General features: G+C 51.5%; 12 protein-coding genes across 18 annotated transcripts; 6 read left to right on the top strand and 6 right to left on the bottom strand.

Annotated features, from left to right (window-relative positions):
- Positions 1 to 1,129: 1,129 nt before the first annotated feature.
- LOC129126753 (alpha-2Db adrenergic receptor-like) lies at positions 1,130 to 2,627 on the bottom strand. Its single transcript, XM_054642935.2, has one exon. The coding sequence runs from the start codon at positions 2,343 to 2,345 to the stop codon at positions 1,317 to 1,319; it is 1,029 nt and encodes a 342-aa protein (XP_054498910.2). The 5' UTR covers positions 2,346 to 2,627; the 3' UTR covers positions 1,130 to 1,316.
- A 491-nt stretch (positions 2,628 to 3,118) lies between these two features.
- Positions 3,119 to 8,735, bottom strand: SLC34A1 (solute carrier family 34 member 1). Its single transcript, XM_054643007.2, has 12 exons — positions 6,872 to 8,735; positions 6,545 to 6,727; positions 6,055 to 6,183; positions 5,834 to 5,977; positions 5,609 to 5,720; positions 5,322 to 5,517; positions 5,041 to 5,136; positions 4,826 to 4,925; positions 4,433 to 4,600; positions 4,163 to 4,279; positions 3,891 to 4,015; positions 3,119 to 3,795 (listed from the first exon to the last, which is right to left on the bottom strand). Exons 1-12 carry the CDS (start codon positions 6,975 to 6,977, stop codon positions 3,241 to 3,243), a joined length of 2,031 nt encoding a protein of 676 aa, XP_054498982.2. The 5' UTR covers positions 6,978 to 8,735; the 3' UTR covers positions 3,119 to 3,240.
- A 38-nt stretch (positions 8,736 to 8,773) lies between these two features.
- RGS14 (regulator of G protein signaling 14) lies at positions 8,774 to 17,097 on the bottom strand. The gene is given in 16 exon segments (XM_054642786.2): positions 8,774 to 10,313; positions 10,579 to 10,693; positions 10,898 to 10,956; positions 11,133 to 11,214; positions 11,488 to 11,614; positions 12,122 to 12,198; positions 12,296 to 12,499; positions 12,575 to 12,699; positions 12,777 to 12,897; positions 13,062 to 13,211; positions 13,359 to 13,502; positions 14,012 to 14,104; positions 14,211 to 14,365; positions 15,458 to 15,479; positions 16,695 to 16,847; positions 16,849 to 17,097. Coding segments are annotated over 16 exon segments (2,091 nt in total). The 5' UTR covers positions 17,083 to 17,097; the 3' UTR covers positions 8,774 to 10,083.
- A 1,192-nt stretch (positions 17,098 to 18,289) lies between these two features.
- LOC129126853 (ADP-ribosylation factor-like protein 3) lies at positions 18,290 to 21,332 on the top strand. The gene is given in 7 exon segments (XM_054643082.2): positions 18,290 to 18,679; positions 18,681 to 18,746; positions 19,073 to 19,216; positions 19,305 to 19,421; positions 19,531 to 19,581; positions 20,302 to 20,487; positions 20,560 to 21,332. Coding segments are annotated over 7 exon segments (717 nt in total). The 5' UTR covers positions 18,290 to 18,574; the 3' UTR covers positions 20,608 to 21,332.
- Positions 21,333 to 21,983: 651 nt separating this feature from the next.
- LMAN2 (lectin, mannose binding 2) lies at positions 21,984 to 25,692 on the top strand. The gene is made up of 8 exons (XM_054642731.2): positions 21,984 to 22,163; positions 22,244 to 22,362; positions 22,444 to 22,561; positions 22,812 to 22,891; positions 24,008 to 24,169; positions 24,458 to 24,572; positions 24,946 to 25,065; positions 25,198 to 25,692. Exons 1-8 carry the CDS (start codon positions 22,022 to 22,024, stop codon positions 25,356 to 25,358), a joined length of 1,017 nt encoding a protein of 338 aa, XP_054498706.1. The 5' UTR covers positions 21,984 to 22,021; the 3' UTR covers positions 25,359 to 25,692.
- A 144-nt stretch (positions 25,693 to 25,836) lies between these two features.
- On the top strand, positions 25,837 to 30,406 carry B4GALT7 (beta-1,4-galactosyltransferase 7). Of its 3 annotated transcripts, XR_013184379.1 has the most exons (7): positions 25,837 to 26,108; positions 26,349 to 26,702; positions 27,199 to 27,424; positions 27,645 to 27,728; positions 27,897 to 28,001; positions 28,165 to 28,741; positions 30,130 to 30,406. XR_013184379.1 is itself a non-coding variant. In XM_077186454.1 (6 exons), the coding sequence occupies exons 1-6, from the start codon at positions 25,852 to 25,854 to the stop codon at positions 28,318 to 28,320; spliced, it is 1,182 nt and encodes a 393-aa protein (XP_077042569.1). In that variant the 5' UTR covers positions 25,837 to 25,851; the 3' UTR covers positions 28,321 to 30,406. The 3 variants fall into 3 exon arrangements, 2 of the variants coding, with proteins under 2 accessions (XP_077042569.1, XP_054498960.2); XM_077186454.1 differs by having other exon boundaries at positions 28,165 to 30,406; XM_054642985.2 differs by having other exon boundaries at positions 25,877 to 26,086; positions 28,165 to 30,406.
- A 1,322-nt stretch (positions 30,407 to 31,728) lies between these two features.
- On the top strand, positions 31,729 to 36,746 carry N4BP3 (NEDD4 binding protein 3). Its single transcript, XM_054643014.2, has 5 exons — positions 31,729 to 31,901; positions 33,480 to 33,923; positions 34,105 to 34,659; positions 34,836 to 35,093; positions 35,310 to 36,746. The coding sequence occupies exons 2-5, from the start codon at positions 33,510 to 33,512 to the stop codon at positions 35,880 to 35,882; spliced, it is 1,800 nt and encodes a 599-aa protein (XP_054498989.1). The 5' UTR covers positions 31,729 to 31,901; positions 33,480 to 33,509; the 3' UTR covers positions 35,883 to 36,746.
- Positions 36,747 to 36,960: 214 nt separating this feature from the next.
- NHP2 (NHP2 ribonucleoprotein) lies at positions 36,961 to 38,277 on the bottom strand. Its single transcript, XM_054643009.2, has 4 exons — positions 38,087 to 38,277; positions 37,913 to 37,982; positions 37,737 to 37,842; positions 36,961 to 37,236 (listed from the first exon to the last, which is right to left on the bottom strand). Exons 1-4 carry the CDS (start codon positions 38,232 to 38,234, stop codon positions 37,111 to 37,113), a joined length of 450 nt encoding a protein of 149 aa, XP_054498984.1. The 5' UTR covers positions 38,235 to 38,277; the 3' UTR covers positions 36,961 to 37,110.
- A 445-nt stretch (positions 38,278 to 38,722) lies between these two features.
- BRD8 (bromodomain containing 8) lies at positions 38,723 to 62,716 on the bottom strand. 3 transcript variants are annotated; one of them, XM_077186397.1, is made up of 27 exons: positions 62,607 to 62,716; positions 62,239 to 62,335; positions 61,367 to 61,436; positions 61,054 to 61,103; positions 60,061 to 60,183; positions 59,836 to 59,916; positions 59,368 to 59,432; positions 58,653 to 58,789; positions 58,016 to 58,231; positions 56,656 to 56,800; positions 55,302 to 55,511; positions 54,614 to 54,894; positions 53,669 to 54,124; positions 53,230 to 53,323; positions 52,974 to 53,020; positions 52,423 to 52,637; positions 52,073 to 52,165; positions 51,821 to 51,889; positions 50,949 to 51,126; positions 50,206 to 50,310; positions 49,254 to 49,298; positions 43,458 to 43,730; positions 42,853 to 43,059; positions 41,479 to 41,621; positions 40,697 to 40,786; positions 40,287 to 40,355; positions 38,723 to 39,340 (listed from the first exon to the last, which is right to left on the bottom strand). In XM_077186397.1, exons 1-27 carry the CDS (start codon positions 62,623 to 62,625, stop codon positions 39,118 to 39,120), a joined length of 3,801 nt encoding a protein of 1,266 aa, XP_077042512.1. In that variant the 5' UTR covers positions 62,626 to 62,716; the 3' UTR covers positions 38,723 to 39,117. The 3 variants fall into 3 exon arrangements, with proteins under 3 accessions (XP_077042512.1, XP_077042511.1, XP_054498977.2); XM_077186396.1 differs by lacking the exons at positions 38,723 to 39,340; positions 40,287 to 40,355; positions 40,697 to 40,786; ... (1 more) ...; positions 42,853 to 43,059; positions 43,458 to 43,730 and adding an exon at positions 47,717 to 48,133 and having other exon boundaries at positions 62,607 to 62,715; XM_054643002.2 differs by lacking the exons at positions 38,723 to 39,340; positions 40,287 to 40,355; positions 40,697 to 40,786; ... (2 more) ...; positions 43,458 to 43,730; positions 58,016 to 58,231 and adding an exon at positions 47,717 to 48,133 and having other exon boundaries at positions 62,607 to 62,715.
- Positions 62,717 to 63,332: 616 nt separating this feature from the next.
- KIF20A (kinesin family member 20A) lies at positions 63,333 to 71,871 on the top strand. The gene is made up of 18 exons (XM_054643048.2): positions 63,333 to 63,488; positions 63,909 to 63,998; positions 64,118 to 64,237; positions 64,685 to 64,823; positions 64,919 to 65,106; positions 65,196 to 65,340; positions 66,059 to 66,259; positions 66,490 to 66,601; positions 66,708 to 66,779; positions 67,314 to 67,457; positions 67,535 to 67,700; positions 67,951 to 68,115; positions 68,677 to 68,816; positions 68,917 to 69,019; positions 69,677 to 69,884; positions 70,271 to 70,362; positions 70,625 to 70,762; positions 71,599 to 71,871. The coding sequence occupies exons 1-18, from the start codon at positions 63,333 to 63,335 to the stop codon at positions 71,869 to 71,871; spliced, it is 2,652 nt and encodes an 883-aa protein (XP_054499023.2).
- Positions 71,872 to 71,937: 66 nt separating this feature from the next.
- On the bottom strand, positions 71,938 to 93,799 carry SFXN1 (sideroflexin 1). Of its 3 annotated transcripts, none has more exons than XM_054643049.2 (12): positions 93,662 to 93,799; positions 92,894 to 92,994; positions 84,867 to 85,041; positions 84,096 to 84,266; positions 83,028 to 83,126; positions 81,676 to 81,751; positions 81,052 to 81,137; positions 79,684 to 79,811; positions 79,122 to 79,171; positions 74,293 to 74,342; positions 73,601 to 73,648; positions 71,938 to 72,319 (listed from the first exon to the last, which is right to left on the bottom strand). In XM_054643049.2, the coding sequence occupies exons 3-12, from the start codon at positions 85,028 to 85,030 to the stop codon at positions 72,223 to 72,225; spliced, it is 969 nt and encodes a 322-aa protein (XP_054499024.1). In that variant the 5' UTR covers positions 85,031 to 85,041; positions 92,894 to 92,994; positions 93,662 to 93,799; the 3' UTR covers positions 71,938 to 72,222. The 3 variants fall into 3 exon arrangements, with proteins under 3 accessions (XP_054499024.1, XP_077042514.1, XP_077042515.1); XM_077186399.1 differs by lacking the exon at positions 93,662 to 93,799 and adding an exon at positions 93,639 to 93,654; XM_077186400.1 differs by lacking the exon at positions 92,894 to 92,994 and having other exon boundaries at positions 93,662 to 93,797.
- A 10,300-nt stretch (positions 93,800 to 104,099) lies between these two features.
- Positions 104,100 to 109,318, top strand: DRD1 (dopamine receptor D1). The gene is given in 3 exon segments (XM_077186398.1): positions 104,100 to 105,374; positions 105,377 to 105,392; positions 106,117 to 109,318. Coding segments are annotated over 3 exon segments (1,482 nt in total). The 5' UTR covers positions 104,100 to 105,278; the 3' UTR covers positions 107,487 to 109,318.
- Positions 109,319 to 121,896: the final 12,578 nt, after the last annotated feature.

The raw sequence follows: 121,896 nt of genomic DNA, 5'->3' as shown, positions 1-121,896 counted from the left end.
CTCATCTGGGTATTTTTAGAAGCAAAATGTTGTTTAGTTGTGAGAAGGAGGAGGGCGGCTGTGGGAGGGGAAGCTGGGTGGCAGTGATAGGGCAGCTCCTTCCGTGGGCAGTGCCCGAGCAGCTCCAGCCACCGGGGCCAGACCCCTCCGAGGGACCCATCCCAATCCATCCCAACCCGATCCCACTGGGAACTCTGCTGACTACAAAGCTCACACCATGAGCCTCCCCACATGGGGCCAGCAGGCACAGTGATGGCCCAGGGATCCTCACTGCTGCGAGTGTCCCCATCCCATCCAGCCCCCCCATCCCATCCAGCCCCCCCAGAGCCCAGCTGAGCTGCACCCACCCTGACAGGGGCTGGGGGAGCTGGCAGGGGCCAGTGTTCCTTGAGCTCCAGCTCCCAGGCGCCAGCAGCTGTTTTTAGCCCAGAGAAAGTCCAATGTTTTGAGATTTTCTATTTTGAGCAGCAAAGCTGAAGAAGTGGAGCAGCCCCTGACCTCCGGGTGTCTGTGCAGAGCGAGGCAGGCAGCCAGGAAGGGTGGGTGTGGGGCGGTCTCTGCCCCCCAAGGGGGATGTGGTTGTCCCTGGGTCTTCCCCCCACAGCTGCCTCTGTGGCCTCTTGCACGTCAGGCTGTGCTGGAGCCTGTTCCCATGCGATCCCATCTCTGACACTCTCCCAAGGGAGAAGGGCCTTTCTGGCTCTGGGATGTCATTCCTGCTTTCCCTCCTGCAGCAAGATCCCAGAACAGTCCCCAAGCAGGATGTGGGGTGTTCCACGCCAGACCTGCAACCCTTGTACCCCACTGTAGGTACATGTGTGGCCTCACAGAGCCCCCATGACATAGCACAGCTGACATGTTCCCAGAGGGGACAGAGAGGCACAGGGCTCGGGCTGGGCTGCTGTGGTGGCACAGTGAGATCAACCCAGCGCTGGTGATGCTGCCATGGGGGGGGTTTTGTCTCCTCACAGCAGCCATGGGATCCATCCCCTACACAAGAGAGTGCTGGGGGACACAGACATTCATCTGAGAGTGGGGAGGGCTCACTCAGCAAGTTGTCACCACCACTGCTGCAAGGCACAGCTGTGGGGTGATGCGGGTGACAAAAGGAGCTGGCGGTTGGTGCCGCTTTCTGAGCAACCTGGAGGCAGATGCCAGCCCCAGGCATAGGATTTGGTCCCATTTTATTCAATCCTGCAGTTCCAGAAGCACCTCGAGCTGCACACTGGCACTGCCATCCAGGGTCTGTGGCGTGGCCGGGTGCTGTGATCGCTGAGCAGGGCTGGTGGCCACGTCCCCAGTGTCCCAAGGGGTCCCTAAGAGCGGTGCCGGTGCGGGACGGCGAGGAGCCGGCGGAAGGCAGCACGGAAATCCCGGTTGAAGAGGGTGTAGATGAGGGGGTTGATGCTGCTGTTGCAGTAGCCGATCCAGAAGAAAAAGTTGAAGAGGGGCTTGGAGACACGGCAGCCCTGCCCACAGAGAGCCCCCAGGCTGTAGGTGAAGAAGAAGGGGAACCAGCACAGCACGAAGGCGCCCATCACCACAGCCAGCACGACAGTGAAGCGCCGCTCCCGTGCCCGCACCAGCCGCCGGCGGCACAGCAGCATGCTCTGGTGCTGGCTCCGGTGGCGCCATCTCAGCATCCCCACGCCCAACACCTTTCCATCGCCGCTGGCAGCGCATGGAGAGCGGGCAGCGAGCAGGGCGGCCGTGCGCCGGGCAGTCAGGCGGTAGATGCGGCAGTACACGGCCACCATGACGAGGCAGGGCACGAAGAAGGAGGCGGCGCAGGAGGCCAGCACGTACCAGGTCTCCTGGCTCAGCTGGCACTCCTGCCCGCCCGGCCGCGGCCGCAGGAGCGGTGGCAGTGCCACCAGGGCCGCTGCCGCCCACACCGCCCCGATCATGGCCCTCACCCGCCGCGGGCTGCGGCGCAGGTTGAGCCGCGCCGCCCGTGTCACGGCCCAGTAGCGGTCGAGGCTGATGGCGCAGAGGTGCCCGATGGACGCCGTGCACAGCAGCACGTCCAGCGCCAGGTACAGGCTGCACCACAGCCCGCCAAAGTACCAGTAGCCCATCACCTCGTTGGCCAGCGAGAAGGGCAGCACGAGGACGGCCACCAGGATGTCTGCCGAGGCCAGGGACACGAGGAAGAGGTTCTGTGGGGCTTGCAGGGCCCGGCTGGTGGAGATGGCCACCACCACCAGAGCGTTTCCCAGCAGCGTGGCCAGCAGGACGGACAGGGCTGCCAGCAAGATGAGCCCCGTGGCTGCGGGTGAGTGTGGGGCACTGCTGGCGCTGCTGCCGTTACCGGAGGTGTTGGGAAGGGCGCTGGCTGGCTCCATGCTGGCCCAGCCCCTCACGCAGATGAAGCCCCATGGGGCTTTCCCCCACCCTGCTCACCGGTCCCGAAGCGGCTGCGGGCGCAGTCCCAGCATCGCTGAGTCCCCAGGGGCTGTCCTGGCTGCCGCCACTCCTGCACTGACCCGGTCTGGTGGCGAGGTCGTCCTGGCCCGGTGGTTGCCCGGCTGGGCATGCAGGACAGCGGCGGGGCCGGGAGCACCGAGAGGCTCCCACGGCAGCGCTGCTGGCTCTGCTGGTCCCAGTCCGGAGGAGGGCGGGCGGGAAGGAGGGAGGGAGGGAAGGGTGGGCCGATATCACTGGCAGGAACCCAAACATCTGTGGGCAGTGGGAGAAGCTGTTATTGCCACTTAAAGGGCTCCCTTCAGGGTCACCACGGCAGGAGGGCTCCAGCCACGGGTGCCAGGGTGCCTGGTGGTGCAGGGGCACTGCCCAACCATGCCGAGTCATCATCCTGCTGATCCCAGCTCCTGCTGCTGGTCACGGCAGCGGCCCAGGACCTTGCTTGGCTGTGCTGTGACTCGATCACAGATATGCTGCTGTGGCACACAGTGGGGCACCATGGACCCTGCCAGCTCAGCCCTTTGGGGACAAAGCAGGGGAAGAAGATGCTGCCTGTGACAGCTCAGTACAGGTGGCTACAGAGCTCAGGGTTTAGCTGTGGCATCATCACCATGATGATGTGCTTGGTGTGTCCCCAGCACCAGCTGGGCTGAGCAGTGATGGTGTGAGGGGTAGCTGTGACAGTAGGGTTTGCAGAGGGAGGACCCAAAGAGACACACGCAGGGGTGTCAGCACTCCCCCTTTATTAGACACAGCTGAGCAGGGGCGGTGGGCACCAGTGGCCACAGGAGCAGCAGCCCGGGTGAGCAATGCCAGCTAGAGCCGTGTGGCACCGTGCGGGAGCGGGCGAGGGGAGCCCACCCGCGTGCTGGGGCTGGGCATCTCCTCGGGGTAGGAGAGGGCAGGGTTGTCCAGCCCCAGCCTGGCCTTGTCGCGGGGAGCGCCCTCGGGCTCCTCCCAGCCCTCGGGGCTGCGGCAGCGGTCGGTGCAGCACAGCGTGGCCTGGGTGATGACACGGTCCAGCGGCTGCAGCGAGTGCATCCAGGCTGGGAGGAAGTCCCAGGTCTGCAGCCACTTGGGCAGGCGCCCGGGGCTGTGTGCCTGCAGAGCGTTCACCAGCCCCACGAAGAAGAGGAGGCCGAGGAAGGGCGCGCCCACCCCCACCAGTGCCTGCCAGCCCGCCATGGAGATGCCAAAGATGAGGGAGGGCAGCAGGAGGAAGCAGATGATGAGGTAGAGCACGGCAAACCAGCGGTACTTGGCCGTGCGCTCGCCCAGCGCCTTGGCCATGCGGATGGGCAGGCGGGTGAAGGGCAGCGGGTACCACAGCAGGATGCCCGAGATGTTGAAGAAGAAGTGGCACAGAGCAATCTGCAAGGATGGCATCCCCATCAGGCCGGGCTTCCCCCAGCCCCTTCCCTGCCCCTACCCCATCCAGCCCAGCCATGGCCCCGGGCTGACTGTACCTGGAAGGAGCTGGCCAGCTTGTCCCCTGGGCTGGCCAGGGCAGCCAGGATGGCAGTGGTGGTGGTGCCAATGTTTGAGCCCAGGGTCAGTGGGTAGGCACGCTCAATGCTGATCACCCCCAGGCCTGTGGGAGAGGCATCCTGTCACTCCTGGCAGTGCCATCCCCATGCTCTCCCAAGGAGGCGCAGCTCCTTTTGTCCCTCTGAGTGCTTTAGCACCCACAGGCCATGGGATGGCACATGGCAGGGGATGAGAAATGGCTGGGACTCACCAATCAGGGGGGTGATGGCCGAGGTGAAGACAGAGCTGCTCTGCACCACGAAGGTCATCCCAGCACCCACCACCATGGCGAAGTAGCCGGTGAGCCAGCTGAGCGGGTGTGGGAGGTCTGCCAGGGCATGGCCAGGGCATGGGCACAAACAGGGACATGGCCACGGCCACATCAGGGCTGGGGGCCAGGGGCAGCCAGGGACAGGTCTGAGGATGGCAGGTGGAGATGGGCATGGGTGGCCATGTGGCATGTGGTCCCCATCCTACTCACCAGTGTTGATGACCTTCTGGATGGCTTTGGCCACCTGCCCCTTGAGCAGGGAGTTGAGGAGTTTGACCAGGAGGATGAGGCAGGTGCAGAGCACGACAAGGGACCCGGCCAGCAGCACCAGCCCCACAGCCAGGTCAGGCAGTGGTGTGTCGGTGAAGAGGTGCTCACCTGCCCCACAGCACGGCTGGACAAGGGGCTGGGGCTGGCCCGGCCCCGCTCACAACCTGCCCCCACAGACAGCCCCACACCTGGACCCCAGCACATCTCCCAACCCTGCCCCACATCATGGCTCCAGCACTTCTCCATCACATGTGCAACCCCCAGCCCCACTTGCACCTCCCCAGCTGCATGCCCTGTGCCCCAGCCCTGCCCAAGCCCTCCACACCCACTCACACTTCTTCATGGTGACGTTGTGAAGGACCTCAATGCCCTTAGTGCTGCAGTGGCCAGGGGATGTGCAGTTTGGGGGGGGCCCAAGCCCCACAGAGGCCATCTGCAGGGAGAAGGTGGGCTACAGCTGGCTCCACAGTGTGCTTTGCCAGCCCTTGCCCACCACCCATCCTCTGTGGGAGTGTTTGGTGGCCCCAGCAGGGCCATGGGCCCCTCACCTGTGGGGTTGCAGGGCCACACCAGACGCGGATGAGGCTCCGGTTGCGCAGGCTCTCGTCCCCTGTCGCGATGCCTGTGATCACAGACTTGTCCAGCTGCAACAACACGCATGTTTGAGAGGCCACCTGGGGGCTAACAGCACCCACAGGCTGGGGACATCTTCACTGGCATGGGGACACCACTGCCAGCCTGGGGACACCGGGATACAACCGCCGTCAAAGGGACACCAGTGCTGGGGGCATCACCACCAGCCTGGGGCATACATAACAGCTGAGGAGACCTGGATGATGAGTTTGGTGAAGGGCTCTGTGATGATCTTCAGCAGGTCGGGGGCATCTTTCCCGCTGCGGATGTTGAAGGTGGCCACAACCAGGCGGGTGACGTGGTGCAGGTACCCACTCACCACCTCCAGCGGCAGCAGCACCAGCACTGACAGCCAGTTGAAGCAGTCGTGCACTGTGGCACCAGCGAAGGCCCTGTGCAGCATGAAGGGGCCCATTGGTGTGAGGTGGTCCTGAGGAGCTGCCCCCAGCCCCAGCAGTGTCCCCTGAGCCATGCAGCTCTCACCGTTTGAACTCGCTGCGGTCGCCAGCCTGCATGAGGGCCACGATGGTGTTGGTGACCGAGGTGCCGATGTTGGAGCCCATGATGATGGGGATGGCAGAGCGCACCTCCAGCACTAGGGACGGACAGATAGACCTGCTAGCCTTGCATGGTCCAGCTCAGGATGACCCCATCCAGCCATCCTCTCCCTCAGCCTCAGGTCCCCAGCAGCCTCGTGGGCACACTCACACCCTGAGGAGACCATGCTGACGATGATGGAGGTGGAGGTGGAGGAGCTCTGCACCAGCACAGTCACCAGGATACCCACCACCAGCCCAGCCACTGGATTGGAGAGGATGGCGTTGTCCTTGAAGATGTCCCCCGCCACCTTACCTGTAAGGGAATGTGAGCGCAGGCTGCTGGCACTGCCAGTGCCACCAGGTTCCCGGGCATCCCTGCCACCCTACTACCTCCAGCCAGCTGGAAGGCAGAGCTGAGCACGTCCAGAGAGCACACGAAGAGGTACAGGAACCCAAACATCAGGGGCACCTTTAGAAGGGAGACACAGAAGGACTGGACCCTGGCCCAGCACCCGAGCTCTGTGCAAGACAAGAGAGAGTGTTAAACTCCTGCTGTGGCATGGCCCTGGCTCCCCAGGCTCCTACAGCCTTTTTCCACTTTCATGGCTCCTGACAGCCTAGGGCCCATGTCCCGAGCTATGCCACCTATCCCAGGGTCCTGTCCATCTCCTCCCACCCTGCAGTGCCTTGTGCCAGCTGCCCATTGTCCCTCAGCTCTTCCCACATCACCCCAGGACACTGAGGGTCTCTTCACCAGCACTTCCCTCCCAACCTGGCACCCCACAGTCCTGGCACCACAAGTGCCCCAGGTGCCTTTGTCAGATCTCTGGGGTGTTCCCCAGCCCAGGTGCTGTGAGACCCCACACCCCTGGGGTCTCACCTGGCCTCTGCAGCTCATCCAAGCCCAGCCGGTGCCCCTGCCAGGGGAGCGCATCCAGCTCGAAGCGCTCGCGGCCCTCGCGCAGGCGCCCGGGGGAGCCGGGGCAGGGGAAGCCGTGCTCAGGGCAGGGCACGGCGCTGACCGTGAAGGGGCAGCCGTGGGCACCTGGCAGCCGGTGCAGAGCTGGGGAGAGACAGCAGCTGTGTTACAGCCCTGTCCTGGCAGGGACCTCCCTGCAGAGCACAGCCCAGCACTGCCTGGGACAGCATCTGGCCAGAAGCAGAGCTGAGGAGGAAGAGGAGGAGGAGGAGGGCTGGGGGCACCTACCTTGGGGGCTGGGGCAGTAGGCAAACTGTGGCCCATGCACAACCCTTCCTCCCCGCACCGGGCAGCGCCCGGGCAGGACTGGGCTCTCGGTCCAGTAGGGCAGCATGGCTCCTGCTGAGGCTGAGCAGAGGTGGCCGTGTGTCACCACAGCTGTGCTGCACCAGCTGCCACGTCCCCCCAGATCCCTGCAGTGCTGGCACCACTGAGGAGCACCATCCCATCATCTGTTGGTCCCCTGGGCCGCCAGCTGCTGCTGTGCCACCCCAAGGGCAGGCAGGGCAGGCAGGAAGGGGACTCCTCCTGCCCAGGGCCCAGCTCACCTGGGGCTGGCCGGGCACTCAGGGCAGTGCCACTTCCACATGCCACATCCACGCCTCCCTCCAGCGAAGTGGCCCGTGGGGCACCACGGCCCTTTATACACCGGCCAAGAGCAAAGTCTAAGGAGCCCCGTGTCGCCCCTCGGCTCCGCTGGCTGCTCACCTCCTCCCCAGAAATTCCTGCAGTTAATGGGTAACCCCCACCCATCCCGGTCAGCCGCGGCCCTGGGGCGGGATGGGGCACGTGCCCCCAGGGTACCGGGGCACTCCCGGGTCGGGGTGAGCTCAGCTGCTGCCGTGATGAGCAGAGCCGGGCACTGCTGGGACCCAGAGCCCGGGAGGTGATGCTGGAGGAGCCTCAGCTCTCCATCATTTGGTGCCAGGTGGTTCATCCACTGCACGAGAGGAAGAGGAGGAGGAGGAGGAGGGCTTGGTGCTGGTGCTGCTGGGGTATCACAAACCAGAGGTGAGGCCATGCTCACCTCAGTGCCATCACAGCATCAGCCATGAGGGATCAGCTCTGCCCAGGGCACAATGGCCTCACTCCCAGGGTGTTGGAGATGGCTGATGCCAACACCAGTGTGATCAATCCCCATGTCCTGCCACTGGTGGTGATGGTGGCACACAGCCCGTGCCAGGGCTCAGTGTGGGGCAGCCAGCAGTACTGAGGGCTGTGTGGGGCAGAGCCTGCATCTCCCTGGCACCACATCTTCCCTGGCACCACATCTTCCCTGGCACCACATCTCCCAGCATGTGCAGTGGGTGAGCAGGAGAGGAGCGAGGCCAGCGCTGCCGTCACCACCTCCTCCTCAGCCCTGTTTATCATTACCTGCTGCTTACACACCTCCAGCCAAGTTTCCATCCACCCACAGGACCCACAGCAAGCTTATGTCCACAGGGGACAGACAGTGGCCAAAGGCTCCTCCGGCCCTGTGCCTGTGGGAGTGGGCACAAAGGGGTGCTCAGTTGCCCCATTTCCCCAGGATGAAGCACTGCCAGAACTCATTACCATGACGAGCCAGGTGCAAATGAAAGGAAAGATCCCTTGGGTACTCCAGGGCACTCAGGGACAGCCTGGGGACACCTGTGCCACTGCTGGAGCATCACTGAGCCACCTGCACTGGGTCACAGGCTGATGGAGCCGAATGCCCGGGAGGTGGCACAGCAGGGGACGTGTCCTGCCTCCGCAGGGCCTGGGGACCCTTCTGCCCAGGGGGTGCAGCCAGCGTGCAGGGCGCTGGTGTCCCTGGTGTCCGCACTTGCCCCGTGCCCAGGGGCTCTTGGCCAGCCGCCCCCACAATCATTAACCCAGTGAGGCCCTGGCAGCTCTGGCTGTCACTCATTGACAGGGTTGAGGCTGAAGTCCTTGGCCATGCCGGCCCTACAGCTTCCCCTGCTCCACCAGCAGTGCTGGGTAAACAACTCCTGGCACTGCCCCTTGCTGCCAGTCAGGGTGGCACTGGAGCCCAGGGCTGGCCCCAGCTCTGCCATGGCCCTGGGAAGGCTCTGTGGGGAGAGGGTTGAGGGGACATTGCTGCAGGGAAAAGCACAATCCAGCCTTGATGGCAGAGGAAGGACAGAAAGGTACATCCAGACAATGCTCTTTATTTCCCCTGGTTCCACAGCACAGACAGAACTGAGCAGCATCACAGAGACACAGGGGGGCTCTGACTAAGGCCACAGGGCTGCAGCTGGCTGTGGCAGCATAGGGCTGGGTGGCCATGCCCCCATCTCTGGGCAAGCCTGGGGGCCATGGGTCACCCCTCTGCCTCTGGCCAGGCAGTGGTGGTGCAGTGGTTACCCAAGGCACAGCCAGGAGGGGCTCTGGCAAGGATGGACTGTGGAGGGATCTCCTGGCTGCTGTTGGGGGAACGTCTCCATTGCAGATTCTGTCTGGGACCTCTGGGGACACGGGGCTGCTGGGCAGGGGGACCAGCAGTGCACAGCCAGGACTGGCAGATGGAGGCTCAAGGCTCCTGGCAGGAATGACAGGCTGGGCACACGCTGGCTGAGGTGCTCACACCCAGGGGTGCTGCATTCATTCTCCTGGCACCAAGCAGAGCTGTCCTGCAGGCTGAGCACCCACACCCCAGTGGGGATGGGGCAGGGGGAGATGGGGATTTGCTCCTGCCTGTTCTTCAGCAGCCACCCACGCAGGATCTCCAGCAGGGAGGAGGAGGAGGAGGAGGAAGAGGAAGGCTTTCTTGGCACCATCTGCTGGCTCTGCCTCTGGCTGCCCGGGGCAGGAACCATGTGCCCTGCTCCAAGCAGTGCTACCGTGGCAGGATCAGGCCACGCTCACGCAATGCAGACGTAACAGCCTGCCCGGGGCACAGCCTGGCAGGGCCACGCTCACCCTCCCCAGGAAGGGTGGACTTGCAAATCAACAACGGGGCAGCCCTGTTCCCACGGGGCCAGGACTGGATCTGGCTCTGAGCTCGGGGCACATGTTCTGCTGACCCTGCCTGCTCACACAGCACTGCAGTTCAGGACTGGAGCCTGCCTTTCCTCCCCACCCAGCCTGTCTATGCTGCACACCCTGCAGTTGGAAAGGAGCTTTCAGTGGGGTTGTGTCAGCCCGACACAGGCAGGATGTGCTGGGCAGGGCAGAGGCACTGGGCAGGGCAGTGCCAGGGGTGTTGCAAAGTGCTTTGCAACGAGGGTTCAGACTATGTACAAGAGTCCCTTGATGTGCACCGGGATGTGGCCCCACAGAGGGGCATGGCAGCTGCTCAGCCACGCACAGGACACGACGTGACAGCGTGGGACAGGACGTGGATGGATCTGCAGTCTGGGCAGTGTCAGTGGTGCAGGGCAGGGGCTGTCGGGCCCCTCTTGAACCCTGGCAGGGCCTGGGGGTGCCACACGCTGGGTGTGGACGTGCAGCAGCACTCATCAGAGCTTGTGGTCCAACGAAGGCTGAGCCAGAGCAGGCTCTTCCTGAGGGCAGCTGCTTCCCTCAGAGCCAGCCTGAGGGGCACTGGGCTGCTGTGACCCCTCACAGGCACTGCTGTCCTGCACGGGGAGCTGGAGGAAGTCGGGCAGGACCAGGTCCTCCTTAGAGAGCAGCCCACGCTGGTCGTTGGCCCGGCAGCTCTGGGCACGGTTCAGCAGCTCCACCAGCCCTGGGGAAATGCAGATCATGCACCTGAGCCAGGCACTGGGGCTTTGTCCCAGCACCTCAGCTGCCCTCTCCACCTGATATGACCCTGAAGGCCTCTCAGGCACAGCACTGGCACCTTCTCCCTGCTCCACACCAGACCCCAAGTCCCCACAGTCCATTCCCAGCTTCATGGGACCCTGCAGCCATCCTCAGCACACCAGGGGCTCTGCATCCCTCAGCCTGTGCTTTGCCCCAGCCCCTCAGCATTCAGACATGCCAGGTCTCACCTTCCAGGTCGTACGTGCGGCGGTTGAGGTTCATGGCAGCTGAAGACTGTGGCCTGGAGAAGGAGGAGGGCATCTCCCATCGTGTGTCAGGCTCTGCTCCTGTTGGGCTCCCCTCCTGCAATGAGCAGCCCAGGCCTCAGCCACAGGGCCAGGAGGCAGCACTGCCCTGTGTCCCCATCACCCTCCCACAGCCTGGCTTCTGCCTTGGCACCACTGCCCAGCCCTGTGCTGAGGCCACAGCAGGGCCCGGCTTCCCTGTGGACCATGACAGCAGCTGTGAGGGCATCTCTGACCAGGGCTGGTGGGATTTGATGCTCACCTCACTCCGGAGCAGAGAGGGGGCAGCTGCAGCCTCAGCACTCCCCATCACTCGCACGTCTGCAAGGGAAGCAATGCTCAGTGCCCCATTCCATCATCCTGGTGCTGGCCAGGCAGGGACAGGATGGACCTTGTCCCAGGGAGTGGGAGCCATGGCCAGCAGAAAACAGCCTGACCCTCTGAGAGCCCTTCAGGGTGATGTGGCTTAAGGGGACATGGTTTGGAGGACACTTTACCTGCTGGTGTTTCCAAGACAAGTTTCTGAGCAGACACTGTGCTGACCAGCTTCTCCAAGTCCAGCGTGGCTGGCTCACCTTGCTGCAACAGGAACAGCAGCCAGTGTCACACTCACTGTGGCACGGGGAAGGCAGCCAGGCTGAGGACCCGTCTGGCCAAACCCCAGGAAACACCCCCTGGTCCCTCCCAGCACGCAGCAGGAGTCACAGCCCATCCCAAAGCAGTGATTGTAGGAGCTCACAGGCACACAGCGCTGCTCCCCACTACCTGCTGAGAGCCAGCAGCCCCTGGCCTGAGCCCCAAACGCAGGGTTCCCCCAAAGCAGGGGCTGGCCGTGCCCCCAGGCTCCCTCACCCTGCGCAGCAGCGCCTGCTCCACGCTCACGCCGTACTTGCCCAGCACGGGCTGCAGCGCCTCCCGGATGCGCTTGGTTGACTTGGCTGTGATGCGGATGGTCTTGTTGAGGGAGGAGATTTCCAGGCTGCAGAGGGGAACAAGAGGTGGCTGCAGGCAGGAGCAGAGCCAGGGCACTCGGGACTGCCCGGGGGACCGGGTTTGAGGCACTATGCATGGCCAACAGCATCAGCCCCAAAGCTCCCTGTCACAGACATCTTTTATGAAAAATCCTTTCTTTAGGATTTTTCCTCCTGAGAAGCCTCAGGAACAAAATGTAAACAATGGTTATCTGCTGCTGTGGAATGCAACAAATAGATCTTTGATTAGCCCATGTTAGTTGTTTTTAATTAATAGCTAATCACAGTCAGCTGGCTCGGACAAAGAGTCCGAGCCACAAGCCTTGGTAATCATTCTTTCTTTTTCTATTCTTAGCCAGCCTTCTGATGAAATCTTTTCTTCTATTCTTTTAGTATAGTTTTAATATAATATATATCATAAAATAATAAATCAAGCCTTCTGAAACATGGAGTCAGATTCTCGTCTCTTCCCTCATCCTAAGACCCCTGTGAACACAGTCACATCTTCCACTCACTCAAAGCTTATCCTGTTCTCCAGCTTCACCTCCTGGTCTGCCAGCACGGAGCACTCCTGGTCCAGCACCAATGCTTTCTGCAAGAGACAAACCATCAGGAGAGAGCCAGCACAGTGGTCCCAGCACAGGGATGGTTTGGCTGGCACAAACCCTGCTCCCCCCTGCCGGCCCTACCTGCTCATTGCCCACCAGGAAGACCTTGATGTCGGGGAGGCTGAAGCCGCGTTTCTCACACAGCCCGGCCAGCATGTCCCGGATGGAGTGGCCGGGCCGGACGGAGGCCAGCGAGGCTGTGCCATCAGGCAGGTACACGCAGCAGTACTTCATGGGCTTGCCTGGCAGCTCGGCCTCGCTGCCCCCCAGGCTCTTCTGCTGGCCCTGAGGGAGGGATGAGGTGGGATGAGCCCAGCCGTGGCAGCGTGGTGCCATGGCAGTGGCGTGGTGCCCACTCACCTCTGTGCAGGGGCTGGTGGCTGTGCTGGCCGAGGACAAGAAGCCCAGGTCCAGGCTGGCTGAGGAGTTGAGTGAGCCCTGGGATTCCCTCCACAGCATGGCGCTCCTGCTGCCTTCTCCCCCCTCTAGGACAGACAGAGGGACGGTGGTGGGCACGTGAACACCCCTGAGTCCCCTCTGTCCTGCTGAGCAGAGCACTCACCTGCCCAGGAGGGCTCCCGCCGCTCTCCCTTCCTGAAGGAGCGCTGCAGGCTGCGGCTGGCACTGCTGCCCGCCGTCTCCACGCCCAGGGGCAGCGACTTGCCCAGCTTCAGCTTCGTCTTCTGGGGTGAATTGAGCAGCATCTCAGCATGGCAACACCTGAGGGTCCCCCTTCCCTTTCCCTGGTGCCCTGACTGCTTGTCTGGGCTCAGCCTGGGGTTGAGCAGCAGGGAGGGGACCCAGCACCACGAGGACGTGTCCCCATTGCCCTTTCCCCCTGACTCACCTTGCTGAGGTCAGGAGGGGGGCTGCTGCTGCGGGAGTGGGGCCGCAGGTCAGGCAGGGGCTGGCCCTGGCTCTCTGCCCGCAGGCAGGCCTGGTACAGGGGGGATTTCACAAAACGTGTGTAGCTGTCAAACTTCATCAGGTTGAAGATCTGGAAAGGGAGGATGTGTGTGCTTCAGACCCCTGCACACCTCCAGGCTCCAGGCACTGCCCCATGGCACAGCCCCACGGTGACAGCAGTGATGCTGGGTGACACACGGGGTGGTCCCACAGCCCCATCCTGTGGGTGCTGCCATACCTGGAGCTGCTGGATGCGAAACATGTCTGGGGAGGGGGTGGCCAGCATGTCCTCCCCAATCCAGGCCTGCTTGTCAATGTTCACAGGGCTGACCGAGTGGCTGGAGAGGAACTCATCATAGATCCGCCGTGCCTCCTGGGCCAGCTGAGGGGACAGGAGGCCAGGCTGGGACCAGCAACCCCCTCCTCTACACCACACCAGGGGAGCCCCCTACTCACCCCACAGAGACACCTGAGCCCTGAAGAACCAACCTGCCCCAGGATCAGCTCAGTATCTGGACTTCAGGACCAAGCTCTGGGCACAACACAGCAGTGTCTCCACAGAGGTACAACCCGAGGGAGGAACCATCCCCTGCAGCCACCTGGCTCTGTCCCCATGATCCCCTGTCTAGCTCTGCCCTTGGTCTTGTTTGTCTCCCCAGAAACACTCTCCACCCTCTGGCAGGGGAAGCACATCCTGCTCTGTGGGGCAGGCAGTCCCAGCTGTGGCTTTTCAGATGCACATCACATCCATCTCCTTATTCCTTCTGCAAGAGCCCCCAGCCTGCTCAGCCCCCCAGAAAAGGGGTCTGCCAGGACCCCTGGACGTGCAGCTGGACAGCTCTGCCCACATCCCTCCCAGCAGCTGTGAGCAAAGCTGCCCAGAGCTGGTACCTGCTGTGTGTCACTGGCTGGGATCTGCTGGAAGTGCTCACATGCCTGCCAAAAGTAGACATTTTCAGCACTGAACTCCTTCTTGAGGAACTCCTGCAGGGCAGAGAGATCTGCTGGTCTGGTGGCACTGTGCCTGTGGGACAGTTGGTGTCCCAGAGTGGACGGGGGCAGGGGCTGAGCTCTGGGCTGTGACACTCACAGTGAAGTAGGTGACAGCCACACGGTCCTGCAGCAGCGTCTCAAAGGATTCAGCCCAGCTGACCACAGAGCCCTGGCTGGATCCACACGTGGCTGGTGGGCCTGGCAGGCTGTTCACACTGTGGTTGCTGCCACGGGCCCGGGAGGCATTTAACTCTGAGAGAGAAAAAGTGTCACTTCTGGCTGTCTCCCTGTCCCCCAGTGTCACCCCCCAGCACCAGCAGCCCTCCACGTGCTCCATCGGGATCAGACCTGGTGAGTGCTGGGTAGGGAACATGAGGAGCATCACGGTGGCATCCTTGGAGGATTGAGCACCAGGATGACACAGCTGGCACTTCCTGGCATGACAGCTGTCCCTGCCAGTGCTGGCAGTTGTGCCCACCCTGGGTGTCACTGTGACTCCACCCGTGACTCATCTCCTGGGGTAAGACACCCATGGCAAGGCACCCAGCCAGCAGGGAAAGCAGAGTGGAAGGGGACACAGAGGGCACACAGAGTGGAGGGAAGCTTGGAAGATGCCAGAGGTGCCTGAACCCACTTTCTCTATTCCTCTGGCCAAGATGAGGGACAAACCTAGCATGTGGAGGGCACAGAAAATGTCATTTCCAGCTCCCAACTCTGAGGAAACCCCACTTTGGGGAAACCCAGGGTGACCATGTGTTCACAAAGATGGAAGTTCCCAGGGGCAGGCCCAGCTTTGGAACTGGTTTGACTGGTGTGCAGCTGAAGCAGGGGGTCATTTGCAAGAGAAGGTAAGGGTATGGAAGCAGTGCTGTCCTGGCAAAGCTGGCAGGAACAGAGGAGGTGTGTCAGGCTGCTCCTTTGCCAGGCCCCCTGTACTTATCCTCCTGCTGGGCTAAACCACAAGTATCTGGAGCACACACAGCTAAATAAACCATCTGAAACATCCAGTGCACAGTCAGACTGACAGACAGACTCCTTCAGACAACCTGGGGCTGGCACCCAGGTTCTCCTTTTCCCAGGAAGCCACTCAGCCCCCAGCACCCCAAAGTGCCAGCTGAGCAGCCAAAAGGGGGGACAGGCACCAGGGGCCATGTGGGAGGGATAGGGGGACATGGCCAGTGCTGGGCAGAGGGCTCAGCCCTGCACCCACCCGTGGCACAGCCTGTACTGACACAGGACCTTGCTGCCTGCCCGCTCCCTGCCCCTGGCACAGGCTGCCTGTGGGCTTCCCCCTCCCCTGAAGATGATGCTGGGCTCCTGTCCCAGGGCAAAGAGCAGCCTTACCTCCATCTGACACGGCCGGGCCCTGTGGGAGTGGAAACAAGAGAGGTCAGAGGGGCTACGTGGCATCTGCTGGCCTGGTGGAGTGGCAGCAGCACCAGGGCAAGCCCAGCTGAGCCCAGAGCAAGAGGCACTGCCAGCAAACACTGCTCTGGAGTTACCTGCCCTGTGGCAGAGGCAGACACAGGACTTCCAACCCAGGGCAGCAAGGAGAGAGTTACAAAGGGGGTACAGCCTTTCTCCTACCCCTGCATGGCCCGGGGCCAGGCCAGCAACTGGGGAAGGGCAGCTGCTATCAGATGTAACCCTGCCACCCCAAACAAGAAGGGAGGAGAGAAACAGCCTCCACGGCACAGGAAGGGGAGGGGAGGAGGGGAGGGAAGGAAGGAAGGACAACCACAGCCCCAAGCAGGCAAATTGCCTGTTCCCTCCTTCCCTGGAGCCTGGAGCTACCAGAGGGCAGATGCCCAAAAGCAGGGACCAGGTGCTGCCAGCTCAGGGCACTGCAGGACGGGGTGTCTGGGACAGCCCAGACAGCAGCCCTGGGGATGGAGTAGCCAAGCAGGGAGATGGGCAGAGCCCCCACAGCCAAAGCCCAGCCACGCACTCGCTGCAGGGTGCTGTGTCTCATCCCCTGCTTGGGGCCACTGAAGGGGTGCCCACATTCCAGTGATGCCCCTGGCCCAGCTGGCCCGTGCCCCCCACACAGCTCCCCACTGTCTCCATCCCAGGCCCACCATGCCCACCCTGCCACCCCACCCCACATTCCTCTGCCATGTCTCTTACCCCGGTCCCACGTCCCTCTCTCCTGCCAGCTCCTTGCTCCTCCCCATCCATCCCTGCTGCCCGCACCCACACAGCCCTGCCCAGCCCCCCGGACACCAGCGCTGCTGACTGCCATGACCCCATCCGTCACCCCTTGTCCATCACCCAGTGCCACACATCCCCTTACACCGCTGCCAAGCCTCACAAACCCCTGCTGCTCACCGCCCCGGCCCCACACGCGTTACCCACCCCAGACACCGCTGCCTGCCCTAAACCCCTCCACGGCTCCGCCTGCTTGGGATGCCCATCCTGCCCTTCCTGCCCAGAACGCTCTGTGTACCCGTTATCCGCTCCTCACCGCCTGCCTGCCCGCCCCTCTCCCCGGTACCGAGCTCCCGCCGCGCCGCCGGCCGGGGCAGCCCCGGGGTGGGGACCGGCGCTCCGGGGGATGGGCACCGGCGCCCCGGGCACTCACCATGCGCCCGTTGTGGACCACCAGCAGTTTGCCCTTGCCCTGCATGCCTGGCTCGGCCCGGCCCGGCGCGCTACGGGCGCGGCCCGCGGCCCCGCAGCATCCCCGGCCGGCGGCGCGGCTCTCCCGGCCCGGCCCGGCCCGGCGCTCCCGGCACCGCCACACTACCGCTTTCGGCTCCCACAGGAAGTGTCACCATGGGAACCGAGACCGCAGCGGGGGGAGCGGGGCCGCCCGCCCCGCGCCACCGGCACCGCCCCGGCGGACACCGGCTGCAGCCCCGGGCCAGGAGCCGCCGCGGCGCCGCTGCACCTCCGTCCCTGTCCCGGTCTCCATCTGCGTCCACATCCGTTATCCCATTCCCATCTGCATCCCTGTTTCCCATGCCCATCCCATTAATTCCCCATCTGCATCCACATCCGTGATCCCGTCTCCATCTGTATCCTTGTTTCCATCCCCATCCCCGTCCCTGTCTCCATCCACATCTACATCCGTGACCACATCCCCATCTGCATCCCTGTTCCCAAATCCATCCCAGTCTCCATTCCCAGCACGGCTGGGGTCGCCAGCCCTTTGTCCCCTCCCGGCAGCCTGGGCAGCCTGAGGGGGCTCCTCCCGGCCATCACATCATCCCAGGGAAGGGGCTGCAGGGGCAGGAGGACATCAGCAGGCCCAGCCTGGTGCCACTTGCCCTGGTCACAGCGGGTGTGGGGCTGGCCAGCGTTTGGGGAGGGCTGCCTGTGCTGCGTGTGCCAGCAGAACCTGGCAGGGAGGAGCAGTGGACGTGCAGCTTGGAGTCACCAAACTGATGCCTAAGCAGTTTTGCCCATCTCCTAAGGTTGGGGTTCCATGTTGATCAGCAACCACAAACCAGTGGAAGATATTTTGGGTTATTTGTTAGGAAATCTCAGTAACTAACAGCGCAGGATAAACCGCAAAGCACCATGGCAACCCGCTCAGGGAAATGCTAATAATGGGGATGTAAGGTGGGTGATTAACCCAGCAAAAGCAGAACCCTAACATTAAGTTGGGTGCAGATCTATGCAGAAAAAAATGAAGCCTTCCCACCATGAGCAGGCAGAAAAGCAGAGCACCACAAGCAGCCACAGGGCTGGCAGGGTCTCTGGGTGGGGGGAACAGAGGGTGGCACCTCTGGCTGCCCCTCTGCCCCCTGCCACTGCAGGGAGCAGCAGTGGGATGAGGGGTGATCATGCTGCTCCCCTCTGCTTTGTTGGAGTGTGGCTGTGTTGTTTGGCTTGGCTTTGCCACCAGAGTTATAAATAAAAATGTCTCTCCAAGAGTGCGTGACTCACGGTCCTCACCACAAGGATAACCTCTCTGCTGGGAAACCTGATCTGAGGACGGAACTGCAGCATGCAGGAATCATCAAAGACATTGCTTAATTAATGCACTTAATCCAAACGGAGAACAGATGAGCCCCTCACCCCACCTGGGTTGGGGGTGGGCTGCTGGAGAATGTGTCTGAGCCCCTCTGGGCCTTGTCCTGTGTCATCCCCAAGCTCCAGCTGCTGCCAAGCCAGCCTCAACCTGCTCCAGGGCCTGGTGGTTTCCCTTGGGCAGCACTGGGGAGCTGTGGCACTCGCTGACGTGGCCTCGAGCAAGCTCAGCAATTTCCTCTGCCACCCTGCAAGGGGACAGCTTGGTGTTGCCTCAACGTGAGGTATCCCAGCATGTGAGGCAGTGCCAGCCCTGTCCTGGGCACAGCATCCTCCCAGGCTGGGACCCCTGCCCCGTGGGGAGGGGGATGCCCTGTGCCCCAGTGCCCCAGCCCGGGGGGACCTGGTTTATCCCGGGGGTAGGCGACGGCGGGGCGACAGCTGGCTGGAGGATTTGCCGAGGGCATTATTTAACGCTGTGGGTAAATGGAGGAACAGCAGCTAATTCCGGAGCCCGTAATCCTCTTCCTCCCCCGGGAACAAGGGGGAGCGTGCCAGTCACGAACCCACCGGCGGGCCCCGGGGACGAGCCCCCGGCAGCTCCCCAGGCAGTGCCGCGGGCCGGAGCCACTCCCGGACCATGGGGGATGTGCAGAAGGTAAGCGGGGTCCGGTGACATCCCACCGGCTCCAGGGGGGAGTGCAGCACCAGCCCTCAGTGGTGGTGCCAGGAGGGCTGGCAGAGCAGGGCTCTGCCTCGGGCACGTCCCCACATCGTGCCCAGGAGCTGGGAGCGGTCCCACACCCGGGGAGGGGGGAATTGGGGCTGGGCAGATCTGCTGTGGGGCCACCACGAGCCTGAATGCCTTGGGAGCTTGATGCTCGCTCAGGCCATAGACACAAGGTACCCAAAGCCAGCAGCTCCCCCCTCCCAAAGAAGGGACCTGGCACCCCACAGGGCTCCCCCAGCACCCCCTGCCCCCAGGGGCTGCTCTCCGTCATCCAGAAGCTGAAGGGATCCCCAGAGCAGGAGCTCCGCATCGTCCTGCTGGGGCTGGACAACGCGGGCAAGACCACGCTGCTGAAGCGCCTGGCGTCCGAGGAGGTCAGCACCATCACCCCCACACAGGTAGGGGCTGCTGGGGGCCATGGGCAGGGCAGAGGGCGCAGGGCACAGCCATCCCCTGGGCGACACTGGGGTTTGTGTCCCCATGCAGGGATTCAACATCAAGAGCGTGCAGTCCCACGGTTTGAAGCTGAATGTTTGGGATATTGGGGGGCAGCGCTCCATCCGCCCCTACTGGAAGAAGTACCTGGGCAGCACAGACCTGCTGGTGAGTGGGGCAGCTCCCCCAGGCCTGTGCAGGGTGTGTGGGCCCCACAGAAGGGCTGTGCAGCCGGGCAAGGAGGAGCCCCTGACTGTCCCTTTCGTCCCCATGGCAGATTTACGTCATTGACAGCGCTGACCAGAAGCGTTTTGAGGAGACGGGGCAGGTATGAGTGGGTGAGGGGTGGCTGTGGGGTCCTGGGGCTCAGATCTGTGTGGCATCAACTCTTTGGGGATGAGGGGGAGGCAAAGCTGTTCTGAATTATGGGGCCATGCTGTCCCCAGAACTCTGAGGGAAGGCTCAAGATCTCAGCAGGCAGAGATACCCCACTCCATGGCCCAGCAGCTCCCCCTGAGCTGGGATGCTCCAAGGGTGCCCAGCACAGGGGTGACAGTCCCTGGAGAAAGTGGCCCCTCAGTCCCCAGCCCTCATCCCACCCCCAGCACCCCATAAGTGATACGGCCAAACAAAAGTTTATGAAAGCAAATTCAGCTACAAACCCTGGGATTGGAGCTCTGAGAGGGGAAGGTGAGACTCCAAGTGCCAGCCCCGGCTGTTCCACCACCAGACGGCCATGTGGGTGTGCCAGACAGCTCGGGACTGCCAGGAGCCTCCTGCAGCTGCCCTTTGCCCAGGCCTCTCAGGGCTGGGAGGATTCCAGTCCTCAAGTAGCCCTGCATGTGGCTCCTGGGCTGATGGAGCTCCAGGAGATGAAGCTGCTTTGGGAGCTTTTCTCCCTAGGGATATCAAGATCTCACAGCTTCCTTATCTGCCATGAGCACCAGAGAGGAGGGATGGGACATTTTGAGGGCTGAGGTGTCCAGCCCATGCTGGGCAGCTCCACGGAGGAGGGCAGCAGCCCTGGGAGAAGCTTCTCTCTTGGCAGGAGCTGGCAGAGCTCACGGAGGATGAGTCCCTGACGGGGGTCCCGCTGCTGGTGTTTGCCAACAAGCAGGACCTGGTGACTGCAGCACCTGCAGCTGAAATCGCAGAGGGGCTGAGCCTGCACACCTACCGGGACCGGGAGTGGCAGATCCAGGCCTGCTCAGCCCTGTCTGGGGAAGGGGTGCAGGTAGAGATGGGGGCCTGTGGGCTCTGCAGAGCTGGGCCCAAGGGCCTGTGCTCACAGCCTTCTTCCCTCCAGGATGGGATGAACTGGATTTCCAGCCAGATCATGAACAGGAAGAAGTGAGAGCTGCCAAGTGCCAGACGGGACTGAGCTGCAGGTCCCTACGCCACGGCCAACCCCCCTGGTCCCTCAGCTGCCCCAAGCCTCGGCTGGGCCCTGAGCCTCAGACTGCCATGCTCGGATGATTTTCCCACCCAGTCTTCCACAAATCAATCGGTTTCCCCTCTCCCTCCCTCCTGGGCTTCCACGGGCTCCTCACACCCCATATCCCCTGCAGCCCCCGTGCTGTTGGAGGGAAGCACATGTCCCACCGTGCTGAGGGCTTGCACACCTCCAGCATGAGAACCTGCCCAGGACTTGTGCATCCACGCTGCTGTCACACCCCACAGGGGCTGCTGTGACCCCCACACTGCCCCGGGCACCCCGACATGGCAGTGGCTGCACCGCCAGGCACCCGAGTGCCGTGTCCCCTGTGCTCCTACAGGATGGGACCGGTGCTGCCCTGGCAGCTGCTCGGGAAAGCTCCCTTCAGCACCTCTCACTGGCCAGGGGAGTCCCCATGTGCGCACAGGGCTCGGAACAAGCACGAAGACAGGACCAGTCACCACCGGAGGGATCTGCCCGGTGCCGCCCAGGGGTCCCCGTACCCTGTCCCTGTTGGTACCACACGCGTTGTGTCCCAGCCGCGGCTGCTGTCGCCGGGCCGGAGGTGCCCATGCGGAGGACCGGGAGGTTCCGCTCCCCGGCCACGCGGCTGCCGTGGCGGAGGGACGGGGGGAGACCTGCGGGGCGGGACGGGGGCTGCCCTGAGACCCTCAATAAAGCGGCTGTGACCTCCTCCATGCTGCCTCGGCCTGTCCTTCCTGCTGACCCGCGGGGCCGTTCCCGAGCCCATTGTTCCCGTTCCCGTTCCCCGTGGCCATCCCGGGGCCGTTCCCGAGCCCATACCAGGGCTGTTCCCGAGCCCATTGTTCCCGTTCCCCCTGCCCATCCCAGGGCTGTTCCTGAGCCCATTGTTCCTGAGGCTGTTCCCAAGCCCATTGTTCCCATTCCCCGTGGCCATCCCGGGGCCGTTCCCGATCCCATTGTCCCCGTTCCCGGGGCCGTTCCCGATCCCATTGTTCCCGATCCCATTGTCCCCGTTCCCGGGACCCGTCGGGGAGGGTCACGTGTTCCGCGGCACGAGTCGCGCACGTGAGGCAGCCCGGGGAAGGCGGGCGGACTACACCTCCCGGCACGCCCCGCGCCGGGGCGCACGCGTAACGCGCGCCGTGAGGCCGTTCTGCCTCCTGTTCCCGCCTCCCGCCGCACTACGGGAGATGCGCGCCCCGCTGGCCCCGCCCTTCTCCCCTGCTATAGGCGAACAGTGATGCCGCTCACGCCTGGGGGCGGGATCACAGTGACTGCCGGTTTCTAATTGGCTACTGCGGTTACGAGGCGGGGCTGAGGGCAGGGCGCCGGAAGGCGGAAGCGGAGCATGGCGGCGGGTGCGGGCGGGCTGGTGGCGGCGGCCGCGCTGCTGTTGGCCCTGGCCGGGCCGCGCCCGGTGCCCGCCGAACTCACGGATGGCAACAGCGAGCACCTGAAGCGGGAGCACTCGCTGATGAAGCCGTACCAGGGTGAGCGCGGGCCCGGGGGGACGCTCGGGGCGCCCCCCGAGCAGCCCGGGCTGATCCGCGCTCTGTCCGCTCCTTTGCAGGCGCGGGCTCCGCCGCGATGCCGCTGTGGGACTTCACGGGCAGCACCATGGTCACCAGCCAGTACGTGCGCCTGACGCCCGACGAGCGCAGTCGGGAGGGCTCCATCTGGAACCGCGTGGTGAGAGCCGGGGGCAGGACGGGCGGGGGTCGGCACGGGCCTGGCGCCTCACGCTCTGACGGGGCACGGTGTCTCCCACAGCCCTGCTTCCTCAAGGACTGGGAGCTCCACGTCCACTTCAAGATCCACGGAGCCGGCAAGAAGAACCTGCACGGGGACGGGCTGGCGCTGTGGTACACGCAGGAACGGCTGACACCAGGTCGGTGCCACGGGCGGCTGGCCCGCAGCACACGGGGCCCGTCTCGGGAGGCAGCTGGCCAGGGACGGCTCGGAGCTCCCCGCTCTGGTTTCGCTAGGCTGGGCTGACGTGTCCCGTGTGTTCTGCCTGGCCAGCAGTGCCATCAGCCACCTGCTTGGCAGCGAACAGCTGGTACAGCTCAGAACTCTCTGAGCACAGATTCTCACTTCCTTCTGTCTCTTCCTCTCTCCACTCCTCTGCCCTGTTCCAGGTCCTGTCTTTGGCAGCAAGGACAACTTCCATGGGCTGGCTATTTTCCTTGATACCTATCCCAATGATGAGGCCACAGAGGTGAGTGCTCCAGGCAGCTTGTGCAGTGCCCAGCAGGCTGTTCCCTTCCTGCTCTGAGTGCTTCTCACCTGATCCCAGGAAAAGTCTCTCCCTAGTTGGGCATGGTCTGCTATTCCTGTCCTGGGAGTTGGAAAAGAGAAGAGTTTGTGTGCATTAATGGAGATAAGAAGCTCCTTGCTCTTTCTTGTGCTGCTCTTGGCTACACAGATGTTTCCAAGGCATCTCTGCACAGGAGAGCAGGCACAGAGCTGGTGTAAACCCAGCACCACCTGCCAATATTCATCCTGAGTATTATTCCCTGACCTCTGTGCTTTGGATACTCATCCCATGATGTTTCTTCACTTATTTTCTCTTTGCAACCTCTCTGTATCTGAAAGAAACTCCTGGGCTGCCTTTTTGTTCCAGAATTCCCCATGGCCATGGGACAGATCAGTCCTGTGAGGGCTGGGGATCCTTTTCTTGTGTCCTGCTCTGTGTTTGTGGATGTCATTATGGCACAGTCAGAAAACAAAACTGTGCTTTGGGGTCTGTACCATCAAAACCATGATACTTCAGTCATAAAGCACCTGGAAATGACCTATCTCCCTGTTGTCTTGATGCTCATGGGAGCTGAATTCCTGCCTCCAGTTGTCCTCTCCTGGTGTAGGTAATCCACTGATCACAAAGCCTTGTGTGTGGTTTTGCTGCTTCTGTAGATTTCTGTCCATTCTGGGTCTTGTGCTCTGTTCTTATGCTTTTTGTGTTAAAGGAATGACTGGATGTGGCACTCAGAGCTAGCTGACAAGGTGGGGATTGGACTGAATGCTCTCAGAGGTCTTTTCCAACCTAAATGATTCTGGGATTTTTACCCAGCCACTCTGCAAGTGTGGGACACTCTGGTTGCCCTGGCCACGGAGTGCAGGGTGGGTTCATTCACACAATCACAGGATGGGGGTCTTGAAATGGGAGCTCAGGGAGGGAGGCTCTGCTTTAGGCAGCTCAGGCTTGGTTCAGAAGCAGCTTTAGGTGGAGCAGCAGCCGTGCACATCCCGTGCCTGACCAGGGCCATGCTCCCACCCTGTGGGCTCTGGCTGTGCCCCAGAGCTCCCTCAGCGTGTCCCCTGTCTGTCCCCACAGCGTGTGTTCCCCTACATCTCAGCCATGGTCAACAACGGCTCCCTGAGCTACGACCACAGCAAGGACGGGCGCTGGACGGAGCTGGCCGGCTGCTCGGCCGACCTGCGCAACCAGAACCACGACACCTTCCTGGCCGTGCGCTACTCCCGCGGCCGCCTCACGGTGAGACCACGGGCGGCTGCTGCTCAGGGGCAGGGCTGGCTCCCCCAGGGGCTGGAGGTGCTGTTCCAGGCTCAGCCACCTCCAGCTCCAGAGAGGTGCAGCCAGGCAGGAGAGTGGCGAGCCAGAAGTGGTTGCCTGGAGAGGGTGTGGAGTGTCCCTCGCTGGAGATGTTGATGAATCATCTGGACACAGTCTCTGTGATTTGGGATGGCCCTGCTTGAGCAGGGAGGTTGGAGCCTGTCCCGTGGTTCTGAACATTCCTGGTGTGACCCTCTTCTGGTTTTGTAGGTGATGACTGACGTGGAAGACAAGAATGAATGGAAGAACTGCATCGACATCGCAGGGGTGCAGCTGCCAACCGGGTACTTCTTTGGTGCTTCTGCTGGCACTGGAGATCTCTCTGGTGAGAGGGGCTTTGCTCAGGGGAACACGTGGTGGTTGGAGCCTGGATTAGGTGACCCTGTCTTGGCAGGGGAGTTGGATCGCAACCCTAAAAACTCTGTGATTGTAACACTGGATGCACTGGATAGTTTCCATTGCTTCCTTTCTCTGGATTGTTTACTGGGCTCTTGAAACCCTTTTGGGACCAATGACTGGGGAAAGGAGGCACCTGAGAGCTAAGGAACCTCTTTGGATTGCAGTTTGATACCTGGGGATGAGGGTGGCTTGAGAGGGAAGGAGACTGGACCTGGCAGAGGACAGTCTGAGGGGTGCTTTGAGTGTGTTGGACATCTCAGAGCTTCTGATGGTGTTTGCTGCTCATGGTTGTTCCCCAGACAATCACGACATCATCTCAATGAAGCTGTTCCAGCTCATGGTGGAGCACCCTGTAGAAGATGAGACTGTTGACTGGACCAAGATCGAGCCGAGGGTCAGCCTCCTTAAATCCCCCAAAGGTGAGCCTGTGGGCTTTGGACACCTTCTGTGGGGGATTGGGAGGTCAGGGAGGCATTGGAGGCGTGACACCTGGCAGAACTCCCCAGGAGCCGAGGTTCTGTTGGTGTCTGTAGCTGCTCTTTCCCTTGCAGACAACGTGGATGACCCGACGGGGAATTTCCGGAGCGGGCCGCTGACGGGCTGGAAGGTGTTCCTGCTCCTGCTCTGTGCCCTGCTGGGCATCATTGTCTGCGCCGTGGTGGGAGCCGTGGTCTTCCAGAAACGCCAGGAGCGGAACAAGCGTTTCTACTAGTGGAGCACCTGTGCCCAAACCCATCTTTTTTTATGGGGAGCTGTAAAAAAACTGTGGTTTCTAAATGCTGTTTCTGAGAAATACCAGAAGTATTTTCTTACCTGTCTGTTTGGCTGTAACCCCTGCCCGGCCCTTGGCCTCCTGCGGGTTGGACTGAGGGGGATGATGCCCGCTGGCTCCCCAGAGCTCTGCTGTGGGAGCCTGGAGGTTGCTCCCCGGTTTTTCCAGAGCTCCCCTCACCTTGCTGGGACTTGCTGTGCTGCCTGGGGCAGGTGTGAACATGAGGGGCTGAGGGGAGGGGGTGCGAGTGGGGCATTAAAGGACTGACACCACCCGTGGCTCTGGCTCTGTGTGATGGGGAGAGAAGGGAAGGAGGATGTGCAGTGCTGAAGAGACTGAGGGCGGTCTCAGCTTGGTGGGGGTGCAGGGAGGCAGTGCTGGGAGGATCCCAAAGGCTCCGCGGGTGGCTCTGCGCTCTCGGCACCTGCCGGGCATGCGGTGCGGTGTCCCCGCGGTTTCCGGAGGAGCCCCGGGAGGGGGTGGCGGTGGGACGGGACGGAGGGGATGTCCCCCGCCGTCGGTCCCGCCCCGTCCCGCCCCTTCGGCGGAAGAGAGCGGGGCCGTGTTTCCGGGGGAGCGGGGGAGCGGCGGTGCCGCCAGCGTGTCCCGGGGCCGGGGGCGATGGGCCCGGCCCGCCGCAGGGACGCGCTCCGGCTGCGCGGCGGAGGGTGAGCCCGGCGGTACCGGGGAGTGAGCCCGGCCGTACCGGGGGCTGAGCCCGGCGGTACCGGGGGGTGAGCCCGGCCCGTACCGGGGACTGAGCCCGGCCGTACCGGGGGCTGAGCCCGGCCGTACCGGGGGGTGAGCCCGGCCCGTACCGGGGACTGAGCCCGGCCGTACCGGGGGGCCGCACCGGGGGCTGGGCGGGCTCGGGGGATGCTGTCGCGGTGCGGGGGTCCCACGGTGCTCTGACCCCGCTCCATCCCGCAGGTCCCCGCCGCTGCTGCGGCTCTTCCCCGGCCGCCTGTCTGCCTTCCCGCTGTTCCTGCTGGCGCTGCTGCTCGGCTTCGCTTCGCTGCTCTGGCTCCAGCTCAGCTGCTCGGGCGAGGGGCCGGAGCCGGCGGGGCAGCACCGGGGCGCTCCCCGGCAGCCCTGCCCGCCCCCGGCCCCGCCGCAGCCGCCCCAGGAGGAGCCGTCGTGGGCTCCGCACCGGCTGGCGCTGCTGGTGCCCTTCCGAGAGCGCTTCGAGGAGCTGCTGGCCTTCGTGCCCTACATGCACCGCTTCCTCAGCAAGAAGAGGATCCGCCACCGCATCTTCATCCTCAACCAAGTGGATCATTTCAGGTATAGCGTCTCCGTGTGCCGAGGGGGTCCTGCCCGAAGCTCTGGGAGTGCTGGGAGGGTGCTGCAGAGAAGCAAAGGACCAGGATAGTGGGATGTCAGGGGCAGCGTGTGATGCTCTCCCCAAAGCTGCTCATTCTAGAGCTCAGAGATGGACAAAGTGCTGGTTTGCTTTTTTCTTCCTTAGCAAGAATGGAATCTTAGCACAGAATCCTTTATCTTTGGGTATTTTAGCTTTCTCCCCAGTGTCACAGGTCTGCAACAGCAAACATATGGGGACTGTGAAAGTGAAAGACAGGCCATGGGGTGTTTGGAAACGCTGTCACCCCCAGCTCACTGTACAGAGAGAAGCAGGGGTGCAGTTGCAGGATGCAGTGCTGTGTTTGCACGTGTCCCTGTTTGGGGACCACTCAGACACTGAGCATTGCTGACTGTGGCAGGGGGATGTGGGGACAGTGGCTGCTGTGCGTGGCACTGAGAGCCCCCAGTCCCGTGGCAGGTTTAACAGGGCATCCCTGATCAACGTGGGCTTCCTGGAGAGCGGCAACGACACCGACTACATCGCCATGCACGACGTGGATCTCCTGCCCCTCAACGAGCACCTGGACTACAGCTTCCCAGAGGCAGGGCCCTTCCACGTGGCATCCCCCGAGCTGCACCCGCTCTACCACTACAAGACCTACGTGGGTGGCATCCTGCTGCTCACCAAGCAGCACTATGAGCTGGTGAGCTCCTGGGTGGGGTGTCCTGGACAGTTTGGAGCAGGAGCTATGACATTATCACAGTGAACTTGGGAGGTGGGGACAGGAGTCAAAATGGTTTGGGGACAGAGCCTGGGGTCTGAGCTGCTGGGGGCTGGACAGGGGAGGCTGGGCTGGTGTCTGCTCCTCTGAGGCCGTGGAGTTGTGCTGGACCTTGGCTGCTATGGTGCTGCTCTCGTTCCAGTGCAATGGCATGTCCAACCGCTTCTGGGGCTGGGGACGGGAGGACGATGAGTTCTATCGACGCATCAAAGGAGCTGGTCTCCAGGTAAGGGGTCTCTGCACCCTCCTGCCTTGAAATTGCCCTTTTTTACGTCTCTTCACCTGTCTCTCACTGTGATCACCCAGTCTGGGGCCTAGGGAAGGCAGCCCTGTGCTCCAGCAGCAGGTGCAGGAGTTTTCCAGTAGCTTTAGGGAAGCTCTGCTCTTCTCCCAGGTCCGTCGTCCCTCTGGAATCACAACTGGATACGAGACTTTCCAGCACCTGCATGACCCAGCCTGGAGGAAGAGAGACCAGAAGCGCATCGCTGCACAGAAGCAGGTGAGACCTGTGGTCCAGGGGAGCCACAGGAGGTTGGGGCTGTGGTCACCACGTGCTCTGAGCCCTCCTTGCTCCTGTCCTCCTCTGCCAGCTCTGGCTCCCTCCCCGGGCCCTGGGCGCTTCTCCCTGCCAGCCTGGGCCGAGCAGTCTCTCTCTTCCTCAGGAACAGTTCAAAGTGGATCGGGAGGGAGGCCTGAACAACGTCAGGTACCGAATCGAGTCACGGACAGATCTGAGCGTGGCAGGAGCCCCTTGCACCGTCCTCAATGTCCTGCTGGACTGTGACACAAACGAGACCCCCTGGTGCACGTTTGGCTGAGCCCATCCCCGCGTGCCAGTCGCGGGCTCTGTGCTGGTGCCAAGGCTCCCTGGCTGCTGTGCAGCTGCCTGGAGCAGGCAGGGGTTTGCAGCGGATGAGCATGGCAGTGCTGGCGAGACACAGAGGAGCAGAAGAGGCTGGGAACTGGACTTTGGCGGGAGCTACAGAGGAGGCTGAGAGTGGGACTCGCTGGTGTCGCTGCAGGTGCTGGTGCTGCCTCCCAGGCAGGTGCAGGAGGTGGCTTTCCTGTGCTGGACATGGCTGAGCTGCCACGCAGCTCTGAGGACAATAAAGAACTGTCAGGGCACCTGTGAGTTGTGAATGCCCTGGGCTGTGCTGGCAATACTCCATTTTCCTGTTCCCTTCACCTTCCTTCAGCACACCTGTCCTGGCTTGGCCCCAGCTCCTCTCTGTGTGACAGGTGAGCTCTGAGCTGCTCTGGCAGTCTGAAACGGGCTCTGAGAGAGATGGTGCCTCTTCCAGCTGCCAGGTGCCCCCAGGGCTGGGCTGTTGGCATTTCACTGCAGGAAGTGGTTGTGGTTGAGCCGTGCCCGAGCCCCAGCACCCACAGCACTGCTGGGTGTCAGCACTTGCAGGCCAGGACCTCTTTGGGGTGATGAGGAGAGTTCTGGCTGTGCTTTCCTTTCCTTGCCTGCCTTCCATGTGTGTGCTGCCTCAGCCTTTCTGGGGGGGTTGGAAAATCGGATGTCTACCCTGGGGTCTTGGCACAGGTTGTGGGTGCTGCTGCCTCCTCAGGCTGGGCAGACCCAGCTGAACAGCCAGTACCTCTCTGTTCAGCCCCACCACTAGCACTGGCACCAGGCCCTCTGTGTTTCCTGGCCCCTTCTGTCCTCGTCTCCTGCCTGCCACTTCCTGGGGTGGTTGCTTTGTATCCTCAGAGAGAAGCTGTTGCCATCCTGGGAAGACGAGTAGCTCCAGAGAGGAAGGAGGGAGGGAAAAAAACATCAGAGCCAAGTGCAGGGCTCATGGACCCTGTAGGGGCTGTGGGATGGGGTGTCTGGAGGGATCTGGTGCCTCCTTTCTGTGCTGCTCTGGAGCTGGGAGAGGAGTCTGGAGCCCTTGGACAGGGTGTTGGGGGCTGCCTCTGAGGCAGGGGTTGAGGTGCTGGTGCAGTGTGGTGAGGATCTGCTCTGCAGCATGGAAGCAGCAGGCTCAGCCTTGGGGCAACGTGGGGCTGTGCTGTCCAAGAGCTCCTGATGGCCTCTCCAGCCTGCTGGCTCCAAAGCAGCACTGATACCTGGCATGAATGTGCTGGTGACCTTGGACAGCTGGTGCACTTCTCCACAGGTGTTCCAGGACCAGTGATGCCCTTCCTGTGGGCAGCCAGGGGGAGAGACTGGCCCAGCAGCCCCACTCCTGCCTCTCCATGGCATGGGTTTGGGATCAGCCATCTGTGTGGCAGCCCCTTCCTGGTGCCTGAACCGCAGCCAGGGCTGGTGGAGGCAGATCAAAGTATTTCTCTGTGCCGTTCAAAATAGATGACACAATTTGGGGCAGGTTTCATAGAGACGTGGCTGTGCAGAAACAGAGAGCATATGTGCACCTCGCACTTGGCTCAGCGCTCCAGGCTCCTCTCCCGCTGCCTGGCAGCTATTTCTCAGCTCTGCTCGCAGCCCCCTCATCCCCCGGTTGCTTTTGTGGAAGAGGCACCCTGCTGGAGACCCGGCTTCCTTTTATAGCCCTGAATGTGACTCGGAGGTCGCTCGGCTCTGCTGCCCCCCCCACGCTTCGGGATCGGCAATGGCCCAGCGGGAGGGGATGAAGTTTTCCCCCATTGCCTTTCCACAGATGGATCACACCCTGCCTGCCGTCCCAGGAGCCCTGCAGAGCGCAGCCAAAAGCCTACCGGCGTTCTCCTGCTCTCAGCAAGCCTGAGGAGAACATCAGGATGCTCAGGGGCAGAGAGGGCCCCTGGAGGGCCAGCCCTGCCCCTCTGTGACCCCCCCTTCTGGGGTCCCAATTGCTGTTGAAGCAGGTGCAGCTGGTGATGGCTTTTATGATGGCTTTTATGGCTTTTAATTGATGGCTTTTATTGGCAGGTTGTTATAAAGTGGATTGTTCCAGAGCTGTTTGCTGGTGGACATTTGAAATTGCTGTAGTATCTTAGAGGGGGGGCACTGGGGGGGTGAGGTGAGCAGAGAGAGGGGACTGGAGGAAAAAATCAGAGGAAGCTGAAGCATCTCTGCCTGGAGAAGGTGACATCCCTGCCTGCTGGAGCGACCCGGGCAGGGCCAGGCTCCCTGTGGGAGCTGCTATCCAGGCAGATGTGCTCGGGGTGTGCAGCCCCAGGAGGAGCAGGAAACGGGGCAGACGGGCAGAGGGGTGCGGCTGTGAGCAGCGCCCCGTGAGCCTCCCGGCATTGCTGAACCCGCCCGGGCCGAGCCCTGGGGTGATGCCAGTGCCCGCGGGGTGCCGGGGGCCCTTTCCCGACTGCGCTCCATGGCAGACACATTCCTGAGGCCAGCACGATGGGACATGGCACCGCTGGGAAGGGCGGCCGTGTTCAGAGGCCACGCCGGTGCCGCCGGGCACAGGAGCTGCGGGGAACGGGGGCTGAGGCCCGAGGGAGCGGAGCGTGCCTTGGCAGCGCACCGAGGACGCTGCCAGCATGTGAGCCCGGCGAGCAGGGACCGGGGACAGTGTGTGCGTGTGGGAGAGCACTGGCAGCACAGCTTGAGGACTCGGGTGTGCGGCGGAGGGAGCTGGCAGCGAGCGGGGTGCGGGCACGCCGGGCTGGGCACGGTGCGGTCCCTGCCGGGGACAGGCGGCACCGCGCCCGGGACGGAGCAGGGCTGCTGCAGGTGTCCTGCTCCCAGGGCCACCGCTGACCCGGTCCACCCCGTGCCGCGATCCTCGCTCCCTGCGGCTGCCAAAACCGGCTCCAGGATGTGATTCAGAGGGATGGAGCGTGTCCCGTCTCACTGGCGCCAGGCCAGGCGGGAGCCCCACGGGGGTACGCCGTGTCCCCGGGGCTTTGGGACGCTCCTACCCACCCGCGGGTGCTGCTGCGAGGGGGGACACGGGGTTGCCCTGCTAGAGGACGGCACAGAGTGTGTCCCGTGGAGTCGAGACCCCTTCTCCACGCCGCAGGTACCAAGCAAAATATTTCTCTCCACCCTTGGCGGGCGATACCCGGGAATAGCAGCCCGCCTGTCAGGGGTTACCGGGAGCCCACCGGCGCCGGTGCTGCCGGTCCCGGAGCTGTAACTGGGGGGATTTGCGGGGCTCTCCCCGCCATTGGGAGGGGGTTCCATGCAAGTGTCGGCGCCGCACGCAGCCAGCGCGCCCTGCCCTGCCCCGCCCCGCCCCGTTGGTGGGCACGGCCGGGCCGTCCCCCTCCTTCCTCCTCCTCCTCCTCCTCCTTCCTCCTCCTCCTCCTCCTTCTGCTGCTGCTGCTGCTGCTGCTTCCCGCCCCTCCCGTCCCGCCGCCCCCGCGCCGCGATTTGCCGGTGCCGGCTCCGCCCGCCGCCCCGCGCGGCCGCGGCCGAGGGGCGCGTTCAAACGCGGCGAGGGAAGGAGCGCGGAGCGGAGCCGTGCGGGACCGCAGCGCCGCCGGCATGGTGAGTGCGGCCCGGCCGGCCCCATCCCCCTCCCTGCGGCCAGCGGGGCTTTGTCCCGGGCTCGGGCCCGGGCACCGGCTGCCCCCTCCGCCCTCTCCGAGCCGGAAATTCCGGCGGGGCTGCGGGGAGGCGCGGAGGGGCTGCGCGGGACCCGCGCCCGCCTCCCTCCAACCCTGGGTGGAATGGGAATGGGAAAGGGAAAAGGTTTGTGGCGGTATCCTGCCTGGGCACGGCCGGGATTGGGAGCAGATCGCGAAGGAGCCAGGCTGGCCGGACCGGTGTTTTGCCGCCTGGAGGGTGATCCCCTCCCTGCCGCAGGCAGGACACCTCCGGGCTCCCCCGGCGCTTCCCAAACCTCCCACAACCTGACCTACTTCCTCGACCGCCTGTGCCGGGAGGAGCCGCTGCGGGGCTCGGCCGAGCTGCTCCCCAATGCCGGGGGCTGGACGTGCATCCATGCCCCCCCCCCAGCATGGGAACATCCACGTCCCCATCCCCGTGCGCGCCCGGTGGCACCGCAGGCAGCTCCGATCCTTCCAGAGGGTCCGTCCCCGGTGCCCTTCGTGGGGTGCCGGTGCCCGGAGCAGGTGTTGGGCTCGCAGAGGGAGGTGACAGCGCAGGCCGGGAGCTGTCAGACAGGTTTGTGCGTGGCAGCAATTAAAAGCGGGGTGTTTGTTTACCCGGCGCGTGGTGCTGCTGAGAACCAGGGCAGCTTCCTGGGTGTAACCCGGCCCCGGAGCCCTCGGCGAGGCTGGGAGCGGTGCTGGGGGCTCTGCCTCGCCCCTGCCACACTCTCTGTGTCCCCTGCACCGGTGTGAGGCCATCGTCCCCTCCCTAGCGCTGGGGAGCCAGAGCCGAGGCCGAAGGCATCCTCTCATCCTTCCTCCCCCGGCCACCTGCGCAGGAAGCTGCATTGTCCCGTCAGCATCCTGCCCCTTCCCACCGCCCTCCCTCTCGCCATGTCCGGCCGCGGGGTCCCCGGCACGCAGCAGCAGCAGCTGGGCTGGGGCCGCCTGCTCCCTGCCCGGGCTGGGGAGGGAATGCCCGTGGTGGAGGGGGCCGTGTGGAGTTCCCCTGCGAGCTGCAGAGCCCGTGCCGCCCTTGCCGTGCGGGAAGTGCCCCCGTGGTGCCGCAGAGTGCCCATCGCGGGGAGGCCAGGCTGGTGGGCATCCCCAGGGGCATTTTGGGGCGGTCTCCAGAGGGGGTCCGCAGCCTGAGGTCCCGGCGGGGAGGTTGGGTGCCGCCGGGCCGGGGCTGGCGCCAGGCCTGGGCAGGTGCTGCCGGCTCCCGAACTCGCCCGCCTGGCTGGGCGGCAGGTGCCTGTTCTGGTGGCGGCCCCGGCCGCGGGCGGGAGGTGGGGCTGGGTGTGGGAGGAGGCGCTGCACCGTGGTGGGGGCAGCGGCGGGGAGCCCCCGCCCCGTGCCTGCTGTGCCCTGTCCCCCGGGAAGCCGCACGGGAGATGGCAGATCCATCCTAGTGTCAGGAGCCCGTGTGGGCCCTTGGGGCTGGCCGGGAAAGGGGGTGCCGGGGGTGTGTCCCGGCTGCCCGGCATCGCTGACTCTGTCTCTTCCCCGGCAGTGCTGGTTCTGGGCTTTTCTCTAATTCTCCATGGCAGCAGCACAGGGTCCTGTGACCTGTGAGCCCGACACGCGTGTCCTCGGCACCTACCTCTCCTCGGAGCCCGTCGGCGTGGTTGGCAGCATGGGCAGCGTGGGCAGCCTGGTGGAGAAGCAGGATCTGTCCCCCCTGGAGCTGCGGGCCCCGCTGGGCGGCTCGCGGGGGCTCCGGCAGCCCGACGGGTTGCTGCGCAAGGGGCCCAACCAGCGGGAGCTCTTTGGGTACCTGCACGGGGCCAAGAAGGAGACGCGGACGGAGCGGAAGCACCAGACATCGGCCGCCTGCTACAAGCGGGACTACGAGAGCGACCGCGAGAACCGATCCCCTGAGCGCTGCTCCCGCGAGCATCACCGTGGGGCCGACTTCTCCAAGAGCTCCCTGCCGGAGCGGGGCCGCTTCGACAAGGTGAGGCTGTGAGGGTCTGAAATACAGCCTGGTCTGCGAGAGGATGGGGATGGAACAGGATGATCTGCACCCTCCTGGATGGGGTGTGGGGATTTGAGGATGTTCAGGGATATGAAGTGGGGAGTGTGGCGGTTCTCTCTGGCTGTAGAGGCTCATGCTTGACCTTGCTCTTGTTTTTCAGTGTCGTATCAGGCCCTCGGCCTTCAAGGCAGTGGCTGGGAAGGGGCTGGTCTCCATGCAGGGCCTGTCCTCGTCCAAGGGGCAGAAGTTGTCCAAGAGCAATGGGAGCCTGCACACGCTGCTGTCGCAGAGCAGCACGGCGGCCCCGCAGCACGGCCCGCTCCGCACCCACCTGCTCCACGCCATCAGCCTGGATGAGGCCTCTGACTCCAGCCACAACTCCATCCAGAGCTTCCCATCCTACGGCTCCCGCCTCAAGCCTGCCCAGAGCCAGTTCAGCGCCTCCATGGGCCACATCAACCACATCGGGGGCTCCTTGGACAGGGTTTCCCGGAGCCCCAGAGATACCCTGGCCCCTGAGAAGATGCCCCTGTCCTGCAAAAGCATGGCCACCCTGAGCAGGCTGCAGAGCCCCGGCGAGCCCCCGCCGCCGTATGAGTTCTCCTACTCGCTGGAGGATGCGGTGAAGCAGCTGGAGGACCGGCTGCAGGAGACGGGAGGGGAGCTGAGGCAGCTCAAGAGGAGCCTCAGCGAGACTGAAGACCCCTTCACACAGGTGAGCTGTGCTGGGTGCCCCAGGCAGGGATGTGGGGGTGGAAGGAGCAGTGAAGGAGCTGCCGTGGTGGGTGATGGGCTTGGAATGACCAAGCGTGGGAGGATCAAATATCACAGGACCTCTTGGGGTCTCTCCTGGGGCTACAGCCTCTCACCAGTGTCCATCTGTGCTGGCAGGCGTTTGAGGACAAGCAGCGGCTGTGGCTGGATGAGCTGGAGGACCTGAAGCAGATGTACATGGCCCGGCTGCAGCAGGTGATGCAGCAGGCGCAGCGCGGGCAGCGGGCGCTGCAGCTGCAGCTCTACAAGGCACAGCAGGAGAAGAAGCGGCTGCAGGAGGAGCTGAGCCTGCAGCAGTGCCAGTGTGAGGAGAGCAAGCTCCGGCAGCCCCAGGGCGAGCATGGCAGCCCCAAACTGGAGGAGACCAAGTGGGAGGTGAGTCTCCTTCCTTTCCTTCCCTCCCTATTGCCACCCTCCTGGCTGTGGGGCCAGGATGGGGGCAGCAGTTCCCTGCTCTGGTGCCACTCGGGGTCACAGTACGGAAGGGATGAGCCACATGTGGTGCTTATGGTCTCCCAAGAGGACAACCTGGGGTGCTGCCACCTCTGGGGTCCTGCTCCCCCAGCCCTCACTGCTCCCTGTGCCCTGCAGGTGTGCCAGAAAGCAGCAGAGATCTCCCTGCTGAAGCAGCAGCTCCGGGACACCCAGGAGGAGATGGCTCAGAAGCTGGGGGAGATCTTCAGCCTGAAGACGCAGCTGCGGGAGGCCAAGGCAGAGGTCCAGGCCAGGGACTCGCAGCTGGCACAGCTGGCAGACTCCTTCCAGAGCCCCCCGGAGCCCAGCACCTCGCTGCCCCTGGGCGATGACCCCATGCCATCGTGCCAGGACTTCCCTGGCTGCGAAACTGATGACTCCAAGTGCCGGGGCCTGCAGAGCGACTCGGCGGAGCCCCTGGAGCGGCAGGTGGAGTGGCTGTGGGCAGAGCTGCTGCGGGAGCGGCGTCAGGGCCAGCTGCAGGCTGTGAACTTTGAGCTGGAGAGGAAAACGTGGCAGGAGGAGAAGGAGAAGGTGCTGCGGTACCAGCGGGAGCTCCAGGCCAGCTACATGGAGATGTACCACCGGAGCCAGGCGCTGGAGCGGGAGCTGCGGCAGCTGCGGGCGGAGCCCAGGGATGTCAGGATCGATTCGCCCTGGATCGAGCGGGTGGAGTCCTCCAAGATCTGAGGGGCGGGACGCCAGTGGGACTGAGAAGGGGGAAGGTCTCTTGCCGCTGCAAAGGGACGATCTCAGGGTGTGCACAAGGACACACAGCCCTGGCCTGAAGGACCGATTGCCACAGGGGAGCTTCTCCTTCTTGCAGCACCTCAGGCCCTTCTGGTGGGGTCTCTGGAGGGTGGGGGGTCATCTGTGCCAGGGTGGGGATCTTGCATGTGCCCCGTGCTCTGACTCCAGGAGTGTTTGCCCCGTGATTCCTTCTGCCATGAGGGCAGAAACCAAGCACCCTGTGAGACATTCCCTGTCCCTCCTGCTCTGCTGCTCCTGTTTCTACAACCCAGTAACTTAATGTCTTGTGAGGAGAAGCTGAAGCCCTGTCCCCCACCCCATTGCCTTGCTGCGGGGGTTGCAGCTACTGTTTGCAGTGGCTGCCTTGTCAGCAGGGCCCTGGGGCTGGTGGTGCCTCTGGGCAGGCAGAGGAGGAAACCCCGAGGAGTTCTGGTGCTGCTGGAAGGGGGCAGCTGCCCCAGCACCTGCTGGGGCTTCTCGTGTCCCCAGTGTGGAGCTGCTCTGCAGTGGAGGTGGTTGGTGCAGCTTTCTTTGGGCTGAGATGGGGGAATGCCTTGTGCAAGGAGGGATGGGAACTGGTGCTCTGCCACACTGGGAGGAACTGGGGTGGGAGAGAGGACTGGGGCGTGTGCCTGAGCTGGGGAAGAGCTGGGGTCCCCCCTCCCGGGGGAGGTGAGGGGAAGCAGGCGAGCCCAGAGGCACTGAAGGAGAGCCCTGCTCTGTGCATGTCACAGCAGAACCACGTGAAGGCCGGGCCCAGCCCCACACCCCGTTCCTGCAATAAACCCGCATTTCTCTCTCCCAGCCTCTGCTCTGCTTCCCTCGGGGTCGGGGGGCTGTGAGGGTGGGGGTGAAGGGGACGGTGTGGGGCCGGGCTGGGCGGTACAACAGGCAGGGCATGGCCGTGAGTCACGGCGGGGCCGGGCGGGCTCCCGGGGCAGCCTCGCCCCTGTCCCTGCTGTGGTTTAACCCAGCCTGGACCCCCCCAGCCCTCCCCCCGAGCACCAGGACCACTCTGTACAAACCCGCAGACACCTTTATTGACCCCACAGCGCTCAGCATCCCCCCATCAGTCCTCTGGGCAGAGTCCCCAGAAACAGCCGTGCGGCCCGGGCAGGGGGACAGGGACCCGCAGGGCCCCTGGGGGGCACAGCCCGGCCCTGGCTCTTCACAGCGGCAGGGGAAGGGCCGACACCTCCTCCAGGCACTCGTCGTAAGCCTCCTGGTACTCCTCGTGGGGCTTGATCAGGATGACACAGGTCGGGCGCTTGGAGCCAGCTGCAGCTCCCAGGTCCTGAGGGAACACAGGGAGGCCATGGGGGGCCAGCTCCCTTCCCGAGGTGAGAACCTCAGGAACCTTTTCCCAGCTTGTCTCCTACAAGCTGCGAGCTAGGCTGGCAGAAGGGACTGGCACCTGTCTCACGTGCCATAATTCTTCCCCAGAGTGGGTCCACAGAGCTGCCTGCACCGGGGCTGAAGCTCCAAAGACACCGACTGCCCCCCCAGCTCCCTGTCTGCAAAAGAGCCGGCCCCAGCCCACAGAAGCCACAGCAAAGATGTGCTGGCTCTGTCCCGGAGCTGCTGCAGGAACTCGATCATGACAAACAGCTGCGACTCCACAGTGAGACACATCCTACACCTCCCCCCGTCCCTTCTGGCCTCGGTCAGGGACAAGCACCCAGTTCTTCACTCGGGCACCGCATTTGCAGCTCCCGGGACGGCTCCGGTCACGGCCGGGGCTCCTCACCGTGCTCCCTGTCACCAGGGCTGGTTCCTCCCCCGCCCCACACTCACCGTTTTGGAAGGGACGTATGCGTACGGGAGGCTCCTGTCCTCGCACATAATGGGGATGTGGCAGTAGACATCGATGGGCAGCGTGTCCCCGGCCAGCACCGTGATCCTGCGGGCACAGCCGTGTCAGCGCCGGGGCCGGGGGCTGCGCGAGCCCGCGGGACCAAGGCAGCACTTACCCCTTCTCGCCCTTGTTGATGAACTTCTGCACCTCCTTCACGCCGCGGCGGAGCTGCTTGTGCTTGGTCGCTGCAAGAGAAGCACGGCGTGAGGGGCTGAGTGAGAACCGCGGCGTGCGGGACCGCACCGCGCCGCCGCCATCACCCGGGCCCTCCCCGCCGGCGCCGCCGGACCTTTCCTGATGCACTTGAGCAGCTTTCGGGTGAGTTTGCGGGACGCGAGCGGCTGCGCGATGGGGTTCAGGAAGTCGAGCTGCTCCCGGTACGAGAGCTCCGGTGTGGCCTCCGCCTCGGCCGCCGCCTCCGGCTTCTCCCGCGCCATGGCCGCCACAGGCCGAATCCGCTTCCGGGGCGCGCGCCGCGCCGCGCCACATATCCGCCAGCTCTCCGACAGCCAATCAGAACCGCTCTAACAGTGACAGACAGCCGGGACAGCCAGTGGCGAGCGGTGTTTGGAGCATCCCCGGGCCACGCGCTCCGTCCCGCGTTTCCCGCCCCCGGTCCCGGTCCCAGTTCTGGACTCGGTCCCGGTTCCATTCGCGGTCCCAGTCCTGGTTCTGGACCCAGTCCCGGTTCCAGTTCTGCACCCAGCCCTAGTTCCAGTTCCGGACCCCTCCCAGTCTCAGTCCCAGTCCCAGTTCTGGACCCAGTCCCAGTCTCAGTTCCAGTCGCGGTCCTAGCCCCAGTCCCAGTTCTGGACCCAGCCCCAGTCCCCGTCCCAGGCTCAGTTCCAGTCGCGGTCCCAGTCCCAGTGTCAGGCAGGCCGGGGCAAGCTTCAACACGGGCCTTTATTGGGTGTGGTCAGTGCGGGTAACGCTGGACCCACCCGACCCAACACAACATGACAACAACCTGAACCCGGGAACGCTGCCGTGCCCGCTGTGCAGCCAGCCACCCCCACAGGCTGCACCCCCTTCATCACCTGGCCACACACAGGATTCTCTCCCTTGCTTTCCATCCCAGGGAACTCTTCTCCCGGCAGGGCTACATCGCTGCTTTTCCCAAAAAGAATGGAGGCTTCCAACAGGGTACCCTCCCAAAAACTGCTCTTAATCAACCCATCAACCCAGCAGCCAGCACTGGGGATAATGAGGTCTACCTGACGCCATGGCAGCACATCCTCTGAGCCCAGGAGATGCCCTGAGCCATGGAGACATCACTGCTCCAACTAGAGAGGCCTCAGGCAGGGCTGGTTACCTTCTGCCTCACTCCAGCCTGTCCCTGGACAACAGGAGGGCTTCAGCCAAGACCTGCAGCTGCTCCAAGACCTCTCTCTGCATCTCCACAGCCACGTGGAACACGTGGTGGTCGGAGCTGTTGTACATCACGGCGTTCTGGAACATGAGCATCAGGTCACACTGGAACTGCATCACGGACCGAATGTGTCCCTTTGACAGCCTCCTCTTTATGCTGCTTAAATCCATGGGTCTACAAAAGACAGAGAGGAGAAGAATGAAATTGCAACCCAGGGCCTGGCATCCTTTGGGATCTGCATGAATGTGCTTGTTCTCATTTCAGGGTGGCCCTGAAAGCACAGCTATTTTCAATCAATTTTATTGCTCAAGACACACAGGGGGGAGTGAGAAAGGCTTTTCTTCTGAGCCAGACAAAAGTGAGTTCAGCCAATGCGACACTTGCTATCCAATCAACTTGGCAGGTCATTAGCAGTCACCTCTGGAAAAAATGGGATGCTGAGCTCCAGAGAAGGCAAGCAGTAATTAGTCTTCAGGAAGTCAGTCCAGGTCTTAGTGGAGAAAGAAAAGTTACTAAAATAGGTATCTATTAAACCCCCTAAAGATCGAATGGTGCCACCAGCAAAAATAGCAGTGCTGGTAAGGGGAACATGATAGGGAATAAATATTACTTCCCTTACTTTGACAGAATGGGAAAATGAATGGCTGCAGAGAGGACAACTGTGACCAGAATAGAACATGATTCAGCTCTGAAAAAATGCCATTAATCTCTCTGGGAAATATTCTTATGACCCACTTCTGTGCTGAGAGTGAAACATCTGGGGCGCTCGCAGCGGGTGAGGAGGGGGCATCTCCTGAGGCACATTCCAGGCATGGGGAGAAGGGACTGCTGAGCTGCAGGGCCTGGATCCCCTGCCCAGGGACTGTCCCTGGAATGAGCCAGCCATGCAATGCCTGCACAGGGCAGGCACAATTCCCACCAGCTCCAGAGTCAGTGCAAGCTTCCAGGTTCTAATTACCCAGAAGGGAGTTTTACTGAAAGAAATCAGTGGGAGATGCTGGTGACAGCCAAACTCTGGAAAAGGAGGAAGGAAACCATCCCACTGGCCCTTTGGAAACCAGAGAAGACAGAAAACAGCCTGAGTGAAATCAACCAGTGAGCACTTCCTCCACAAACTCACCTCTTTACCACATCCCTGTATCCAGGGGCTTGTTTCTCTGACACTGGCTTCAGGAACGGGCTGCTGAACCTACAGGGACAAGGACAAGGACAAGGACAAGGACAAGGACAAGGACAAGGAATGTTCTCTGCCTGTCCCTGCACCACAAACGTGGAGCAGGGCTTGCCTCTCCCTGCTGGCCCTGATGCACAGCCAGTGTTGTGCCAGCTGTGTAGGAAGCAGCATTTGGGCTCTGCCACATTAAGCAGAGGAAATCAATATGCAGTGTTCTCTCCAGCTCTGCAGCAGGCAGCTGTTCCCAAAGCAAAGTCCTGGAGAGACAGGCCAGCCCCTGGGAGGGGAGGGCTGGGACAGGTGACACAGGAGCTGGGACTCAGGACATGCTGATGCAGCCCTCTGCTCCCACATACCTGTGGCTGGCTATCATCCTCCAGATGGACAGGAGCTTTTTTTTGAGGATCAGGTGCTGGAGGGGGTTATTCCACTCCACTGGCTGCAGCCTGTGGAGTGAAGATACTGCCAGATCATCACACTCGAGACAAAGTAGGAGGTGACAATTCTGCTGGCTCCCACCACACCCAGGTGGATGAAGCTACAAAAAGCCTCTCAGTGTGATGGTGGGAGTGCTCTGCATCAGAATGCACAACTGAACATCCAGAGTGCAGGAAGATGCAGGACAACAGGTAAAAGCAAAGCTGAGATAAGGAACAGATTTTCTATCTTTTGGATAGAAAAACCTCAAGCTGCTCTGCAGTTCAGAACTTTACTGAGGTGAAGTTTCTCTTCCCACAATCCCATGTCTTTCCTCTGAGAGGCAGTGCAAGTTATCACACAGGTGGCAGAGCCTGCATGTGACTGACACACCTGCACCTGCTCAGAGGGGTTGGAAATGCTGGGCTGTGCATTGCCTGACAGAGCCTGATGTGCAGCTCACACCAGGCCTGTTTCACTTGAGAAATCATAAAACATGTATTTTTCATTTAATCTCTTATTTAATCTCTCACTTCACCTTAGGATCAATGCCCTACAATACCAGCAAATCCAGAGACAGCACAAGTTACCTCCCTCCCTCCTGCTGTGCTTGGCTACCTCACCTTCCTGGATGTGACCTGGCCATGCACTTTTCTCACGTGTGACAAGGGAAATGACTCTGTTCTGCTGCACTTGCAAGAGTGCAGAACCAGCTACTTACAGGTGCATGTTGGGAGAGCCTGTGGAGTCCAGCACTGAGGCTGCAGAGCTGCTGTCACTGTCATCTTGATCCAGGGCCTGAGCACTCATCTCAGGTGAGTGCACATCTGAAGGGGGTTCTCCAGGTGAGTCTTCAGTCTCTCCCTGAAGAACACAGAGGACACATCTAAAATGGCAGCACAGTACCTGAATCCTTCATCTAGAAGCCAGCCTGCTGTAAATCCCTCTCCTGCATCCAGGCTCAGCTGGGAGCTTGCCTGCTCTGTTACTCAGAGGATGCTGTTTGACCTCACTCAGACCTTCCAGCAGGAGCTGTGTCTGATCTCTTGGATGACATCCACCCCTGGCTGACACAAACCCTGTGGAGCTGAGTGGTGCCCAGTGTTGTGTCTGCTCTCTGGGAAGAGTCATGGATGTAGGGAGGGCAATCAGGAGCTGAGGTAAGACTGCCTCAGGCTCGTTAAAGCTGCAGATACAGATAACAGGAACCCCCAGAGTTAACAAGGTTGTTTCCTCACAAACTCCCACGTTAAAATGACAGGGAATAGACTCAGCCAGGAAGGAGAGTGGTGCTGTTGTTGTAGTGGCTTGCCAGTAAAAAGCTCAGTGGGATTTCATGCAGGAGCACCTCAGAATCCTCAGCAGATCTGAAGCATGAGCAGACTTCTCAGAAAGAAACTGAACACTGTGTGTTTGGCTGTGAGCACTGGGAGAACTGAGAGGGAGCTGCTGGGAGTAACAGCAGTTGAGAGCAGAGTAACTGCTGGGAATACACTGTCCTGGCTGGACAGGTGAAATCCTGGGCGTTATTTGTCTCCAGTGTCCTGAGTTTGCAAGAGAACAAGTGTGGAAAAATAGCCCTGTTCCTCCAGTGCTGTGCTGCTTTCCCAGGAATACCCAGCAGGCTGGTGGGAGCCCACAGCCCCCAAACACAGGACTGATGCAAACCCAGGCTAGACAGTGCCTGCTTCTAAGACATGACAGTCCCCAGGGGCAGATGGTTATTGCTGGCACAGCCACGTGGGCCTGAAACCAGCCAAGCTGTGCTGCAAAACACAGCAATTAGAACCAGGCAAGTACTCCAACCTTGCCTTAAACCTGAGAGCAGCCTGCCAGCTCTCATGAGTCACCTTTACACTGCCAAGGAGCAATTCCTCCAACTCACATCTGAGGGTTTCATCTGTAACAAGCTTCCTGTTTATAAAGATACACAGCCATACATAAAAAACACCCTTCCCTCATACATTTTTTCTGTGTTCCCCTCCTGTGTGTTTTGTCTCCCCTCTCAGAACCTGGGGCTCCCCATCTCTTCTAGAGCTGGTTTCTCATCTCTCACCCAGGGCCAGAGGCTCTTTCAGGACCACCACTCTCCTACCTCTCTTTCCAGGCAGAGTTCTTCCTCATCTTTTGCCAGGATGTGCAGCTGACATTCCTCTGCTCCTGAGCCTACTGTTCCTGTGGTCTTTTCCTGGCACCTCATTTCCTCCCCATCACTCTGCTTCCCCACAGAGCCACGATAATCCCATGGAGTCTGTGGTGATTCTGTGCTGCCAATGCAGCAAGATTCCAACATCTGGGTTACCTGCAAGACAGGGATTTATTACTTCAAATTGTGAAGGCAAAAGGGAGAAGAAATAAACAGCAGAGATGCTATTTTTGCAATCGCTCACGAACGCCTTTCCATTTTTAGGAATCTTTGCAAAATCTGATGAAGCCCTGTGTTATTATTACAGTGTCAGTTCACTGACATTTCTGTGCTTAAGGGTGAGCTGGGTTTTGGCAAAGCAGCAGCCTGTGTGCAGTGGGAGCTCCAAATGGGAGGAAAGGCTGGGCTTGGGCTGGGGAGAAAGTGAACCCAGAGCTTCTGCTGTGCCCCCAGACTGTTTGTGTTGGTATGGATGGTGCAGGCCCTGCAAAGCCCAATGTTTCAGGAGAGGCTGAACTATGCTGCCCACCTTCCTGTAATCCAAACTGCCCTACCTCCAAGAGGAACTGAAGAAGATTGTCGTTTTCACGAGGCTCCTCTGCCTCGTGGTTGTCTTCACTGTCATCCTTCCAGAGAGGCTCACTCAGCTCCATCTCAGGGTCTGCCTCTTGGCTGCTCCCCTCCAGCCTCCCCATGGCCTCCTCTTCAGTATTTCTCCAGCTCATCACATCCAGATCCAAGCTTGAATCCCAGTCAGGAAGGGACTGGAAATCACTGCTGTCTGACTTAATGGGAGATTCCAACTCAGACTTCCAGGCATGGCCCATCTGCAAACAATGAAAATACAGCAATTTCTTTGCACCCTGATCCAGAACTGCCAAGCCCAGCTCATTTCTTGACACCCTTGGAGGGCCACAGCATGGGAAGGACTCTGAGGTGAGCACCCTACCCCTGAGCTCACACACAGCACATGGCAGGGCTGCAGCTCTGCTACACAAATTGAATTTGAGGTTTTCTGCTGCTTTTGCTGTGCTCTCTCCCTGCCCTGGTCAGTGGGTCACTCTGCTCAGGGCATGCTGAGCAGTCTGGAGCCTGTGGCTTTGCTGATGCTCCATATTTCAGGTGCTGAAGGCACCCAGCAAGCTCAGACCGAGCCCTGCTGGGGCTCCTCAGCTGCTGAGTGTTGGCAACAACTGGTGACTCCAAGGACAGCTCACTGAAATTCCACTTGCTGCCCCCTGGGGACTTTCTATACTGGAGATAACTTACTCCAAACCTTACAGACACAGTTTTGAAAGTGACAGGTGGGATTTATCTGGATGTGTTATCTCATGTACCTGAGCAAGAAGAATTATAACCACACAGTCACACCGACAGGCACAGTTCCATCCACTGCAGAAAATAAAAGTTTGCATTCTCTTAAGAAGGAAGAAACCACTCATTTCATCTCTGTTCATTAGTCCATGCCTAAATGCATGAGTGTACTCTGAGTCCTCTAAGCCTGGGGAACTGATTGCAGAGCCACAGTACAACAGCAAAGTGTGTCACAAAATCCTCATCTTGCCACTGAATGGAGCTGCCTGGATGCTGCACCTATGGAGAACTCCATGCATTAATTAACACTGGCTTTAGAGTCTTCTTTTAATTATGTACAACCTAATTTTTTCAGTTTTAAACAAGCACATTTCTCACTGATTGTGTTTTCCATTCTCAGGACTGCTAGCACAGCTCCAAACTCAGCTTATAGTGCATAACTGGGAGAAATACAGAATCCACTGGGTCTGGGATGAGAAAACTGCTTTGCTTATTTTGTGAACTTGCAAGCAGAGCTGGGATCTGCAAGCCTGTCCTTCTGAAACCTCTTCCAAAGTTCACTTCAGTGGCAGCAGATGAAATTTGATGAGGGAGGTGATAACATTACCTGCTCTCAGCTTCCAGGTGAGGGAGTTGGGCAAACTGAGATTCCATCTGAGGAGAAACCCTGTGCCTGGAGCTCTCTCCTGCAGCCTCAGCAGAGCTGCCACACACAGAGGCACAGAAAAGCCTCAGCCTGGGGTAATCTGATCACTTGTGATCATCCTTCTGTGCTCCAGAGGGATAAATGTTGAAAATAAGGAAGTCCTGGGAACTTGGGCATGAGATTAAAGAGATCTTCAGCCTTATGTTCAGTTTTACCAAATCTTGGAAGGCTCAAGATGCCAGAGAGCAGAACAGCAGCGTTAGTGCAAGACATGATGAGTGAAATAATCACAGACAGCTCAGCTCTGCACCAATTCCGGACAAAATGACACAGGCTTGAACTTTTAATTAAGAATTGCCTGACAGTTCTTAATTTCGTTGGCTAGATAAGTCATTAGCAAAGAACCTCTCTCAAACTGGAAAGTTTTAGTTCACTTTGCAGAGATCAGACACTGCACAACCCTTGCTGTTCTGGGAAAAAAGCTGTTGGAAATCAGAAAGACAGCCTTTAAAAAGAACTTACATGTCAAAACAAGAAAAATGATAAAAGCCTGAACTCTAACAAATGAAATGTAGAATCCACATAAAGTAGGCAAAAAAAAAAAGGAAAAAGAGAACAATTTGCTAAAGACATAAAAGCAAATAAAAACAAAAAACCTCATCAAAAACATCAGAAGCAGAGAGCTGCCAGATGATCAGTGGGGATGACACATGATCAGTGCCAAACATCTCAGTGGAAAATAGGGCCAGTTGGAAAAACCAAATTAATCATCATTATCAGCAGTTGCCACAGAGGAGCTCACATGAGACCTTCTCTTGGGATGGGTCTGAGAGATGATATCTAATTAAAATGTCAACAGGGGAGATTTTAGAACAATTTGAGACAGTGAATAAACCTTAGAACCCACTGGGATTCATTTGTGAGCCCTAAAGAAGCTTAAATATAACGTGACCAAGTCTATGCTGTGTAACTTGTCATTTAAGAAGAAAACCAGAAAGGGGTGACAGTTTCATCTGTCTGTAAAAGGGTGGGTGCTGGGAGATGCAGCACAGTAAAACATCAGCTCTGTACCAGACAGATTAGAACAAAGTATTAGGAAGAAGAGAATTAGTAAGTAGTCAGAGCACGAGATGATGAATTGGGAAAGAGGGAATGAGGCTCCTGAGAGAAAACCCTATCTTGGAATTTTAAAGCTCTTAAACATCATTAAAGACTATTAAAATGTCATGGGACAAGAGAAAAGGCTGAGAGAAAAATACCTGGTTAGGAAAAGAAACCAAGGGTAGGAAGGAACAGCAATTCTTGCTATGATGAAAGCAAATTACCAGAGGGTCTGAGAAGGGCCTTCTCCTGTGCTGCACCTTCAGCTTTCCAGCAGAGACAGGGGCAGGGCAGAGGTGTCACAGAGATGGAGCCAGACCCTTCTCAGAGCCCAACAGTGAAAGGAGACAGGGATGACAAGCTGCACCACAGGAGACTCTGACTAAGGTTAAATATTTGAAGCTGGCCCTGCTCTGAGCAGCTGAATGAAGTAAAGGAATGCAGAGAGGTTCTTTCCAACTTAGAATCATGGAACAGGTTGGGTTGGGAGGGACCTTTAAAGGCTGTCTGGGTGCAGCTCCCCTGCCATGGGCAGGGACACCTTCCACTATTCCAAGTTGTTCAGAGCCTCGTCCAACTTGGCCTTCAGCACTTCAGGGATGGGGCATCCACAGCTTCTCTGGGTAACTGTGCCAGGGCCTCCCCACCCTCATTGTAAAAATAATCTTCATCCAGTCTAAATAGGCCTTCTTTTAGTTTAGAGTCACTACCTTGTCCTGTCACAACAGGCAATGCTAAAATGTTTGTCCCTAACTGAAATCACTCCATGAAATGCATGAAAGACAAAGACCCCTGTAACTTTTTGTGCTACGAACTGAGAACAATAAAAATTCAAACCAGAAGTTTGCTCCCGTGTTTAGCAGCAAAAGACAATGAACCAAACACCAATCCAAGGGAGTTTCAGCATTTCCACATCAGTAAGGTGAGTCTTGGTGAAAATTCACCTCAGCAATACACAGGACTTGACACAGCAGGCATGGCCAACTTCAACACTGAACTTGTGAAAATTGAGAGCTCTTACTGGATAAGGGAACAATGCCTCTGGTCTTAATCCCAGTGACTCAGTTTCCTGAAACCTGTCTACCAGAAAGCTGCACCCTGGATATGCTGCACGGAGGGCAGAGCACTCCCAGCTGCTGCAGCAATCAAGGATGGTGTCATTCTGTTGTTTTCTTTTCCCCCATGAATGGTTGTGTGGGCAGGAAACAGGCAAGTTTCATCTCAGGTCATATGAGCAGAAAAAGTGACTTGGAAATTCTTGCAGAGAATTTAAACCTTCGTGTTGCTGAGGAAAAGGACTGTAATTCCCAGTAGGAACAGGGCACAAGCTCAGATGTGAAACCAGGTACTGGCAATCCTGCCTACAGCTGCTGGGATCACAGATTTTCACTCTGACTAGTGCAGCCTCCACAGATCTCTGGGGAAAGAATGTCAAGTCCTTTGCAATGCATTTTCTCCTAAGGAAAGCTCCAACAAGACTGCAGCATTTAACTTCTCAAGGTTTGATCTCCAGTGTCACCAGAGTGGTGCTGTATCCTCACACACTCAAGCAGGGAATCCTCCTCTCCTTCCAAGCACTGTGCAGCATTCCTGTGATTTATGGATTGTCTCTAACAGCAGAGCTCTGCCATGCATGTGTGCTATAGGGGTAACTGGAAAAGAATTATATTTGCAGATAGTCCAGGTGGGGATCCAGGCTTGTGGCACAGGGCTCCTCCCTGCAGAGCTGTGACTCTCTGTACACTGCACACGGGTTTGTTCCCAGATTTTAATATACATCACATTTACACAGCACTAGTAAAAATCTGTACACTTCACATTACAGTACATACGAGCCACCAGCTGCTAGCTAACACCAGAACACTGATGAAGCCCAAGACAACTGCCCTAAAACAGGCAGGGGGGGCTGGTCTTCCCCTCCAGGGAAGTTTCTTTGGGTTACACATTCTGACAAGACACTGCTTTCCAGAAGGGCAAGCGAAGGTGGTGAACCAGGTCCCAGAAATGGACCTGCAGCTTTTCTTCCTCCTCCAACAGCTGTTGAGAGCTGCCTGCTCACACTCCAGCTCCGGATGCCTGGGATTCTGCTGGGATTTTGTGTCTGCAGCATCATTTCTTCATCTTCATGTCTGCCTCGATGGCGCAGCGCCGCCCTCTGGTGCCTCCGTCCTGCTCACAAGGCAAACAAACAGAGTTACACAACCCACAGGAACGGCCCTCCGGCACAGGGGAGGGAGGGACAGAGGGAGGGAATTCTGCATCTGGCAACAATTTTTCATGCCTTCCCATCAGGAGAAAGGGAAACTGTCCCTGCCAAGGCCTGCCTGCAGACCTACCTAAAGCTGGATGTGGACACAGCAGGGTGCTGGGCTTGGCAGCATCTCAGCATCTACTGCTGGAGCCAGGGCAGAGAGAGGCAACACCTCTGGCCCAGACAGATGCTTTTGGAGCCTGGACAGTGCAGGCTTCCTCCTAAGCAGCAGATTCTAGCTTAAGGTGGGAAAAGGAAAACTGCTGACTAACCTACCTTATCAGCAGCTGATCCCTATGGAAGTGCTCCTCCAGCTGAGTGACCCTGGCACTAGCTCCCTAGTTCCTCCACACAGCTCCTTTCCACGAGCAGAAGGTGAGCTGAGAGCTTCCTCTGATCCTCTCTCTGGCTGATCTGCTGCCTCTCCTGGAGTACTCCTCTGTCTTTAGATAATGTAAGAGATAAGGACAGCTCTCCATCTTCCTCCTCTCTCTCTCCTCACAGTAACTCAGAGACTTGGGGTTTCCCAGAGGGAATATTTTTCCAAACACTTCCAGATCACCACGGGCACAGAGCAAGATATTTCTGCAGAGTCTTTTTTGCTTTCTGAACCAGGAACAGATAAAGGACACACAGCTGACTCCTCACTCTCTCAAGACCTTTTGTACTGCCTCGGACGTGTGGAAGGGGCAGCTGTGTAAACATGAGAGATGTAGGAACTACAGGACTGCACCACTTGGTTTGTCTTCCCACTTACATGGAAAGAAAGCAGGAGAGAAGTCATGGAAAAAAGCAAAAGCAGATGACAAAACAAAAAACACTTGGAACCAGAAGAAAAGAGTGAAGCCCCACCCGCTCACCCATTTTGAGAGTAAGGGACTGAGATGTCTCTTCTGAGCTCACAGTGGTGCAGCCCCCAAGTCAAACACACCCTGCTGCAGCGCTAAGGATGCTGTGACAGTGCAGGGATCACCCAGACAAGGAGCAGAGCACCTGGCAGCAGTACTGCAGAACCTGCTGGAGCCTTTCAATACTTACAAAGAGAGAGAGAAGGAAGGCAGGAGAGCCCATTGGGACACTGTCCTGTTAAAAGGCCAAACAGAAGGACTTATCAGGCATCAGCTACGGAAATGCACACACCACACAGAAGCACTGAGCCCACACATGAGCATAGAGGAACATGTGCCCCACTCCCCTTCCTGCAGGGCGTCAGTCTTATGCAGCAGGAACATAAAAACAGACAAAAGAGGGATACTGCGAGAGCCAGAATGCCAGGAAAGGGATATTCCCTCCACAGCCACAGCAAGTTTTCCTGGTCTACCAAACAATTCCTGCTCAGTGCAGCTGTCACTAGAACTCAGCAGGCAGCCCCTGCTGTCACAGTGTTGTGCGCACCAGAGAGTACCTGAGATCACTTCATCAAGTTTGCATGTGTCTTTATAAAAGAAAAAACCACAAATCTTCATCGCGTAGATCAGTGTGGAATTCAAAGGTTCTCTGGTGTATTTTACACAGCAAACCAGAGGTGACTGATTCTCTAGCTCTAAAAACCTGACTAGGAAGTGAAGGATATGGCAATTCCCTTCACCTTTCTGCCATACCATAGAATCAGAGTCTGTGGAGTTGGAGGGGAACCACAAGGATCATGGAGTCCAACTCTGCAGGCTCATCCCCAAGAGTCACACTGTGTGCCTGAGAGTATTCACATCTCTTCCAATACTCTGTTCATTTCCCTACAGTTTTTATCACCTGTTTTTAAAAACAGGTAATAGAAGTATTTGTATTACAGAAAAAACTCATGAGACCTGCCTCTGGCATGCTGCATAGTTCCAGAACTGAAATCTAATCAATACAGACATTTAAAGAAAATTTGTTCACGTGAAGATGCTGGTGTGGGAACTTTTGCCTCCGTGGTGTGGGAACTTCATGCAGTATCTTGGGATTCTTCAGAAGATCCCAAGTGCCCTGGCACAGGGTGCAGCATTCTCACCTTCTCTGAAGCATCCTGCTTGCGAGTGGAGTCTCGCCCCCGCAGGCTCTTTGCACTGATCCCTGACTCTGATGTTTGCATCATCAGTTGTGTGGCCAGAAATTGCTGCAAGGAAACCACACTCTGTTAAGATTGTCAAGCAAAACAAGCTCAGTAAGTGCATGTCAGTTAACTATCACAGACCACAGGCTGGGAATGATTGGGTCAGAGGCAGTTTCAGTTCCTTGTGTGCTGCTCAGAATAAGTTCCCCAATTTACCTCAGAAGCCACAAGTCCTGAGGAACTACAAAACCCCAATTCAAACTCAGCCCTGCCAGCTGGGACATTCTGCTTCAAAGGATATTTTAAATAGCATAAATTCACAGGGCAGTTTCATGTGCCCTTTATATCAACATAAACCAGCACAGCCACCCAAAGAAGCCGTGGCGTCCCCTGTCATTCACTGCTCTTGTTGCTCGTTTCTGTTCCTGAACCACACCCTGGTTCTTGCTGGCCTAAGCATTTCCCTGAAGGAAATTACATTTGAAATTGGTCTGGGATGAACATATAAAATATTCTGCTGTGTTACTTTTAACTCACCCACAATCTAGTTCAACACAAACACCTGAACTATCATGAGAGAGAAGCAGGGAAGGGCAGGACCCACTGCATTCAAACACACTGGGAGTGAAACTATGGGACAGCCAGACCTATGGACCAAGGCAGATGCTCTGTCCTGCACTGGCCTCAGCTCAGTACTTTACCTGGATCTGCTCCAGGACATCTCTCTGCATCTCCACAGCCATGTGGTACACATCATGGTCAGAGCTGTTGTACATCACTGCATTCTGAAACATCAGCATAATGTCCCGCTGGAACTCGGCTGTGGTTCGGATCAGCCCATTCTCAATGTTCTTTTTGATGGTAGATAAATCCATTGGCCTGTGAAAGAAACGCAGGCAAAATTGCAACAGAAATGTTTAACTCTTTCCCATCTCCTTTAGGAACAGCTCTGGGTCTGTAATGTGTTTAGCTACAGGGTCTATTTTATTTAGTTGAACAGGTTCTCCCCCATGGGCTGTGCTCCCCAGTACCAAGGCCTGGGTCAGAAGACCCAAGGTGTCCAGCAGTTACCTGGAACAGTAACAACAGCCTCAGAGATCTCTCAGGAGAGGCATCTGCCTTCTCCAGGCACCACTGACAGAGAAACTAAGGAGCTAGAGCTGCAGCCACTGAGCTTGAACTGTTTACAAGAGATTTCAGCAGCTAGTAGGGGATTCTGGTAATTCTTCCAGAAAAGTCCACCATCTGGGACAGCAAAAAATACTGATTAGAGAACAGCTTTTAGGAATTTCAAAGGTTAAATCCTACTCTTGGACAGAAACTGGGGGAAACATCAGTTTCACCTTACTGGTAAAATGTTCTCTGTAAGTCAGTGTACTTCACTCAAAGTCAGGACTGTGTATAGACATGTGCCTGAGGATGACTGTTCTTGGGGAAACCTACTTCTGACTGAATCATGTCAGAAAAAGAACACTTTTCCAAGTCTGCACAGCAGGCAAAAACTACATTGTTGCCAGAAATCCCTACAAATATGCAAACAGAGTTCTGATGACAGAATACTGCTGAGACTCACCTCTGCACGATGCTGTGGTAGCCTGGTGCTATGTCATCAGTTACAGGCTGTAAGAAGACATTGGCATACCTGCAGAGAAAAACAGTCCACTCAGTGCCTGTCCTTGCTGGTAAATATTTGTTTCATGCTCTCCTTTTAATTTGTCTGCAACAATATGATTCATCATCTCCCAAAAGAGATAAGCCTCTGAGATGGGAGAGTGGAGACTTGTCTAGGATTAGTCACTTCTTTCTGCCAAGACATCAAACTCACCTGTGATTAGCTGCTGCTCTCCAAACCAGCATGATGGCTTTCTTCCAGATCTTCTGAGCCTGTATTGCCTCCTGATCCTCACTGCACACTGAGCTGGGAAAAGAAGAACATTAATTCCTTCAGGAGTCTGATCACTGCCTCAGAGCAGAAAACTCATGGTTTGTTTTGTCCTTGACATGCCCGTGCTAACCCACACCAAAGACAGACGGAAAAAGTGGGAGCTGGTACTGGAGTGCTGTCTGCACACTTGTAAGCAAGAACCAAACCCATAATCAACAAATTCTCCCTTGGGACCCACTCAGCAAGCCAGAAATGGGGATCCTGCAGTCCCAGTGTGCCCTGACACTCACAACTGCGAGGAGGCCGGGCTGCTGGGGATGGAGTCGGCGAGCGCGTGCGACTGCAGGGGCGCGTTGTGGACGCTGAAGCCGTCGTCGCTCTCACTCACGGGGGGCTCGTTATCCATCTCTGAGAGATACCCCTCACCCTGGTCTTCTTCTTTGGGCTCCTCCAAACTGGCAGCCTCACTGGCACCGTCCTCATCATCCTCCTCACCCTGCCCATCCTGAAACACAGAGTCCATCAGCTGGCACAGCCAGCTACAGCAGCCACTCAGCACCTCCAAAGCAGCTACGGTTCTGCGAGCACAGTGATCTTCTTGAGGGGCTGCTGACAGCTGTACAGGCACTTCCACAAAATCCCAGCCTCTCCAGCCTGCCCTGCTTGTCCCCACAGACCCAGAAGCACAGACATAAACACCTTGACATTCTGAAGCCATCTCCCCTTCAGCTGCAGACTGCTCAAAGTGCAGAAAGCTGAACACAAGCTTTGCCTTTCAGCAGACAGCAGCAGCAGCATGCTGCTAATTAACTCAAGATGACTAAAACCAACAGGGAATTACCTTCATCTGACTCCTAAACAGGGCTTGGGCCTCCTCCTTCATTGATTCTGTGAAAGAAAGAAATGCAGAAAGATTGATTCTCCCAAGCAGCCTTTCCTACAAAAGCTCCTGCACCAACGCCTACTGTCCTGCAGTAATTACCACTGTTCCTACAGGTATCTTTTCTCCCTCCTCCCCAAAAACCTGAACCAGATAACTAACAACTATCCAGCTAATAATGTTGCATGTAAAAGATTTCCTAGCTGAATTAAGTTACCTGACAGCTCAAATTTGTGCTGAACATCAGCCTGTGAGGAGTCTTCACTCACATTTGGGACTTGTGGAGGGGATGAATCATCATCAGGTGGGGTCTGGAGGGAAGAGAAATGCACAAATCTAGATGTTTGTGTCAGCTTACTTCAGTGAAGGTGTGGGCACATCTCACTCACCCTAACCTAACTCCAGCCAATGAGGTTCACTGAGCACTTTCCCAGCAGCAGTTCTGCACATGGGTGGGGGGAGATACACAAAGGTACTGCCTAAAGCAGAGCTGCTCTGCACATCAGCAGCCTGACTCCCAGGAAAACAGTCAGTCACATACATTGAAGGGTCATTTCAACCCAGCACTCATCCTTCCTCTAAACTTTGCTCCTACCTGCCACAACTGCTCCTCTCTTTCCCCACACCAGTTCCAGGCAGTCTCTGTCACCACATACCTCTGTCTTCACTGGATTGAGCACTGCATCATCTCCCTGGGACGACTCTATTTTGATTTCAGAAGTCTCTCCCGATGTTACAGCTGCTCTTTGATCTTCTTCTATCTCTTGGTTTCTAAGCTCTGGAGTTTCTGTCACTCTTGCAGTTGCTGGTATGGTTTCTTCAGGGCCCAGCTGACTCTGGTCCTGCTCTGCAATTTCAGTCTTTATTTCTGACCCCAGCTCACTGATGCCCATTAGGTCTTGAATTCCCTTTGCCTCTGGCTCCTCACACTCCAGTCTCTCCTGCTTCACAGTCACAGACACTTGTGGCATCTGGGCCTGTTTCTCATGTTCCTGACGAATTGAATGCTCCCATGGGCCAGGAAGGGTCTGAGGGTCATCGGTATCTTCACAGAAAGAAGACAGAGCAGCTTCAACAACTGCTGCATCCAGGACTTCAGGGTGGTCGTCTACCTTTATTGTCAAAACAAACACACAGCAGTGCAGGCCGAGGTCAGAAAGAGGGATTAAAGAAAAGTTCACGTTATTTGGTACTGAGACAATTGTGGAAATCCCAGTCTACTCCATTTACAAAGTTGCCTTTTTTGCAGCCAGATTTGTATCACTCCCTGGGAGAGTTTCTCCTGAAGCTTCAGTTTCAGAAATATGGCACTCCTGGAAAGGATTCTGTGAGCAGTGCTCAGCTGTCTGCCAGAGACATGACCCAAACCCTACCCTCCAAGGAATAAAGACATTTCTTTTTGTACTCTGAAAAGGAGCACCAGTGTCAGACAGGCAGCAGTGGTGTCCTTTCCTGTTGATCTGGAAAATGATGGTGAGAATGTGCATTCTGGAATAGTTATTTCTTGCTTGTTTAAACTAAATTGGTGAACAGCAATCATTTGAAATTAACCCAACTGAATGTGGAGCAAAAGGCACTGGCACTCTGCTTTCCCCATTTACCTTGTCCTCAATGATGGCTATAATATTTCCAACCGTATCAAAGTCCAGCTCTTCCCCCGTATAGGACACTGCAATATCCATTTTTTCAGCCAAATCCAGATCTTCTTTCCCATCCATGCAGTGATCTTTGGAAGATCCTGCAGTGCTGCCAGCCCCAGAACCCAGGCACTCTTTCTTGATGGAATCAATGATCATTGATATTTCACTGCTGTCCATGGACACTGTCACAGTATGGGAATCAGCCACTGCCTCCATGGAAACGCAGGCTTCAGGCTGGCTCACTGCACAAGGACGAGAGGGACAGTCAGACACCAAGCTGGAGAAGTCCCCACATAAACAAACACTGCAGTGGGTAACACCAAGCACCAACCACAAGTATCCCAGGCCCACCCAACCCCATCACAGCTTAGATTAATAAAAGACAAATACGGGTTTGCTTTCCCACAGGAGAGACAAAGTGAGATTCCAGCCCTTGAACCGCAGTCCAGCAAATCACCAGCACCCCCACCCACACCCAGCAAACCCTGTTTAAAACCATCTGTTTCCTCCAGAACCCAGCCATAGCCACCCTTTTTGGCCAGGATGGGGAGGTGACAAAGCCCAGCTGAGAGCTCGCAGGGCGCTGATCCCAGGGGAAGTTCTGCTTTCCAGCAGGACGTGAGCTCTGAGTGCGTGGTTAGGAACGCACCTGTGGCTACGCTCTCTGCAGCTGCAGCTGGTGGCACAACGGCTGGTGCTGACAGCGTGGGCATCATGACAATAGTGGCCTGGGACACAGGCTCTACGGGGGGTGGCAGGAGCTTAGCTGGAGGCTCGCTGGCAACAGCGGAGAAGGAAGCAAGAGGTGAGGTGAACTGTGCAGGACCAGCTTCTAAAAGCCGGGAAAGCGTAGGAGCACCTAACAGAGAGTAGAAGGGAAAAGCACATGAGCAAGAAGCAGCCACCACTGAAGTCCACAAAGCCACCACTGGGCTCTTCACTGTCTGGTGGCTTCTTCTGGGAAAAGACACAGATACACCTATAAAGAGTCCCAAAAGCTGTACAGAGAACCTGCACCAAAAAATGCACGACTCCTGTTGTGTGTGCAGTCTGAGGCAGAATCATGCAGCTACAGAACACTGCACTCACTGTAAGGGCTGGACAGACTAAGCCACACATGCACAGAGATGCCCTTCCAAAGGCTCATCCCAGAACAATTATGGGAAATCTGAAAAACAGTGCTGAGAGAGCCACACAAGGTAAGCCAAGACAAACAGTCATCACAGGAGCTGGGAGGGAGCAGAGGGGATTTCCTAGCAGGTTTTTCCTGGAGAATTCCTTTTATATCAAAGGCTGCCATTCATCTTAGTTGTAACTTCCAGTCTGAATTTACTGAACTGTCTGGACTAAATTAACAAGTCTTAAAAAAACAGATGTGGATAAGGAAAGCAATATTACTTGTATGGAATTTTATATGAATGAATAACACATAATCTCAGTTGCAGACAATGTGATTAAATCACTAGTCAGCAGGAGCTGAGGAAAAGAAACTTCTTTAGGCAGGTTGTTCTGAAATAGCCCAATGCAGAGTCTTGCACTGTCCCCCTTCCCCCCACTCTGTGGAACTTCCTCTGGAGCTCAGTGGACTAACTCTGAACAGATCTCTAAGATACAGCAGAGGGAAGGCACATGAGCTCTCCAGATCCACAGGGAGCTGTGTTTGCCACGTTTGGGATCAGATCTAGACAATTTTTTCCCCAGCTCTCTGCAAACAAACCCCCTCTTTCTACACTCAAGATGCCTGGTATTAGCCAGTGTCCAACCCAGAAAACCAGACTGCATGGATCAGGACTGGATCAAACCAAATTGTTTCAGTCACTCTTTTAAGGATTAGGGTCTTAAAAAGTAGGGGTGATATGGACAGGGCTACATAAATAGGAATACAACTGAAAGAGAAGCCCCCAAACCAGCCAGGTAGGCATCATCCTTCCCCCAGGAAAATCCACAGAACAGTCTGAAGGTGCATCTTAAGGGAGAACTGTACAAGGAAAGGCCAGAGTTACCTGAAGCAGCTGGAGATGCAGGGACAGCACCAGGTGCTGACTGCATTTCCCCACTGTGCAGCACTGGCAGGACACTTCCTACCTCCAGCAGCACTCCAGAGCTGTTCATGTGACCAGAAGCCACTGCCATTTCGTTTTCACCAACCTGTCAAAGGAGGACGAAACTCAAGTTCCTGGAAATACCAGCACAGCAGTGATTCTCTGCCAGATGTGCACCTCCACGAACAGCACCAGCATCTGGTGTCCCAGCATTTCCTCCGCAGTTTTTATTCAGGTTAGTCCCTGCCTGAGGCCCCTCACACAAGTGCAGAACATCACAGTCTGAAACTGTTGCTGTTCTTCAGCTGTAACACAGCTGCGGGCCAAGTGCATCATTTGCTCTATCACAGCTCTTCTCTTCAAGGACCTCACAGTCCTTTACACATATGAGTCTCTCTAGACCCTGAGATGGCACAGAAATATCCCTTGTTTTGAGTTGAGAGAAGCAGAAATACCGAGATGGAAAGTAACTTGATCAAGGTCACACAGTGAACCTATGATGGACCTTGAAACAGATGCAAACCAGTCCTGTTCCTACAAAGAAAACTCAGCCTTTCACAGCCATTACCTTTCCCTGCCCCACTTTATGTTACACCCTGCAAACACAAAATCTATGGAACATTTACCCAAGCTAGAAAATAGAAAAACCCCTAAATGTGACTACTATGAAGAAAAAAGTCAACAGCAACACACCTACTCCATCACACAAGCACTAACCCAGGGAATCTGTGTCACAAGCAGGCTGCTGTTTTCAGACTGGGCTCTGAACAGGGTCAGCATCTCCTAAGACTTCCCAAGTCACTAACACCACAAGTGGGTTCTCATCACAGTGATTTTAGGAACTGTCTACAATTAGGAGAAAACTGAAGCAGTTCTGTACAGGTCATAAATGCCATTCAAGGATTCCCTACTCTTGTACACATTAAAAATACTGAAACAGGGCTTCCTGACAAGGTGTAAAGAATTGTCAGCCCAGTGTAGGAATCACCAGGAGTGCCACTGAGGCTGATGGGGATGATGCTGACTAACAAGTTCCCTCCCCTGAGGAGAACAATTTCCTCTAGCAAACCCTGCAACTCCAACTCCTTGTGACTGAGGGGACAGCCAGTCCTACGTGCTGCACGAGCCCTGCAGTCCTGCTGGGAAAGGGGCTGACCTCTGCAGCTCACAGGGGTATTTATACCTCTCAGATTATCACTTCTGCTGGGACTCTCACAAAACTGCACATTTTTAAAAATTCTTTGCAGATCCCCCTTTTTCAGTGGGAAAATCTGGAGCAAATTGTTTGTGTGCTTGCATATATGAGCAGAGAGCTCCATACCAGCCTGGGGCTTGTGGGCAGAAGACTGCCCTTCTTCAGCAGCTCTGAGAGCAGAGGGGAAGGAGGCGGAGTTGCTTTTTGTCCTAGCATCTTTTTCTGGGGTGAATCATCAGTGACTGGGGTCATGGGGGCATCCAGGGGAGCAGAGCCTGGAGGGGTGTCAGGGATTCCAATGAAGGAGGCAACTGGGGTGCTGGGCAATGTCCCTGGCGTGACCTGAGAAAGAGAAAAACCACACTGTTCAAAGCCACACTCCACCACACGGACCAGCCCCACTTGCTGCTTCCCCCAAGAGCATTGATCCAGCACACCACAGACACCTACTCCATTCACTCACTGCCCCTACTCCAGGCATGTGCTTTCACCCTTTCCCTGCCCTGCAGAGCCAGCTCCCAGGCACTCACAGACTGCCTGGCCAACCCACTGATGCCCCTACACGGCCTTTGATCCAGGCACTGGATCACCACAGACAGGGAAGAGGAGGTGGATCTCGAGCAGCACTGTCACCAACCACACGACAGCACCTGAAATCTGCAAAGCAAGGCAAGGGCTTCTCCCCAGGCCCCTTCTCTGTGACGGATGCAGAGCCCCACATCCCAAGCTGGGCTTTCCCTCCTACCCAGAGAAGGATCCTCACCCCTGGGCTGGCCTCATCCCCAGCGGGCTGGGACAGATCTCCGAGGGAATAATCCCCGCCCGGGGAGGTGGAGCCTGCAGGAGAACGAACCATCACCCCCGTCAGCCTTCGAGGTGGGTTCTTAATGGCCTGGCGAGCTGGAAGAGAACAGAAACTACAGTGAGAGTCTGTGACTCCATCGTGGACAGTCCCCAAGAGTTATCTTTGACTTTATCCTGAAGAATTTTAAGAGAACAATTTATGTTATAGGAATTTCTTGCACCCCACTAAGCTCAGTTCCCAAGTAATACTGACTTTGGGTGATGCACTCCAGCTGCAGGTTTCTCTAGCAGTTCAGTATTCACCACCTCCCATCACCAAATTAAATGCCCCAAGAGTTATGAAGAACTAAACACTCAGAATAAAAGTTTCTTCCTCTTATCTTCAGTGACCAGGGGAAACTAAAGGTGTGAAAAGCCTGACATTCTAACACAGAGCTCCTTACTAACCCTGCTTTCCCTGGGACACATCTTTCCTGAAGATTTTATTCCTTTTTCAGAAGCCTCTGGCTTTTACCCTGTTACAAATATAGTGCTGGAAAGAGAATACAGACTCTCTCTCCAACTCTAGGGTCAAGGAATTCCTCCTGCAGATCTTAACATGACTTCAGTATTTTTGAAATGTTCTTATGAATATATGCATTGAGGAAAATGAAGGCACCTCATTTCCAGCTTACCCTGATAAGCAGCATCTGTAGCCTTCCTCTTGACTTCTGCCTCCTCCTCTTCCAGTTTTTTCTTTCTGTCCAAAGAACAAAAACCTGCTGTCACAGGGTGTCTCAGCTCCCCTTAATTCCCCCTCCAAAATGCATTTTACTGATGCCCACCCTGTTATCTCCAGACAACATCAAACCACTCAGCCTCAAATCCCCCAAGGCGAGCAGCAGACACACACAGGGCAGGAAATTTCAGATGATTGCCAGAAGGGAGGCAGCAAACATGGTTCTGCAAGCCATGGCCAAGCTCTTTACTGAGCAACTCCAAAGGATGTTCCACACCGGCTGCTATCCCCCAGTCCAAGCTCTCAGAGGCCAAAGCATCTGCCCAGACCCATTTCTCTTAACCCAAACTATGTGAGCAAAAGATTCTTGCCAAACAGAGTGTCAGGAAACTACAATCTCAGAAGAAATAATGAAATAACCCACATCATAATCTCATTGCACAGCTCCTCCAGTCTGCTGTCCATGTGTCCGGCCTGGATCAGCTCTGCATCCTTCTTGAGTTGCCTGCAATCATAAAATCTTTTTACATTTTGATCACTGAACTGGACACCTTAAGCAGCATTTTCACCCCAATTTTCATCCCACTTGGACTATGTTTTCAGGACAGGACTCTCAGGTGTGCAACATTTTAACACCTCTGTCATGTACCTGTATTTTTCCTGTGTTTCTTTAATAATTTTCTTCAACTCCTCAACCCTCTCTGCAGTCAGTTTCCGCACAATAACATCTTCCACTGTCTCCACAACTTCTCCCTTCTCACCACGTTTTCTTCTACAGAGTAAGAGAAAAGAAAAACTCAGAGACAAACCACAAGAAAATTCAGTTCCTCTTTCATAAATGGCTGCTTTCTGTCATTCATGACATGCTCATCCAAAAAAATCAACTTCCTCCAATTGCACTAAATTATATTGGACAGCACAACGTTCGAACAATCTCTTCAGCAAACTTTTGCTAATTTACCCAGTGTTAAAGTCTTCAGGAACAGATCAAAGATGCAAGTCCACCAAAAATTTTCAACCTGAAAATAATCCTTCCACTTCAAGAGAGAATTTTCTCCCCAAGAAGAAATATCTTTTTTTTTTCTTTTCTAACTCTACTAAACCCTTTGATTTTGCAACTCTAGTGCTGAATATAATTAACAAACAGATCAGTTCCACACAAATATTACTTTTAAACACCCCATCTTTCAGTTAATATTGTGTGAAGTCCCCAAACAAAATGCCTGGAATTAGGAGCAGTAAATAACTCATATCACAGAGCTGTAGTGACAACACTGATAAGAAACCTGTAAGAAATCACTGCAAAATAGTGGGAAATACAAAACATCTCCCTTCTCACTCCTTCTCTTTTCTAGCCCTACTCTGAATGATAAATTTATGTGTAAAGCTTCTGACCAGTAAGGCTAACATGCAGTGTTTCATTCCAGCCAAATAAACATTACCTTTCCCATCTGACAAACCCTGATCCCACTGTCCCACAACGGCTATTCCAGCTGAATTTTCTCATTCTGAAATGCTCCTTTTGGGAGGAGCTGGTTGTGGGACAAAAAATAATTTAACAGTGACAAGGACTTTGCTGTAAGAACCCACGAGTGCCCCCTGAGCTGCTGCAGGCTGTGCTGGGCTCAGACTTTGTACTCACTTTGGGGTCTCTGTGGTCTCCAAGAGCTCTGAGTACTGAGATGCACAGTGCTGAGAAGAAACAAAGGAAGTCAGAGGACAGTTTGCTTGCCCAAACAGCAGGACACACCAAAATACACGGACACCCACAAATTCCCAAGGCAAGTAATTTCACAGCTTAATCACATGCCTGGTGAAGGATCTCATTAGTTAGCCTTACTTAATAACTGTGTACTGGACAAAACACAGAACAATTAATCCTTAATTCATCCTCAATATGCCATTTCTGATTGTGCAGAGGTTTGGTGTCCAAGATTCAAATATCAGTGTCTTACCTTTTGGGAAAACCAGTCAGGTGGGCGTCCTGGCTCTGCAAAAGGTTTGATGGCTCTGCTGACTGAGACCCTGTGGGAGGAAATGGCAAGTCACCATCAACTTACCTTCTCCCCCAACCAACATGCAGAGAAAAAATGAAAACCTCTCTTTGCATCATTGAATAACCCTGCTAAACATGATAAACTCACCAAGGAGTTAAAAGTCTCAAAAATATTTACCTGCTTCTAATAAACAGTAATTTCACTCCTTTGCTTTGAAAAGCAAATTTTTTGCATCTGGTTACATGATTACATTTCCACAAAACCCTTACTTTAGAGAGGAGAAAAACAAAGTAAAACAGAGTGATGGGTTCAGTGCACAGGAGATCTGTTACCAAATATCTTTGTTGTCCACAAGCCACCTCATCTAATTTTGAACAGAGAATCATAGAATGGGTTGGGAAGGACCTTAAAGATCATCTTGTTCCAACCCCCTGCCATGGGCAGGGACATCTTCCACTATCCCAGGCTGCTCCATGGACACCTCCAGGGATGGGAAGTCACAACTTCTTTGGACAACCCTTTCCAGTGCCTCATCAGCCTCACAGTACAGTAAAGAACTTTTTCCTACTCTCCAACCCAATCCTCCCTCTCTGAGTCTGAAGCCGTTCCTCCTTGTCCGGACACTCCTTGTCCAAACTCCCTCCCCAGCTCTCAACGCTCTTTATTTTGATGAACACACCTCTACTTTGACACAGTACTTATATAGGCAACGAAATGCCTGTCCAGGTACACCCTGCACACCTCTTTCACCCCATTTTTGTTCTGAACAGCGGCAGCGCGGTGACAGCCCAGTGCTGTGCACATGCCGCCCGCCTTTCCCGCTCCCGTACCAGTTCTGGTCGCCGCTGCGCATGACAGAGGAGGCCAGGCAGAGCTTCTCACGGATGGACCAGGGCTCGGTGGGGCCGGCGCTCAGCAGCTTGTGCTCTGCGGGACAGGGCAGGAGTGTGGGGGCAGTCCCGGACACACCGGGACTCGAACCCGTGGCTCCACGCCTGGCCCCGCCCCTCACAGACTCTTCGGCCCCGCCCCTCCCCGGACGCATTGGCCCCGCCCCGCCCCGCGCCCCCGTTGGATCTTCCCAGGAGGGTCCTGCGGAACCGCTCCGTTCTCCTCGGGCCATTCCCTTGCCCCTTCTCCTCCCCAACCCCGCCGCCGCGCATTCCCCGCCGCATCTCCCGCCCAGCCTCGCACTCACTCCCCGGCCCCGCCGCCATCTTCCCCGCCCGGCCCTGAGGGCGGCAGGGGCGGTACCGCGCTCAAAGCCCGCCGGGAGGCGGCCGAGCGCCGCCACGCCCCCCTCACCGTGTGCGCGCGCGCGCGGGCGGCCCGTTGCCCGGGGCCCCGCCCCCTCCATCCAGAGAGCGGGCGCTGATTGGTCGAGGGGCACTCATGCCGTGCTCCTATTGGCGGAGCGGGCGGGCGGCGAGGTTTGAAACGCCGAGCGAGGGGCGGCGTGCGGGGCAGCGGGGCCGGAGCGGCAGTAGGGGCGGCCGGCGGTGTCGGTGGGTCCCTGTGCGTGCGGCCGGACCTGCGTGGTGCTGAGCTGTGTGTGTGTTTGGGGGGCAGTGACGAGCTGTGTCTGGGCCTGGGGTTGTCCTGTGCGGTGGTTGGTGCGTGCGTTAGGTCTGTTTGGTACCGTGTGTTTAAGGGGTGTCTCTGTGCATGTCACCCATATGGTGTCCGTATGTCCAGGAGGTGGGTTTGGAGTCCTGGGTGGTGTTTGTGTGTGCATGGGCTGTGTCTGGGGTCCTGTGAGGTATCCCCGTGTGCAGGGGGTGCGTATGTGGTGTGCACATTGCAGTGTGTGTAGGGAGGGATCCACGTGGGGATCCGTGTTTGTGGGGACCGATGGATGTGCAGGGGTTGCTGTAACATCACCTTGTCCCGTTCCCCTTTTTCCCCAGGAGCCGTGTGAGGCACCATGGCACAAGCACTCGCCTCCCCGGGGCTGTTTTCTGACGATGAGGCTGCAGCCTCCCCTGTGCTCGAGTCCACGGCAGCGGGCTTTGGGGCTGACCTGCGCAAGGACCTGCTGCCGGAGTTCTCTGCCATCTCCCCAAACCTCGAGGGCGCTCAGGTCAGCTTGGAGCCCTTCTGTCACAAACAGGGCAGCGTTTTTACTTGTGGCTGCTGTTCTCTGTACAAAGGTAGTGGGATGCAGAAATAACAGAGACAGAAGAGGCAGCAACTGGGGGGAGCAGTTCCTGGGAAAGCAGTGGGCAGCAAGTGCCTCTTGGGGTGATGCTTGGTTTGGGTGTTAGGCCTTTGGACTCTTGGTCTGATCCATTAGATAAACAAAAAAAAATAATGCTGGCGTGCTTGGGAATGCCTAAGAAAGCTTCTGGCATTGTTGGTGATTTTGGGACCAGAGAAATTCCTCAGCACTTGCAGCACAGCCAACATGTGTGCTCCATATTGTGGTTCCTGTTAAGTGTTCCCATGGGGGGTGTGTGCTGCGTCTCTGGCTGCCATATTTAACTTGTGCTGATTCTTGCAGGCTGTAGCTGAAGACAATAATGGAAAATTAAAGGTTTACCTCAGAGTTCGACCTCTGAAATCTACAGAAGTAGAAAAGGGGGAAGACCAGGTGAGACACTGAATGAAGCAGAGTCTGAGCTGGCTGTGTGCCTGCTGGGAGATGCTGCTGTCCTTCACTGTCTATCCTTCTGTAAGCCACTGCAATGATGGATTTTATGTGTTCTTTAGGGCTGTGTCTGTATTGAGAACTCAGAAAGCCTTATTCTGAAAGCTCCAAAGAATTCCTTCACCATGCGGAGCACGGAGCGAGGAGTGGGACAAGCAGTGCACAGATTCTCCTTCACCAGGGTAGGTAGCTGGGACAAACAACCCATCTGGAAGTGATTTAAGCTTAAACCAGCCCTGCAGCTTGAAAAGCTGCCTTATTCACATCCACTGACCCCAGGGCAGTGCCTGAACTCTTCAGTCTCATGCAATCAGGTTACTTCAGGTTTTAGTTGCTACTTTATTAGTTTTTTTATTTTAAGCTGTTTCTGGCAACCCTTTTTTGGCAGCAAATGGCAAACTCCTGTTCATGAGGCTCTAAACAGAGTAGGGGCTGCAGTGATATGAGATGTTGTTGGATTAAACAAATGAGCAGCTTGTTTTTGTAGGGAGCTCAGCTGGAATTGCTGGTGGGTCTCTTGCTCATGGCTAGTGCGGGGAACAAAGGACCATGTAATATCACTTGAGCAACCATCAGCAAAGGCTAGGGAAGATCTACATGAAGCCATTTTTTCTATGTCTTGTTTGCAGATTTTTGGACCAGAGGTGGGTCAGAAATTGTTCTTTGATGAGACAATGAAGCAGGTGGTAAAGGATGTGCTGAGTGGGCAGAACTGTCTGGTTTACACCTATGGCATCACCAATTCAGGGAAGACTCACACGATTCAGGGTAAGGAAAGCACCCGGTGTTGTGGGGCCTGTTGAAGGAATTGTTTTCTGTCTTCTGCCTCTGAATCCTCAGCTTTGCTGCTGTTCTTGCTGCAGGCACTGCCCAAGATGGGGGGATTCTGCCTCGCTCCTTGGCAACCATCTTCCACAGTGTGGGGGACCGGCTGTACCAGGCCATGGACCTGAAGCCTGCCCTCTCCAACGAGGTGACCTGGCTGGACAGCAGGCAGGTGCGCCAGGAGGAGACCAAGAAGCAGATGATGCTGCAGAGGGGACTCTGGGAGGTAAGCACGGGGCCTCTGGGAGTTCAACAGCAAGAGGAAAGGGGTGGTGTCACGCTACCTGCATGCTCCTGTTCCTTGTTTCCTTCAAGGAGGAGCTGCTGACGCCGCTGAAGAGGAGTCACAGTGCTGAATCTCAGCTCCAGGCCACCACCAGTGGCAGCTTTGACAGTGGAGTTGCTGGGCTGTCTTCATCCAGCCAGCTCACCAACCGTTCAGACCTCAGCCAGACAGAAGGTATTTCTGGAAGCCTGTTGTGTAATACCTGCTACTTTTTGCTGGAGGATGGGGGAAGAAAAGGGTGATGGCTGTTTGGATGCTGTGTTCTGGGTAAAGGAGAAAAGGTGCTGTAGCCTCAGATTTTCCCTTTGAAAGATGCCACGTCAGAAAAACTCTTCATATGTTTTGCCAGTATCAGAAGAATTTGCCACTCCATAATAACAAAGCCTTGTGAAATGAAAAATTGCTTGACGTTCACTCACTTCATTCAAGGAATGTGGTTATTGAGCAGCTGATTGCTGTGAGATGGGGATTGCTGGGAAGCAGGATGCCAGAGTGGCAGGCTGCACTGAGCACTTGTGCTCTGACTATCAAACCCAGGAACTACCAGCTACTCAGGTATCCAGAAGCATGGAGTGATTGAGATAACAAGGACTAAAACTTCAGTTATGCTGGAAAGAATTAATGTTTGAAATATCTTGCAATTCTAGAATCAAAAAAATTGAGTATGTAGAAGTCCTTACACAGAGCAGGTGATCCTGTCAAAGGAAACTTTAGGCTGTCTCACTGGGGACAGGCATTAGAATAGATGCAAATGGGAGGAAGTAAATAAAAGGATTTGTGTCTGGGGTGGTTTTGCTTGCTGATGGAAGTATCTTGCTCTAGCCCTAAACCATTCTGTTGGATCCATGAAAAGCTGCAGTCATGATTTGTTTTCCTTCCTTTTTTTCCCCAGAACTGGGCCCTTGCTGGGCTGACTTGGATCGTATTTCACTCACCAGCCCAGAAGATGTGCAGTTCTCCATCTGGGTCTCTTTCTTTGAGATCTACAACGAGTTAATCTATGACCTGTTAGAACCAGCTCTACCTGGGCAGAACCGCAAGCGGCAAACGCTGCGGCTCTGCGAGGACCAGACTGGCAACCCCTATGTGAAAGGTGGGTTTGCCTGCTGGAGAGGTTTGGTGGCCTGATGTTTAGGACTGAGTGGGTGGGTGGCTTAGCAGTGATGTGCTGGAGAGCCCCACAGAGAGCTCTGATGTTGGGATTACAGGATTGCCAAATTTGTTGATGTCAAGAACACACAGTGGTGAGGTTGGGGCTGAGATAAGTTTTCTGCCAGTCTCCCAACAGCTGTGCCCAATCAATGCCCAATGCTTGCTTTCCAGATCTGAACTGGATCAATGTCCGGGATGCAGATGAGGCCTGGAAGCTCCTGAAATTGGGTCGGAAAAACCAGAGTTTTGCGAGCACGCACATGAACCAGAACTCCAGTCGCAGGTCTGAAGGGAGAGGGATTGTTTAGGCAGAAATACAATTCTGAGGGGCTTTTAAAATTTGCTTTTTTTTTTTTTTTTTTTTTTAATATTTGAATGTTTCTTTACAGTCACAGTGTGTTCTCCATTCGTATTCTGCACTTGCAAAGAGGTGGCAGTGAAGTTGTTCCAAAAATCAGCGAGTAAGTTTCATGTTTTTTTAGGATTTGGGTGTAATCTCAGCTGTTTTGTCTCTTTAGTTGAGGGCCTGGGGTATGGGAAGTATCTTGATGATGGTGTTGTTGAAAGTATACTTGGAAGGAATAAATGTTAAGTCTTAGAACTGACAGGAGTTTGAGGAGTACTGCAAGGTACAACTTGAGGTAGTTCTCAGGCTTTTTGAGTGAAGGTAAATGTGAGCATCCTTACCCTTTGCAGCAGGGCTGATTTGAGTGCTGTTGGTGCCTGTCCCTGGGATGTCTTTATCTGGAAAATGGCTGTTTTGAGGACTGGCAAAGGATCTCTGAAGTTGACACTTCAAAGCTCATTTTGCTGTTACTTTGTGTAACACTTACTCTTAAGGCAGGCCGTTCTGTCCATCAACAGCCCAGGCACCTAAAAGAATGGTCTGTGTCCTTATGGGCAAGCTGGGAAGGTGACTGCAGGTTGTCTGAAGTGTAAACCTGATATGGCAGGACAAAGCCTGTAAGAGATGTGAATATCACTGTTTCCTTCAGGCTGTCCCTGTGTGACCTGGCGGGCTCCGAGCGCTGCAAGGACCAGAGGAGCGGGGAGCGAATGAAGGAAGCCAACAACATCAACACCTCCCTGCACACCCTGGGCCGCTGCATCGCCGCCCTCCGCCAGAACCAGCAGGCCAGGTGAGCATCCATACCTCCAGAGGGAGGGTGTGGGGTTTTTTTTTTGCTTTCCCAGCTCACTGGTGTCTCTCCCACAGGACAAAGCAGGCGGTGGTTCCGTTCCGGGACAGCAAACTGACCCGCGTGTTCCAGGGCTTCTTCACCGGGCGCGGGCGCTCCTGCATGATTGTCAACATCAACCAGTGTGCTTCCACCTATGATGAGACTCTGCATGTAGCCAAGTTCTCAGCCATTGCCAGCCAGGTGAGTCACACACACCAGGATCATGGCATGGTCAGGGTGGCTTTGGTTTCTCTTGCTTCTGTGGGACTTAGTCCCTTCCCACCACAAGGGGAGGGAGCATGCTTGTACCTCGTCCCTACGCTTCTCCAGCGGTTATTGTATCCAGCTAAACTGAAATGGCTGACAGGTTGCAGAGAGGGGCTGGCTGTGTTTAAAGACTACACAACTTCCAGGCTTTGCAGATTGATAATGGTGGTCTATTCCCCTTCAGCTTGTTCAGGCACCTCCCATGAAGCTGGGACTTCCATCCTTAAAATCCATCATCAAAGAACACAGCAGGCGAATCAGCCAGGGTCCAGAGGCAGAGCCAGAGGAAGATGTGGAATCAGAAGAAGACACTGAGGATGAGGGAGATGTCTCTATGTATGAGAAGAAGGTGGGTTGTGATTTGTTTTACAGCCTTTATGTGGATGCAAGGTCAAGAACATGACTGTTAGCTTTGGCCTGGGGAGCTGGGATTGGAGCTCAGAGAGAGCCAAGAGAGATGACACAGAACCCCAGAAGGTTATAGGACCCAGGAAATTGGGAATCCTTGACAAAAACATTCTGCAGTTGGTCTAAATCGGACACACATGCTGAATTTGAAAGCACTTTGTCATCTGTGCAATAGTGGCAGTAATAGTGCAGGTGCAGACCTGTAATTCCTTCTCTGCAAGGGACATCTAGAAAACATGCAGAACAAGAATCTAAATGGGAAAAAAATAACCAAACTTTCTAGATGAAGCAAGCAGTGGGGATAGCTGAACGCTCAAGATGAAGTCAACCCTACAGACACTCAAGCTGTCATGTGCCAAGGTAGCAAACCCTGGCAACTTTTCTTTCCAAGTGACTAAACCCTTAAATCTAGATCCCTGCATCCTGCAGCCATGGCATCACTTAGTTTACTGCAGGTCTGGACTCTAGTGCAGTGTGGGCAGCAGAGCTGTGTCTCTTGCAGGACCTGCTGCGCGCGGTCGAGGCTGCACGGGAGCTGCTGGTGCAGGAGCGGCAGAAGAAGCTGCAGCTCGAGATGCGCCTGCGCGAGGAGATCTGCAACGAGATGCTGGAGCACATGCAACAGAAGGAGCAGTGGTGGAGGTACAGCCTGTGCTGCTCTCCCTCCCTCCCTCTGCTCAGGATGAGCTGCAGCACCCAGAACTGCCAGGTCCTGACATGGGGTTGGTTGTTCTCTTTGTAGCCAGCACGTGGATGCTCAGAGAGAGCAGCTGGAGGAACTGTATGAGGGCAAAATGAACATCCTGAAGGAGTTACTGACTGACCACTACCAGGAGGAGATGCAGGTTTGTTCAGGGCAATCAGGAAAGCAGCAGTGGGTTGGGAAGGGACTCTGGGTACTTGAGTCCAGGAAGATCTTTATGCAAAATGAAAAGAAAGATTTTGTTCTCTGAGGTATTTTTGGTGATATTATTTCATCCCTTGATCGACAATTTTTGCTTCTTGTCTCCTACTTTATGTAGCCCACTAGGCTTCCTAATTTTGAACAGTCAGTCTGGAAACTAATGTACAACCATCCTGATTTGTCGATTTGTTCAACATGATTCTCTCTCCTCTTAACTCTTTCCACTAGTGGCTGGATTTAGGCTCTTCAGATTCACATAAGCTGTGTAAATTTCTCTTCTTGCTCTCAGTTATGATGATAGATATGGACCTGTCCATATTTTGATGCCTACAGCATTTGAGTGACCTCAAAAGTGGGACTACTCGCAGACTACTCTGAAGATGCCAAATCCTAAAGCAATCCCTCTTTAGAGCCTGTAAAAAAGTGGTTTAGGCTCCCAGGAAGTGGGTTTTCTGTACTCACTTAAAAGTAACCTTAAAGGCTGGGTTCAATTTGTGAAGTGTGGGATTGAAAAATTCTCCAGGAATAAAGACACAGAATGTTTCAGACAAGTTGTGCTACAAAAATCTTGACTCTCTGAACAAACTTCCTTCCTCAGGAGCGTGATGAGGAGATTTCGGAGCTCAAAGCTGCTCTGAAGGACACCAAACAAAAACTGGAGAGCCTGGAAGCCAAGCAAAAGGACTCAGAGCAGAGTGTACGCCGATCCAAGCGAGCGACCACCTCGTCTGCTCTGCAGCAGGAGCTGGCAGACACCAAAGCCAGGCTGGAGCAGTGTCAAAAGGAGCTGAATTCCACAAGTGCAGGTACAGCAGCAATGCTGTACAGGTTCTGAACCCTGCTGAGAGCTCCCTGTGCAGGGTTAGATAGACTTCCTTCAGGGTACATTGGATTTAGGCACCCTCAAAACATTATTTGACTTGTAGGTGACAGGAATAATGTGCTGGATGGGCAGTTTCACTTCATTTTCACAGGAAAATGGACTTTAGCACAGGATAATCTTTCCATTCAAATTCTTAAGCCCCTTTGTCTAAGTGAATGGGAGAAGCCTGGAATGTTTGTGCCTTTCTGCACAAACTCAAAAGCTCTTTCCAGCTTGCCTGTGGCAGCTTGTCTCAAGGGAAGTCCTGAATTTCAGGCTTCTGAAAGCTGATCAATGTCCTGTTGCTCACTACTTTTTGTCTGTTCCTAGAGTTGCACAAGTACCAGAAATTAGTGGAGCCACCTCCCTCTGCCAAACCCATGACTATGGATGTGGACAGGAAGCTGGAGGATGGACAAAAGGTAACTCCAGTTCTGTGTTACAGAAAAGAACATTTGCAGGGCAAAGTGGCTGCCAGCTTAAACAGAGTTCGGGGCTGCTGTTTCCAGGTTTTTAAACAAATGAAATGGGTTTGTTGAACTTACAGGAGTTGTTGAAGGTTGTAGTATCTGATCACTCAGATGGGGATCCTCCCTCAGTGCTGCATGCCTGAATTACCTTGGAGTGGCTTTGTTTGCAGAGCAGTGCCAAAACCAGCTGTTGCATTAAACCCCTCTCTTTTAGAACATCAGATTGCTGCGTTCAGAGCTACACAAAATTGGGGAGTCTCTGCAGTCTGCAGAGCGAGCGTGCTGCCACAGCACAGGGGCAGGGAAGCTGCGAGAAGCCCTGGGCACGTGCGATGACATCCTGGCAAGACAGGTGATGTGTCTGCTTTGGTGTGGGTTGCATGGGGGAGAGGGCTCCAATCTGTGTGCTTGGCCATAATCAGAGCAACAAAGTTCTTGCTGCTGCAAATAAAAATTATTTATTTGCTAATACATATTTTGTGAAGGGAGCTCTATGGCTGATTTTTTTCAATGGTGGAGTTAGTTGTGTATTTACCTCTCCACAGGAGACCCAAATTGTTCCTGTTCAGTTCACTGGCAGCCTGCACTTAAAGTAGGAGAATTCAGAGTTCTCATTTCCTTAGCCACTCCATCACAGCTGCTATGGCAGCATATTTGCAGCAGGATGGAGTCAGCTTTGTCCCACCCTTACTGTTCCTATGTGTTACTGAACTGCTACACTGTTCACAGTAGAAGCTTTTATGCATGGTCTTATTTAGCAGAACAGTTAGTGAATTTTGGCACAAGGTTGTTTATCCTCCTCAGTTCACAGTAACCGGGGAGTTAAGACAACTTCTCATTGTACCTGACGGGAGCCTACAAGAAAGCTGGAGAGGGACTTTTTGTACAAGACCAGGGGGAATAGCTTCACACTGAGGTTTAGATTAGATATTAGGAAAAAATACTGTAAGGATGCTGAAGCACTGAAAACACATTTCCTAGAGAAGTTGTGGCTGCTCCATCCCTGGAAGTGTTTTAAGGCCAGGTTGGACAGGGCTTGGAGCAAGCTGGTCTAGTAAAAGCTGTCCCTGTCCACAACAGAGAACAAGAGGATCTTTAAGGTCTGCTCCAACTCCCAATGAGCTTTTCTTTCTATGATTTGATATTTTTATATTTTTTTAATATAAATATATCTTGCCTTGCCTTCAGGACCAGACCCTGGCAGAGCTGCAGAACAACATGATGCTGGTGAAGCTGGACCTGCGCAAGAAGGCAGCCTGCATTGCTGAGCAGTACCACACGGTGCAGAGGCTGCAGGTGCCGCCAACCTCCGCCCTCAAGAAACGCTTCTGTGCCAACAGGGAGAACCTGCAGCCCAATCAGCCCCCTGGCAAAAAGCCCTTCCTGCACAACATCCTGACACGTTCAGCCACCCGTCCTGTGGCTACCCGAGGCTGGCAACTTCGTTCAGTTGCTCTATGACTTTTGAAAAGGAGGTCCCTGCCCCGCTATTACTGGAACAGGTGGCAAATCCAATATAGTAGCATCTGGTTTTCATTGTGCGCTTCTTTATTGTTATTGTAGCTGCTTGAGACTTATGTAAACATCTCTGGATATGTATGTTTAAACTTTCAAACAATACCAAAGTGGACAAAGTGACCTTATGTGATTTAAACACTATGCTGAGGAAAGTCTTTAACTGTAAAATAATGCAGATGATCAAACTCGTTTAACAAAAGGACAAGATAAAGGTGTGTTCTTGTCTATGTTGGCACACAATTCAAAAAATAAGTTCATAAGTTTCTCCTTGAAAGATACTTTGCCTTCCTTGAATTATAATCCTTTATTGAAGTATACACGTTCTAGGCCAGGGCAGCTGGCTCGGATCTTGGCTTGCAACTCTGGCTCCAAGCGCGACACCGACATGGAACTGAGCAAAAGAAACAGTGAAGGGGTTACACCAAGCAAGCACCAGAAGGGAAAATGAGATGGACAATGCATCTGCTAAAATTCCTACATTGTCAAAAGAGTTTTCAGATATTTTTAAATATCTTATCCAGGAAGCAGGCTCACAGACCAGGGCACATGAATCCCTGCTCCAAGGGCACTGGGATAGTGCATGGAGTCAGGAAATGGCTGTTGCTATTACCATGAGGGTAAGGATCCACTTCATTGCTCAGGTTGTTGCTGGCAATTGAAACTTACCTTCCTAAAATGATTTTTATTAAATAGAATCTATTTTCCTATTTAACTTACTATGTGATTTTATTCAGTTGAATAAAAGGTTTGTTTTTATGAGAGCTGGTTCACAGTAAAGTGAAATAAGCTGCCAGGTCATTTGAACAGCTGCAATTTCCTGAACACAGTTCAAGGTCTAATCTCCCTTTGAACTGGAGAGCCCTGGCTGAAATCAAGACCTGTAGCATGTGTGCTGGGTTGGTTTGTCAAGTCATCTCCAGGTAGCCTAGTGACACTTGTTTACCACAGTTCTCTGTCCTAGGCCAAGCAGGGAGACAGATGGTGTCAGCCCTGTTGTACTCAAACAACACTGAGAATTGGCTATTGTTTTCTGGAAGTCAAAAGCTGCCTTAGTTGTTCAGCATTTTAATGGACTCAGCTCCAGCTTGGGTTGTTTAAGGTACAGCTGGCAGCTTGTTGAGTTTAGACAACCACTATTAAAATGAGAAGGACAGCTGAATTTAAGGCCCTGTCCATAATGTGTACCAAACTAAGCTAAGGTTTTTGTTAAGTAATTCATTCAGATTTCATAAGGATTTCAGCTATAAGAATTATTGTTTCTAAGACTGCTTCCAGTACTGAGCTACTTCTGTATTGATGAAAAAGTCTGGAAAAATATTACTCAAATAACAAATGAGCACAGATATTCCAGTGCTGTTCTGTATAAATAGAAGAGTTTCCAGCTGAAAATAAAATGGGCTCTGACTGTATTTAGTGCATCCATAACCTTACTGGACATGAATATATTGTATAGAACTCATCTTGAGCTGCTGGGGTTTGTAAACAACTATTATATATTACTGATGAATAACATAGTTATTACTTTTCTGTATATTCTCTTGTTTATCACCTTTGTTATATGGGATTAAAACTGTGCTTGAGCAGGCAATGACTCTGTGTTTGTGTCTGTGTGCAGCACAATGACTGGATCTGGAATAACACTGAAGTGAGAAGAATTCACAGCAGTACCCACCTTTTCTGAGGAAACAGTGCACAACACAGGGGAGTTGCAAACACGAGACTAGAGGAGACAAAACCAGGTTTACAATATTTAGGGTGCTAAGAGAATTCAAAATTCTTATGCATGACTTAAGTAAAAAGCTTTCTTGTTTTCTGTACACAGTGAGGTAAAGTTCCACAAAGTGCTTTTTAACTTTTATTTCTCATTGCATTGTACCTTATGAAATCATTACCTACAAATAGCACTAAATGTTTCAATTCAGTGTTCCCAAATTTGTCTAAATTTACCATTTGATATCCTTACAGTGCTTTACCTTTGTGTGCATGACAACAGAAAATGCCAGAACACAGCAAATTAAACCCTATTAACCAAATGTTTCCAGAATTATCAACCTCCAGGATGAGATTCCACTGACTGTTCAGAGGTAGCAGCCAAAGCATCTTTTCTAATCAAGCTGCCACATTCCTTTTTTTGCCACTCCCTTTCTCCCCTCCCTCTGCTTTTCTTGGCAGCCTCTTCCCTGCTAACGGCTTTTTAGTTTTTAACATGATATTTTATCAGTTACAGAGATGGAAACAACTGCTGTGCCCTCAGTAACTCTCAACCTTGTTTTTTTCCTTAAAAAAAAGCAAATATTGCTGCACTCCCAAAACCCCTACAAGTATCTCTTAGGATAGCAGACCCAACCCAAAGAAACCACTTACCAGAATCCAACTAATCCAACCTGAATGGGAGCGCTCATCCAAGGAAATTTCTGTTGAAATAAAACCACACACAGTGAGTATGGACTCTTTTCTTCCTGCTTCCCACCTTCCTGGAATTCATTTAAGAGACAGATTGCACCTAAAAGACTCTGAGATGTGAAGGCAAAGCCCTGACCAGCATGGTTTCATGCTGAGCTCCACTTTGAGAGCCACATTCCTTTGGAGAGCAGCAAGGAAATTCCCAGGGGAATCAATGTGCACAGTGATCCTGAGGAAGTGTCAGAATCTCCCCTGAGTCAGTGCCTGTTTGGCTCAGGACCTGCTCCTGGGCCTTTGCTTTGAGTCTCACAAGCCCACAGTAGCAACAGAGCTGAAATTTGGAAGTTTCCAAGTGGTGCTGCCCCAGCTCTGCAGGGCACAGGGAATTCTGCCCAGGCATTCCAAGGAAGAGCTCAGGCTGGTTACAGCTCCTTCCCTGTGGTGGCATCAAATGCTTTTAACCTGCAACTCGAGCCACCAGCCATAAATAAAGGAGATGTAAATCTGCCTCTCTTAGCCCTTTCTGCTGGCATATGATTTCCCCTGATGTGCAGGAACTTGTCCCTGTAGCAACACTCCAGTTCTGCAAGAGTTCACCTTTTATTGAAGAAAAGAAGGGTTTGAGGACTGGGAAAACCAAGCTGAAAAAGCAACACATAACCCACATGCCTCATTAATTCTGTAACTTTTGCAGAACTTGAATATATGCCAAGATTTCTTTTTGCAGGCTTTTAAAATTATTTAGGAATTCACTCTCATTGGTAGAATTTTAGTTGAAATTAATGACTAATGAAGTAAACCCAGAGCTGTTCAGTGGCCACTGCTGCCTCTTGCTCCATTAAGAGCAGAGCAGACACAGCTGCCATGAGGACACAAAGGGAATTTTAAAATAAAATTAGGGCTGAGGGAGGTCACAGCAGTGTCTGAGGCAGGGAAAATGAGCCTGTGTGGAGCAAAACTTCTCCAGAGCCTGAGGGAGAAGAAACAATGTAGAAGACTGCTTCTCTTTTCTTTATTTTTTTTCCTGGAGTCAATCTGTAATGCAGAAATGAGTGCAGGAAGAACTGGGCAATTCAGCAATAACCTGCAATAAGAGATAACAAATGGGAACACACAACAATAGCAAGAAGAGTGAAGGCAGCAGAGCTTTGCTGTTCTGGCATTCCCTAAACACCTCCATCTGACCCTCAGCTGAGATAAACTCACCCCAAATTTTCATTTTATGCCCTGGGAGAATCCATGCCAAGAGGTGATGAACACAAGCCAAACCCTGCAGTGTCTCTGAGAAGGGAGGGAGGGGAATGCTGTGCATTCCAGGGGGAGTGTGGGACCCAAGGGATTTAACAGAAAAGCCCAAAATACAATTTTATAACTGAAAAGGCTGTTGGAAGGTGCCCTAAGAGGAATGAATGGTTTTATGCCTTTGTCAGAGTCAGTCACTGAGCTGAGAGAGAGAGAGAGGTGTCTAATACAGACTCCATAAAGAACATGGAGTTCATGTGCTGGAACATTTTGCCAACTTGATCTGAATTCCAGCCTTTATTTTTCAAGAATGTTACCAGGCTGCACTAATACAGAAAGATGGTGAGGAAAAAGTAACACTGGGAGGTCAGAATTAAGAACTGGAGTTGCCCAGGGAACAACGTAAAACAATAAAATTCAAATGCAGGCTGCACACCCCCACAAAGAGAGAAAATGGAGAAACTACAAGAGAAAGAGCAGAAGAATTCAGTGTGTTAGAGAACTATCATTTAACTCAGGAAGAAGGCAGTTCCCAATGAATTAGGATTTAATTTCCAGATGTCTTTATGACATTTTAGTGGTTAGTGCAAACAGAGAAAATGGAGAAATGATAATTAAGCAAACAAAAGCCATAAGGAGAATCAGCTTTTCTCTAACTGCCTCTTTTCTTTGTTGGATATAAAAATCTGTCAGCTTTCCTATGTCTGTTTTCAAAAAAATACATAAATGAAATGACAGTGAAATTAGGAATGTGTGGAGGACTTCAGGGCATAAGACATTCAAGAACAATGCTTGAAGGAAAAGGCTCTCTGTTCTGGTTTTGTAACCATTTTGAATACAGATTTTAGCTGCAGATTAAAAGATCCCAAGGAGCTTGTTTCAAGGATGTACGAGGAACTTCTAGAATCAACTTGGATGTTAATACAATTTGCAGAACAGAAGAGAAACTGTAGCTAAAGCTGTGTAAGAGTAGTAATAGAAACTAAAACTTTAGCGTTGATTGGAATTTTCATAAGTTTATATGGAAAAAACCAATCTATTTCTTTAGGAGAAAAGTTCCCTGTAAATAAAATCTATAAACCCTGTGCCTCAGGGCAAGGGTCTTTATGGATCCTCCTGTGCAGCAGGTAAAATAACCTGGTTCTGCACAGAGCTGGTCAGGAGTATGGCCACAGGGATAATGAAAATAGACATTCTGCAGCCTAATCAATTACTGCTATGCTGCATAATTACATAAACAGGCCCCAAAGCTGCTGCTGAAACCAATGGCAAAAAAAACTTCTACAGATAAAAATACTTCTTCAAGGCAACTTCTTTTTGAAGCAGTAAATACATGCTTGTGTTCCAAGAACATTCTTGAGGCATCTTCTAGCAGTAACTTCTGGGAATGTTGTTAATTCACACCAATGCCTTGGTGCAAAACCCAGTGGGAACGTGGGGGATGAGCTGGGCTCCATGACCTACATCTTATCCCAAATATCAGAGCATGACAGGCTGCTCTGAGACCAACATCCCAGGAGCATTTCCTTCTCTCTGCCTTACTGCAGACCAGCTTTCTAATTTCTTTTATCATTCCACAACCATTTGCCTATTTTTTGGCCTTGTGTGTTGCTTAAGAGGCTTTGGCAAGCAGTCAGGAATTATTTCCAAGAGTGGCGGCGAAGGAGAGGCCAAGGGTGATGAGTTAATAAAGCAGTGTGGGGATGGTGGTGGAGTGCTGGCATGGGATGGTGCTTCTCAGACTCCATGAGGACATGCAGAAGCTGCTTGTTAAAAATGCAGCTCATTCCTTAATGGGTTTAATACTAATCTCTACCAGGTGTTACCACTGGCTACCTGCAGAGCAGTGTTTCACCTGCATTCAGTCTCTGAGGGACAGGACAGGATGGTACCAGAGACCACTGAGTAGTCACTGCAGAAATCGCTCATTTTGGCTGATCTGAAAAATTCACAACACCCTTATGTTGATTACACCACACAAAACCAACAGGTATTTGTCTGAGGATTGCTGCAATTTCTTCACAAATGTCATGTATTTGTCAGCTGAGGCAACGGCTTTGTGACATTTCTCACATGTCAACACATACAAAATAATTTTTTCCCTAAATTTTTTAAACAAGGGTTAAATTTCCAGGCAATACATTCTCAAGAACATCACAGTATCACAAGTTGTGGTGTGTTTGGATGCCCTGCAGGCTCACTTCTTCCAGGAGATAAAAGCAGCACACACTGATTTTTACCCTGAAACTCAAATGCCACATTTCCTGTTTTTACACTGTGAGCAAAAATGTTTTCTGTTAAAAAGTGGGAGGGAAGCAAAGCACTTTAGGGGAAAAAGAAGTTTTAAGATTGGAAGACAGTCCCAGAATGGTTTGGGTTGGAAGGAACTTTTAAGATCATCCAGTTCCACCCCCTTCACTATCCCAGGTTGTTCCAAACCCTTTCCAACCTGGCCTTGGACACTTCCAGGGATGGGGCAGCCCCAACTGCCCCAGGCAATCTGTTCCTGCCTTATAAATACAGAGACACTTTCAAATGGGGTGTGCAACTGGGTAATCTCACTCTGCACAAGAGACACAAAGGGCAGAAACAGAGACAAAATTTAAACACTTTAGAAAGCTTTATCTTAGACAAACAAAACCATTCCAAACAAAACATTCCCCTGCTTGTCCTCCTTGTCCCCACACAAACTTTTCCAAGGCAGGGTCTGTTTTTTTCCCCTAATTTTTCTAACAGGAAGGAGACAGATTTTCTTAAGATTCTTGTGTGGGTCTTACAAGCAGAGGCCTTGCCTGGAGCTACCAAATAATTAAATCAGTGATATCAGCAGTGAGGATGAAATTCCCTTTACTGGTAAAGAATTAAAGGGTTCCTCACCTGAATATTATTTCCCTTGTGTTAGCCAACCCTGTAACTAATTCCATTATTGTTCTTTTCCCTCTCATGCTCACACAGTGCAGAATGTTGATGTAGGTAATGGATTTGCCAACACCTGGGGTTTGACTTCACACTACATTAGCATAAAAAGAATATAGGAAATAAATAATCTTTGATAAAGAATGCCCATTCTATGCCTACCCTAGACTTTACATCCAGTAAATTTTAAAGGATCATTTTCATGAGAAATTTTTACCATCATTTTTCTTTGCAAACTCAGATTGCTGCTACAGCAGATAAGCAAAGCCTCCTTATTGCTATCTTGAGAAAACCAGCATTATTAATTTTTTTTTTCCCCCAATAAATTGTATTCCAAGACTCAGTACAAGGAAGGTTTGTTTCACAGGAGGAAATGTGCATTCAAAGAACAATTATGAAAGTAACGAGGATGTTCCTATTTTCTCACTGTTACCTTGCACTGTGACAAAAGGAACCAAGTTATTTCTCTCTAAGAAAGGCAGAAGGAAAGAGACAGCTGTAAAGCAAGTTCTACAGGGATGTCCTCCCACAGTGTTTGGGAGGCAAATATGAAGATTCAGCAAGTATTTAAAGTTCATTAAAATATTAACTTAGGGTATGAAATACATAGAGATAGACTATCTAAGACTAACCTTTAAAAAGGCTTTCTTTTCCAGGGCATTCATTATGAATGGAGGAATTGCTGCAAATAAGATAAAAAAAAGGCATTAACCTTGGAGAGAATGGCACTTTGTTTTCATCTTCTGTTTAGCTGAACTAATACCATAATACAATTTTCACAGCTTTTTGTCATTCACTGTATTTTCATTTCACATTGCCAGCTAGATTGGTATTTACAAAGGTGAATAATAAAATATTAACAGGCAAAACCTGCAATTTCACCAGTAACTAAACCTGAGCTCAGTCATTTGGCACTGGCAGAGCACCTAAACCAACTCCAAGCAAGTGGAATTTGCTCCCATTCCTTTGCTCTCTGGATCTTTTCTGCAGAAGCATCCCAGGAGCTTCCCTGCTGCAGCTCATGGAACACACTGAGGATGCTCCCACATTTCCCTGGGGAAGTTCTAAACAGAAAGGCCAACACTGCCTGGGGAGCTGTAAGGTAATTTGAACCCTGAGGAAAATCACTTGGATGGAACAGAATCTCCTCACTGCAGGGACTGATTATCAGGACTGCACAGGATTTATCCTTACCCATGCCAGGAGCAGCCATCAGAATCCTGGATATCACCACCTGGGCAATTGCCTGCTGAGCTGCTTTGGATGAATCACCCAGTCTTTTTCCATCCTCATCCGTGACAGGAATTCCAAACTGGATTTCCCTGTTGAATAAGGGGTAAAAGATAAAGCAGTGATGGATGTGAACTTATTTTTTCACCACTTTTTGTCACCTTATCTTTGTTCCTTAAAATTGTCAATTGTAAGAATTATGTGGTTTATTTTATTTTCTAAGTGAGTCTCTTTATAACATTCCTTGGCACAAAAAAAAAATAAATTCAAAAGGCAGAGAAAGATCAAGGAAAAATATGTTGAGAAGTTATCAACTGAATATTTGTAACAGCAATCTGCTGCTTGAGTCTGGTCACAGCATTCCAAAGGGGAAAAAAAGAGATGATTTTTCTGGGTTCCACAGAAGGGAGAGGTCCCTTTTCACATTAATTCAGAAAAGTGGAATTTTCTGGACTGCTCTGGAAGTGGAGCCTGTCCTATCTGACAGCTCATAGAACACAGGAAGATTATTTTCACTGAGTTGAAACAGAAGGCTCTGTGAAAATTCCCCCCTGGCATTCTAGTCTGAGCTGTCATTTCAACCATGAAGAAATATACTTGAAAGTATAAAAGGAGGCACAAACCAAACTATGTTTCTGTAACTGCACTATTTTCTATTAGATCTTTTGCTCAAGTGCAGGGTTAGGTGTTAAACTCATACTGGGAGAAGTGCAGAGAACAGCAAATATCCTCAGGACTGCCTTTATTCTTCTCTTCAGATTTTTCAAAAGATAAAATGCTACCACAGATCAACTTCCATTATAAAGTCTAAATATTGTCTTTTCTGTCCATAACCTTGTGTCTATAATGGGATGCTTTAAATTTGCTTTTCCCTACTACTATTCTTATTCCTAGTCAAATCACAACACAGAAAAAAAAGTTTGTTTCTGACAAACTGCACATTTTTGTCACCTCAATGATTAAACAGAACTGCAGAGCCTGACTTCTATGACTAAGCTCTGCAGGTGGGATTTCAAGCACCATTTTTGAAATGACTGTTTTTCCCAAGTGTAGCTGCTATTCAAAGGTCCATGTGATCAAAGTTTTGAAGGAACCAGTAAGTGGTTTCTGAGATCCAAGACTGAAGAACTCTTTGGTATTTATCTGAAGAGAATTATTATGTTCTATTTTATAGTTGTTACAAACACCCAGTCGAAACATCATGCATGAGGTTTCTGCAAGGTTCTGAAACAAGCTAAAGATACAAAATGTGCTTTATTTAGTAACTTGCTGATCTACCAACTGAACAACATCTTTTCTTCCAGCATGAGTGATCTTTGTTCTTTTTCCTACCTTTGTCTCATTAGTGGAATATTGATGCAGTTGGCAGAAGCAACAGCAGCAAAAGGAACAAACCTTCCTATAAGAGGCGAGACGCGCTGGAAAACACAGAGAGAGGGGAGAAAAAAGGAAAATAAAAATATACATAATTATTGAAATGCTTCAGCTGCTAGTGACAGACCGGATTTATTTCCTTTACATCAAAATTCAGTGAAAACTCACTGGTGGGGCAGAGATAGAACAAGCTTCAAACAAGAAATAAGTCATAAATGCTTCTCTCAGGAGTGAGCAGTGGCAGGAGAGTGGCCATTCTGAATTTCTTTGCATCACAGGGAAGTGTAATTAAAACTCCAATTAATTTCCCAAGTGCTATTAGATGCCTTGAAAGGTGAAAAAGAAACTGGAAAAAAGGCACCTTATTAGATAGAGTCTGCATGAACCAAACATGGGCTGTTTGACAGATATGCATAAACCCATCCCCACAGGGAAAAAAAGTTGGGATCTAAAGAAATGAGCAGTCATAACAATTCCACAGTGGGAACTGTGCATGACACAGATGAGCAGAGGAGAAATGAGCTGTGAGCTTCTCACAGGACATCACAATTTGGGAAGAATAGAAAAAAATACCAGCAATACCTTTGCTAGTGAATTAAGTCCTAAGGCTGTAGCGACAGCACCTGTGGTGGCAGAAACATAGGCTGTTCCCAGCTGGCTAAAACAGAAATGAAAATGTTTGTACATGCACAGCTACACTGAAAAACAATTACATTTTACACACACAGTTATGTCCCCCCAGAAATTAAATAGGCTTTCTTGTGCTACTGCAATAAGGTGGGGATGGAAGATCTAAATGGGACACTGAATTAAACACTTTGATTTCACTAGCAGTAAAATCTTATTCAAGCCACATTATAATACTGAATCAGGTTCTGCTGGTTGTGTGTTGCTGCCTGTTCAGCATTTTCTCATGTACCTGAATAAACACCTTGAAGGGTTAGTTCTTTATTTAATTTCCTAATTGCTTAACCTAGTAAAATCAGTTTGGATTTCCAAGGCCATGTCTATAATAGTAATTAAAATCAACCATACCAAACCCCATACAGCCAGACCAGCTATGCTGCAAACACCCAAATCCAACCCAACCTGCCCCAAACCACACTTTACATACTTCCCAGCTAGGAGGTGTCTATATGCTGGAATCCACAGTTTGCTCCCAGACATCTTTAAGCAAGTCAGCCTCAAAACCAGAAAGTCAAGTACTGCAATTCCAGTTTTCTATTCATAGAATCATAGAATGGTTTGGGAGGAACCATGGAGTTCATTCCATTCCACCCCTGCCATGGGCAGGGACACCTTCCATTATCCCAGGTTGCTCCAAGCCCCATCCAGCCTGGCCTTGGACGCTTCCAGGGATGGGGCAGCCACAGCTTCCCTGGGTAACTGTGCCAGGGCCTCACCACCCTCACAAGGAAGATTTTTTCTGTTTATCCAACCTAAATTTCCCCTCTTTTAGTTTGAGATGTCTTGCTTTCCTCATCTATTTAATCTCTTTCCCAGACATCAAGTAGAAACAAGCACAGACCAGCTGAAGGAATCTCATTTTGTAAATGAACCCTCAGCGTGGTGTGTGCTGGCACTGAGAAGGTGGCACAGTGACACAGCTAAAGGCCCCCACAAAATATCAGCTTAGAAATATTCTGGTAGGACACCAAACTGATGAGGAAAACTTGCAAATGGTTGATTGAGCCCTGAAACACTGACTCCTGTTAAATCCTGCTAAGTGCTCTTGATCAAGGTGCTCAGGCTTGTCTTTAATGGCAGAAATGGAGTTCTCAGCTCTGCCCTTCTCATCTGTGCATATCAAATTAATAATTAGTACTGATGGAAAAATTTATCCCTGTCTCACCTCAAACTTTAATGCCCAGCCATGTTCAAGTACACCAGAGAGCCATTTCTATTCATCAGAATGATGAGGTTTAGTGCCTGACCTGACAGTGATGGGGGCATCCCCGCTCCTGTTGGTGTAGTTCACTATAGCATTGAAGGACTGGTTGACCCACTGCCAGAAAAGCACTGCTGGTGTCGTTCTTGAAAAGAAAAACAATTGTAATTATTGTTATTAAACTCACAGTTGAATTAACAGCACAAGAAAATGATGACAAATCAAGAAAAGCCACTGCAAGCAGTAACCATGCAAAAGTTCTTGCTTATTTGAATGAAACAATACAGTCAGTGAGATACTGATACTTGATAGTCATTTTAGAAGAAGAATTTAAAAATCACCTAGTTTTGAACCTGAATAATAATGTAAAGAAAAGGGAGAGAGCTTCTCTAAGTGTTATAGACAATAACAGAACAAGCAGTTTGCAGGAGGCAGTGCTTGGGAATGGGCACCTGTCCTGTGGGTTTGATTCATACTCTCGACAGCAATTTAAAGCACACACATGTTTTATAAACACCATCCAAAACTGGGGTGTGTGTCAGGAGTTTGTATAATCTCAGCACCCAAGAGGCTGCTGCTGTTTCCTCTGAGCTCCCACCAGTTCCTGCATCCTGTGTCAAAAAGTGTCTCTAACACTGAGGCTGCTAAGAGAGCACTGGCTCTGCTTCAGTGGGTTTCACTGTCCTGGAGATTCCAGAACCACTGAGGAAATGCAGGGGAGCTGCAGAAACTCCAGAACCAATGGTCATGTCTATAACAGTAATTAAAACCAACATTCCGAGTACTCACGGGGCAGAGAGAACATCCTGCATGCCAGTAAGGCTGGAAATTCCCAGGGATCTCCTTCTCTTTGTCCTCCACACAGATGGAATTTTGGAACATTTCCCAGTTTGAGGGAAAGTGGGATGGTGAAGGAGAAGGGCTAAGGGCTTATCTCAAAACTACTTCTAGAAAGAACCGTTAATCAACGGGAGGGAATGAGGAGAGAGAAGAGGAAAAGGAAGGAAAATTTCACATTTAAAAATATTTACAATAAATCTTTTGACAATAACATTGATTTTCACTTCTCTAATTCACAGGCAAATGTTTTCTGTGTTTTACTGCCGTCTCTCACCTGTAGAAGGTCATCATGCAGCCTGTGATAGTCATGTTCATGGGCACCTGGGCAGACATTCTGCCGATCACAAACATCTTCTCCCCAGTGTCGGGGTGAAAGGCTGAATCATAAATGTATTTTGCTCTCCACAGCTCATCTTCTGTCAAGCCAGGTGCCACAATACCTTGTCTTGGGATGGGTTAAGAGACAAGACAACAGCAAAAAGCACAAGTGTTATAAAATGTTGCAAATGCCCGTGAGAAATGTGGCATCAGAGAATTTGGGGATGTTCGCCCTAAGTGAATGGAGATTCTCAGATAGGTTGTAGAGATTCTTCAGCTTTTAAATGGATTGGTGAAATAAAAAGAATTAAAACAACCAGCAGTGGTTATGCTGGCTGAGTCTATTTACTCAAAGCTGCATTAGGTTTTAGAGCTAAAATGTGGAGCCAAAATCTCTGAGGTCATTAGTGTGAAACGATGAAAATTCACTTTGAGAGTATTTAAGACACCAACTGCTCCAAATGCTATACGTAAGTTTTAAGCTTTGTTTTCATATTAACTCCCTTCAGAATTCGACTCTTCTGTATTTCAGAACCCTTAAGAGGGGCATAACTTCCCCATCCATTAGCAAATTTGATTAAAAATAAAATGGTTTCAAGCTCTGAAGTGGGAATAAGCAGTTACAATGAATACAGTGTTTTAAGTATTTCCTTTTAAATATATCACCATGTACTTAGCATTGACTTGGACTTTTTGGGGCCAGTAGTAGAAGTAGTCAATGTCATACCTGTAATCATGCACAATTTTTCTTGCATTTTCCAGTGTGGCATTAGATAACAAAATATTCCTGGGGTCTGTGACAGTGAAGAAGTGATTGGCTCGTCCAACAAAAGTGCTTTGATCCCATCGGGGCTCCTTGATGTTAATATTTAATGGAATATCTGGAGCCATCTTCAAAAGCTCTGCCAAGAAAACATCAACATTTGCAATTCAAAATACCACTCATTTCCTAATGTATCTAGAACCTGCAAGATGAAAAGTGGCCACGTTTAGAGTAAAAAACCCAGAGAACAAACACCAAGGAATTTGCAGAACAGGGGTTTAAAGAGGTAAGTCTGCAGAAATGCTTCTATGTCCAGTGCCCCAAAATGTTTATACATTATTTATTACATTTGTACAAATACCTGAGCATGAGGCAGATGCAAAGGAAGCACAGAAATTTATTAATAAACAGACATACCAAACAATAATATATTAATCAGAAAGTGCTTTACTTCAGTGATGAATTATTGTTTGTTGAAAATAATGTATTGAAGGGAATGAGAAATCAACTATTTCAAGAGATGCCTTAAGTCCTATAAAGTGCAGTGACAGATGAAATATTTAATAAAATCCAGTTAACTTCTCAGACATAGCAAAACAAACCAAAAATTAGGAAACCAATTTATTTTAATAAATGTTGTTTCTCTAAATCCATGCTTTAACAAAACAGAGATTATATAATGCAACAATTGCTACATTATGAACACATGACCAGATCTCCTAATGATACTTCAAAGATGGTTAAAGAACTACAGTGAGGGACACTGAAGAGTTGTGCATTTATGGGGCATAAAGCTCAGAAAAGCAAAAATTACTTCAGGATGACTAAGTTTACTTCAACATCTAATGAAAAAAGGACAGTCCCTCCACAGCACAAGTATATGGATTTTAACTTTCTTAAAAGAAATTTCTGCAACATATTCAACAACCAGGGGGGAAAAAAGTCCTCCTCCAAATAATGCTTGTTATCAAATGGCAGAAAGAAATTGGATCTATATAAACCAATTGCCTATATTTATAAATAAAGATACAATTTTAGATGATCTTTAAGGTCCCTCCCAACCCAAATCATTCTGTTATTCTATGATATCAGAACACTAATAGATTTGGCAGGGGAAACTGATCTTTTCCCCTTTTCCCAGTGACATTTCCCTCACTGTTAAGTTCATTATTGTAAGCACTGTTTATTAGCAGGATTATTTTCATCTGTACCTCTCTCAACCAGGCACGCTGCAGGATGAACACAGATCATGGAAATGAAAAAAGACCCAGGACAGATTTGGAGAACAGATTTTTCATGCACAGCATCTCAACAGGAGATGCTCCTTAGTTTCTTTTCCTTTTCTTAGTACTTTGCTGTTAAAAAACACCCTCCTGCGAGCAGTGCTGTGTTGTGAATTAATGGTCCATCTTCTGGTCTAAAATGGGAACTGCTGGTTTTGCAAAGCCCTCTGAAGGCAAGTGCACTCATTTATTCAAACCCTCTTTTCCACCAAAATAAAGATAAAAATCAGGACATTAGGGCTGGTAACTTGTTCTGTGGCTGCTTCCCTTATTTGCAGGAAAATTCAAGTGTAAATGTTTTCTAATTAAATTATCCATTTCATTAAGAAAGATTAAAGCTGCTTTAGGATAGCTTATGATAATCTGGTTAAAGCTGTCTAATGAATGCTGAATAAAGCAGTGCATCCATAGAAGCTTTTTTCTTTCTTTTCATTCTGGATAATTCTTTTCATTCTGATTAGAATATACACTACTGGGTTCTCTGGGAATTCCCTTTATTTACTTCTGATACCTCTGTTCACAAAGCCAAGTCCCTCAGTAATAACAAATCTAAACATTAAGGATCTGCCTTCACTGCAGATGGTTCCATTCAGGATTGTTGCAGTCTGAAACAATCAGAAAAGGTGAATGCACAGAACACAGGAGATTAAACACCTTCACATCCTTTATCCCCTCCCCACTTTATCTACTCTATGTCTGCTCTGATGATCCTTGACCCAGGTGAGCTGATGGAATTCACTATCTTGGCAGGAAACTAATGCAGCAGAGAGATTGTACTGGAGGGAAATAAAGCCCTGCAGCTGCCCAGCTGGGGTGACCTGCTGGGGGCAGCTCTGGAGTCCTGCTGGACAGTGAGCTCTGCATGACCAGCCAAGTGTCCTGGTGACCCAGAGTGCCAGCAGGACCCTGGGGTGCATTGGGAAGGGCATTTGCAGCAGGTCAGGGGTGATGCTGCCTCTCTGCTCAACCCTTGGAGGCACCTCTGGGTGTCCAGCTCTGGATCCTCAGGACAGGGAGCTCCTGGAGCACATCCAGCAGAGGCTGCAGAGCTGAGAAAGGGCCTGGAGCATTTCTGTGTCCAGGAAAGGCTGAGGGAGCTGGGGCTGCTCAGCCTGGAGAGTCCCTGGGTGTCCCTGTGTGCAGGGAGGTCAGAGCAGGGCCAGGCTCTGCCCTGGGGCCCAGCAGTGGCACCACAGGAACGGGCAGGGACTGAGCCAGGAGCTGCCCCTGCACAGGGGGCACAGCTCTGCCCTGGGCAGTGCCTGAGCCCTGGAACAGATTTCCCAGATGTTTCCATGCCTCTCCTCCTGCTGTTACCCATCCTAGCCAGACTCAGCTACCAGAGACAGGTCAGCACAGGTTTGGTCTCTCTTTCTCCTTGTAAATCTACAAAGCAGGCTTAGTGCTGCTGCAGCAGCAAAAAGCAACATAGCAGGAAAATGGAAAACATCCATTAATTCATGTGCTACAACAAAAAATCATGCTTGACATGTCTGTGACTGTTTAGAAAGATGGGAACAGAGAACATGGAGCTCACTATTACTAATCTTAATAAAGGACATTCAGTCCTGCATAGATGGGGGGTGGAACAGCTGCCCACCCTGCAAAGGGTTGAATCTCCTGTAAAAAGGGGTTTAAATTTTAGGTGACAGCTATTTAGGTACACAAACCCATTTTCTTCTCTCAGTGATGTGGCTGACTTGCCCTTTTAGCAGATAAGTAGGAACAATGCTGGTCTAAAGAACTTAAACCAGAGAGACCCCCAGTGCCCACAGAGAAAGAGCAGATGTAACACACACAAGGGAGTGTAAAAAAGTTGAGAACAACATGATTTGGAGACAGGTAACATTTGCAGTGAAGTAAAAAAGGTGGCTGAGTTTGCCAGTCACGGGACTCTGAATCACAGACCTGTTACAACAGTGCCTAAGAGAACCAGGGAATTTCTGTCTTGAAAACTTAGAGGTTTTCCAGCAAAATATTTTTACAACAAAAGCCCCATTTCTTATTTTAAAGAGATTGCATAATGTTACTCATGACTCATCAGACCCCATTAGTAAATGCTGAAAAGGGAAATAAATCCCATAAAGCAAAACCATAAGCTAATAAAGTGCTGTTAGACTTCAAAGGGATCCCTTATAAAACAAAATGTCCAACTATAAAGTAGTAGTGGTGACTGCACAAAAAAGGTTTCATCAATATATTGTCTAACAGCCATAGTCATCATCATAAATTAGATGGCTTTTTTTAAAGTTTCATTTTTCATTAAAACTGTAAAACTGTAAGAAAGAGGTGCAACACCCTCAATTTAAGTTGCTGCAACACTATTTTTACCTACCTGTCACCTTAATTTTCAGATACAATTTCAGAGGGGAGCTGCTGTTTGCATAATCCATTCAAATACTTAATAATAAAAGCACTGGAATAAAACTACTTAAGATTTAATTATTATTTTAACTACAATGCTTTGTCAAGGGTGGAACTCCACTACTTTCAGTGATCTAATTTTCCCTCTGTACTAAGTGTGCCCAAGATTTAAGTTCTCATTATCTGTAATCAAATTGGGAACAGAAAAAATAAAGGACATTAGGATTAAATAAAATTTAAATAAATCCATATGAATCTTGAGATAAGTTGAAAGTTTGCAAGGGAACTGGAAAGCAAAAGCACAATAAACACAAAGATAAAACTGTTTGCTTTGTTACAATCAACCTATGAAGGCAAACTACCCAACCATTAATTAATTAATTAAGGTGCCCGTATATGTAAATACCTGAATTTATTGTTCCCACCTGCTGCTACCTAGAAAACACCTGAACTAATCCTGAAATAGGATAAAATTTCAATCAACAGCAACTTTACTTTTAATGTGGAATCAGCAAAATTGCCCAGGCAATGTGCTCTTCTCCACAAACAAAGCCATGGACAGAGGATTTGGGAAACAAATTGAATTTTACAAACACATTTACAAACACATTTACAAACACATTTACAAACACATTTACAAACACATTTACAAACACATTTACAAACACATTACATTGTTGTAATAATCCATACTGAAATGTCACTTTGAGGTTGTGTTCACATAGGAGGATCAGCAGTACTGGAAAGGATAAAGAATGACATTGTAACACAGTCAAACAATTAACAACTCTCATGGAAAACGTGCAGTAAGGAAGAAAATGATCCATATTTTCACTATTTCACATAACAGATCAATTAGCAAGGTATTTAACAGAACCATTTGTACCTGGAAACCCTGCAGCTGTTTTCCCCAGCAAATTAAATCAGCACTGAAGGCTGGACTATGCTCTCTGGCACATTCATATCTCGAAACCCTTTCAGTTCCCAAACCAGAGCAGCGAATCCAAAGTGCCTGTGGAGCAGAGCAGCTAAACCCTGCCTCGTGCTGTGGGATTGTCTGCTGAGCATCAGCTGGGCTGGGCAAACCCTGGCCCTGAACAATGCCAGGGGTGGCATTCTCGTGACCAGGGACATTTTTTGGCACTCTTTGTCTCCCCAGCACTCACACAGAGGTTTGATTATTCATGTGTAGCTCCTCCTATGTAACACATTTTTAGAGTCATAACTGATGGTGATACAGTTTTTCCTCAACACATGGCTGTGTTTTCCTCCAGCAAGGAAAAGTTGAGAGAATTGGGAATGCTCAGCCTCATTGAGGCCTTCCAGTGGCTGAGGGGAGCTCATGGGAAAGAAGAGGAGAGACTTTTCACAAGCGTCTGGGAAATGGCTTCAAACTGAAACAGAGCAGGGTTAGATTGGATATCAGGAGAAAATCCTTCCCTGTGAGGGTGGTGAGGCACCCAGGGTGCCCAGAGAAGCAGTGGCTGCCCCTGGATCCCTGGAGGTGACCAAGGCCAGGCTGGACAGGGCCTGGGGTACCCTGGTTTAGTGGAACGTGTCCCTCCCTGCCCATGGCAAATTTCTTGCCATCTCTGATCACATGGAACCATCTGCCAGGTCACACTCCAAAGTTTAATACTAATATTAACTGGGGGGAGTAAAGGGCTTCAGAATAAGTGAGAGGGCCTGCTTTAACAAAATAATTACAGTCAAAACCTGCACAAAGTCTGATCAACAATTTTGGTACAAAGGCTACATTTAGATTTTCCACAGAACCAGCAATAACAGAAGACTTTAAACCTTGTTTAAAGGTTAACAGCAGCAGTTGCAACAATTGTACAAAATGCAGATTCAGGAGTTGTCAGGAGTTCAACTCTCTGCTGGTCCTTTACAAAGTTCATCTTTTAACCATCTCATTTGAAGGTCATGCAACCACTTTTCAAACCAAAGCAACAGTGAGAAGAGTAGCAATGACTATTTAATTTATTTCACTCAATTTTGAACAACCCAGATATTTGATAACTTATTTTAAACTGTGTTGCACGACTGAATAATCCAGATGGGCAAATGATCTGGGAAATTCTGGGCAACTTAAACTCATGCAGCAGTGCACAAATGATGAAATGCAGCTTTGCCACCTTCCTTGGAACAATTTATATTTTCTTATGTTATTGACACCTTGTATTTTAACCTAAGCCTTGAAAAACTCCACTCCAAAATTAAGAATTTTCGTCAGTTTCTTTACAGTATCAGCTAGAACTGGGACTAGAGTGACAGGAAAGGAAATTTCATGATGATGTAAGTGTGAAGCCAGGGAGAAGTCTAAAGAGAATTTCGCATCCAAAAGCAGGGCAGATATAATTGTGACAATGCTCACTGTGACATTTGACTTCTTGGTGCCCAGCTCCTAAACTGCAACCTCCTGCTACAAAGCACGGGCTGAGCTGAGTAATCCAGCTTCAAACAGAACTCCAACCAGCCTGCACAAACGCTGAAAGAAAGGTGTCACTTTTGTGGTGTCCTTTACCAGGACTTAGACCCGTAAGTTCTGGTGAGGTAAAGGTGCTCAGATCAGATAATGATTCACAAAATCTTCTAGAGACAACTAGGAATTCTTTTTTTAAAGAACAAGAGTGAGGCTTTTCCCTGAAAATCCAGTAAGATTAGAAGATAACAGCAGAACCTCTGTCTTCACAGAACCCTTTAGAATAAGAATAGTTCAAAAGTTAGAGCCAGGTGCTGCTGATATTTCATGTGCACTGGGAGAGACAAAAATAAGATTTGAGACACTTAAGCCCCTACATCTCCATTCTTTAAAGCAGTCCCTTAACAACATGATGTCCAGCTGTCAGTGCCTTGTTCTGGGAAATGAGATGCAGCCTGGAAAATCCTGAGGTTGAGAAAAGTACCTGCTGCTAGAAAATGGGGTGAACAGCTTCTCTTCTTCCTTCTCTTTGTAAATCAAAGTGCCCACAGCTGGCTGTTTTTGCAGAGCTGAGTTCTTCTTAAACATTTCCCAGGCCACTTTGATAGAGAAATACTCCAGAGTCCTGCTAGGCCTCTTTATTCCTCAAGTAACACATTGTTCCTTTTTCGGGGCTCCTTTGTCTGAACAAACTCAAGATTTTTCTTTTCCAATGCTTAATTTTCCACAATGCCCACCCAAAGGGATGTTATGTTGGCTTAGGAGAAAAGACAGGAAATAAACCTCCCTCTGATTAGGAAAAAGTGACCTGTTCTACTTTAAAACTACAAAACATTGGCAAAGCAACAGCAGAAAGGCAAATCCATGTTTTAATTGCTCTGGCAAAGAAAGGAACACAAGGCCTTCTCCAGGGATGTCAGTCATGGCAGTTAATTAGTTCCAATGGGAAGAACTAATAGAGTTTCTGGGGAAAAAAGCACTTTTGTGTGGTGGCAAAAGAGCACATGTGAGACTTATCAGGGTCTGTAAGCAGTGGTATTCCTCTATTTGCAGTACATTTGCTGCCACAGTTTGAAACAAGCAGCACAGCTGATGACTGGGAGTCTGATGCAATGTACTTACACCAAATGTTAAAAACACTTGCCAAGTTTTTCTTACTCAAGGCACCTTCCACCAGTAAAATGCCTATTTAAATCACCAGGGGGAAAAAAAAATTTGTCTGCACTCTGATTTTTCCTGCTGCAATCCTAAATGGAATGCTGGAGAAGGCAAAGCATGGCAACACTACAAGATGCTTGGTTTTTCTTTTTTTTTTTTGCTTATAAATGTACATCCTACTTGTAGCCTAGCAACAAAAGCAGCAGCCAGGGTGAGACGAGCCTGCTGCTGGGGCTCTCTCCTCAAAACAGGAGCCATCTTTGGTGTGTAACTTGACCAGAAATTTCATCATTCTGCACTAAAGCCAGCTCTAGATGTTAGAGGTCCCTGCAGCCAGCTCAGCTCTGTCAGCTTTGCTTTGCCACCTCCTCTCCTCTGCACGAGGCACGTCCAGAGACACTGCCTGTGTTCAGCTCATCTCCACATTCAGGAGAATAAACCTCCTTTGCTAACCAAGGTTAGTGCAACCTCTCATTTCAGTGCTGACTGCTGCAAGCTTGTTTCTGCTCCTTGTGTTTTAACCCCCACCAATAAACTGCAGTAGCTCTAGCACTACCCCAGGGGTGTTCATGGATTCTGTACTTTTCCCTATTTCATTTATCTTTTTCTTTCCAGGTGATATTTTAATTGCACATTGGTACAAAGCCAATCTTCACCCTGCCCAGCAGTATAATAACAATAGATTATTTATAATTCAATAAATTAAAAAAATTATTAATACTTATATTTAAAATTCTGTCTCTGACTACCAGGTGTCTGACCTTGAAGTTATCTGGTGATTTCCTTCCCTGGAAATGATGATCCTGCAGCAGGGAGCCTTGTCTCTTGCAGGCCTGGAATCTGTGCCGCTGTCACACAATCCCTGTGACACAGACAGCGCTGCTCAGGGGACAGCGAGTGGTCAGGGACAGGTTTTGGGAGCTGTTATGTGTGCCGGGAGGAGGGGGGTGTGACAGCCCCACACTGCCAGCATCCAGCTCACACAGGGACAGGGTGGCACATGGGGCTGGGACCCTGGGGGGGTGACAGGGTGACACACAGAGATAGGCCCCGATGGATGGAGGGGATGACACATGGGGCTGGACCTCAGTGGAGGGGACAGGGCGACGAAACAGATCAGGGGCTCTGCAGGGTAACGGAGGTGGGGCTGCTTCCCTGTGGAGGGGCCTGGGGTGACAAATGGGTTTGTCCCTGTGGAGGGGCTGGAGGAGGCAGACAGGGCTGGACCCCTGAGGAGGGAGGAGAGCTCACAAACAGATCTGGGCCTCTGCAGGGGTAACAGAGGTGACAGATGGGGCTGGGCTGCTGCGGAGGGGCCGAGGCGCCACGGAGGGGCTGCTCCCCTGTGAAGGGGACAGAGCAACACGGGGCGCTGGGTCCCTGCGGAGGGGGCTGAGGTGGCGGATGGAGCTGGGTCCCTGCCTGTTCAGCACAGTACACAGCACTTGGGAGCGCCACCGGCTCCTCCGCCCGTTCCCGGCCGCAGCCCATCCCCGCGGGCGCTGCCCGGCCCCGGCCCCGCTACTCACCCGGCCCCGGCCCCGCGCCGCGCTGGCCCCGCTGCCCGGAAGAGCCTCGCTCGCTCGGCGCGGCGGGCGAGGGGCCGGGAGCCGCCGGGGCCGCCCCGCTCCGCCTCGCTCCGCCCCGCCGGGGCCGGGCCGGGCAGGGCCGGGCAGGGCCGTGCGGGCAGCGCCCGGGGCCGCCCGCGCCTCTCTCAGCCCGCTGCCCTGAAGGCCCGGCTCGGCTCGGGGTGGATCGCGTTTCTCGCGCAGTTACTGTTGTTAATTATTTAATGGAATAAATGTGCTGGCGGGGACCCGCTGGGATCGGCAGCGTCCCACTGCTGGCCCCCCACAGCCCCACTTATCCCACCGTGTGCCGAGAGCGTTTGCCAGACAAACGCTCCTCGTGAGCTCTCTTGGGATTGATTCTCTGTGGAGCCCAACCACCCTCTGAGTGAAGAACCTTTTCCTAATTTTCTCCCCTGACACAGCTCCAGCGAGTCCTATCGAGTCCTATCACTGGTCACAGGGGGCAGGGATGGGTGCTGCCCCTCCTGAGGAAGCTGCAGCCCATAAAATCACAGAATCACAGAATCACGGACTATTCTGAGTTTAAGGGACTCTCGAGAATCATTGACTCCAACCCCTCAGTACGGCCCCGAATGGCCCATACAGGGACCGTGGTGAGGTCTCCCATATCAATCTCCTCCAGGCTGCACTGGACTGGGATTGTTGTTTCAGGGTTATTACCAGAAACCTAAGCCACACTAAGCCCCCAAACCTGGCGATGAGGGACAATAAATTGCCACGTGTGAGGACAGCACAGCTCAGGAGGCTGCTCTGAAGGTCGCTCAAGTACGAGGCTTGTCACAGCGCTCACACCTGAGGGAGGAGATAAAAAAGTGCATTAGCAGCCAGATAAGGAATATCTGCATGTCACTGTAACCCCTGCTCACACACATCCCCTCCTCAGCCGGGCTCCCAGCCCTGGTGTGTGCTGTGGGCACTGGGAAGGCAGCAGCTCTCAGGGCAGAACGTGTCTTCCTCTCTATTTCAGCAATTCAGAGCTGCTGGCACCCAGAAATGATGCTCTGGATGCAGCTTTGGAGGAGGAAACCAGCACAGGGACAAATGGTGGCCTCCCCACTGTCATTTTCCTTGTTCCACTGTCATTTTCCTTGTTCCTGTTATTCCCAGAGTGGCTGGGCTGCTGCGATAGTAGAAACACTTTGAATTTCAAACCTTTTGATTTGTATTTTACTTCCCCTTCTTTTTCACATCAGTCCTGTGCAACGTGGAGGAGTGGCAGCTGTGCAAGCAGAGCAATCCTACTCTTCAGCTCTTTGGATGCAGGACTGACCTCCCTCTCCCTGCTGATTGATTATTCACACTGAATGGGATTTTGTATTAAAAAAAACATTTTATATTAAAAAGCCATGACTCTACCCCGGTATCAAGTGTTTGTGGAGTTGCACTTACTGATGAAAGCTTTGCTGTTAATACTCAACTTCTATGAAGTGATATATATATATATTTCATAAAATAGAATTGTGTAGGCTGGAGTTTGTTTTCAGTTCTTAACTGAAAGCCAACTCAGTTCATGATTTTTAATAAAAAAATTAAGAGTCAACCTTCATTCTGACACAGCCACATCCAATCTCAGATGTCTCCTGTTCTATTTCCCCTGTGACTCCACAACTTAAATCTTAGAGATATAAATATGACAGTTGCAGCTGCAAATATACCAAGTGAGAGTCCATCATGAAAGAATAAAAATTGGCACTGATATCCTTGCACTGCACAATGAAATTTGTGCACAATTTATATATTTCCCTGCTAATGTCTAATTCTTTTTAATCTTGTCAGTCAGCTCCCAGTCTCCATGACCAGTGACAGATCCAACACTGATAAATCTGTGGTGGTATCTGGCCATAACACTTGTTGCTAAAAAATGTGGCAATGACTGAGCAGAAAAAACACCTTATTCAGGAAATGGAAACAGCTGGATGTTGTACAGAGAAATAAATTAGTTGTTGTTGGGTATAACTGGGGTTGTTTTGTATGGTTTGCATTCTGAGGACTGATGTGTTCTGCCTGTAATAATTCCTTGTGTCCCAAAGATACCAACTTGTTAATCTGATTTAAAACCACGTGTGGATTTTTCTTCACATCACAATTGAAATTCTGCTTGCAGAGTATTAAATGTGGATATATGAATGCCTAAATTCTTTCTGAGTCACTACATGCAAAGCTGCAAGAGTTAATAGTTTGCTCTGTGCTCAGTGCAGATGGTTTTGAGCAGCTACATAACTTCTCTTTCACTGGACGAGTCATTTCTCCCATTGCTGAGTAACAAATCTGATATTTTGCCATGAATCCTGAGAAGGCTTGAGATGGCTCTGAGCAATCAGCAGCAGCTACTCATGAGCTACAAACTGAAAGGCAAATGGGTGAGTATGTGTAGTCACAGAGAATATCTCACCTCTGACTCTTTGTCTTTCTTCATCTGCACTAATTTTCACACTAAAGTGTTTTTGTGTCTATTAAAAACGTATGTCTGGATTAATGAAATAAACCCCACCCCAGCTCTTTCTGAAGCATCCCTTGCAGTTGCCTTATTTCCCAAGGGATATATTAATAAATCCTGCAAATTCCCATGTACATTTGTTGAACTAGGGATGAATTTGACCATCTGCATGTTTCCACCTGGAAGAATTCCCAGATTATTACAGGGCAAATTCTTCCCTACACTGACCAGAAAAAGAGGATTTCTGTTCCTCCACAATTACTGCCTCATCGAAGAAACAGGCTTTATTATATTTGCTTTCCTGTATTCCCAAATGAACATTGGTGTATTTTATATTTTTCTTCATTTCAAATTAGCCCTGAGAATCAACTGAGTAAATGAAGAGCTGCTGCACATGCTTTTCTGAACAGAAATGTCCAGTAAGTGGCACTGCAGGACCAGGAATTTCAAACCCCGGCTTGAAAACAGTGCAGTCAGAGTGAAGGCAAACGTGCTGGATGTCAAGACTTCTCTGTTCCATGAAAAAATGTAGTTGTAGAGCAGTGGGAAATGATGTGATGATGTTCCCAAAGGCACGTGCAGGGGTCTGGGGTGTTTTCAGCAGCTGGATCAGGAATATGATGTCAGGAGCTGGCCTTGGCACCAAGCTGGCTGCTATCAGGGGTTTGCCAGAAGAAAGCAGCAGCATTTCTGGGAATGATTCATTAGCACTCGATGGGAGGTGCCTGTGAAGGCTCTGTGCTGGGTTTTGCTCTCAGGAGCAGAATGCTGGGCAAGGTGAACCACGCACATCCAGCATTTCCTGTGGTTTCCTGACGTAATATACATTAATTTTATGTAGAAGATCCAAACTTCAGACTGGGACATCAGTACACTCTGAGGGAGTTCAAGGATTGTTTTTGTAAATGAGCCAGTGATTTCTGTGAGTCTGTGTCAGTACATCAAAAACCACCTCCCTGTCTTCCCAGTCTCAGCTGATAAGGAATAAACTATTATCTTGGGAAATTTGATCAAACAGGCAAGTAACACAACATTTTTTGGCAATATAAATTGTAATGAAACTCTTATATAAGCTGATAGAGTGTTACTTACAAAATCACTTAAATGCTTTGGCTCCATCTGCAATATTTGAACTCAGTTCCAGGTTACTCATGATCTACTGTGCCAAGCTAAATTAATGCATACTCAATTTTCCTCTTTCTCTAGATGCACAGTTATATTGGACAAGAATGGAAGGGAATGAAGATGAAAAGCCAATCTGCATTTAGAAGGGACATAAAGCTGTGTTTAAAGGGATAATCCAGCCTTTCAAAGGGATTAGGAAGCCATTTCCTCTATGATGTGGCTATTTTATAAATGTCTCATGTGGGATCATTGCTGCCATGAAAGATCCATGCCAGCTCTCACAGCTCCTTCAAAGAGACCTGACAATTTTTTTTCGTCAGCATCTAGGGACCAGATATTGATTAATCCTTTTACTTTCACCTCCTGAGCCTTTCCTGTGGCTTTATAAAATAGTTAAAAATATGAGAACGAGGTGTGTCAGCACACCAGTGACAAAATCTGTCATATATGACAAAACAGGACACCAGAGGACAACTGGGCACATCACAACATGCAGATACACAACCAATATGGAAAAACCCTTGACACTGGGCCACAACCTGGTGGATATACCTGAAAGCAGACAGAAGTGCCTAGAGAGAAGTGAGAGATTCATAGAGGCAGGAAATTCCTGGAAAGGTATGGAAAATGTCTAGAAAAACACAGGAAAGACTTAGAAAATAATGGAAAATTTATGAGAAATCTCTAGAAAGGAAAATTGAATTCTTAGACAGCTGTGGGAGAACCCCAGGAAAGCAAAATATGAGTTCTGAAAAAGTTCCCTACAAATTCCCAGGAAGTTGGAGGGAATTCTGTATGAAGTGAGGAGGAATTGCTATAAGGCAGTGGAGAAATCCTAGAAGGAAATGCACAGCTCTTAGAAAGCTGTGGGAAAATTCTAAAGAGCAGAAGGGAAATTTTGGGAAGCAGAAGGGAATTCCCATAAATAGTACACAATTACTGGAAAGCACTGGGGAACTTTCTACTGACATGGAACTTGTAACTTTTAGCCTCTCCTCTCCTAAATGGAGAGGGCTGGTTTGATGGACTGAGAAGGGGCTCTGGATGCCTGTGTTGGTGGAGCTGAGCCCTGATGAGCGTTGTGGGAAGGGAGCAGGAAGAACTGGCTGCCTTGGAAGGCCCCTGACCTTGGGACAGATGTTGACAAGTGGATAATGAACCTCAGGGAACGTTTCCAGCCTGGGAAAGTACAGCCTGTTAGAGACCGTCTCAGCAACAGGCAGGGAAAAGCCAAGGACATCAGAGCAGGATGCAGAGAGGGAGAAGTTACTCATGTTAGGGGGAAGAAAGAGTTCTGCCTGATGTGGTGGGCCAGGCAGAGAGGCTGGGACAGGATAACAGATCCAGGTGAACAAGGGTGAGAGTGGATTTGGGATAACATCATAGTTTGGGGCGGTTGGATCACAGGGTTTTTCAAAGGTGTGAATGAAAGTTACATCAGGAGGAGTGAAGCAGCCCAAGGCTTAGACCTTGGTACAGATTTTTGTTTGGAATATTGTTCCAGTGTTTCATTGAGCTTGGTGGGATGTTTCTGACTGCTTCAAGCCCAGATTATGTGGTTTGACTTTGACAAGGAGCCTTGGAGAAGAGTTTAATCCCAGAACCTGAAGGTGGAACTGCAACATTGCAACAACAGCAGGGTTGTGTGGGGAGCTGCAGATGGAAAAATGCTGCCTGAGACAGCAGAGCTGCAGGACTGGAACATTTGGAGTGGTCCTTGCTGGACTGAGCCTGTGTGCTGTGGCTGGCCCTGCTGTGCTCTGTGGGGCTGCTCCCCTTGCAGAGAGCCCTGGCTGGGCTCCTCTGGCTCCCTGTGGTGAGGCTTTGAAATGCTGCTGCCACTCTTCACTAGGAGTAAGAAGTGATACTTCTAATTTTTTGGTAAGTATTAGTTTAGTTATCTTTAATTCAAGAGACTGTCAGACTACTACTGATTTGTAGCCTGCCAGTGGAGCCTGACCATGCTGGATGTGTAATAATGTGGATTTATTAACCAAATGTAGAGCAAACTATTGTCTACTTGCTGTGGGTACCAAGCACACACTTCTTCATCTTATGTCCTGCACCAGAAAACCAACAAATCTGCTGTTAAACAGTTCTGTTAAACATTTCTCCATCCATCAATCAGGGGCTGGGCTGGAATATGGGTAAGGATCTATTTGATGCTGGCACACAGCTCAGGAGTAAATCTGTAAGAGCAGCTTAGGAGGGAAAGTGCCACCTACCAAGCCATCTGCTGAGAAAATGGTATTATCTGCAGTCTCATCCACTGCTGCTAGCAATCACTGTCACACTCACTGGTGAAGAGTTTTGCTGCTAATATATCTATTTGTATTCTTTTTCTCCATCGCCTCAGAGTTAATTATTCCTCAGATTAATTTCATTCTAATGAATCATTCGGTATTGCTGGCTTTATTTCATCTCTGAGATGCTAATTAATATGTCAAAGCCATCTTTAACATGAAAAGTGCTGTCATTTTCTCTGTGACTTTTCTTTTGATTCACATATTCAGGTTTGTTTTTTTTCCTGAGGGCCTAAAATGTCCAGTGTGGAGTGAAAGAATTAAAGCTGTATAGTAGTAAAAATATGCATATGCAAATAAAGCCTAAATTGGGAGGCAATGGCCCACTCTGTATTTTGTGCTGACTTACTACTTTATGAGCCATTTCACATAGTAGGCCCTTAGCAATCAGCTAAGGCTTTTATTGTATACATGGACTAGAATATAAAATTCAGGAGTACATCCAGTCTCTACACTTGTCAGTGAAATGATCGGAAATTTTGAGGTATTTCACATTAGTTGGTGTAGATTAGGTTTTAAAGAAAGAATCTTGTTAGTTTGCTGTGGATTTCCTGGCACTGTTCTGTGCCGCAGGGATGAGGCAGTTGGAAGATGCATTTTCCTTTCCTTAGAGCTCTCCTCTCAGCTATAATTTATTCTCATCATCCTCTGCAGTTTGGCTCTCTACCCATTCTGGAGGGAAGTGTTGGCAGGGCAGTAATCCCTCTCCTGCCCCGTATCTCTGGCAGATGGAAATCCCAGAAAGAAAAGGGGGGAAATTTTAGGTTTCCCTGCTTGAGTGATTTTCAGGGTGATTTAAGATCCAGTAAATGGCCTCTGGATTGGCAGAGCAGGTTGAGCTGCAAGAGGAAGGTCACTCCAAGTATTCCTTGTGGGAAAATTTTCTTTCTCTGAACCTGTGGGAGTGAGTGGGTGGAACTGGAAAAACCCCGTAAAAAGTCACTGCATGAGCTCTGCAGATTGAATAACACAGTTATTGGCAGCATCACACTGAGTTTGAATTACCCACAGCTCCTGGGGCTGGGGACTGTGCAGGTGACAGCTTCTGCTTGGACCCCTGGCAGCAGGTTTGGTGCTTCTCTTTCTTTCCTGTCTTCCTCACCTCTCCTAAAAGAGCCATTTTGTAGTAAAATCTGGTGGGGAGCTCCAGGGAGATGCAGAGAGGGATCACTGGGGAGAGAGGGAAAGGTGAGCAGAGCCTGCACAGGCTCTGAGCAGGAGGGGGCTGGGAGGGGAAGATGGAACAACCAGAGGATGGTTTTCAGCACTCCTAAAGCCTGTGGGTGACACGAGGCTGCCTTTTGAGAGGCTGCCTGGTCTCCTGCAGAGCAGAAATCCTTTCTGCAGGTTCCAGAAATCCTTTCTGCAGTTGGGCTCTCCTGGCTGGGAGGGAGGCTCTGCTGATGCATCGGTGCCTGAGAGGGGAGATGCCAGGGGAGCAGCAGTGCCTGGTCCTGCCCCCTGAGCACCCTGCACCAGTGCATGAGCTCCAGATCCTGGGGAGCAGCAAATAAAAGCAAATTCTTGCCTTTCATACCTTCCTGCACTACCCTCTGTGTCCAGCCTGAATGAGCCCCCTCAAATGAGTAATTTAAATTCAGACTTTCATACATGGTGGTCCTCTCTGGGCTTTTTGATTTTTCTTTTCCCTGCCAGTGTTCAAATTTCCTCACATACTTCACCAGTGACCTGATGCCAAGGGATGCTCTGTGGCTGCCACTGGAAAAATGGTTCACAAGTCCACATGTGCTGATGTGCTTTTTGAGATCAGCCCTGCTGAATCTGCCAGGCACTGAGGGCCAGCTGCAGTCACTATAATCTATAGTCAAAAAAAAAACCAGTGCCTACACTCAAATACTGAATATTTAGGCCTCTTGTTGTCTGCCTTTGGGGACTTGAAATCATTTCTCTCACTGATCCTTTCTCCCTGCTGATGGATCTTTATCATTCAAGAGTGAGCTTGAGATCCTTGGAGATGTTAGCAGTGGTTTTTGCTCTGTGATTTTTGTAGACACTACTGTGTTTTTCCTCATGGAATCCACAACGTTATATAAATTTAAACAATGTACTTCACTGATCTTTAAAAGACTTCAGAGCTGTTTGGTTTCCAGGAACCCTTGACTCTTCCAAGAAGGTTAAATTGAGGCTAAATTTATCTCAGCTTATGAGCATAACCAGTTATTTACAAATCTGACAGCTCTTTTAGACATTATTTTTGAGAATATGCCTCAGCTGATTTCTTGTTTAGTAAATTCCATTCTTGCAGACATGAAAAGTCCTCCTGAGGGTGATGTGAGTACAATTTGTATCCACATACTACAATATATTTTGTAAATTCAGCTAAGCTTTCTCCAGGTCTAGTGTGTGCACTATTTAGCTTAAAGAATCTGAATTCAAGATCTGGGCTTTGTTCAGCTCAGACTTGGTCTTCCAGTAGCCAATTTTTGTTTGAATTGAGATCATTTGGATTGAAGTGCTACTCAGTACTTAAATTTTTAAATCTTCATAAGGACCAAGTAGGGCCTTGTCCAACCAGCATCTCCTGGGAGGCGCAGGTGGGAATAGAGACACAAAATCTCTCCTTTGCTGGCCATTGCTTTGATTCCAGCAGCAGTCAGTAGTGATTGAAAAACATTAAAAAAAGTTAAACAGCTGTTTTATGTGGGTACCTGGGGAGAGTTTAACAAGCTCTGTGCTTTTTTCCTGAATCTCCAGGAAACACCTTCACCATCATCCTGTTGCTGACAGTTTCAGGCAAGCCCAGAGCTGGACCAGAGCTGATTCTGCTCACACTGGCTGGGGAGAGCTTGGTCAGAGAGCAGCAAAAGGAAAAATGACCCAACACTCGTGTAACTGGCTCCCAGAGTTGTGGCAAACTGCTGCCTAATCCCAGCATTAAATTTACCTAAATAATAATAGGGGTTAGTGGATTTTGCTTTTGTTCCTCACCTGGATATGACTGTTAAGTCATGAAAGTTTTAGAAGCTCATAAATTAGCAGAAGTGACAAATGAGTTCAGCAGGGTGCCCTGGATGAACTGCTGGTGTTTGAAACTGCTGAAGGGGCTTTGCAGTCAGGGCTGAGCCAGACCTCACATTCACCCCTGGACTGGTCACACAAACTCAGGGGAGAGACAGAAGAGAGGCTCTGGCTTCTGAAATTGATGCTTAAATTGCCAAAAAAATAAGGGCTGTGAGAGCCTTACAAGCTGCTGTGAGTAGTGTTCCAAAAGGATTCTTTAAATGTCAGGTTCAAGTGAAACCCTCACTCATATCAGCAGCATTGGGCTCTTCCAGTGCTGAGCCCAGCCTCTCCCCCAGGAAAGGCCACTCCCTGGTGAAAACGAGCTGAAAAGAAGAGTTCACTGGATGAGCTGATAAGCAGATGCTTGAGAGCAGACTTCTCTCTCCTCTGCAATGTGTACCTCAGTATTTCTCTCCAATATGCCTCAAAAATTTTCCTTTTTGGGCGATTGCAACTTGTGATTTCTCCTGGAATAATCTAGGATGGCTGTGGTTGAAAGTCAATTTAGAAGAGCCTCTGGAAGTTATTGCAAATAAAATCAAGTGTGTTCAGTGGCTTCTTCTGCAGTCAATGTTTCCTTCAGTCCAGGGTTTCTATGGAAAAACAGGAACGTGCTGCCTTTGCAGCAAATACTTAACATGCACTAAACCTCACCTGTGTGGAGCTTTAAGAACAGGAGACAATAGAAAAAGGATCTTGAAAATAGAAAAAGAAAACTCACATTAGAGATCTCGATTACCAAACAGCACAGGATTCATTTTCTTGTCTATTTTCACCCTCCTCTGGGGATGAATGATGATTAAAGGACAGGATAATAAGCAGGGGGAGGGCGGGATGAGAACTTGGTGAGAAGCAGTTAAAATTTATAAAAAAAGAAAGAGAAGGGGAAAGGAAAACAAGTGTTTCAGTTAACTAGTCAAGATTAGCTTAGCACTGTGTCTGCTTTAAGTGACATTATGAGAAATAGATGGCTCAAAAGCAACTTCACAAGTGCTGGACTCCACAGAATTTATGTTGACAACTTATTAAGAGTATTTGTTCTTCTAGTACGTTTTTAAACCTCCCTGTGATGTCTTTTATATTTATCTCCTGATTTTTTGGGGGGTGAGATTCCTGTGCAAAGGCTGCAAACCAGCATGCTCATCTTTCCCTGCCTGTTGCAGCTAAGGTAAGCAAGGAAAGACCCTTTCGTAAACAGAATTATTTGAGTAACAACCGCTCCGGTTTTGGTGCTCACTACCGAGCGGGGCGGGGGAGTTTGCCAAGAGGTTTTGGAGGTTTTGGCTCTGCTCGGACGGGCTTGCCCTGCCCTCGGGGCAGTGTTTGTGTCCCGCACGATCCACTCGGGACGCGGAGCTGTCCGCGGCTTTTCCCCGCTCCCTGCCCGCCGGATGCCGCTGCCGGCGGCGGTGTCAGCCTCGGGGCCGGGCTGGGAGCGGCGTGGGACGCTGTCCCCGGTCCGTGCCCACCCGCGGCCGCCCAGGAGAGGGAGCCCGGCGGCCGCGGCTGCGCCGGGAGCGGGGGGCTGCGCCAGGCGGGGGGCGGCGCACGGAGCGCTGCCCCGGCCGAGCCCCCAGCCCCGGCCGCTGCCCCGCCGTGCCGGCAGCGGCTCCCGAGCGTGCTCCGGGCTCTCTCCGCTGCCCCGGTGGCGGTGCCTCGCCCCGCGGCCCCTCCCGAGCATCGCCCGTCGCGGAGGAGCGGGGCCGGTACTCACGGTCCGCAGCAGCGCACCGAGCGCGGCTCGGGCAAAGTAATCCCGGCTGCGCTAAACTCCACGGGAGCCGCTCCCGGAGCCCCTGCTCTGCCTCGGGCCCCGGCTGCCCGGGACGTTGTTCCCCGGGAAGGCAGGAAAAGCTTCCCAGAAGAAGCGGCGCCCGACCGAAGATGTTAGAGGAGGCGAAGGGGGGTGGCTTTTTGCCCGCTGCGTGCCTCCATGCCTGTCATTCCCTTGTGTTAATCCTTTAGGAAGGAGTCGCCAGGCAGACAGAGCGTTCCTGGAGGGGCGATGCTGCCGAGCCCTGCCCCGGGCAGAAGGAAGCAGCCGGGAGATGCGCGGCCCGGGGCGGGCAGCGGGAGAGTGTGAGGAGCTGCCTCCGCCTGCGCCTTTCCGAGAGGGAAAAAGCATGGTGAGAGCTGGACCCGATCCCTGGAGCGCAGCCCCGCTGAGCAGGAGGTGGGATTATTCCGGAGTAGTTATGGAGAGCTATAACTTGGCAGCGGAGTGTTAAAGCGACTTGTTCCTGCTGGGAGAGGAACCCACTGCGGGCATCGCCGGCGTGGTGGCCGAGGGAAGGTCGCTCGGGTCCTTCTCCTCCTCGTCTCGCCTCTTTCTTCATCCGGCAAACGACCGAGGGAAAAACTGGAAATCGGTTCTTGGCAGCGTTGGGAATACCGTGCCTTTTGCCTGGGATGATTTGCCCTGATGTGCCGCCTCAACGGGATGTACAAAGTGCGACTGGGACTGATCCGGCCAACAAAGTTTGCAGAGTGATCAGCAGGGGCCGTGGGATGGAGGGAGCTGGGCACACACCAGCAGGGTCCGTCACGCACGGTCCAACGGCACAGACCTGCTGCTCCCCTGAAAACTAACTCCTGGTGGTCCAAATCTTACTTCTCCCCTGCCAATTTGCTCTTTCAGGGAAAAAAAACCCACATACACGATGCAATGCAGTGTTCCTGTGTTGGTTTTGTATATAAGATTTGCTATGCAATTCCAAAACTAAAAGAGGAGGAGAGACGGCCCTGCGTCCCAGAGCAAACAGGGAATCAGAGGTGAAAGGTAGGAGCCAGCATTTCTTGTTTAAGTCAAACTAAATAACCTGAGCTACTTCTTGCTGAAACCCTTTAAACCACACCGACTGTATGTTTATTTATTTTGTCTTGGAAATGTAAACCAGTTTGAAACAAAGTGAAGATTTGCTTTCTGATACTGCCAAGAATCAGTGAGAACTGGTGCATTTTGTAACAGGAATGTAGCGAGGAGGAAGGATGGAGTGTTTCATCAGTGAGACATTTAGGGAACTAGAGAAAAGGCATCTTGTCTGATACGCCTCAGTAAATATGAAGGGCTGGTGCAATGGACACTGGAAACACTCGATCAATAGTCTATTTAAGTGGGAATAGATGCAAGCATGGAAAAGTGATTGCTTTGCTGTGTGTGGGGTGTGTTTGCAGAGGACGGCAGCAGAACATTTACAGGTGAGCTGTCTGAGTTAGGCTACTCCATGCAGGGGTGGTGCAGTGTGTTTCTGAAGGGATTGCTGAAAACCCTCTGTTTGTGGGGTGGACTGTGTTTGTGCATTTTCAGTTCCTGCCCACAGAGCTTTCAGGATGTTGTTCAGGATGATTCAAAGGGGGTTAGGTCTGTCTGGGGGCAAAGGAACTGTAGGAAAAGACCTTTGCTCTGTTTGGTGATGAGTAATTAATGGCCGTCTGATCTCTGTGATCTCTGTGAGGAGAGGAGTTGATGTCGTCATGAAAGTCATGCTATGATTTTCCCTCAGGAGAAGCTATGACTTGGAACGACACCACTATGGACGGGGAAGGATTGCTGGTGGAAAGGGACTCCTCTTCCTTTCGGATCCTCACGGGCTGCTTCCTCTCGCTCCTGATCCTCTCCACGCTGCTGGGGAACACGCTGGTCTGCGCAGCTGTCATTCGCTTTCGCCACCTCAGGTCCAAGGTCACCAACTTCTTTGTCATCTCCTTGGCCGTGTCAGATCTCTTAGTGGCAGTTTTGGTCATGCCTTGGAAAGCTGTGGCTGAGATCGCCGGTTTCTGGCCTTTTGGTTCATTTTGCAACATCTGGGTGGCCTTTGATATTATGTGCTCAACAGCCTCCATCTTAAACCTCTGTGTCATTAGTGTGGACAGATACTGGGCCATCTCCAGCCCGTTTAGGTACGAGAGGAAGATGACCCCCAAGGCAGCCTTCATCATGATCAGCGTGGCGTGGACTCTGTCCGTGCTGATCTCCTTCATCCCAGTGCAACTGAACTGGCACAAGGCTACAACCACGAGCTTTTTGGACTTCAATGCCAGCTTAGAAGGCGTAAGCATGGACAACTGTGATTCTAGCCTAAACAGGATGTATGCCATCTCCTCTTCTCTAATTAGCTTCTACATCCCCGTGGCCATCATGATAGTCACCTACACCAGGATATACCGGATTGCTCAGAAGCAAATCCGGCGCATCTCGGCTCTGGAGAGAGCAGCAGTGCATGCCAAGAACTGCCAGAACCCAGGTGGCAACAGGAGCAGCATGGACTGCCAGCAGCCAGAGAGCAACTTCAAAATGTCCTTCAAGAGGGAAACAAAGGTGTTAAAGACCCTCTCTGTGATCATGGGGGTGTTTGTGTGCTGCTGGTTGCCATTTTTTGTGTTGAACTGCATGATTCCCTTCTGCGAGCCCACCCAGCCCTCCAAGGGAGCAGAGGCTTTCTGCATTAATTCCACCACCTTTGATGTTTTTATATGGTTTGGATGGGCCAATTCTTCCCTCAACCCCATCATTTATGCCTTCAACGCTGATTTCCGCAAGGCATTCTCCACCTTGCTGGGCTGCTACAGGCTCTGCCCCCTGGCTGGCAATGCAATCGAGACTGTCAGCATTAACAACAACGGGGCCGTGGTTTTTTCCAGCCAACACGAGCCCAAAGGGTCCAGCCCCAAAGAGTCTAACCTGGTTTATCTGATTCCACACTCCATCATCTGCCCGGAAGAAGAACCTCTTAAAAAGGAAGATGAGGAGGGTGAACTGTCAAAGACCTTGGAGAAAATGTCTCCAGCACTGTCGGGTATCTTGGATTATGAAGCTGATGTTTCTTTGGAAAAGATCAATCCCATTACACAGAATGGGCAGCATAAAACCTGAACAGTAAGGTTTACTCAGCAAGACCTAATGGTGTATATTGTAATAATCTTTTTTGGGGAAAAAAAAAGATATATGAGATTTTTTTGGTAAGAACCTAAGCTCTAAGGGGGAAAAATGCATATTTACACCAAGCCCAGAATCAATTTTCCTGGCATTCAGAGCAGATTTAACATTTCAAACAATAAACAGAAAAAGATACTGGAAATTGGTTAAAAAAAAGGATGTTAAACTGTACTGTTCACCCTGAGGAAAATCTACAAATTTAGGTACAGTGCAGTTACAAAGAAAATGTTGCTTCTTCTCTGTACAGAGAAACCAATTTCTAGGTAAAAGTGAGGCAAAAGATAAATGTTGAGTATTTAAAGATTAATGTTTACTAGAAGTTAAAAGATTGCTTTGTCTTGTGATAGTGGGTGTTAACAGGTCCTAATTAATGACTGAGGGATTGTAAAGGTAGGTAGATGCCTTCTTAAAATTATTTCTGACAAATAATTGAGCCTTATAATGAGAATGGTTATTTTTAAAGCTTTGGGAGGTAATATGTTGATACTGGTTTTATTTATTTATTGTTTTAAATTGATATTTTTCATATGTTATAACAGATCTAGCTTTATTTATGTTATTTAAGATGTTTAAATAATGGGATATTTTTGGAGTGTCATAACTGCATTTTGACCAGTCAACCAGTCAGCACTTTATTACAAGCTCTGATAGTCTGGAGAGCTGGTGAGGGGAATGGAGGAGAGTTAAGGAGCTCAGCAAGAAATGAAGGAATCAACAGAACTGATGCTGTGTGGAGTTGGTTTGCTTGTGGGCTTTTTTTATTTTTAAGTGGATTTCTTTCAAAAGATAGGACCAGAGTTGACTGAGTTGAGAATTTTCTTCCCTTATAGAAATAAAAGAAATTGCTGCTATTTATTTTTAAAAAGTTTCATGTTACAGAGACTTTGCTAGAATGTCAAGTTTGTGGATCTGTAAATACCTTAAATATGACTACAACCTTAAGAAGAATCCAATTTGGGAAGGAAAGCTTCTTAGATAACAATTCTTAGTATATAGTGTTTTGTATTTATGTAAGATAAACAGCTTTCTCAGACTTTTCTTATTTCAAGTCTTGGATATCTTTTCTGAACAAACACACTGGGTTATAATGGCAGGAAGGATAACAAAATCTGGTTATCCTGCAGGACCACCTGGACCCTGCTGCCTGTCTGCTCCTCTGTCACAGTCAGAGTTAAAACCTGAGGTCCCTGGTGCTTTACCCTGGGAGCTGGGAGGACATCACAGTTTAGTGATTGCCATGTCAATACTCCAGTCAATAAAGGAATTGTGGCCTCGATACCATTTTGGATTAAAACATTTCTAAATACGGCTGGAACTGCAGCCTCCATCTCGAAATCCTCCTGTGAACTCCAAAAAAGTTGCCAATGTTTAATTAAAAAATCCTGCTACTTTGCCACTGTCCTTCCCTGCTGCTTTCCCTCTGTAATGCCAAAAGCAATCAGTGAGCATTAGCAACAGGAACACTGGGTGTTAATATTCAGCAGCATTCAAAGGAATCCATTTCTTTTCTAAATGGGAGAAAATACCCTTTGGAGCAACTTTTTCATAACATATATCAAAACAAATGTGTTGTCAGGAAAAGAGAACTGAGAGGAAAAAAAAAAACTTAAAGTCTAACAAATTATATACATCCTGCATCAGGTCTGTGTATTTATGTATTGTGAATGTTTTCATAATTTTATTGCCTGTATGCTGCTTTCATACATATAATAAAATTATTTTGTGAACAGAAGGTCAAATAAAGCAATCTACATTGCATTTATTAAATACATGCTGATTTTTGGCAGTTGTATTGATTGTGTTAAAGGGACGGATGGTTCCTTTATTTTAACACTTGCCCTTATTTGGGATCACACCCATGAGGCAGATGGGACTTTCTGTTAAAAGCAGAGGAAAACCTCCTTACTAGAGACCACTGAGCCCTTGCTCCAAATTAGGATTTGAAAGCAGTAAAAGCAATTTGGAAACAGCCACTCTCTGCTTTAAATGTGTAAAGCTTGGTGGCTTTTATTTAAAAGATTAGCTTTGCCTTGGTGTAACAGCATTGTGAATTTGGTTTATAACATGCTTTATTGTTCTTCCTTTTTTCTTTTTTTTCCCTCCCAAGCTGTGGAGTACTTCTCAAAGCCTGCTACAGCCCCACTGCTGTCTGTTTTTTGGAGCAAAAGGAGCCATTTCAGCAGGGAGGTGATGATGGGTGCAGCTGAGGGTCCCTCTGCTCCTGGCAGCCCTTTGCTTTTGCCTCTGTCAGCAGATTCATTTTGAAATGAAGAAACAAATCTGCATGGTCCCTTCTGCCTTGAGCAGCACCAGCATGACCAGCCCAGCCCCTGGGACTGGAGCAGGAGCTGTGGCAATGCCCAGGTGCCCCTCCCTGGCTGCTCCTGGGGTCAGTGAAGCAGCAGGTCTGAGGCAAACAGGGCATCCTGGCTGCCTCCATCCTGTCTGGGCTCCTTTGGGAAAATTTCCTAATGCCTGATGTTTTTGGGGGTACCTTTGAGGAATTACTTCATTTCTTAAAAAGGACACAGGCCAAAGAGGAGGGTCTGTGGTTTCTTACTTACTCTCAAAACTCCCAGCAGCCTGATATAAAAGCAAAATACAAAATATGGTTTAGGGAGATCGTGTAAAGCAAGGTGCTGTTTTTGCAGGAGTTCACAGGGGATGATTTGTATTCTGTAATAAAAGTTTGCTCTGCTTGATCAGGAGCTGTCACAGAACCTCCCTGCTTGCAGAAGGATCTGAGTTTCAGGGGTCTCTGTGAAGTTTGGTGAAGTGCTGCTGCTGCTGGGAGTGTCCCCTAGGTGTGAGAGACTGGGGAGACACTTGGATGACTTTATTTTATTGTTTTAGCTCTCATTTGATTTAACTAATTTTTGCTTCTGGCTCCTTTTCCTTCCATACATTTTAAAACAACATGAATTGGCCTTGATCCTCATTTACCAACACACCCCATTTCCCCTCTGTTTTCCAGCCTTGCCAGCGAGTGCCTCTCTACCTGTCCTCTCTTCCTTTCCTCCCATTACTACCAGAGCCTTTCTGTTGCCTTTTTTGGCTTTATTTGCCCCAATTACCCTTAGTCCAAATTAAAATCCTTCCCCCCAGCACCGCCAAGAGTCCCCTTCCCACACCCTGCTGCCAGAAATGCCTCCCTTACCTGCTGCAGAGCCTGGACACCAGAGGCAGGGGTGGCTGGCAGGGACAGCAGCAGGCACCTGCTGACTGCTTCTCTATTTATGTGCTGAATTAATTGCCCAGAAGCTGCATTCATTACCTGCTCTGTGCCTGCTCCCCAGCTGCTCAAAACCAGTGCTCTGCTGGAACTACTGGTCACACCAATGTCAGGGGGCACCCCGGGGGCTGGAGGAGTGCCAGGAGTGCCTGGCTGGGCTCTGGGGCTGATAGCAGGGAGCTGATGGATGAGGTTTGGCTGGAGCAGCCTGTGAGGATTGCTGCCCGTTCCACCCTGGCAGGCAGCTGCTGCTCTGGAACTCATTTCTGAGAGTGTCTCCCCTGAGACAACTTTGGCTGCTTTGGTGGAACCCCTCCCCAGGAAAGTCTTTGCTCACCACGTGCTGCAGTGAGTGGCTGGGCAGAGGCAGAGCCACAGAGGAGCAGTGAAGTGCCAGGACACTGGGATGTCACTGCTGCCACCAGGATGGTCCCCACATCTGCTCCAGGGGAGTCAGGCACTGCTCGTGCTTTTCTCCCTGCTCTGTTCACCCTTTTCTCCCTGCTCTGCTCATGCTTTCTCCCTGCCCTGCTCACACTTTTCTCCCTGCCTTGCTCATGCTTTCCTCCCTGCCCTGTTCATACTTTTCTCCCTGCCCTGTTTGTGCTTTTCTCCCTGCCCTGCTCACACTTTTCTCCCTGCCTTGCTCATGCTTTTCTCCCTGCCTTGCTTGTGCTTTTCTCCCTGCCATGCTCACACTTTTCTCCCTGCCCTGCTCACATTTTTCTCCCAGCCTTGCTCCCCTCCAGCAGCATTTTCTCTGCAGAGTGCCCCTCGCTGTGTCCCTCTCCCATGACAGGACATGAATGCAAATTTACCCAGATAAACCAAGGAACCTTTTTTTCTGTTTTTGCTTCCTCGTGACTAAAGGTATTTTTCTCTTTGTGGATGGAAGAGGTTAATAATTCACCTGGTGGCCTTGATGAAGGAGCTGTTGGCAACAAATGAGCTGCAATCACCAGATTAAATCTGAATATATTTCTCCCCTTCCCTCGTCAAGAATTTTGTGCTGATTTGAGTTTCTAACTTAACAAAGCGTGCAAAAGACAGAGGATAAATGAGGAAATGCTTTTGCTGAGGTACAGGTATCATGACACAGTTATTAGGAGCAAATCCTGGATTTTTTTCAAATCAATAGCCTTCAGAAGCAGCCACATCTGACTCAAAAACCTCCTATGATTAGTATCTCGAAAGGCAGGTTATTCCAGCAATTGTTTTGGTTTCTAGTGTAATGGCAGCAGAGTGTGTTCCTGGAGATGAGCACGTGGCCTATGTGGCCACACAATGAATGTGACTTAGACAGGGAGCACTGTGGTGTTTCTTTCATAGCTTTCAAAAGGTGGAAACACAAATCCAAGGTGTTCTTGCACTGGTTTGTGAACCAAGTGCTGGGCTCCAGTCTTGGTTCAGGTGATGATCCCATCTTAGAGAGAGGATCTGGAGCTCCTGCATCACCCCAGATCTCAGGGTTGGGGCTGCATTGTGGCACCAAACCTTTCCTGAGGGATCTGTGGAGCCCTGGGCTGGCTGCTGTTCTTAATGATTTGGATTCCTCTCTGTGTCAGTGCCAATGATCTATTTTCATGGGCATGTTCATCCATCATCCATCATCCTCAATTAAAGGATTCATGGAGCGCGTGGAAGGGACAAATGGTGAAGTTAAATGAAATTTCTTTGTTACAGAAGCAGGAGATGAGCCAGGCCTGCCTCACCTGCATTAAAAGGACAAAGCTGTCAGGACTGACAGATTTCCATGCCAGCACTTTGTGCCAGAGAGATGAAATGTTTTAAAAAATTGTGAAAACACACTTTGAAATTGCATCTTAAAAGCGCTTTAAATAATAATAAAAAAGAGATTTAACAATGCTGTTATTTACTTTTTCACTTTCTTGTTTACTAAGCTTTTGTGGCAATTCCTGTAATGATTTCAGAATTATAAGTGGGACCATCCAGTTTCCTTCTCTTTGCTCTTCTGTGCTGGTGTCAGAATTTGATGTGGATTTGTGTTCTCAGCTGAACAAACTTTGCTCCAGCAGCTCCTGCAGCCTCCTGACACCTCCTGGAACCCTGGATCCCACCAAGTCTGTTGGGAACAGTGAAAGGAACCCCTTGAAAACAGCTGGTTTTGAACAGTGGGAAATTATTTTTGAGAAAAAAAAAGGCATTTTCTGTTGGCATCTTTTTTGTAAGTCCAAAACCTGATCCATTTTATTGCTTTTCTGAATTTGTTTGCAAACAGTTTGAGTTAATTTTCACAAAAGCAAGATTATGGCTTAAAGAACAGCAGTATTTTTGAAGTGAGAAAGATTATAATAGTTAAAATTTCAGAAAAAAAACTCCATTATGATTCTTATAAAGTAGAACATTTTCAATGCATTTTATTCATGTATGGACAATCTTAAAAAAAAGAACAACTTCTGATTAGAACAGTTTAATGCAGAAACTTCCAGTCACATTTATTATTTGCTTGAGAGGATAAAATACAGTGATAGGGAGCTTTGGGATAAGGTGTGGCATGAGCAAAAGCCTTTCCAGCAAAGAGTATAGGCAGTTACATTTAGACATTTAGTAATTTCAGTTGTGCTGTTTAGTTCCCCTCGTTGTAAAATATTGATTATATTTTAAAAAATTGATTAAATGAGTATGTGAAGGTAACTTTCATTATTATAAGTGTGATTAATTGGCCTTTTGCTGGGAGTCTCTGTGGACTTGTACCTCTGTAAGTGGCATTTTTGTACCCAGGCTACAGCGCAGGAATTCCTGCCCTTTGGGACTGTCTTGCTGCTTTTCAGCAGGAACAAATTCCTTCTTGTCCCTTCCCTGTCTCTAATGCATGTTCACTCCTTCAGCCTCTTTATCCTTTACTTACTGGCATAAAGTAAAGAGTAGGAATGTGATTGAAGGTGATTTTAGCAGGTGTTTGCAGCCCAGCCAGGGCTCTGACCCGTGGGACACTCTGTCACCCTTAGGTTGGATGTGACATACACACGTGAGCAGGGTCTAAGAAGAAAAAAGTTTTTTATTAATTTATTATTTATTCTCCAGCTTATATACTCCTAACAAAGCATGATCTTAAGTCATTACCTACATCACAATAACTTATTATATTCATTGGTGCAAAGCAATTAGCTTCAATATAATGGGCAAAAGTTTTACAGAAATTTAATAAGGCACATATGCACATTTACTTATGCATGTAGTCTAGTTTATAAAAATTTTCATGTATCAAAATCATCAATTGTTATTTTTTCTATTATCTCAGCTTTGCTTGCAGGCCAGCTGTTGAGCCCCTCCATACTCTCAGACCTGTGCATCCCAGGATCCTGCTTGTTGGGATCCCCCCACCCACATCCCCAGGGGAATGCTGCCCATTCTGGGCTGGGACAGGGACAATCCCCTGAGTGAATTCACTGAGGCATTCTCAGAAAAAGGCCAAAAAGTCCATGAGCTCACACCCCTTGGTCAGCTTAACCCCTGGGATCATCCCTCCAGTGCTTCCTGCCCTTCCCAGCTCAAAAACCACTTGCAGAAACTGTTTTTGTTTTGCAGTATTTATCCAGCTCTGCTGTGCAAACACCCTCAATTCTGGCGTGTGGCTGAAGTAACGACCCAGCTGCACGATAAAAGCAAAGAGAATATAAAGTTATCAATCCTGACACCCAGGAAAGGAACCCATCAGCAAAGGGCTGGATTCTCACCCCACTGAGGGGATGTAAAGCAGGAAAACTCCACAAAACTGCTGGGTGGGAGTGAGGAGCCCCAGCAGGATCTCCCCCATGGCACTGCCCATCCATTCCCACTGCATGAAGGAAACACTTTGCACACCACAGGCTGCAATCAATGGCATGTTCAATATTTCCTTCACTTCCCTTTTCAAAGTGACTGGTGATTCCTCTCCACGTCCATTTGCTGCCTCTGCTCGAAGTTAAATGTAGGAAAGAGTCACCAGTAAAAGCCTCTGGGGTTTACAGTTCAGCTGGAAGGGAAGTGTGGGGTGTCTGAGGAGAAAATACACTTTTCCCTAAAATGAAAGATCTTCACTGCTATTTAGTTTATTATTTAATTTTTTTTTCTATTACATTTTATAAGGTGATTTTATTTTACTGCCTTCCATTGCTCACGACTGACAAAAAATCAAAATGCTTTCCGTTGCTCACAACTGACACAAAAATTCCTGAATGCTAATTTCCTCTGTGTCTTTATGTCATATTTTTAAACTACAAATGCCTGTAGATAATAAAGGCCAGCTCACTTGTTAGGGTGAGCAAAAACAATGCTCCAAAAACACTGCCCAGGGAAACCTGCAGTCACTGAGCTGAAGAGAAAAGTAGTATTAGGAAGAAGGACCTTCCTCTCTGAGGAGCTGTTTCTGGCCTCTGAAGTGAGGATTTCCCTTGCTTAGACTGAATATCTTGTTTTATTACAAAGGATTAATTCAATTTGCATTGTCTTGTAACACTGCTGCTTTTTTTAGCAGCGAGTCCGTGTTTAGTTGTACCCAAACTCAAGGGCACTAAACAGACTGTAATTGTTTCAACAGTTGAATTAATCAAAATGCTCCTTGTGTTTTAGTTCCTTCAGGAAAATAAAAGGATGGCATGTAATGCTGCAGAGTAGTTTCTGAGGGTTTTGTTTCCCTCTCATGCACTTGTGGGTCAAAGCCCTCACTGCTGTGTGGGCACAGCTCAGGGTGTTGCTGGTGTAGACAGGCCATGGAAAAGCCATATAGGAAAAAACACAAATTAATGGGCCTCATGGTCACCACAGCCAGGTCAGGGGATATCCACAGGGCCAAGGCTTCAGGGCTGTGATTTCTGTGGTTGTTATTCCAGCCTGTGAGGAGCTGGGCTGGCAGGGAGGAGCGGCACCTCCTGCAGGCTCGGCGGTGATGCCATCTCATGCTTTAATTCCTTTAATTCCAGCCCGTTCACATCTACCACATCTGTCTCAGTAGGAAGCTGAGATGGGAGGGACATCCATGAGGAGGTTAAAGTGCTGCCCTCAGAGATTCATTATCATTTGTCAGTGTTGGAGGAGCTGCTGTTGTCACACAGGGGCTGGGTTTGACGGGTTGGGAGTTCAGTTTGGTCTGAGGATCATTGAAATACTCCCCAGTTTATCCTCATTACTGCTGTCATGTTGTGCCCCTTGCTTCTTAGTGATGGGGGAATAGTTTTAAACTAAAGGAGAGGAGTTTTAGATTAAATGTTAGGAAAAAATTCTTTCCTGTGAGGATGGAGAGGTCCTGGAACAGGGTGCCCAGAGCAGCTGTGGATTCTCCATCCCTGGAAGTGCCCAGAGCCAGGTTGGACAGGGCTTGGAGCAGACTGGGATAGTGGAAGGTGTCCCTGCCATGGCAGGGGGTGGAATGAGATGAGCTTTGAGGTCCCTTAAAACCCAAACCAGTCTGTGATACGTTGGCACCCCAAACAGCTTCTGCCTCCTCTGTTCCTCTCTGAAATCAGCCTCTCTCATAAAAAAAAAGAAAAAAAAAGACAGATCAACAGACAGATTCTTGGGGCAGGGTCAGCTAGTCCTGAATGCTCCCTTTTGAGGGGATGGAGCCATCCCCACCCACCCAGCTGCTGAGTGAGGACTGAAGTGTGGCTGCTGCCACATCAACCTCCCTGTGCTCCCTCCCATCAGGAGCTCCAGGAGCAGCTCCCACACCTGGCAAGGAACCAGTGCTGGGAGCTGCTGAGGGATGAACCAGGCTGCCCTCGGGTGGGCACAGATGTTTAAAGGAGTGTGGTGATTCCAGGAGACAAATGTTGCTGATCCAATCCCACCCATCCCTTGGGATGCTCAGCAAGTGCTGCCTCCCTCAGCAGAGACCCCTGATGGAGAGGGCACCCACAGCCCCTGACCCAAAAACTGCCCCAAACTCCTTCCCTGGTATCTCCCTGCCTGGGATTTCAGTGTAAGCCTGGATTTTATTCATTCTGCAGCCAAAATTAGGCCAGCAGTGCTGCCAAGAGGCACACTTCTTTGGTTTGATACGTGGAGATTGCATTTTTAATGCTCTAAGTGCTGTTCTCTGCCACTGGACTCCCATGTGATGCAGAGCTGCAGTCAGAGCCCTGCAGTAAAACAACGTTTTCTTCCAAGCAGAATGGAGAAAAATACAGCAAATAATATTTTTTCATTAAAAGTGAAAAATATTACTTTTAACTGGCCAGCTTCTGAGCTTTCTCAGATCTCAGCTGCCAAGTGATAATTCTGTCTTGTGAGGTTAAAACTGGAGTAAGAACAATTTTCTAATCAAAACCAATGTTTACCACTGCAGGAAAATTTGTGTGTCTAGACATGGGCACCAACCTTTCAGTTAATATTGAGAAACATGATTTTATCTTCTTTCGTTGTGGTCATGCTGAGAATTTCTCCTTAATTGGAGAAAAGACTTGTGATTAAATATGCAGGCTTCAGAAATCTTCATTCTGAACCAGGCAGAGAAGTTTCAATACTGGAAACCACCCTCCAAAAAACCCCAAACTTCCTCCCCACGAGTGCAGAACTGGCTGTGAGGTGGAAACAAATATATTTGATTTGGGACATCTGTGATTCCTTTCAGCAATAGCCATGAAGGTGAGAGATTTTCTGATTGATTTCCTGCTCACACCTAGGAAGGTCAATCATGACCTGAGGAATTAATGAGTGACCTGAATCAGAGTCGCATCAAATGAGGATGTTTGCTGGGCAGCAAGGAGATAAACAAAGGAGATAAACAAAATGTAAGCAGCAAAAGCATTCACTTCATTGTGCTTTTTGTTCTCCTCAGCCAGGAGCAGGAGGAGGGAGCTGTGCACTGCCATGACACAGCACAGTGACATTCCAATGGCCAATTCCAAACTCCTGGGAGCAGCTCTGCCCTGTGGGATGGGCGTGGGGAGCATCTGGTTAACCTGACTGTGTCATCTGGAGCTGCATTAGAAACCAGCTCAGGCAATCCCTGCTCTGCCCAGAGCACTTTCTAATCCCTAAATTTGGGGAAAGAGACGGTGCCAGATGAGCAGCTCCTTAATTCCTGGTGCACCCCGGAGCATGCAGGAGGCTGGGTGCATGGTTATGAGGGTCTGGACAACTGATCTCCCTCTGGATTAATCCAAAAGATGTTTCAGGAGAGAAATGCAGAGGAATGAAGCCTCTTGAGCTCTGAGGAATCTCACATTTTCACAGTCTGAGTCTATTGTGTTTTCCATGTGAGGGCATGGTTACATGTCTGTGTTTGAGACAGGAGTCTCTGTCTTAGGGAAATTGTACATTTGAAAGTCTCCCATCAAGCAAAATGCAATTGGCTTCTTCCCCTGTTTCCTGCTTAGGAGAAGAAACATTCCCTCCTGTGGGGATGCATTAGCAGGGAGGGGACTGCACACACAGGGAAGAAATGCTGGAGTCACTCAGGGACAAATGTTGATCTGTTTCTGCTGAGTAAACCCACAGTAATATAATTTACTCCCTGGGATTTGCATTAGATTTATGCTGGCACATGGGAGATCACAGAATCCCCCTGCTGATTAGCACAATGTGCTTGGGGTGAGACCCAGACCACCTTGAGACTGCCTGATCTCTCCCTTTTTTCAGAAGATCCTTTTTTCAGTCATTTCTCTCTTTTGCTGAGCCTCATCCTTTGCAGAGAGATTTTTCTGTGCTGGATCTGTGCCTCAGGCAGACCTACAAACTTTTAAAGTGTCAGTCACAGCAGTGAAATCAGTGCAGCATAAGAGAACAGGAGAAAAGCAAAGTTGTGTTTCCCACATGGAACAAAATTTGGGGCTGTTGAGAGGGGAAGCTCGAGGGTTGCTGGGTTTTGGAGTGAGGACAGACAGTTCTGCAGGTTGGGTCTAGAGGTGCCTTCTGTTGGATTTTGCTGTTCCATAAGGGAAAAATGCACTTGAACTTCAGGAATTTAGGGGTCCCTGAAATAACCTCACCTCCTGTGTGCTTGGGACTGTGTGGGCTCCTCACAAAATCCTCAGCACTCCACCAAATGTTCTCCTTCTCCTCCCACCTGGACCCAGGCTTGCTCCACTGAAGTTTTGAGCTTCACCTAAGACAAGGTCTCCAATTTTAAGGCTTTATTATTAAATAAAAACAAAAAGGGAGAGGTTTCATTTGTGCTTTTTAGGTCCTTAATAAAAGGACACAGCAGAATGGGAGAAAGGGAAGACATTGCTGATCACTTACTTCCATGTGTGTGTTTAATGAACATTTGTGTGCCCAAGGTGATTCCAGCTATGCCATCCTGGAAAGATCATCAGCAGAATCTTTCCTATTAAAGCTGGCACAGCTTGAGCGGACTTAAACAACAGAAATAAAAAGGAAAATGAGCAGCTGGAGGTTCAACTCACATTGAGGCAAAAAGATGGGGAAGAGACGTGAGAGATTTGGTGAATAATTTGCAAAAAGAAAGGAGTCGTGTCCTACTCACAGCGTGCTGCTGACAGCACAGGCTGATGCTGGGGAGCTGCTGCTCCCACTTGTGATGCCCAGACCTGACTCCTGAAGGTTTCCTTGGGCAGAATCACGGGGGAAACCAATCCCCAGAGGGCTGTCAGCCTGCACTGCTGGAATTCCCACCAGTTCTGCCTCACCAAGAACAAACCCAGCTTGTGTTCACCATCAGAGTTTCTGCTCTCTGGCTTTAGGCCTCACACAGGCAGGAGCTGAAGCAGGAATCTGAGGCAGGAATTGCTGGCAGCAGCTTTGCAGGATTGCATGGTCGTGCGGAATGTTGTGTATTTAAAATAATCTGTGATATTAAGACTCAAAATCTGCCCTGAGTGTTATGAGTGTCCCTGAACAGGAGCTCTGATGATGAGCACTGTACAAAGTGTTCTGAAATAGAAGCAAGCTGCATTCTGGCTCTGTGCTCCAATTAGATGTGGCCTTTTTGAGGTACTAAAGTGAGTGTGGAGAGGGTAAAGAATTGTTTAAGTTATTTTTATGCCTGTAGACATCATAGTTACTTTTTTTCCCCCCCTTAACTGACTGAAAAAATCCACTTACATGTTTTCCTAATGGTCCCATCAACTTTCCAAACCCAAGCTGAAGAAAGCAATTAAATTGCTGATATTTATCTGAGCTTAAAAAACCAGAATCCCTTACAATTCCTGTGTCACAGGAATTAAGAGGCAGCAAAAAACACAGCAGCTCCATAATTTGGTGTTGCTGACATGCTCAAGCAGCAACCATGACATCTTGCAGGATCAGAGAAAGATTTTTATTTCCAAAACTGAATGACAAATCCAGAGCTCCTTTACAGAATTCATTTCCATTTCAAGTATCCAGGGCTTTTGATGGAGCTGATGGAAGGGAGAAAGACAGGACGTGCTCAGATTGAGGATCTGAGCTTGTCTGAAAGAGTCTAAAAATGGATTAATTTTCATTTCCTGGAGAATCTCAGGAAGAGCAGGCATCTCAGTGCACAGAATCACAAATCACAGAATAAGCTGAGTTGGAAGGGACCCACAAGGATTGAGCCCAAATCTTAGCCCTGCACAGGACGACCCAATAAATTCTACCATGTGCCTGAGAACACTGAGTTCTTTTGTCTCTAGATTCTGAAAAGATTTCTTCTGTTTTACTGATGTATTTTACTTTCTTCCTGACCAATTTCCCCAGTGTTTGAAGATTTCTACAGAGAAGAAAGACTGGAAGATCTGCTCCACTGCCACAAGTGCAGAGAGACCTCACGCAACAGTTGGATCAAATCAGACATGATTTTCTTCTCTAGGCTAATGCTGCCTTGCTTCTTTCACCCTAAAGTGCAGGGAAAGCTTGGGAAGGGAGGAAAAAAACCCATCCAGGCTGATGGGAAAGCTGCAGCTCAAAGGGAGAGGAGTGAGAGGGCTCTGTGGGAGCATTTCCCACCAGCTGGGTGAGTTTCTGAGTCCCACCCTGTGCTGTGGCAGCTGTGGAATGCCCCTTTTTGGGTGATTTGGGTGAGGCACAAAACCTTGGCCCCCTCCCTGCTCCCTGCAGCAGCAGGCACAGCCCTGGGGTTGTTTGTGCCTTGCTGTCCTGCCTGTGCTGGGAGCTTTGAATGCCTTGGGCAGGGCTGACAGGCTCCAGATGGTTGGGATGGTACCTTCCAGAAGAGTCAAATCATAATTTAAAAAAGCCCCATGAGTGATTTGGGAAGCAATAAGGTAATGCTGCCATAGCACCAGGGACCTGGGATCAGAAAAGCAATCACTTTTGGATAAGTCATTCAACCATTTAACCCTCTTAGCATCTGAGAAATCCCCTGTAATGGACTCGTGGTTATTTAGTACCTCCCCCATCTGGGAGGCAGACACTAATATTGTAATTGTTTTATTCCTCTTCATTCTGCTGTCAGTTAACCACTGTTTTCTCTGCTAGGTAATAATAAAGCTGATGTGAGTTTTACTGTGCTCTGATACATTGCTCCCTAAATGAGAGCAGATAACTTCAGCTGAATGTCAGGCTCCAGTGAAGGAAGAAATGAACATGAAAAGCAAATAGCCCCTTGAAAGAATAGCTCCAAAATCAGAATTTATAACTGCACAGTGCCTGCCTGTTTTTCACCAGTGTTTTGTACCATCAGGGTGAGTTAGATTTAAATTGTCACTTAACAGCACTGCACTTCAAGCTGGCACCTTGTGTTGAAATGCTGTGGAATGAGTGATATTTAAATCTGGCTGTGAATATCAAGAAATTGCAGAAGAGAACCTTTCTGCTGAGGCTCTTGAGCTTGCTGCCACATCTCCTGTCACTCTTCACCTTTTCCTGACAGAGGGAAGCTCTGCTGAGAGTTTGCTCCATTGCCCAGCTGCCCCTGCAGACAGCGTTGCCTTCCTTTCCATAGTGTGTTTTTAAATTAATTTGCTGTTTTAACAGCATTGCTACAGCTTGTGGGTGGGGATGAGGAGAAGGTCCCAGCTTAGAGACTGGCTTTGCTCCTGCTCTGCAGCTGCTGTGGTTCCTTTTCTCTTCTGCTCCTCTCCTGCTCCTGCCCTGGCCCAGGGAAAGCTCAGCAAGGGTTGCTCTCAGTTAATGCAAAAAGGCTGCATGGGTGGTGCTGTATCCAGAATTTCAACCTGTATTTTTACTTTTTTCTTCCAATTTTGTGTGCCCTTGCACCCTGAAGTTGCC

This window comes from Agelaius phoeniceus, chromosome 15, assembly GCF_051311805.1.
Source record: "Agelaius phoeniceus isolate bAgePho1 chromosome 15, bAgePho1.hap1, whole genome shotgun sequence".
NCBI lineage: Eukaryota > Metazoa > Chordata > Aves > Passeriformes > Icteridae > Agelaius > Agelaius phoeniceus.
The sequence above is the reverse complement of the archived record's forward strand: the minus strand, read 5'-3'. Positions and strand labels throughout refer to the sequence as shown.

Coding starts and splice junctions, on each gene's coding strand:
- B4GALT7 (XM_077186454.1), top strand. CDS start 25,852: ATGCGGTGCGGTGTCCCCGCGGTTTCCGGAGGAGCCCCGGGAGGGGGT. Junction 26,109..26,348: donor GAGCCCGGCGGTACCGGGGA/GTGAGCCCGGCC, acceptor TCCATCCCGCAG/GTCCCCGCCGCTGCTGCGGC. Junction 27,729..27,896: donor TCAAAGGAGCTGGTCTCCAG/GTAAGGGGTCTC, acceptor CTCTTCTCCCAG/GTCCGTCGTCCCTCTGGAAT.
- NHP2 (XM_054643009.2), bottom strand. CDS start 38,234: ATGGCGCGGGAGAAGCCGGAGGCGGCGGCCGAGGCGGAGGCCACACCG. Junction 37,983..38,086: donor GCTCAAGTGCATCAGGAAAG/GTCCGGCGGCGC, acceptor CTTCTCTTGCAG/CGACCAAGCACAAGCAGCTC. Junction 37,843..37,912: donor ATCAACAAGGGCGAGAAGGG/GTAAGTGCTGCC, acceptor CTGTGCCCGCAG/GATCACGGTGCTGGCCGGGG.
- N4BP3 (XM_054643014.2), top strand. CDS start 33,510: ATGGCAGCAGCACAGGGTCCTGTGACCTGTGAGCCCGACACGCGTGTC. Junction 34,660..34,835: donor CTGAAGACCCCTTCACACAG/GTGAGCTGTGCT, acceptor CTGTGCTGGCAG/GCGTTTGAGGACAAGCAGCG. Junction 35,094..35,309: donor TGGAGGAGACCAAGTGGGAG/GTGAGTCTCCTT, acceptor TGTGCCCTGCAG/GTGTGCCAGAAAGCAGCAGA.
- KIF20A (XM_054643048.2), top strand. CDS start 63,333: ATGGCACAAGCACTCGCCTCCCCGGGGCTGTTTTCTGACGATGAGGCT. Junction 67,458..67,534: donor CGCCAGAACCAGCAGGCCAG/GTGAGCATCCAT, acceptor TCTCTCCCACAG/GACAAAGCAGGCGGTGGTTC. Junction 68,116..68,676: donor TCTCTATGTATGAGAAGAAG/GTGGGTTGTGAT, acceptor TGTCTCTTGCAG/GACCTGCTGCGCGCGGTCGA.
- BRD8 (XM_077186397.1), bottom strand. Junction 52,638..52,973: donor TGTTTAGGAGTCAGATGAAG/GTAATTCCCTGT, acceptor TCTGTGTTTCAG/GATGGGCAGGGTGAGGAGGA. Junction 43,731..49,253: donor CCTTCCTTCTCTCTCTCTTT/GTAAGTATTGAA, acceptor CATTGTTTGCAG/ATGGGCCATGCCTGGAAGTC.
- LMAN2 (XM_054642731.2), top strand. CDS start 22,022: ATGGCGGCGGGTGCGGGCGGGCTGGTGGCGGCGGCCGCGCTGCTGTTG. Junction 22,164..22,243: donor GCTGATGAAGCCGTACCAGG/GTGAGCGCGGGC, acceptor GCTCCTTTGCAG/GCGCGGGCTCCGCCGCGATG. Junction 24,170..24,457: donor ACTCCCGCGGCCGCCTCACG/GTGAGACCACGG, acceptor CTGGTTTTGTAG/GTGATGACTGACGTGGAAGA.
- SLC34A1 (XM_054643007.2), bottom strand. CDS start 6,977: ATGCTGCCCTACTGGACCGAGAGCCCAGTCCTGCCCGGGCGCTGCCCG. Junction 4,926..5,040: donor GTGGCCCTGCAACCCCACAG/GTGAGGGGCCCA, acceptor TTCTCCCTGCAG/ATGGCCTCTGTGGGGCTTGG. Junction 4,601..4,825: donor CAACGTCACCATGAAGAAGT/GTGAGTGGGTGT, acceptor GCTGTGGGGCAG/GTGAGCACCTCTTCACCGAC.
- LOC129126753 (XM_054642935.2), bottom strand. CDS start 2,345: ATGGAGCCAGCCAGCGCCCTTCCCAACACCTCCGGTAACGGCAGCAGC.
- SFXN1 (XM_054643049.2), bottom strand. CDS start 85,030: ATGGCTCCAGATATTCCATTAAATATTAACATCAAGGAGCCCCGATGG. Junction 81,752..83,027: donor GATGCCCCCATCACTGTCAG/GTCAGGCACTAA, acceptor TTTCTGTTTTAG/CCAGCTGGGAACAGCCTATG. Junction 73,649..74,292: donor GTTGGATTAGTTGGATTCTG/GTAAGTGGTTTC, acceptor TGTCTCCTCTAG/TCTCGTGTTTGCAACTCCCC.